The 105,444-nt window shown below is 40.3% G+C and overlaps 2 protein-coding genes across 6 annotated transcripts; one reads left to right on the top strand and one right to left on the bottom strand.

Moving 5' to 3' along the window:
* Positions 1–1,824: 1,824 nt before the first annotated feature.
* On the bottom strand, positions 1,825–30,113 carry drc3 (dynein regulatory complex subunit 3). 3 transcript variants are annotated; one of them, XM_072915836.1, is made up of 14 exons: positions 29,996–30,021; positions 29,091–29,259; positions 27,081–27,291; positions 25,436–25,552; positions 25,208–25,374; positions 24,981–25,136; positions 24,757–24,876; positions 20,195–20,309; positions 16,640–16,812; positions 14,315–14,446; positions 14,162–14,234; positions 11,677–11,798; positions 9,875–10,006; positions 1,825–2,041 (listed from the first exon to the last, which is right to left on the bottom strand). In XM_072915836.1, the coding sequence occupies exons 3-14, from the start codon at positions 27,265–27,267 to the stop codon at positions 1,946–1,948; spliced, it is 1,590 nt and encodes a 529-aa protein (XP_072771937.1). In that variant the 5' UTR covers positions 27,268–27,291; positions 29,091–29,259; positions 29,996–30,021; the 3' UTR covers positions 1,825–1,945. The 3 variants fall into 3 exon arrangements, with proteins under 3 accessions (XP_072771937.1, XP_072771938.1, XP_072771939.1); XM_072915837.1 differs by lacking the exon at positions 29,091–29,259 and having other exon boundaries at positions 29,996–30,113; XM_072915838.1 differs by lacking the exon at positions 16,640–16,812 and having other exon boundaries at positions 20,199–20,309.
* A 205-nt stretch (positions 30,114–30,318) lies between these two features.
* tom1l2a (target of myb1 like 2 membrane trafficking protein a) lies at positions 30,319–97,781 on the top strand. 3 transcript variants are annotated; one of them, XM_072915835.1, is made up of 16 exons: positions 30,319–30,430; positions 43,777–43,861; positions 47,747–47,825; positions 47,896–48,045; positions 50,058–50,192; positions 50,267–50,434; positions 50,517–50,633; positions 56,812–56,945; positions 57,035–57,077; positions 64,857–65,031; positions 71,828–71,921; positions 75,149–75,224; positions 81,609–81,683; positions 85,389–85,448; positions 90,210–90,246; positions 97,061–97,781. In XM_072915835.1, the coding sequence occupies exons 1-16, from the start codon at positions 30,379–30,381 to the stop codon at positions 97,198–97,200; spliced, it is 1,620 nt and encodes a 539-aa protein (XP_072771936.1). In that variant the 5' UTR covers positions 30,319–30,378; the 3' UTR covers positions 97,201–97,781. The 3 variants fall into 3 exon arrangements, with proteins under 3 accessions (XP_072771936.1, XP_061830315.1, XP_061830316.1); XM_061974331.1 differs by lacking the exon at positions 81,609–81,683; XM_061974332.1 differs by lacking the exons at positions 81,609–81,683; positions 85,389–85,448.
* Positions 97,782–105,444: the final 7,663 nt, after the last annotated feature.

Raw genomic sequence — 105,444 nt, forward strand, 5'->3', positions numbered from 1 at the left:
TCACCTGCCATCATGGAAAGAAAAAATAAAATAAAATTAAATTGTTATATGTATCCAGTGATTATACTATAAAGTTATTTTCCATTTAACTTCACCAGTTTTAGATTATTTTTTATTAAAAATCGCTGAATTTTCACATTTGCCGTTCAAATACTGAGAAGAGACGATGCGGTGAACAGCAGCCAGTTGAGGCACGTCACTCAGTGCCTCAACATGGATTGCGCAATGACTCGACTAACTGCTGGCCTGCTGTGCAGTGAGACTGTATTGCTATATGAATTATATTATACATTTCCATAGTTTAGTTAGCTGAGGTATATAATGTACAGTGTATTTTGTCAACAACTGTATGTGTGTAAAGTATTTCTTGTGCTGAGCGATCATAAAACGGCTGCAAAAGACGCACTGGCTGAGGCTCGCCTCCTGCACCCCCGCCGTAGAATGCACGGCAACCCCTGACGGGAGTGTTATACCAACTAAAGCCCACACTTAAACTTTCCACGTGCAAGATTGAATCTATTTAAAAAAATTATTTCATAAGAAGCCAAAAAGTGCAAAAACAATAATGTTGGTGTTGGAGGAGTTGTGAATGACTGCAGGGACACAACATTAGATACACCTGCAGACTGCAGGTGTACCTAATTCACAACTCCTCCAACACGAACATTATTGTTTTTGCACTTTTTGGCTTCTTATTAAAAAAAATTTGTAACCTATTTTCATGGGCTTTCCTCTTTGTGATGTTAAGTTCCTGTTATGCGCTGTTATACAGTATATGCCTTGAGCTCTTATTTTGAAGGCGCTAAGAGCGGAAGTGATGTCACATTGTGGAGGTTTTTGAAAGAAAGTAAATAAAGTGGTCCTCGTGTAAACTGGAGCCTCCGTGTTTGTTATTTTGTAGTTTCATACAGTATAGGCGACATTTATAAACCCTCGGTTACACTTTTTTAAGTAGATTCAATCTTGCACGTGGAAAGTTTAAGTGAGGGCTTTAGTTGCGGCGCATGGACTTAATTTCTAAGTAAAGGTAAGACCATAATAAAAAATTTTTTATTAAATGTGCTTTTTTGTGTGCTACAGTTTGTATGTGTAAAGTTAAAGTTAAGTTAAAGTAGCAATGATTGTCACACACACACTAGGTGTAATGAAATTTGTCCTCTGCATTTGACCCATCCCCTTGATCACCCCCTGGGAGGTGAGGGGAGCAGTGGGCAGCAGCAGCGCCGCGCCTGGGAATCATTTTTGGTGATTTAACCCCCAATTCCAAGCCTTGATGCTGAGTGCCAAGCAGGGAAGAATGCTGGTATGAGCTTTTAAACATAACCCGTTAACTGCTGCCAATCAAATGGTGAATAAGATACTCTTTAGGGTTCATATGTTTGTAAATCTGACTGTGATGAAGTCAGTGCCTCACCAGCCATCAACCTCACCGCACGTCACTGAGTTTCACTGTTACCTGGTTTAAGGATTATAATACAAATGTTGTATCATGGTGGCATTACTACAGGTAACAATAATTATTACACTGTAACAATAATTTGTATCAACAATGTAGGAAGAATGAACAATACCAACAATAGTAATAGACAACATAGCAATAATGGTAAGGAAACATATTGAGCACATGTTAATAAACACTTTGAGACAGAGTACAACAGCAGGTCAAATTAAAGACCCTCATCTCTATATTTGAACCAGACACGATGTTTGTATAATAGTTTAAATCCATAGTCCAGATGGGTAAGACTAATAGGACTAATATGCAGCACACATTAAAATATTCAAATAAAATTGACATCATACAAAATACAAAAAGATAAGTGAAACTTTTTGAATATGTGTTTTATGGAATCAGCAAGGGAAATAATACAAAAAACACATTGTAATTGTCTTTACAGATCAAGTAAAAGTACAACTTTTGCATATATTACCCATAATGATTGCATTACTGAAACTTTTCCAGCTGCCCCCTCAGATAGTCTGCATATCTGTGGATGTCTGCGATGCGCATGCGGTTGCGTCTGAGTTCTGTGTCTTCAATCTGCAGCACAGCAAAGGAGTACATTCGTCAAAGAAAAGTTCTGCATCGGAAGCTGCAATTTTTCGGGGAATTTTGCCTCTCAATCACAATCCTTATTAGAGACGAGAGGACAAAAGGTTTTAGTTTTTTTGCATTCAAATTTGTAATAATCGGTTCGTTTCAGGTGGCTAGAAATACAGGTAATGTGGATCAATCCATTCTGCCTCTAAAGCGCTTTAAAAATGCATCCAAAACCTGCCAACAATACTTATATGTATAATAAACAAGCTGTAGCTACTAGAGATGCGCGGATAGGCAATTATTTCATCCGCAACCGCATCTGAAAGTCGTCAACCATCCGCCATCCACCCGATCTAACATTTGATCAGAACCGCACCCGCCCGCACCCGCCCGTTGTTATATATCTAATATAGACGATGAAAGGCATTAGTGAGGTTATAAAGCTTTTGCCTGTTAAAGAAAGGAGACTGATCCAATGCAGCACAGACATTCGCGTGCCACGCTGTCACGACCCAGACGCACACCAGTGCGCAATCATATGGGAGCCACGCTGAGCGCACCTCCAAGCGCGTCTCGCTGCCGGCGACGGCCGGGTATGGGCCCGACGCTCCAGCGCCATCCATTTTCAGGGCTAGTTGATTCGGCAGGTGGGTTGTTACACACTCCTTAGCGGGTTCCGACTTCCATGGCCACCGTCCTGCTGTCTATATCAACCAGGGTGAGCCCCACCCCTTTCATGAGCGCACTGGGGTGGCGGGCAGGTAAGCTGCGCGGGCGGAGCACGCGGAGTGACCCCTGTTACGAGCCCCCGGCCACAGGGGTGGCGGGCAGGTAAGCTGCTTACCTGCTGCGCGTGACGCCGGCCGCGGCGAAGGCGGACAAGGCGGGGTGTCGGTGCGGTGGGCGCGGTGGTGACCCTGGACGTGCGTCGGGCTTTTCTCGCGGATCGCCTCAGCTACGGCTCCCGGTGGGGCCCTCTCGGGGGAAGGGGCCTCGGTCCCGGACCCCGGCGAGGCGTCCCTTCTCCGCTCCGTAAAAGTGTCCATCTCTTCTTTTTTTTTTTCTTCTGTTGTGGCATATGCAGCAGGTGCCTGCTCGTTTTCCGTATGTGGGTAACAACATTTAACTATGTATATATATTTCCCAATTGGTTTAACTGCCACCCGCCTGAATCTATTTAAAATCTAATTTTTTTTTATTTCAACCGCCCGACCCGACCCGACCCGACCCGCGGATAAAATCAAATTTTTTTAAATTTCATCCGCCCGATCCGCGGATAATCCGCGGACTCCGCGGTTGTGCCCGCAAACCGCGCATCTCTAGTAGCTACAGTTGTGCTCAACCATGCAGCCCATTTTTCTTCAAGTGCCTCCTTATTGAGCATCTTGAAACAGCCACACCACCATTTTTCAGAGAGTCCTGTATTTCAGCTGAAGTTATTTGTGGATTTTACTTTTGTTTTCCTGGCAGTTGTGGCTGAAATCTTTGCTGGTCTACCTGAATCCCTCATTTTCCACTTCTTAATCAGCGTTTGAACACTGCTGATTGGCATTCTCAATTCCTTGGATATCTTTTTATACCCTTTTCCTGTTTTATGCAGTTCAAGTACATTGTCTCGCAGATCCTTTGACAATTCTTTTGCCTGCCCCATGACTCAGAATACAGAAACATGTGTGCAGCACTGGATGAAAGATGCAATGGTATGTCAGAAGCCCAGAAACTCACTGACCTTTTATACACACACATTCATTACAAACAAACAGGTCACAGGTGAAGATTGGAACCTTGATTAGCCATTCAAACCAGTTTGTGTCAACTTTTGTACATGTTATCAGATCACTGGGGTATGTAAACTTGTGATCAGGGTCATTTGGGTACTTTCTTTTGTCCTTCTGATTTAAAAAGAGTAAACACAGTTGTTTGCCAATAAATAGCTTCACACAACCATTAAGCATGAGTGGAAGAACGGTTTTTGTATTATCATTCATATTCTCTGATTCTCCCAGGGTGTGTAAACTTATGAGCACGACTGTACATTGTAACTGTACGAGCGAACACTGAGGAACTCTTTCTAGCATAGGTTGGTACTAGGTGGGGATTGAACCAGGGACCCTCGGGTCGCGCACGGCCATTCTTCCACTGCGCCACGCCGTCCCTATGTGTAGTATTTAACTGGAGGGTTTTACCGTAAATGTTGGTGAGAGCGAAGGAACACGGAAGTCCATAGGACAGGCAGGTGATCCGGGCGAGAGAGAAGCGTCAGAATCCGAGTCCATGCAAGGCAGTCGAGATCTGGGAAGCAGGGGAACGACGACAAGGAATGACGAGACACACAGCATCGTCAAACACGGGAACGGAGGTCTGCAGTAGGATGACACGACAATGAAACATGGAAGGGAAAACAGACAGAGAGAGCAGGATTGAATCAAGCAGGATGATCGCTTACTATACGCCAAAAGAAGACTATATTCCGGGGCCAGTATGCCAGGTTGTGCAGGCTTATGAAGGCAGCTTGATCATCACAGGCAGGTGCGCTGATTGCCGGTGAATGATTAACACATCGCCTTGTGATGGCACGCTACGGTATTAGCCGTAAGCGCACTTCTGCGTCAACGGCGAAGTGAAGTGAATTATATTTATATAGCGCCTTTCTCTAGCGACTAAAAGCACTTTTAAATAGTGAAACCCATTATCTGAGTTACATTTAAAGCAGTGTGGCTGGCACTGGGAGCAGGTGGGTAAAGTGTCTTGCCCAAGGACACAACGGCAGGGACGAGGATGGCGGAAGCGGGGATCGAACCTGGAACCCTCAAGTTGCTCTACCAACCGAGCTATACCGCCCAGTTGAATGGCTTTTATGTTTGTAATGCACAACACAATGCAATAGGAGACCAAACTGTACTGACTAACAATCATATTACAGTATCTGTAAAGTATTAGCCCACATTTCATGTAGAATATGTAGGTGTACTAACAAGCATAATGGTGCTTCATCTATCATGATCAATATTATAGTGACTCACTCGATGGACTGTTTGGTCCATTTTTTTCTAGTTGATATTGGGTAAGTACGCCATTTATGTCGGCATAGCTTGCCTCCAAGTTCTACATTTGCAGCGCCAAGCTAAGCCGAACTCACTCTCTTGGCTTCCGTCTACTCCGACGTTCCATATATAATCAGCAGTTCATCCTCCGTATATTCAGGTTCAAAAAGATAATGTTAGGAATCCTCATTTGTCCAAAAATAGTCCTCTTTTGTTTTCTGTTACCAAGTCTGCTAAATGAAAAAGACGTTGCTTGGATGGCAACATATGTTGCTCCAAAAGCTGTATGTACCTTTCAGGATTAATGGTGCCTTCACAGATGTGTAAGTTACCCATGCCTTGGGTTCTAATACACCCCCATACCATCACACATGCTGGCTTTTACACTTTGCGCTTATAACTGTCCACAGTTTCCTAAAACAATTAGAAATGTGGACTGGTCAGACCACAGAACACTTTTCCACTTTGCATCAGTCCATCTTAGATGAGCTCGGGGCCAGCGAATTCTGGGTGTTGTTGATAAATGGCTTTCGCTTTGCATAGTAAAGTTTTAACTTGCACTTACAGATGTAGCGACCGACTGTAGTTACTGACAGTGGTTTTCTGAAGTGTTCCTGAGCCCATGTGGTGATATCCTTTACACACTGATGTCAGTTTTTGATGCAGTACCGCCTGAGGGATTGAATGTCATGGGCATACAATGTTGGTTTTCGGCCTTGCCCCGATTTCTCCAAATTTTCTGAACCTATTGATGATATTACGGAGCGTAGATGGTGAAATCCCTAAATTCCTTGCAATAGCTGGTTGATAAATGTTGTTCTTAAACTGTTCGACAATTTGCTCACGCATTTGTTGACAAAGTGGTGACCCTCGCCCCATCCTTGTTTGTGAATGACTGAGCATTTCATGGAAGCTGCTTTTATACCCAATCATGGCACCCACCTGTTCCCAATTAGCCTGTTCACCTGTGGGATGTTCCAAATAAGTGTTTGATGAGCATTCCTCAACTTTCTGTCACGGCCAGGCGCATTCCCTCATCCTTGCGTTCTGATTGTCGCACCTCGGGACACGCCCTGCAGCAGCCGCCAGCTGCAATCATTCACCGGCAATCAGCGCACCTGCCTGTGATGATCAAGCTGCCTTCATAAGCCTGCACAACCTGGCATGCTGGCCCTGGAATATAGTCTTCTTTTGACGTATAGTAAACGATCATCCTGCTTGATTCAACCCTGCTCTCTCTGTCTGTTTTCCCTTCCGTGTTTCATTGTCGTGTCATCCTACTGCAGACCTCCGTTCCCGTGTTTGACGTTGCTGTGTGTCTCGTCGTTCCCCTGCTTCCCGGACTGCCTCCTGGATCTCGACTGCCTTGCATGGACTCGGATTCTGACGCTTCTCTCTCGCCCGGATCACCTGCCTGTCCCATGGACTTCCGTGTTCCTTCGCTCTCACCAACATTTAGGGTAAAACCCTCCAGTTAAATACTACACATAGTCTTACACCATACACACTAGAGATGCACGGTTTGCGGACACAACCGCGGAGTCCGCGGATTATCCGCGGGTCGGGCGGTTGAAATTAAAAAAATATTAGATTTTATCCGCGGGTCGGGCGGTTGAAATAAAAAAAAATTAGATTTTAAATAGATTCAGGCGGGTGGCAGTTAAACCAATTCGGAAATATATATACATAGTTAAATGTTGTTACCCACATACGAAAAACGAGCAGGCACCTGCAGCATATGCCACAACAGAAGAAGAAAAAAAAAAAGAGATGGCAACGCCGGCAGCAAACGTGGTACGCGACAAACTAAAAAAGGGAATACTAAAGACCAGGGGAAAAAAGGCCAGAAAAGTTCAGCGTAGACTCGTTTTTATGAGGTTGTAAATCAGGATGATAGTAATGCTGGCTATGTGATTTGCAAGAGCTGCGACGCTGTTTATGTCTACGACAGTCACAAAACCGGGACATCTAACATGGTGCATCACATATGTGCAAAACCCCGAACCTCCACAAACACCCTGAGCATGAGCAGTTTCTTCCGCCGTGATCCCAGAAGAGTGCCACAGGATGTTAAAACAAGATAGAACGCAGCTGCCTGCAGCAGTTTGAGTGGCGCGAGCGCGCTTGGAGGTGCGCTCAGCGCGGCTCCCAGATGATTGCGCACTGGTGTGCGTCTGGGCCGTGACAGCGTGGCACGCATTGAATGTCTCTGCTGCATTGGATCAGTCTCCTTTCTTTAACAGGCAAAAGCTTTATAACCTCACTAATGCCTTGCATCGTCTATATTAGATATATAACAACGGGCGGGTGGCGGATGGCGGGCGGGTGCGGTTTTGATTAAATGTTAGTTCGGCTGGATGGCGGATGGTTGACGACTTTTGTGATGCGGTTGCGGATGAAATAATTGCCTATCCGCGCATCTCTAATACACACTCTTGGATCGAGTTCACACTCCATTTCCTTAGTTTATACTATTGTTTTATTGTTATATATATTGACTATATATATATATATATATATATAATAAATTATTGAACATTATTGCACCCTGGTGTCAGTTGCCGTCACCTCCCTCAGTTAACCATAACACTTTCTCAGTCTTTTTGCCACTTGTGCCAGCTTTTTTGAAACATGTTGCAGGCACCAAATTTCAAATGAGCTAATATTTGCAAAAAAATAACAAAGTTTACCAGTTTGAACGTTAAATATCTTGTCTTTGCAGTCTATTCAATTGAATATAGGTTGAGAAGGATTTGCAAATCATTGTATTTTGTTTTTATTTACTATTTACACAACGTGACAACTTCACTGGTTTTGGGTTTTGTACTTGCAGCGTTGATGATGGTTTTTAAAGTTGTTTTAGAGGACTTCGAAGGCTACAATGGCGACTCTCGTTAGCCACATTTTTTTTGTATTGTCTCTAGAATCCTACAAAAAAGACATGTGTGTTCTTGTCAGAGGTGGGACCAAGTCATTGTTTTGCAAGTCACAAGTAAGTCTCAAGTCTTTGCCCTCAAGTCCGAGTCAAGTCCCGAGTCAAGACAGGCAAGCCCCGAGTCAAGTCCAAAGTCAAGACTGGAAAGTCTCAAGTCAAGTCCTAAGTCCTGCATTTTGAGTTTCGAGTCCTTTCAAGTCCTTTTAACCACAGACTAATATATTAACACAGATTGTGTATGCTTTTCAAACGCTGTATTTATTTATTAAAACAAGTGCATTTTAAATTGCAGGAAAGAAAATTGTGCTGACATTGCACTTTATAATAGCACTATTAACCAGTCATTTTAAACATTAACTCATTCCTTTACAGAACAAACACATTGAAAAATAAAGTGCAAATTTACTTATTTGTACAAAAGTGTTAACATTGAAAAAACATGAATTATACGTGAACATAACAAAAAAGTTGTACTTTTTATATGTCAGGGCCCTATGCTGCATTGCATTTGCAAAAGACCAAATTAGCCAAGAGTCTGTCAGTCATTTGTGCACGATGGGGGCGTAGTATGATGCCACCATGGCTGAAAACTCGCTCCACTGGAGCACTGGAGGCAGGCACTGCCAAAACTCTCATGGCCACTCGGAACAGTGAAGGAAGAGTCTTCATGTTCAATGCCCAGAACAAAAGGGGGGAGAGAGTTTTTTTGGGTTGGTGCACTACTTGTAAGTGTATCTTGTGTTTTTTATGTTGATTTAATTAAAAAAATTAAAAAAAATAAAAAAATTCTTGTGCGGCCCGATACCAATCGATCCACGGACCAGTACCGGGCCGCGGCCCGGTGGTTGGGGACCACTGAGGTAAACAACCAACAGTATATCAGAAAGCTAGCTAAAACGGTACACATATTCATAATATAGTATACATTTTAACTGACCTTTATTTTACTATTTTTGTCTTTTTTTAGGTGGCTAAAATACGCGGTGCTGCTGACCGCCGTCTAACGTTACGTGTGATATATTGACTAACGTAACCCTGCTTAAAAAAAATCACTGAACAAAAAGTATGAATAAGGTAGTGAACTGCAACAGATTCCCGTGTTTGCAATAACGTTATAACGTTAGCAGTGAGTTTACAGCCTCACTGATTTAACTACACAGCAAATAAAAGTCACGTTACTTAGCCAATAAACGTTATCTTACATTCAAAACTTACCGTTCTTTGTGCAACTTCAAATGCCGGACGAAGTTGGAAGTTGTTTCCTCTCCATCAGTAATTTTCGAACCGCATGTGTTGCATACTGCAAACCGTTTTGTGTTGACCACCTCGTAATTTTTATACCCAAACAAAATTATTTTAGGTATCATTTTTTGTTCACTGGCGTGTGGTTTGGACATGTCTTCTTCGTTGGTTGTCCTGCAATTTGATTGGATGAATGCTGTGTGATGAAAACAAAGTAGATCTAATTTGATTGGCTGTTGTACTGAGAGCACACCAGCTGACACACGCAACGCTGATAGACAAGTACACAATGAAAAATACGGAGCGCTCCCGAAAAACTTTTTCATCTTTGGGTTTTGGGGAAAGTAGCAAGTCATGTCAAGTCATGTCAATTCAAAAGGCTCAAGTCCAAGTGAAGTCACAAGTCATTGATGTTAAAGTCTAAGTCGAGTTGCAAGTCTTTTTATATTTTGTCAAGTCGAGTCTAAAGTCATCAAATTCATGACTCGAGTCTGACTCGAGTCCAAGTCATGTGACTCGAGTCCACACCTCTGGTTCTTGTCCGTCATAATGATTGTAAACAATAGGCAAAATAAATAAAAAAAAGTACAGTTCCCCTTTAAGGATTCTTACCCCTTTAATGAGGGCCACTTTCCAGGCCTCGGCACGTGTGACCAACTGAGTTTCTCTGTCATTGATTGTCTGCACGTGGTTATCGTGGCTGGCAGCCAGTGTGTCCGTCACGGTGTTTTTGTCCAAGAACAGCTGCATGTGAAGACACATACTCAGTATGTTTAGCAACAGACTGTTACATCCACAGTGCAGGAAGGAGTGTTACAATACTGTGATGTGTGCAAATGGTACGCTCAGTGCATGTGCAATATGGTGTTTTTCTTGGTGTACATCTTTTAGTGTGCAATACAGTATGCGTAATATGTGTACCGTATTTTCCGCACTATTAGCCGCACCTAAAAACCACAAATTTACTCAAAAGCTGACAGTGCGGCTTTTAACCCGGTGCGCTTTATATATGGATTAATATTAAGATTCATTTTCATAAAGTTTCGGTCTCGCAACTACGGTAAACAGCCGCCATCTTTTTTCCCCGTAGAAGAGGAAGTGCTTCTTCTTCTACGCAAGCAACCGCCAAGGTAAGCACCCGCCCCCATAGAACAGGAAGCGCTTCTTCTTCTACTGTAAGCAACCACCCGCCCGCGTAGAAGAAGAAAAAGCGCGCGGATATTACGTTTCATTTGGGGCGGTTTAGCTCGGTTGGTAGAGTGGCCGTGCCAGCAACTTGAGGGTTGCAGGTTCGATCCCCGCTTCCACCATCCTAGTCACTGCCGTTGTGTCCTTGGGCAAGACACTTTACCCACCTGCTCCCAGTGCCACCCACACTGGATTAAATGTAACTTAGATATTGGGTTTCACTATGTAAAGCGCTTTGAGTCACTTGAGAAAAAGCGCTATATAAATGTAATTCACTCACTCACATTTCCTTTGTGTGTTTACATCTGTAAAGACCACAAAATGGCTCCTACTAAGCGACAGGGATCCGGTTCATGAAAAGACGCAATCTCTCCATCCGCACACGGATTACTATTTCACAGCAACTGCCTAAAGACTTTCAAGAAAAGCTGGCTACTTTCCGTGCATATTGTAAAAACAAGATAGCTGGAAAAAAGATCCGGCCAGAGAACATTATCAACATGGACGAGGTTCCACTGACTTTTGATATTCCTGTGAACCGCACTGTGGATACAACGGGAGCACGTACGGTGAGTATTCGCACCACAGGGAATGAGAAGTCATCCTTCACTGTGGTTCTAGCTTGCCATGCTAATGGCCAGAAACTTCCACCCATGGTGATATTCAAAAGGAAGACCTTGCCAAAAGAGACCTTTCCAGCCGGCGTCATCATAAAAGCTAACTCGAAGGGATGGATGAAGAAAAGATGAGCGAGTGGTTAAGGTAAGTTTAAGTTTACGCGAAGAGGCCGGGTGGCTTTTTTCACGCAGCTCCGTCCATGTTGATATACGACTCCATGCGCGCCCACATCACGCTGGTTTTAATATATTATTAAAGTTTGACTGACCTATTTGACTGTTTTTTTGACATTCCTTTAGCGCAGTTAGATGCGGCTTATAACACGGGGCGGCTTATAGGTGGACAAAGTTTTGAAATATGCCGTTCATTGAAGGCGCGGCTTATAACCCAGGGCGCCTTATGGTGCGGAAAATACGGTATATATTTAATGTTACGTTTTACTTTGGCATGTAAAATCTGCACTACAACCATAGAATTTCCCCATGGATGAATAAGGTCTATCCTATCCTATCATGACCTGTTTCAGTCGGTCCATTGCTGTGATCAGGATTACTTTAGACTCATTCCAGTTGCACTGAGGACGATGTTTAAACTGACATTCAACGTACCATTCGAACATCGTCTGGCAGCTCGTCCTCAGATTCGCCCTTGGCCACCATCTCCACCGTAGTGTTAGCAATCTGTTGGATGCTCTTGTGATGGCTTTCCTCCAGCTCTCGACAATGGACAAATGTGGGTTGTGTTAAGAAAATGTGTCATGGAGTGTCACCACAATAAACTGCAAAGACCTACAAGTCATATTTATGACATGTTTTAAGAAAAGATCAAAGAACAAAAGTATAATATAGCCCTGACAAAGCTAATGCTTACTAATTACAGTCCATTAGGTAACAAGGCTTTTGATCTTTTGACTACAGAAACAATCCAGTCCATAGTGGATCTAACATAATAGTGAGAGTCCAGTCCATAGTGGATCTAACATAATAGTGAGAGAGTCCAGCCCATAGTGGATTAAACATAATAGTGTGAGAGTCCAGTCCATAGTGGATCTAACATAATAGTGTGAGAGTCCAGTCCATAGTGGATCTAACATAATAGTGTGAGAGTCCAGTCCATAGTGGATCTAACGTAATAGTGTGAGAGTCCAGTCCATAGTGGATCTAACATAATAGTGAGAGTCCAGTCCATAGTGGATCTAACATAATAGTGTGAGAATCCAGTCCATAGTGGATCTAACATAATAGTGTGAGAGTCCAGTCCATAGTGGATCTAACGTAATAGTGTGAGAGTCCAGTCCATAGTGGATCTAACATAATAGTGTGAGAGTCCAGTCCATAGTGGATCTAAAATAATAGTGTGAGAGTCCAGTCCATAGTGGATCTAACATAATAGTGTGAGAGTCCAGTCCATAGTGGATCTAACATAATAGCGTGAGAGTTCAGTCCATAGTGGATCTAACATAATAGTGTGAGAGTCCCGTCCATAGTGGATCTAACATAATAGTGTGAGAGTCCAGTCCATAGTGCATCTAACATAATAGTGTGAGAGTCCAGTCCATAGTGGATCTAACATAATATTGTGAGAGTCCAGTCCATATTGGATCTAGTATCATATTGTGAGAGTCCAGTCCATAGTGGATCTAACATAATAGTGTGAGAGTCCATTCCATAGTGGACCTAACATAATAGTGTGAGAGTCAAGTCCATAGTGGATCTAACATAATAGTGTGAGAGTCCAGTCCATAGTGGATCTAACATAATAGTGTGAGAGTCCAGTCCATAGTGGATCTAACATAGTAGTGAGAGTCTGTCCATAGTGGATCTAACATAATAGTGTGAGAGTCCAGTCCATAGTGGATCTAACATAGTAGTGAGAGTCTGTCCATAGTGGATCTAACATAATGATAGTGAGAGTCCAGTCCATAGTGGATCTAACATAATAGTGTGAGAGTCCAGTTCATAGTGGATCTAACATAATAGTGTGAGAGTCCAGTCCATAGTGGATCTAACGTAATAGTGTGAGAGTCCAGTCCATAGTGGATCTAACATAATAGTGTGAGAGTCCAGTCCATAGTGGATCTAACATAGTAGTGAGAGTCTGTCCATAGTGGATCTAACATAATATTGTGAGAGTCCAGTCCATATTGGATCTAGTATCACATTGTGAGAGTCCAGTCCATAGTGGATCTAACATAATTGTGTGAGAATCCAGTCCATAGTGGATCTAACATAATAGTGTGAGAGTCCAGTCCATAGTGGATCTAACATAATAGTGTGAGAGTCCAGTCCATAGTGGATCTACGGTAACATAATAGTGTGAGAGTCCAGTCCATAGTGGGGCCAGCAGGAGAACATCTTGAGTCGAGACAAGTCAGCAGATATCCTTTACACACTGATGTCGGTTTTTAATGCAGTACCGCCTGAGGGATCCAATGTCACAGGCATTCAATGTTACGTGCAGTGATTTCTCCAGATTCTCTGAACCTTTTGATGATATTACGGACCGTGGATGGTGAAATCCCTAAATTCCTTGCAATAGCTTGTTGAGAAATGTTGTTCTTAAACTGTTCGACTATTTGCTCACGCATTTGTTGACAAAGTGGTGACCCTCGCCCCATCCTTGTTTGTGAATGACTGAGCATTTCATGGAAGCTGGAATCATGGCACCCACCTGTTCCCAACTAGCCTGTTCACCTGTACGATGTTCCTAATAAGTATTTGATGAGCATTCCTCAACTTTATCAGTATTTATTGCCACTTGTGCCAGCTTTTTTGAAACATGTTGCATCCATCAAATACCAAATGAGTTAATATTTGCAAAAAATAACAACGTTTTCCAGTTCGAACGTTAAATATCTTGTCTTTGCAGTCTATTCAATTGAATATAAGTTCAAAAGGATTTGCAAATCATTGTATTCTTATTTTAATTACCATTTACACAACGTGACAACTTCACTGCTTTTGAGGGTTTTGGTACTTCTTCATTAGAATTACCAATCAAATCCATGGAAAGTAATTGGAATTTGGGAGACATTCTCAATTCAAGTTGGACTTTTGCACAGTCCTGCTGGAAAGGAGCAGACATGTAAAGGATATATCCCTTGAGCCGTTTCACTGAAACTGGAAGTCATCTCTGAGATGTTGTTGTCAAACTTTCTGATGGTTTCCTGGAAGGCGAAGCCATGTTAGTACACTTCATCACCAATATGCATACTTTCCCCCCCCAAAAGTACAAACCGGTGACTACCTCCATATGGCTGTATAGTTGGAATTCCACCGTCATCAGGTTGTAACACAAAAGGTTGATTTCCTTGTGGCAGTTATCCACCTGGCTCTTCCTTTCTTTAGCATCTATTAACTCTTGCAGCTCCTTGATTCTCTGGAAATACACCACGTAGACTACTCACAAAAAGTTAAAGATCATTGGCTTTCTGTGAAATTGCAGGAGGAACCTAAAAATGTCTTCCATTGTCTAACAACCGAGGTTTTCAACTGCACTTTAATATACAGGTAAAAGCCAGTAAATTAGAATATTTTGAAAAACTTGATTTATTTCAGTAATTGCATTCAAAAGGTGTAACTTGTACATTATATTTATTCATTGCACACAGACTGATGCATTCAAATGTTTATTTCATTTAATTTTGATGATTTGAAGTGGCAACAAATGAAAATCCAAAATTCCGTGTGTCACAAAATTAGAATATTACTTAAGGCTAATACAAAAAAGGGATTTTTAGAAATATTGGCCAACTGAAAAGTATGAAAATGAAAAATATGAGCATGTACAATACTCAATACTTGGTTGGAGCTCCTTTTGCCTCAATTACTGCGTTAATGCGGCGTGGCATGGAGTCGATGAGTTTCTGGCACTGCTCAGGTGTTATGAGAGCCCAGGTTGCTCTGATAGTGGCCTTCAACTCTTCTGCGTTTTTGGGTCTGGCATTCTGCATCTTCCTTTTCACAATACCCCACAGATTTTCTATGGGGCTAAGGTCAGGGGAGTTGGCGGGCCAATTTAGAACAGAAATACCATGGTCCGTAAACCAGGCACGGGTAGATTTTGCGCTGTGTGCAGGCGCCAAGTCCTGTTGGAACTTGAAATCTCCATCTCCATAGAGCAGGTCAGCAGCAGGAAGCATGAAGTGCTCTAAAACTTGCTGGTAGACGGCTGCGTTGACCCTGGATCTCAGGAAACAGAGTGGACCGACACCAGCAGATGACATGGCACCCCAAACCATCACTGATGGTGGAAACTTTACACTAGACTTCAGGCAACGTGGATCCTGTGCCTCTCCTGTCTTCCTCCAGACTCTGGGACCTCGATTTCCAAAGGAAATGCAAAATTTGCTTTCGTCAGAAAACATGACTTTGGACCACTCAGCAGCAGTCCAGCTCTTTTTTCCTTAGCCCAGGTGAGACGCTTTTCGCGCTGTTTCTTGGTCAACAGTGGCTTGACACGAGGTATGCGGCAGTTGAAACCCATGTCTTTCAAGCGTCTCTTGGTGGTGGATCTTGAAGCACTGACTCCAGCAGCTGTCCACTCCTTCTGAATCTCCCCCACATTTTTGAATGGGTTTTTTTTCACAATCTTGACCAGGACGCGGTGATCCCTATCGCTTGTACACTTTTTCTGACCACAGTTTTTCCTTCCCTTTGCCTCTCCATTAATGTGTTTGGACACAGAGCTCTGAGAACAGCCAGCCTCTTCAGCAATAACCTTTTGTGTCTTTCCCTCCTTGTGCAATGTGTCGATGGTTGCCTTTTGGACAGCTGTCAAATCTGAAGTCTTCCCCATGTTTGTGTAGGCTTCAGAACTGGACTGAGAGACCATTTAAAGCCCTTTGCAGGTGTTTTTGAGTTAATCAGCTGATTAGTTTGTGGCACCAGGTGTCTTCAAAATTTAACCCTTACACAATATTCTAATTTTGTGACACACGGAATTTTGGATTTTCATTTGTTGCCACTTCAAATCATCAAAATTAAATGAAATAAACATTTGAATGCATCAGTCTGTGTGCAATGAATAAATATAATGTACAAGTTACACCTTTTGAATGCAATTACTGAAATAAATCAAGTTTTTCAAAATATTCTAATTTACTGGCTTTTACCTGTATATATGAAATACTTGACTTGGTGAATTCTAGCTGTAAATATACTCCTCCCCTCTTAGCCCCGCCCCCAACCACGCCCCACCCCGACCACGCCCCCACCCCCCACCTTCCGAAATCGGAGGTCTCAAGGTTGGCAAGTATGCCCTATGGTCCGGAAAATACGGTATGTATATTTTAGGTGAGGATTGTAAAACATTTTTGATAATACCTTTTTTAGTGCCAGTTCAATTTAAACCCCAATTTTACAAAATGTATATAAGTAGGCGTTCCCCACTCCATCTCTACTTCAGTTTAGAGGTCATTGGCCTGGACAAGGTTCGAGACCCCTGTCGTTAATGCACACCCTCCATCAATTTACTTTCGTTATAGTTTGACTGCAAACTAAACAAACAATGATAAACAAAGAATTGAAAGCTTTCAATCCAAACTGAGCATTGTCATCTTTTCAAAGGAACCTGCTTGTGTTGCTTCTCAAAGTCAGTCAGCCGGTTGAATGCTATGCGTTGGTGTTTCGTCACGTCCGCCTCATTTCTCTGGAAGAATAAGGATATCTCCGCCTCTCGTCGCTTGTGCTCAGCCAAGCCGACATCAAACAACTGGTTGCACAGATCCGTGATATTCTTCTCAAATGTATGTAGGCCAGTCAAGGGCATTCTCAACGAAACTGCCTCGAATACAGTATGACAAATACAAACCCCAAAACGTTGTGTAAATGGTAAATAAAAACAGAATACAATGATTTGCAAATCCTTTTCAACTTATATTCAATTGAATAGACTGCAAAGACAAGATACTTAATGTTCCAACTGAGAAACATGTTTTTTTTTTTGCCCTTAGAATTTTTGAAGCCTTTCAGGTGGAATTCTTTCCCATTCTTGCTTGATGTACAGCTTAAGTTGTTCAACAGTCCGGGGATCTCCGTTGTGGTATTTTAGGCTTCATAATGCACCACACATTTTCAATGGGAGACAGGTCTAGACTACAGGCAGGCCAGTCTAGTACCCGCACTCTTTTACTATGAAGCCACGTTGATGTAACACGTGGCTTGGCATTGTCTTGCTGAAATAAGCAACCATGATAACGTTGCTTGGATGCAGGCCCGGCCCTAATCAATCTGGCGCCCTAGGCAAGATTTTAGGTGGCGCCCCCCCACATCGGCAGTGAAGTGTATATACTCACAAGAACCCGAATAGCTTTGTCTTTGACCTTTTTTTTTACTTACAACTATACCTAATATATAAAGGGGTGGAAAAGTGACTATTACCTGCAGGGCAAACATTAGCTAACCAGAAGGCAATAATGTAAACAAAAAACACCTGCTTAAAAGATCTAATACAAATGTCCCTGAGGAATGTAAGGTGGGAGTACTGTAATTACCTAACGTTACATTATTATTTTCCATAACAATTTAGCCCCCTCCACAATATTAACCCGATGTTAAAACAGAACTAGCTATTTATTGATTAGCAATTGCCGAATCATGTAACATTAGCTTAATGCTAAAAAGCCAGTTTACTATCACATTCTGTAACAGACAAATAATTTCATGTAGGCTAACGTTACCTACCTGCTACCTCTGTCTTTTTCTCGTTTCTCCTCCTCTTCTTTTCTCTTTTTTCTTCCCTGGGCACCTGACAGTTTTGGCCGTTTTGACATCTTGTGTTGATTTTTTGATGTGGTGACGTCCAAGAGTCATGATACAGGAAGGGAGGGGGCGCACCGTGCGGGGAGAGGAGGGGGGGTGCAATGTTGTAACAAATAATATTTCTATTATATAGGCTTTACTTTGCATTTTAATTAACGTGAGATTATTTTTTTGTATTTAGAAATAATAGTAACAACTTTTTTTTTTTTTTTCTCCAACATTTGTTGCACTGGCGTGGCGCCCCCTGATGGACGGCGCCCTTAGCATTTGCCTATACGGCCTATGCCACGGGCCGGCCCTGCTTGGATGGCAACATATGTTGCTCCAAAACCTGTATGTACCTTTCAGCATTAATGGTGCCTTCACAGATGTGTAAGTTACCCATGTCTTGGGCACTAATACACCCCCATACCATCACACATGCTGGGCTTTGAACTTTGTGCCTATAACAATCCGGATGGTTCTTTTCCTCTTTGGTCCGGAGAACACGACGTCCATAGTTTCCCCCCCCAAAAAAATGGAATGTGGATGTGGGGGGAGGTGTAGCCAGCGCTGTCTGTAGGAGTAAAAGTCACCGCTGCTGTCCGTGGTGCTGAGGACGAGCGCCATCGGGCAGGGGGGGGGGGCATGTGCTGACGGCGAGACACAGCTGGCAGGTGATTAGATTTCACAGGTGGTACGTGTTAATCTAATCGTCTGTTGTCTTTAAGAGTGAGTGGAAGTTTGGAGAGAGACTGGAAAGTCCTGGAAGAAAACGTAATATTTGATGGTTGTCCAATCTGTACGCTTTGATGGTTGTCCAATCTGTACTTTGACGTGCGTATCTGTGGAGCCGCAAGACAGCGACTTCCACAGTGGACTCGTCAGACCACAGAACAGTTTTCCACTTTGCATCAGTCCATCTTAGATGAGCTCGGGCCCAGCGAAGCCGGCGGCATTTCTGGGTGTTGTTGATAAATGGCTTTTGCTTTGCATAGTAGAGTTTTAACTTGCACTTACAGATGTAGCGACCAACTGTAGTTACTGACAGTGGTTTTCTGAAGTGTTCCTGAGCCCAGGTGGTGATATCCTTTACACACCGATGTCGCTTTTTGATACAGTACCGCCTGAGGGATCGAAGGTCACGGGCTTAGCTGCTTACGTGCAATGATTTCTCCCGATTCTCTGAACCTTTTGATGATATTACGGACCATAGATGGTGAAATCCCTAAATTCCTTGCAATAGCTGTTTGAGAAATGTTGTTCTTAAACAATTTGCTCATACAATTGTTGACAAAGTGGTGACCCTCGCCCCATCTGTGTTTGTGAATGACTGAGCATTTCATGGAAGCTGCTTTTATACCCTGTTGGAATAATTGTTTGTAAGTTATCACAAAAGAAACGTTGTATTACATTATGTTCCTGATAAGAAGATGAATGCTGTCTTTCGAGGCCTAACAAGAGGAAGAAGGCTCGTGAAACGCCACTGTGATTTCAACACGGACACTTCCAGAGGAACTCTCTTTGAAGTGTTAAACGAACTCTCTTTGAAGAATTTCACAAACTCTCTTCCAACTATTTGGTAACCGAGGTCAACGCTATTTACGACCCGCTGCCCTCTTGAAGTCGCTGTGGTCAGGAGACGGGAGGGGTTATCCATTTGTCCTCCAACACCTGCCCCAGCTGGATCCAGGAAGAGCCCAAGCCCGAGACATCCTCTTCTTGGTCTTCAAAGCGACCAAAAACAATGACTGTTTTACATACTTCCCATTCCGGCTGTGACATGTGTTGGTGCGTGAACATTGAACATCTGAATAAAAGAGGAGACAAAAACCTTCTTCGTCAGAGCGTGGTGCAGGACTGTACAGAGAGTGCAGTGGCCAGGTCTCTCCTCAATATTGAGTCCAAATTGAATTCTGTCTCTGTTTGATTCCTTGCCTTTTGTCTTGTTTAATAGATGTCCTCAGTGTTTGAACGTGACATACCCAATCATGGCACCCACCTGTTCCCAATTAGCCCGTTCACCTGTGGGATGTTCCAAATAAGTGTTTGATGAGCATTCCTCAACTTTATCAGTCTTTTTTGCCACTTGTGCCAGCTTTTTTGAAACATGTTGCAGGCATCAAATTCCAAATGAGCTAATATTGGCAAAAAATAACACATTTTTCCAGTTCCAACGTTAAATATCTTGTCTTTGCAGTCTATTCAATTGAATATAAGTTGAAAAGGATTTGCAAATCATTGTATTCTCTTTTTATTTACCATTTACACAACGTGACAACTTCACTGCTTTTGGGGTTTGTCACATGTGCATTGATTTATGACCCATTGCAAACAATACAGTCTAATATCACAATCAAATGTTCATTCATGACCAAAAAAGGATATACCTCAAGTAACTCGTCCACTCCAGGGAGGCAGTGTAGCTTGTCTGCCTCTGTGTCATTCTGGAATATGTTGTTATAGAGATGAGATCCGTTCATCTGCTCCACAAAGGCATCCTGGAGCGACACAACATGAAGACATTGACGATATGTGATCTTCAAAGGTCACGTATGATGCAACATTGACTTTTTCATGAGCAGTAATATGTATACCCAGCAGTGACGTGCGGTGAGGTTGATGGCTGGTGAGGCACTGACTTCATCACAGTCAGATTTACAAATATATGAACCCTAAAGAGTATCTTATTCACCATTTGATTGGCAACAGTTAACGGGTTATGTTTAAAAGCTCATACCAGCATTCTTCCCTGCTTGGCACTCAGCATCAAGGCTTGGAATTGGGGGTTAAATCACCAAAAATGATTCCCGGGCGCGGCGCCGCTGCTGCCCACTGCTCCCCTCACCTCCCAGGGGGTGATCAAGTGGATGGGTCGAATGCAGACGACAAATTTCATTACACCTAGTGTGTGTGTGACAATCATTGGTACTTTAACTTAACTTTAACTTTACACATACAAACTGTAGCACACAAAAAAGCACATTTAATAAAAAAAACGTTATTATGGTCTTACCTTTACTTATAAATGAAGTCCACAACTAAAGCCCTCACTTCAACTTTCCACGTGCAAGATTGAATCTATTTAAAAAAGTGTAACCGAGGGTTTATAAATGTCGCCTATACTGTATGAAACTACAAAATAACAAACACGGAGGCTCCAGTTTACACGAGGACCACTTTATTTACCTTCTTTCAAAAACCTCCGCAACGTGACATCACTTCCGCTCTTAGCGCCTTCAAAATAAGAGCTCAAGGCATATACTGTATAACAGCGCATAACAGGAACTTAACATCACAAAGAGGAAAGCCCATGAAAATAGGTTACAAAAGTTATTTAATAGGAAGCCAAAAAGTGCAAAAACAATAATGTTCGTGTTGGAGGAGTTGTGAATTAGGTACACCTGCAGTCTGCAGGTGTATCTAATGTTGTGGCCCTGCAGTCATTCACAACTCCTCCAACACGAACATTATTGTTTTTGCACTTTTTGGCTTCTTATGAAATAATTTTTTTAAATAGATTCAATCTTGCACGTGGAAAGTTTAAGTGTGGGCTTTAGTTGATATAACAATTCTACGGCGGGGGTGCAGGAGGCCGGGCTACTGGAGCCTCAGCCAGTGCGTCTTTTGTTGAATAATCTAAAACTGGTGAAGTTAAATGGAAAATAACTTATAGTATAATCACTGGATACATATAACAATTTATTTATTTTATTTTTCTTTTTACATTTCTTTTCTTTCCATGATGGCAGGTGAGGCCCCGCCTCACCTGCCTCTAGTGACTGCACGTCACTGATCCCCAGACACTGTTTATGAGAACTAAAAATAAGAAAAATATATCATCCTTCTTACGTTTGCTTTGCTTTTGAGAGAAGAGGCACTCACAAAGTCAGTTTTGAAGTTTTTAAGACGTCATGAAGGAACAACCTCCTTCCTCATAGATTGAGCCCCGAGCTAGATATGCCCTGCCCATGTACACAGCACAATCTGTCTAAAAAAAAAAAAAAAAAAAAAGGCTTTGCTACACATCTTAAAATATATCCTAAAGCAGGGGTTCTCCTCAGTGGCCAACTTTTCCACTATAGAGGGGACTTAGGCCCACTCAATTATTAACACCGAATTAGTAATCCTACTAATGTCAGAGTTTGTTGGTGACGAACCCCAAGATGCAGAGATGACGGCAGGCATTGAGCGAGAAAACATGATTTAATACTATAGCAAAAAAACAAACAAAAGGGAACAAACAAAAGGCGCGCACAAGGCGGAGAACAAACTTGGCTATGAACTAAAATAGCACAGAGGCTAACTGTGGACAAGAAACAAAAACACTTACTGTGACACGAAGGAACTAGGACATGACCAGAGTGAAACAAAAGTAGACAGAGCTACAACGACAAGTATTAAGACAGGTAGTAGTGACAATGACAATGACAATAATCCAGCAGTGACTGGAGGGTAGGGCAGGTATAAATAGCAGCTGGCTGATTGACACCAGGTGTGGCCAGGTGCCAATCAGCCACAGCTGAGGGGACACAGCACTCAGGGAGACAAACAGGAAACAGAACCAAAACAAGAGGGCTGACAGGAAATACTACACACACACAGAGGAAAAACTAAAACACAACCAAACTGTCAGGGGCAAGCCTGACAACTATTGATTTTAATCGTATTCAATATTTATATCTAACCTAGTTGCTGTTTTAAAAGCATATGATAATCACAAATATTAATATTTATTTAAAACACAAACTTTAGGCATAGAAAAATAAATACTAATCAAATATACATATATGGGATCATAAATAACTGACGAAAAATAAATGTACATCTACCGACCAAATATACCTGTTTAGCACTCCACACAAGTCAATAACATCAACAAAGCTCACCTTTGTGCATTCACGCACAGCATAAGACGTTTGGTGGACAAAATGAGACAAAGAAGGAGTGGAAGATTTTACATGTAAACCATACTTGCCAACCCTCCCGAATTTTCCGGGAGACTCCCGAAATTCAGTGCCTCTCCCGAAAACCTCCCGGGACAAATATTCTCCCGAAAATCTCCCGATTTTCAGCCGGAGCTGGAGGCCACGCCCCCTCCAGCTCCATGCGGACCTGAGTGAGGACAGCCTTATAACAGGAGGACAACAAGGTGACAAGAACTGAATCATCCAGACTGGAGATAAATTATATTATTATGTTTATCTTACCTAAAAATAAATATATTTATTAATTACAAAAAAAACTAAATCGATTTTTACTATATTTTGCTAAAAACATCAAAATTTATTGTGTTTTTATTTGTATTTTTTCTGACTCCTTATTACATCCAGCCATAGAATTATACATTAAAATAAATATATATGAAATAATTAATTTTAAATGATCATAATAATTAATTTAAAATTACCATATTTAATTATTGAAATAATTGCTTGTTTATCAACAACTTTAGCATTTTATTCATTACATTTTGAAACTCTCAGAAGCCAAGTTATGTTATATCCTTAAGATTTATTCATGCAAGTTTGAAGTATCAATTATCTAAACACAGTTTTGTTTGCATATTTTCAGTATGTATATATATATATATATATATATATATATATATATATATATATATATATATATATATATATATATATATATATATATGTATATATATATATATATATATATATATATATATATATATATATATATATATATATATATATATATATGTATATGTATATATATTTCATACATATATATATATATATATATATATATAAATAAATAAATATATATATATATATATATATATATATATATATATATATATATATATATATATATATATATATATATATATATATATATATATATATATATATATATATATTTATATATATATATATATATGAAATACTTGACTTGGTGAATTCTAGCTGTCAATATACACCTCCCCTCTTAACCACGCCCCCGCCCACAACCACGCCCCAGTCCCACCCCCGACCACGCCCCCCACCCCCACCTCCCGAAATCGGAGGTCTCAAGGTTGGCAAGTATGATGTAAACAAACTGTTGCGTCACAGTCCACACTATGGTGGGTTCAAGAACCGCCGAAATTAGTAGGACAAAACGATGTTCACCAAATGCCCTCATCAGTGAAGCATACACAGAAACATATTAAACAGTGGGCTATCTAACAATTGGGAAGCTTTGTGTCATGTTTGTCCTCAAACAAAAAACATACTAAAACAAAGAAATAATTTTACCCCATCTTTTTCCATTTTAAATCATTAAAAAAAAATGCTCCAGGGAGCCACTAGGGTGGCACTATAGAGCCGCGCGTTGCTGACTCCCGAACTAGATGAACAAAAATACATTTATTATAGTAATTACATTTTTTTGGGGGCCAATTAGGTGAAATTGGATAAATTCACAGGCAAATCTGATGACCACTAATGGCACCGGTTGGCAATCACTGCTGTATCTATTGCACAAGTGCAGTTGGTGTACAGTTATGGGTAAAGAATCGATCAAAAGCACAATAGTGCTTCTTAAAACGCACACTATTTCATATTACAATATGGGACTGTGGGGGGAGGTGTAGTCAGCGCTGCCTGCAGCAGGAAAAGTCACCGCCGCTGGCCATGGTGCTGAGGACGAGCACCATCGGGCAGTGGCGGGGCATGTGCTGACGGCGAGACACAGCTGGCAGGTGATTAGATTTCACAGGTGGTACGTGTTAATCTAATGATCTATTGTCTTTAACAGTAAGCGGCAGCGATCAGGAGGGAGAGAGAGGATACGGACGTGGCTGAAAAGTCGCGTCCTGCTTGAGAGAGAACTTTGTGAAAACAATCTGATGATTAAAACCTACACGCTTGACTCCGGTGCTGTGTCTAAAAGTGGAACTACGGGGAAGTACCTCCACAGGGACCTTTAATTAATTGACCATACCTCGTGCCGTTGTAGTTCAGCCTCCTGCTTTCTATTTTCCTCAACAGCTTGCTGCCGCTGTAACTCCCCTTGGTTCATCTCCTCAATGTCAAGGTTGTACTTAATATGTGCCCTATTTCTCTGCACATCCAAAATAATACAGTATTTATTACTTAAACTGTCAACACGGGGTACATACCTGCATGGCTCCAGGTCTACAGACTGTGTGCACTCTTTATACTCACGATATCCTCATTGAGAAATATGTTGTTCAGGAACTTAAGTTGTTGAAAGTAAGCAGCAATGAAAATCAGGTATTTATCCTCACAGCTCTCCTCAGGGATGGGATTTCCCTCTATATTGAGGGTGAAGAGTTTCTTGAACCTCCTGAGATAAACCACCTTAAAAAAAAATACTTGGTTAGCGGAACACTCCAAAAATATCTTGTTTTGTGGCGCGGCTTTTACGTTACATTGTTCAATTGCTGGAGAAGGTTGTTAGCAAGGCATAAAATAGTGAGCTCCACAAGGTTGTCCATGTTTTCAACAAAAGAGATCCTGTTATTGGACAACTTGAGCACTTCCAGCTTCTGAAGACCCTCCAGACCCTCGATTTTCTCAATGTTGTTAAATGACAAATCTAGAAAAAAACAGAATCGTCATTCCTTGCAAGTTTATAATTCATTTGATGTCGACCTTACTGAGCCATGTCAGGTTAACAAGATGGTTCAATCCCTCCATCTTCTTGATGAAGTTGTTGTTCAAGTTGAGCTTGGTCAACGACGTAAACTCCCATAGGTGGTCTATCCTACGGATGTCTGTGGAAGAAAATATAACTACTGTATAACTTCCATCCATACATCCATCTTCTTCCGCTTATCCGAGGTCGGGTCGTGGCGGCAGCAGCCGAAGCAGAGAAGCCCAGACTTCCCTCTCCCCAGCCACTTCGTCCAGCTCCTCCTGGGGGATCCCGATGCGTTCCTAGGCCAGCCGGGAGACATAGTCTTCCCAACGTGTCCTGGGTCTTCCCCTTGGCCTCCTACCGGTCGGACGGGCCCGAAACACCTCCCTAGGGAGGCGTTCGGGTGGCATCCTGAGCAGATGCCCGAACCACCTCATCTGGCTCCTCTCCATGTGGAGGTACAGCGGCTTTACTTTGAGCTTCTTACCCTATCTCTAAGGGAGAGACCCGCTCCCCGGCGGAGGAAACTCATTTCGGCCGCTTGTGCCCGTGATCTTGTCCTTTCGGTCATAACCCAAAGCTCATGACCATAGGTGAGGATGGGAACGTAGATCGACCGGTAAATTGAGAGCTTTGCCTTCCGGCTCAGCTCCTTCTTCACCCCAACGGATCGATACAGCGTCCGCATTACTGAAGGCGCCGCACCGATCCGCCTGTCGATCTCACGATCCACTCTTCCCTCACTTTATGAACAAGACTCCGAGGTACTTGAACACCTCCACTTGGGGGAAGATCTCCTCCCCCACCCGAAGATGACACTCCACCCTTTTCCATGGACCATGACTTGGAGGTGCCGATTACCATCCCAGTCGCTTCACACTCAGCTGCGAACCGATCCAGTGAGAGCTGAAGATCCTGGCCAGATGAAGCCATCAGGACCACATCATCTGCAAAAAGCAGAGACCTAATCCTGCAGCCACCAAACCGGATCCCCTCAACGCCCTGACTGCGCCTAGAAATTCGGTCCATAAAAGTTCTGAACATAATCAGTGACATAAGGCAGCCTTGGCGGAGTCCAAACCTCACTGGAAACGGGTCCGACTTACTGCGTTGAGGGGATCCGGTTTGGTGGCTGCAGGATTAGGTCTCTGCTTTTTGCAGATGATGTGGTCCTGATGGCTTCATCTGGCCAGGATCTTCAGCTCTCACTGGATCGGTTCGCAGCTGAGTGTGAAGCTCAGGGAGCGGACCACCACAATCAGACAGTCCGATACCCCATAGTCTCTGAGCACTCCCCACAGGATTTCCCGGGGTACACGGTCGAATGCCTTCTCCAAGTCCACAAAGCACATGTAGACTGGTTGGGCAAACTCCCACGCACCCTCAAAGACCCTGCCGAGAGTATAGAGAGCTGGTCCACAGTTCTACGACAGGACGAAAACCACACTGTTCCTCCTGAATCCGAGGTTGGACTATCTTATACGGCGTAGCCTCCTCTCCAGTACACCTGAATAGACCTTACCGGGAAGGCTGAGGAGTGTGATCCCACGATAGTTAGAACACACCCTCCGGTTCCCCTTCTTAAAGAGAGTATAACTTATAAAGAGAGTATACTGTATAACTTATCCACATTGAACACGTTGTAGCCTATATTTTGTACTCACTTCTGTATTCCAGACTCAACCTAAGGGCGTCATTATAGTGGATTCCCTCTTCTTTGGCAATACGTTCAGCTTGATCTTGAAGTCCTTGTTCCAGTACTGCCTCCTGCAGAAGCTCCTCGTCGACATAAACGGGTTTCGATGCACCATGATAGCAGCTCATGTTGGGGGTTTCTTTGCTGGCAGACATGACTGCACTTGCTTCAACTACCTGCTGTTTAAAGAAAGATAGACTAATCAAATGTGATACCTAGTTTATGTCTAAGAAGGACAGCTCGAGACTGGAGAAACTGATCAGGCGGGCCGGCTCTACGATCGGAATGAAACTAGGATGACCGGGTACGCAAAGCAATAATAATACTGAAATAAACTGCAACAAAAATCAGTGCAATTAACAGTGCAGTACATTTTAAAGGTGCAATATACACATCACATAGTTCATATAATCGACAGTATTACTGTTTTTCTTCATTTTTTTCTCTTCATAACATGGTCACTACTGCATAGTTTCTCTTGTTATATTCTTATTTTTACTGTTATATTTTTATTCTTATTGTTACTTTTTATTTGTAATCTTATTGTTATTTTTTCTATTTTATTTCCATTTATGAGAGAGTGTATCCCGCTGTTAGTTTGTCTAACGTGTTAAGCCAAAGACTCCCTCCTTCAGACACAGGTGGGAGTTTGTCAACAATGGATTGCATGTCTGCAACAGCAAAAGTCTTATATTTTGAAATTGGCCACTAATTTCAGGAAAAAGTGGATATGCATGTCCTTCTACCTTTTTGGAGCGTGTGTTGTATGCATGTGGGTCATGTGGTTGTTTGTCAATGTAGCCTTCCAGCGAGCCTTTAGCGGTTACAGGAGACCACAAAGTCTGCCTCTGTTGTGTATTATTCAAGAATGTCTGTTGTGCACGTCAGAGGTTGTTATCTACTGGGGGAAAATGGTCAGACGTGCAAAGGAAGGGGTTAAGAATTTGAGCCGATGGCTTAGAAAGGGCGTGTGAGTACCTCCCTCTCTTAGCACTTGAGTAGGGGGCGTTGGCTTAGTCAAAGTCTGGGCGGGTCGTTTGAATAGTCTCGCGCATGCGCGAGTCATGTCCTTATCTAATTCGCCTTGTTCCCCCCCTACGTCTCTCCCCGCGGACTACACCGTCACCAATAGCAACACACACACACACAAGCACGCGCACACACACACACAAGCACGCTTATGCTCTCAGTAGACACACACAAGCACACGTACACACACACACACACACACGCACACACACACACACACACACACACACACTCACACACACACACTCCCACGCAACCAGCAACACACACACACACACAAGGAAAAAGCTGCACGAAAGCTCTTTCTCTGCGTTTCACTTTACCATAAAACTTCCAGTTACTTTTCTTTATTTACCAAACGTTTGAGTTCACGACTTTATGAGTGTTGTAAACTCCCTCTTAACCCTTATTTTTCAAAGAGAGTGTTGTAAACTCCCTCTTAACCCTTTCATGAAACGTTCTCCTTTTTGTCTCTTCCCGCTGATTCCATTGTCACCAAAAGCACATTCAATTGATCATTAAACGGTAGCCATTCATCACATTTCCCCCATCCGCCATCACATTCCTGTCTGTCACACTCCGTAGCCATTGTGTCTTTTATCTCAGAATTTATCGTCCCAGACGAAGGGCCTCGAACCCCTTACTTCAGAATTTTTTGTCCCAGACGAAAGGCCTCAAACCTGTTACTCGTTTAGGCGACGACCAATGACCCAGGGTGAGCTACACCCAACTATTAGTTTATTCGTCAATGAAACTGCCCGTCACGGTAGTCGAGACACAATGACGCAAGTTGACCACTTATTTACAGCTTTTTATGTAATGGCGGACAAGGGAAAAATGCAATCAATCCATCAAAATGTCCACTCTGTGTCTGGGGTACAAACAGTGTTTGACTTACATACTTCAAGACAGACTCCTAAAGCAGATTTTAGAAAAAGGCTCTGCTTACCTTGTTTTATGTTAGGCCACTCGTGAGTCTGTCCAGAAGAATGTAAGAGGTGTCCAATTCTCAGCGTGTCGCCCCGGCCAATGCACCAAATTGTTGCGTTTTGGACCAGTTGTTCCTCCCAGGGAATTCAAGTCACAAGTCGCTCCCAAGCTCTTTACGACACTTAAAGCTGAGTTGAAAAACCACCAGAGACAGAATAGGTATTTTGTAAATATATTGGCAAAGCTTTGCAGATATATTTTCACAGAAACAGCATAGAACATTCGGATCGCCCCGCTAAAATGGTCTGTCTTCCCAACCCCAAAACCCCCTCTTTTCTTCCCTCTCCCTAGTCATAATACATGCACAACGTCTCTCTAGTCAAAATACATTCCAAAGAACTCAAGGTTAACACACACAGTTTACTTGCTGGAAAAAAGAAAGAAAATTAAATGGAAAACACGAGCTGTTTTCAAATATGACTATGAAAGAAAATAAGTAACACTAAAATTCGGATATATGTAAATATCTGCCTTCGAAAACCTCCATTATTTACTTTTAAAAAAATATTTTGAATTCTATCTCAAATCTGTACACTGCTGCTGGAATTTGAATTTTCCTGAGGGAACTCTCCTGAAGGAATCAATAAAGCACTATCCATCTATCTATCTATCTATCTATCTATCTATCTATCTATCTATCTATCTATCTATCTATCTATCTATCTATCTATCTATCTATCTATCTATCTATCTATCTATCTATCTATCTATGTCACAAAAGTACACTTGTCATATCAGGTAACGTTAATCACTAATAATTAGCTAAAATAATGCATCTAAAGATGATGGTTCAGTGCTGTGAACACAAGGAATGTTAACTAAAATTAACAGTTTTTACACAAGGTAAACTATTAAGCTTCTCACCCTTCCTCTTGTTTACAAGCTGTCACATAGCAACAGCCCGCTGCGTTCAAGTACACTCGTAAATACAAATGGCCGACGTCAAAATAGCGTATATTACAATGTCACACTTCAAAAGTAAAATGCTTGGCTACTGTTAGTGACTTCTTTTTATTGAATGTTTTTCACTAGTGAGTTTTAAAAAAAATACATCGCAGTTTAAATTCATGTGAGTAACATTTGGAATTGATAGTTTGGGACTCTGACCGCGACTGACAGCCTTGTTGGCCAATCACGTTCAAGTTGAAGATGCGTGTTGTCCAATAGGATTACACTTAGGGCGGGCCTTAAGTGGACAACTTGCGAGCCTCCGCCTGTCATCCTCAAGCCGATTGTTTGTTGTCAAAATGGAGTTCTTACTGGGTAATCCATACAGCACTCCAGTGGGTCAATGCATAGGTAGGTCAGCCTTTTAAAACGATTTATTTGCTGTGCGGTGGCATTTACGATGAAATATATTCGTGGGCTAACATTTTGGCGACGCCCACAACAGTGGAAATAAATAGCTAGCATAGCATCCTGGCTGCTGACGTCATCTAACAGGAATGCGGCTCAAGCTAACGTTTTTGCCTACTAAATTATTGACTCTTTCCTTTTATAACTACATTATTCAGCAAAGACTACTGTATTTTGACACGAAGGTCACCAAATTTTATGGCTGATAAATTGAAAGGGAATTATGTATAGTTCTGAAAAGTTAGCTTGAAGTCAATATAAACGGTTTTGCCACAATATTATGCAGACTTTCCCCAGCCAACAAGAGCCAATGTAAGATGATTTGCAGTTTGAAAATGTTTCCAATATGTACTATATTGCCAAAAGAACTTGAAGTGCCTAACCCATAGGCTTCAATATGATGTGGGTCCACCTTTTGCAGCTATTACAGCTTCAACTCTTCTGGGAAGGGCTGTCCACAAGGTTGCGGAGTGTGTTTATAGGAATTTTCCACCATTCTTCCAAAAGCGCATTGGTGAGGTCACACACTGATGTTGGTCGAGAAGGCCTGGCTCTCAGTCTCCGTTCTAATTCATCCCAAAGGTGTTCTATCGGGTTCAGGTCAGGACTCTGTGCAGGCCAGTCAAGTTCATCCACACCAGACTCTGTCATCCATGTCTTTATGGACCTTGTTTTGTGCACTGGTACACAGTCATGTTGGAAGAGGAAGGGGCCGTGCTCCATACTGTTCCCACAAGGTTGGGAGCATGGAATTGTCCAAAATGTGCAGAAAGTCGGCGACCTCTTTGCACTATGCGCTACAGCTTCCGCTGACTCCTCTCTGTCAGTTTACGGGGCTGAGTTGCTGTTGTTCCCAAACTCTTCCATTTTCTTATAATAAAGTTGACTCTGGAATATTTAAGAGTGAGGAAATTTCACTACTGGATTTGTTGCACAGGTGGCATCCTGTGACAGTTCCACGCTGGAAATCACTGAGAGCGGCCCATTCTTTCACAAATGTTTGTAGAAATAGTCTCCATACCTAAGTGCTTGATTTTATACACCTTTTAGGACACATGATTCTGATCATTTGGATGGGTGGCCAAATACTTTTGGCAATATAGTGTAGGTAATTACCTCTAAGCATTAATTTTCTCACTCAGCTTTATTTTGTTCCACTTTTTCAGACCATAAACTAGTAGACCTAATCCACAGCCCATTTGGTGCTTGCAGCCAAGTCTTGCTCACATTTGCTAAAATGCAATTTTATTTTTGCAACTAGATGAGACAATTCTTGAAGGAATTGCGTGTGAATGCTGAAGTTGAAGTGAAATCCTGGAATTTTTGAAAAATTGTTGAAGTAGAGCACACAATTCCCAAAGAGGTGGAATATTTTATAGTTGGAACAGTTTGAATCAGATGAAAAATGTGGGAGTTGTGGACCTTTGAAGAATGTGACATTGATTTCAATGGGAATTTCAGAAAAAATTGGGAATTTGGGAAAAGCGGAAATATTTTTGAAAATTGTAAAAAACTTGAATGGTCAGAATGAGTTGAAATGGTTTGTGTTGGAATTTTTCAAATCGGTCGAGAAATGTTGAAGTAGTAACATGTTGAATTGAGAAATGATATTACGGAATTTCGGGAAAACCTGTGTCATGTCTGTGTAATCATGTTTTGTCTTAGTCATGTTTTTGTTTAGTTATTGGACTCTTTAGTTTCTGGCTTTTCACTCCCTTGTCTTGTTTCCATGATTACCCATTAGTTTAACCTGTTCCACGTTTGGACTCATTGTGCACTCTTGTTTATCACCATAGCAACCCATTAGTTTTCACCTGTCACGTCACGCACCTGTTTCACGTTTTGAGTCACGCACCTGTTTTCGTTAATCATGTCTGTAGTATTTAAGTTCAGTGTTTTCAGTTTGTCTTTCTGGTGACATCCCCGCATTTATGCTTCTGCACACTCTCCACACCCTTATGATCCTTGCTGCTCTTTTTTCATGCCGGTTCCATGCCAAGTAAGTTTTTGTTTATTAAGCCACAGTTAGTGTTTTGTTGTTGTTCATAGTTTCTGCCTTTGTGCAAGTATTTGTTTTCATAGCCAAGTCGTTTCTCCGCCACTGTGCGCGCTTTTTGTTTGTACTTTTTTTTTGTAGTTATAGTGTTTAAATAAATCATGTATTCCCCTTCACGCCACATATGGTCCAAATCTTTTCCAACCCGGAGAACAAACCACGCCATAGTCCAAGTCGTGACAACCTGGAATTTTTCCAGTTCAAAAAACAACTTCCTTTTTTCTCCTGTTTAAGAAGAATGTTTTGACGGTGGAACGGTTGAAATGCGTTGAAAAATGTGGAAGGAGTAGTCGCCAGAAAAAAAGGTGGAAATAGGGCTTTGGAAAACCAGGAATTCTGGAAAATCCTGGAATTTTTTGGAACTTGGAAAAAAGGTAGTTTAAATTTCCAGGATGGTGGAATATGTTGAAGGTGAAATAGTTTGAATCGGTTGAAAAATGTGGAAATGGTGGTAGTTTGAAAAATGGCCAATTCATTTTGAATGGGGAAAATTGTCCCGGAAAACCTGGAAATCTGGGAATTTTTGGAATTTGTCAAGGGAAATCCCGCGATTTCCAAATAGGCTGAACAGCTTGAAGTTGGAACGGTTTGAATCGGGTGAAAAATGTGGAAGGTAGAACGCGAGAAAATCTGGAGAAGATGTTTAATAAATAGATGAATTTTGGTGTAGAAAACCATATTTAAATTTCCAACAAATGTTCAAGCGATTTATATGCACGTTCATAGTTGAACATGCAATGACTGATAAAAACCTTTTCAACCGTTGCAGTTTGTGACATTACAGTGAGAGGTTGATATCACACACTTTTATTTTGAAAGTCAGAGATTGATCATATAGCATTATGTTTTGTATTAGTAAGTATTTATTTCGGACAGGTTTAAAAAAAGAAGACAACAAATGGCCAATTCATTTTGAATAGGGTTAATGCAAAAAAAAAAAAAAAAGGAATTACGGGAAATCCGGGAATTTTTTTGGAATTGTTGAAGTAGAGCACACAATTCCTGAACAGGCTGAATATTTTGAAGTTGGAACAGTTTGAATCAGATGAAAAATTTGGAAATTGTGGAACTTTGAAGAATGTCTAATTGATTTCAATGGGAATTTCAGAAAAATTGTGAATTTTAGGAAAAGTGGGAATTTTTTTGAAAATTGTAAAAAATAAACTTTAATGGTGTATGGTTGGTGTTGAACATTTTCAAATTGGTCGAAAAATGTTGAAGTAGTAACATGTTGAATTGAGAAATTGTATTACGAAATTCCTGAAATTTCGGGAAAACCGGGAATTTTTCCAGTTCAAAAAACAACTTTGTTTTTTGTCCTGATTAAGAGGAATGTTTTGACGGTAGAACGGTTGAAATACATTGGAAAATGTGGAAGGAGTAGTCGCCAGAAAAAAAGGGTGGAAATAGGGCTTTGGAAAACCAGGAATTCTGGAAAATCCTGGAATTTTTTTGAACTTGGAAAAATTATAGTTTGAATTTCAAGAATGGTGAAATATGTTGAAGGTAGAATGGTTTGAATAGGTTGAAAAATGTGGAAATGGTGGCAGTTTGAAAAATGGCCAATTCATTTTGAATGGGGAAAATGCAAAAAAAAAAAAAGGAATTAAGGGAAATCCGGGATTTGTTTTTAGAATTGTTGAAGTAGAGCACACAATTCCTGAACAGGCTGAATATTTTGAAGTTGGAACGGTTTGAATCAGATGAAAAATTTGGAAATTGTGGAACTTTAAAGAATGTCCAATTGATTTCAATGGGAATTTCAGAAAAGTTGTGAGTTTTAGGAAAAGCGGGTTTTTTTTTGAAAATGGTAAAAAAAACTTGAATGGTTGTTGATGTTGAACATTTTCAAATCGGTCGAGAAATGTTGAAGTAGTAAGATGTTGAATTGAGAAACTGTATTACGGAATTCCTGGAATTTCGGGAAAACCGGGAATTTTTCCAGTTCAAAAAACAACTTAGTTTTTTGTCCTAATTAAGAGGAATGTTTTGACGGTAGAACGGTTGAAATACATTGAAAAATGTGGAAGGAGTAGTCGCCAGAAAAAAGGGTGGAAATAGGGCTTTGGAAAACCAGGAATTCTGGAAAATCCTGGATTTTTTTTTGAACTTGGAAAAATGATAGTTTGAATTTCCAGAATGGTGGAATATGTTGAAGGTAGAAGGGTTTGAATAGGTTGAAAAATGTGGTAATGGTGAAAGTTTGAAAAATGGCATATTAATTTTGAATGGGGAAAATGCAAACAAAAAAAAGGAATTACGGGAACTCCGGGAATTTTTTTTAGAATTGTTGAAGTAGAGCACACAATTCCTGAACAGGCTGAATATTTTGAAGTTGGAACGGTTTGAATCAGATGAAAAATGTGGAAATTGTGGAACTTTGAAGAATGTCCAATTGATTTCAATGGGAATTTCAGAAAAATTGTGAATTTTTGGAAAAGTGGGATTTTTTTTGAAAATTGTAAAAAAAAAACTTGAATGGTGAATGGTTGGTGTTGAACATTTTCAAATCGGTCGAAAAATGTTGAAGTATTAACTTGTTGAATTGAGAAATTGTTTTACGGAATTCCTGGAATTTCGGGAAAACCGGGAATTTTTCCAGTTCAAAAAACAACTTTGTTTTTTGTCCTGATTAAGAGGAATGTTTTGACGGTAGAACGGTTGAAATTCATTGAAAAATGTGGAAGGAGTAGTCGCCAGAAAAAAGAGTGGAAATAGGGCTTTGGAAAACCAGGAATTCTGGAAAATCCTGGAATTTGTTTGAACTTGGAAAAATGATAGTTTGAATTTCCAGAATGGTGAAATATGTTGAAGGTAGAATGGTTTGAATAGGTTGAAAAATGTGGTAATGGTGAAAGTTTGAAAAATGGCATATTAATTTTGAATGGGGAAAATGCAAACAAAAAAAAGGACTTACGGGAACTCCGGGAATTTTTTTAGAATTGTTGAAGTAGAGCACATAATTCCTGAACAGGCTGAATATTTTGAAGTTGGAACGGTTTGAATCAGATGAAAAATTTGGAAACTGTGGAACTTTGAAGAATGTCCCATTCATTTCAATGGGAATTTCAGAAAAATTGTGAATTTTTGGAAAAGTGGGATTTTTTTTGAAAATTGTAAAAAAAAACTTGAATGGTGAATGGTTGGTGTTGGACATTTTCAAATCGGTCGAAAAATGTTGAAGTATTAACTTGTTGAATTGAGAAATTGTTTTACGGAATTCCTGGAATTTCGGGAAAACCGGGAATTTTTACAGTTCAAAAAACAACTTAGTTTTTTGTCCTGATTAAGAGGAATGTTTTGACGGTAGAATGGTTGAAATACATTGAAAAATGTGGAGGGAGTAGTAGCCAGAAAAAAGGGTGGAAATAAGGCTTTGGAAAACCAGGAATTCTGTAAAATCCTGGATTTTTTTTTAACTTGGAAAAATGATAGTTTGAATTTCCAGAATGGTGGAATATGTTGAAGGTAGAAGGGTTTGAATAGGTTAAAAAATGTGGAAATGGTGAAAGTTTGAAAAATGGCCAATTCATTTTGAATGGGGAAAAATGTCCCGGAAAACCTGGAATTCTGGAATTCAACAAAAGACATGTTTAAAAAAAAAAAAGAGGAGAAAAAAAGTAACAGATAATAAAAAGAAAATAATAACAATTTGTTTCAAACATGTACACCAGGCCTGGGTAATTATTTTGACTCGTCAGCCACATTTAGAGAAAAAAATGTGTCCGGTATATCTATTTTTAGGAACACTAATACAAAACCTCACAATGTCTGATTGAATGCTAAAAACGTTATGACAGACCGCCTTAAAAAACGTAATGGAATTTTACGTTTTTCTATGAACGATAAAACACTGAATATTGACAAAATATGAATGTCACACCCCCTTTCGATCGACATATTTTACAATCAAGTGAAACGCAACAAAAATGCAACAAATAGTGAAATATGAACGCGAAGGGTACAAAATAAACCCACCTACAATCTGATACATCTGATATTTGCTGAATTTCCCCCAGGGATCAATAAAGTACTTTCTATTCTATTCTATTCTGTATATCACTAAGCTTTAGAACTTTGTTGTGAAAATCTTCCGCGTCTGTGGAAACGCTCCCCACCCACACTGCTTGGTTCCTCGTCTGAGCTGCTGTGACGTAGCTTACCATAGTAACTAATTAGATGACCATAGTAACTAATTAGATGACCATAGTAACTAATTCGATTACCATAGTAACTAGTATATCATCCATAAGCACAGATTCCAACCATTGAAATACTTTGTATAGTTGAAGACTTACGGTCATTAGAAAACATGAGTGCACATTATAATGGCAGCTACACCATATTTGCCAACCCTCCCGGATTTTCCGGGAGACTCCCGAAATTCAGCGCCTCTCCCGAAAACCTCCCGGGACAAATTTTCTCCCGAAAAACTCCCGAAATTCAGGCGGACCTGAGTGACGTGTTGACAACACACAACAACAGTGTCTACCGTAAAGCAGTTCGTCTGCCGTAAACAGCAATGTTGTGACACTTTTAAACAGGACAATACTGCCATCTACTGTACATGCACATGTGACCCACCCATAACGTGTCACATTTTTGTGTTGATTTATTTATTTTATTTTGTGGTTTGAATTCGTTTTTGGAGCTGTCATTACACATTTATCAGTATTCACATTGGTCAGTAGGGGGCAGTAGGGCGTTTCTTCCCAATTGAATGCTATCACCTGCAGACCGGAAGTGTCTTGTCATTCTGATGAGCGCGACCAGTCTGTGAACAATTGAAACGTCCTGTGTGCTTTTTCCTCCTGTATAACAGGTTAGTTTTGGTGAATCAACTCACTGAATAATATCCATGTGATCTTTATAAGTTTAAGTACACATTCTGATGGTGGAGCCTAACTCTAAAGTGTTTGTGAGTTGTAGTTTGTAAATGAACACTGAAATTCAAGTATTTATTTTATATATATATATATATATATACAGTGGGGCAAAAAAGTATTTAGTCAGCCACCGATTGTGCAAGTTCTCCCACTTAAAATGATGACAGAGGTCTGTAATTTTCATCATAGGTACACTTCAACTGTGAGAGACAGAATGTGAAACAAAAATCCAGGATTTCACATTGTAGGAATTTTAAGGAATTTATTTGTAAATTATGGTGGAAAATAAGTATTTGGTCACTTCAAACAAGGAAGATCTCTGGCTCTCACAGACCTGTAACTTCTTCTTTAAGAAGCTCTTCTGTCCTCCACTTGTTACCTGTATTAATGGCACCTGTTTGAACTCGTTATCTGTATAAAAGACACCTGTCCACAGCCTCAAACAGTCAGACTCCAAACTCCACTATGGCCAAGACCAAAGAGCTGTCGAAGGACACCAGGAAAAGAATTGTAGACCTGCACCAGACTGTGAAGAGTGAATCTACAATAGGCAAGCAGCTTGGTGTGAAAAAATCAACTGTTGGAGCAATTATCAGAAAATGGAAGACATACAAGACCATTGATAATCTCCCTCGATCTGGGGCTCCACGCAAGATCTCATCCCGTGGGGTCAAAATGATCATGAGAACGGTGAGCAAAAATCCCAGAACCACAAGGGGGGACCTGGTGAATGACCTGCAGAGAGCTGGGACCAAAGTAACAAAGGTTACCATCAGTAACACACTACGCCGACAGGGAATCAAATCCTGCAGTGCCAGACGTGTCCCCTTTTTGTTATTGACCAAATACTTATTTTCCACCATAATTTACAAATAAATTCTTTAAAATTCCTACAATATAAATTCCTGGATTTTTTTTTTACATTCTGTCTCTCACAGTTGAAGTGTACCTATGATGAAAATTACAGACCTCTGTCATCATTTTAAGTGGGAGAACTTGCACAATCGGTGGCTGACTAAATACTTATTTGCCCCACTGTATATATATATATATATATATATATATATATATATATATATATATATATATATATATATATATATATATATATATATATATAGCTAGAATTCACTGAAAGTCAAGTATTTCTTATATATATATATATATATATATATATATCTTAACCACGCCCCCGCCCACCCCCCGAAATCGGAGGTCTCAAGGTTGGCAAGTATGAGCTACACTTTACATCTTAAAGATCTAAAAAAATTATTTGGGAATGTCTGGCGGGCCAGATTGAAAAGCTCAACGGGCCACATGTGGCCCCTAGGCCTTAATTTGCCCAGGTCTGATGTACACAGTTACAATGTTTACATTACACATTTACACTTTCACGTTCTAACATGTCCCAAAAGAAGTCGGAAGAATCAATCAATCAATCAATCAATCAATCAATCAATCAATGTTTATTTATATATCCCTAAATCACAAGTGTCTCAAAGCAATTTAGTGTTTGTTTTTTGCATCCACTAAATTGATGTTGATAGTGAGAGGTATATCATAATGACTTTGTTTGCAGACACTTTATTTTGGAGGATTCTTTAATCAAGATCCTGTGAAAGTTTGCCGCTCTAACCATTTAATTGATCTTAATCCCATGTGGAGTTTTTGCCAGCCAGAAGGTGCTTGACATAAGGCCAAGTTGGAAGTGTGTCATAGTGGTGACTAAACGTTTATGCGGGGGGTGGCAACGAGAGCCGAGTTAGCGCCGCGTGGCACCGCCTGTCAGTGCCACTGTTAAGCCTGGGAATCATCTGACTCCACCGGTGGGGCTCTCGCTTCTACCCGGCACGAGTGGTGGGACACGACACAATTAGTGAATACTTTCTGTGACTTCTCTGATTGTGTGGACACACTCTTACTGCTGACAGTCCACTGTAGGAGATTAGAGGGGATATTACAGCCTTACTCAAGGATACAACTCCTGGTGATGAGTACACAGGATTGTCCACTCTTCTTAGCCTCTATTGCTGGTTCTGGTCCAAACTCATCTACTTTTTTTCTTGCATTTATCCACATTAAAGTTGACCGCCCTAAAGCTGATTTGCTTATCCAACGGTTTACTCTCGTCGTGACCCATGTGCTACTTTAAGTCTATGCTTTTGTTGGCTACAGTTCAGTTCAGTTCAGTTTCAGTTGATGTGGAACATGCATACGATACAATGTAATGCGCCACATATTTCCAGTTGATTCATTACAGCACGTCCGAAAAGGAGTAGGAAGAAGCAGAGCTTATTTAATCCTACTCCTTTTCATACCATCGCAATTTTATCCCATTTCCTTGTTCTCTGTTTGTAACAGAACAGTGAATAAATAAATGATATACAATAGTAAGTAGGGGTGTAACGGTACGTGTATTTGTATTGAACCGTTTCGGTACGGGGGTTCCGGTTCGGTTCGGTTCCACACGGAATTATTAAGTAACGTAACGCACGTTGTGTAAACAAGGCACACCGAGGCACAACACACGGCATGCTAGCAGCTAACGAGCTAGGATAGACTGGTCCTCTTTTCACCGGACATGTCCTCTTCGTTCAATGAATGTTCTGCAATTTGTCGTCCCCAAAGTAAGAACTGAACTGGGCAAGAAAGCATTTAGGTTTTCTGCACCGAAGGCTTGGAATAACCTACAATCGAACATTAAACTTCAAACCCTAGTTACGTTGAATGAGTTCAAAGCTTCTGTGAAAGGATTGCAGTCTACCTTGTCTGTATGCACATGTGTCATGTGAGCAAGTTTTAATGTTGTAAATGTGATGTTTTATGTATTTGTTTACTGTTTTTAATGTAACCTTGCTGCTGCCCTCTTGGCCAGGTCTCCCTTGGAAAAGAAAAGATCTCAATGGGATTTTACCTGGTTAAATAAAGGCTAATAAATAAATAATACATTTTGCGGAGCTGTCAGGGCGGAGTTTCTTAAATGCCTCAAATGTCCGGCATTTTGAGTTAGGGTTGCATGTTTTTTCAATGTACGTTCAGGGTTAAGAAGGGGTTAAAAACAAAACAAATTGTGAGCAGCAGCATTGGTGAGGGAGGGGCAGAGACAGAGAGAGAGAGAGAGTTATGATAAACGTGCATGCTCTGCTTTTTATCCATAGATTTATCACATTTAATTTTTTATTATCTATAGCAGGGGTGTCAAAAGTGTGCCCCGGAGGCCATTTGCGGCCCACAGCTAATGTTTTAAAGGCCCACGACACATTCTAAAAATACTATTAAAATAAACAAAAACATAACAAAAGTGAAATAAAAAAGCTTAAAGGTTAAATTTAATTTAGAAAAAGTTGCAATGTTGACTAATAAAACAAAGCAGTTTTTTCTTTCTTTCAAACTGTCATTGCTCAAAACATAATATTGAATCAAAATCAATGTTATTATGAATTATTGACCTATCCAAAGTTCAATTGGATAGGACAATTCACTAGGAACACTGTCTAAACCAGACACTTCATTAGGAACACTGTCCAAAGACGGACACTTCACTAGGAACACTGTCTAAAGACAGACACTTCACTAGGAACACTGTCTAAACACAGACACTTCATTAAGAACACTGTCTAAAGACAGACACTTCATTAGGAACACTGTCTAAAGACAGACACTTCATTAGGAACACTGTCTAAACACAGACACTTCATTAGGAACACTGTCCAAAGACAGACACTTCACTAGGAATGCTGTCTAAACACAGACACTTCATTAGGAACACTGTCCAAAGACGGACACTTCACTAGGAATACTGTCTAAACCAGACACTTCATTAGGAACACTGTCTAAAGACAGACACTTCATTAGGAACACTGTCTAAAGACAGACACTTCATTAGGAACACTGTCTAAAGACAGACACTTCATTAGGAACACTGTCTAAAGACAGACACTTCATTAGGAACACTGTCTAAACACAGACACTTCATTAGGAACACTGTCCAAAGACGGACACTTCACTAGAAACACTGTCTAAACCAGACACTTCATTAGGAACACTGTCTAAAGACAGACACTTCATTAGGAACACTGTCTAAAGACAGACACTTCATTAGGAACACTGTCTAAAGACAGACACTTCATTAGGAACACTGTCTAAAGACAGACACTTCATTAGGAACACTGTCTAAACACAGACACTTCATTAGGAACACTGTCCAAAGACGGACACTTCACTAGAAACACTGTCTAAACACAGACACTTCATTAGGAACACTGTCTAAAGACGGACACTTCACTAGGAACACTGTCTAAACACAGACACTTCATTAGGAACACTGTCCAAAGACGGACACTTCACTAGAAACACTGTCTAAAGACGGACACTTCATTAGGAACACTGTCCAAAGACGGACACTTCACTAGGAACACTGTCTAAACACAGACACTTCATTAGGAACACTGTCCAATGACGGACACTTCATTAGGAACACTGTCTAAAGACAGACACTTCATTAGGAACACTGTCCAAAGACGAACACTTCACTAGGAACACTGTCTAAAGACAGACACTTCATTAGGAACACTGTCCAATGACGGACACTTCACTAGGAACACTGTCTAAACACAGACACTTCATTAGGAACACTGTCTAAAGACAGACACTTCACTAGGAACACTGTCTAAACACAGACACTTCATTAGGAACACTGTCTAAAGACAGACACTTCACTAGGAACACTGTCTAGACACAGACACTTCATTAGGAACACTGTCCAGTGACGGACACTTCACTAGGAACACTGTCTAGACACAGACACTTCATTAGGAACACTGTCCAGTGACGGACACTTCACTAGGAACACTGTCTAAACACAGACACTTCATTAGGAACACTGTCCAAAGACGGACACTTCACGAGGAACACTGTCTTAAGACAGACACTTCATTAGGAACACTGTCCAATGTCCAATGGCGGACACTTCACTAGGAACACTGTCTAAAGACATACACTTCATTAGGAACACTGTCCAATGACGGACACTTCACTAGGAACACTGTCTAAAGACGGACACATCACTAGGAACACTGTCTAAAGACGGACACTTCATTAGGAACACTGTCCAAAGACGGACACTTCACTAGGAACACTGTCTAAAGACAGACACTTCACTAGGAACACTGTCTAAAGACATACACTTCATTAGGAACACTGTCTAAAGACGGACACTTCACTAGGAACACTGTCTAAACACAGACACTTCATTAGGAACACTGTCTAAAGACAGACACTTCATTAGGAACACTGTCCAAAGACGGACACTTCATTAGGAACACTGTCCAATGTCCAATGACAGGCACTTCACTAGGAACACTGTCTAAAGACAGACACTTCATTAGGAACACTGTCCAATGACGGACACTTCACTAGGAACACTGTCTAAAGACGGACACTTCATTAGGAACACTGTCCAAAGACGGACACTTCTATAGGAACACTGTCTAAAGACAGACACTTCATTAGGAACACTGTCCAATGTCCAATGACGGACACTTCACTACATAAATTAAAGATGCATCAATAATCGATTTTAAATCCAATTGTAGCTTCTGAATCGTAATCGGAATCGAATCGTGAGGTGGCCAAAGAGTCCCACCTCAAGTTTCGACCATATTCAGTTACTGTCGATATTTGTATTGATCCACCCACCTCTGTTTACATTCAAGAACCCTAGCTTAGCGGTTAGCATTGCTTTCCTATTCTTGTATCATGTTTAGCTATTCCTTTTCTTTATTTTCATGACTATTTACATTGTAGATTGTCACTGAAGGCATCAAAAGTATGACACCTTTGAAGTGAGAACCATTTCAGGTGACTACCTCTTGAAGCTCATCGAGAGAATGCCAAGCGTGTGAAAAACAGTAATCAGAGCAAAGGGTTGCTATTTTGAAGAAACTAGAATATAAAACATGTTTTCAGTTATTTCACCTTTTTTTGTCACGTACAAAACTCCACATGTGTTCATTCGTAGTTTTGATGCCTTCAGTGACAATCTACAAGGTAAATAGTCATGAAAATAAAGAACACGCATTGAATGAGAAGGTGTGTGCAAACTTTTGGCCTGTACTGTACGTTATTTGCCACCATAGAGGCGAGGATTATTAGATGTGGAGGACTCCACATTGCGTTGAAGACTCGGCCATTCGCTTGTCGCTGTGAAATGTGCGATACAAAGCTACAATGTGTCATCAACATGCATTATCACGATAAAATGATAGCATTAAAATCTCTATCATCTGCTATATCGTCTATATCGTGCAACCCCATAAACAAATGACATTTGTTTGTTCTTCCTTCAGAGAGGGCTACTGACGGAGGCCTACCGCATGAAGACTGGGCCCTCAACATGGAGATCTGTGACATCATTAACGAGACAGATGAGGGGTGAGCACTGGAGCACTTTATTGCTGTAAAGCAGTGCGTGGTTGCAGCTCACAAAAATGTGGTATTGGGTCGTGCAAAGATTTCTGCTTGAGCCCACGTCAGTTTGTCATGGAGCTCTCTTTGTCTTACTGACTGACTAAGGCAAACGGCACAGAACGCCTTTTGTTTGCATTAGGTTGTACAGAATTAAGTCATTATTATAAGTATAGGTCAGGACAGGGAGCAAGATAGGCAGCACTTTGCAATGTCCATACTATTTAGTTTACAGGATATTGATATATATGATAAAAATAATAATACATTTTGTGTCTTTAAGATCTTACATTTTAATCAAGACTTTGTGACCACTAAAATAGTAATGTAAAGTCATTTAAAGGGGTGATGTTGTGATTTTTTTTTTCTATATTTAAAACACTTCATTGTGGTTTAGATAACATCGGGCCTCGAATTTTAACTTTTTAAGGTCAAGGCAAGTGTTGCCTTCAAGGAGGGCTCATATTTTAGGACACCAAGGCAAACAAGGCAGGGGCTCCAAAGCATGCATGCATGCATGCATATATATATAAGTTTATTTTTATAAGTTTATATATAAGTTTATATTAATAATTAATAAAAAAAACAGTTATATATATATATATATATATATATATATATATATATATATATATATATAACTGTTTTTTTATTATATATATATATATATATATATATATATATATATATATATTACTGAGAAGTCATGCTATATATATATATATATATATATATATATATATATATATATATATATATATATATTTATGTGTGTATATATATATATATATATATATATATATATATATATATATAAAATAAAAAACAGTTATATATATATATATATAAAACAGTTTTTTTTATTAATTATTAATATAAACTTATAAAAATAAACTTATATATACAGTATATGCATGCATATATATATATATATATATATATATATAATTAAAAAAACAGTTATATATATATATATATAAAACAGTTTTTTTTATTAATTATTAATATAAACTTATATATAAACTTATAAAAATAAACTTATATATACAGTATATGCATGCATATATATATATATATATATATATATATATATATAATAAAAAAAAAATAAAATAAAAAAAAAATATATATATATATACCGGTATATATATATATATATATATATATATATATATATAAAACGTTTTTTTAAAATTAATTATTAATATAAACTTGTCATCTTTTTGTCATTACATGCCGCCTTTATCTCTATTTTTAAATTTTGATAGAGGGAGGTCTTTTTTAAAATTATTTATCAATTTTTTAAGTAATGTACATTTACATGTACATGTAGATGCTGTATCGGGACAGATCCATTAAGAGTTTGAGCAGAAGTATGTCATATAGGAAACCCTATACACAATAAAACAAAATTCTCTGCCAAATGTGATGTGATGAATTTAAATATTTATTTCAAAACACACACTTTTGCGTACTATTCTTATCAATTAAACGCAGCTGTAAACACCCATATGCAATCATTCATACTGGCTGTCTTTTGTTCTAAAATGTTATAAGACTTAGACTTCGACAAACTTTAATGATCCACAAGGGAAATTGTTCCACACAGTAGCTCAGTGAGAAAGGATGGAAAGGATAATGCACACAAGGGCACAAAAAGAGGGCGAAACAAAAAGTATAAAGGTATAAAGTAGACAAAAATGTACCATAGTAGCAATATAAAATATAACATATATGTAATATTTACATATTATACATACAGTATATAATATATACCGATATATTATTTTATAATATATTATATTTGTATATTGTAACTTAGATATTGGCTTTCACTATGTAAAGCGCTTTGAGTCACTAGAGAAAAGCGTTATATAAATATAATTCCCTTCACTTCACTATATAATATATACAGTATATACATACTTGCCAACCCTCCCGAATTTTCCGGGAGACTCCCGAAATTCAGCGCCTCTCCCGAAAACCTCCCGGGACAAATTTTCTCCCGAAATTCAGGCGCACCTGAGTGACGTGTTGACAGCCTGTTCTCACGTCCGCTTTCCCACCATATAAACAGCTAATGATCGAGGGCGAGTTCTTGGTTTCTTATGTGTGTTTATTGCTAGGCAGTTTCATTAACGTCCTCCCAGCGCGGTAACAACACACATCAACAGCAGTCAAGATTTCGTCCCCCGTAAAGCAATTCGTCTGCCGTAAACAGCAATGTTGTGACACTTTTAAACAGGACAATACTGCCATCTACTGTACATGCATATGTGACCCACCCACAATGTGTCACATTTTTGTGTTGATTTATTTATTTTATTTTGTGGTTTGAATTCGTTTTTGGAGCTGTCATTACAGATTTATCAGTATTCACATTGGTCAGTAAGGGGCAGTAGGGCGTTTCTTCCCAATTGAATGCTATCACCTGCAGACCGGAAGTGTCTTGTCATTCTGATGAGCGCGACCAGTCTGTGAACAATTGAAACGTCCTGTGTGCTTTTTTCCTCCTGTATAACAGGTTAGTTTTGGTGAATCAACTCACTGAATAATATCCATGTGATCTTTATAAGTTTAAGTACACATTCTGATGGTGGAGCCTAACTCTAAAGTGTTTGTGAGTTGTAGTTTGTATTTGTGAATGAATCCGGTGCACAGCTGCAGTAATCAATACAACGACGTGAGTGCGCAATGTTTATATAGGAACTTCTGATCCTAATTCAGACTCCCAAATTAGAGCTCCCGTTTTCTTATTGATTTTATAATGTATATTTGTATAATGTGTGTGTTCTGAAATAGTGACAGAGAATAGAACAAGGATGGACAATTCAACCCTTAACTCAACAATGAGTAGATGAGTGTTATGTGTGTGTATATGTGTAAATAAATGAACACTGAAATTCAAGTATTTCTTTTATTTATTTATATATATATATATATATATATATATATATATATATATATATATATATATATATATATATATATATATATATATATATATATATATAGCTAGAATTCACTGAAAGTCAAGTATTTCTTATATATATATATCTTAACCACGCCCCCAACCACGCCCCCCACCCCCCACCTCCCGAAATCGGAGGTCTCAAGGTTGGCAAGTATGAGTATATAGCAAATCCCAATTACCATGTACAATATTACAGTAAATGTAACAGCTGCAGCAAAAAAAAGGGCAGCATAAAATAGAGAATAGATCCAGCAAAAAATATACATTATAAACAAAGAGAGGTAGCTAACATAGAATTATAAACAAAGAGAGGTAGCTAACATAGAATAATAAATGATAAAGGGAAGGAAAGATGAATACATTGTCAAAAATGTTAAAAATTCTTCCTTATTTCATTTCTTAATGCTTTTCTGTTTGCATTCTTTTAACATTCCTCATGCCTACGTGTGTACACACATTGTTTAAACCTGCAACACAGAGTGCTCTGTCTCTCTCTCTCACACACACACACTCATCTACGTGTCCAACCAGTTGGTTAATGACACTTATGTGCTTTTGCAACTGAATATGACAATGTGTGATGATTCATTTTTAAAAATCCATGCAACAGCAGAACATCAAAAGGGGGGTTCACAAAAGCATATTAAAAGTCTGATCAGCAGTGCGGTCACAGACAGAGAGCCAAGCTGGACTCTTCATGCATGGACAGTGGTTATGTCGCCTGAGGAGAACACCAGACAAAACAGATGGTGTGATGGCTTCACTCCACAGCACACCTCAAATGCTCATTTGTTATTGTGACATACTGCAAGTCTATGTCAATGTGTCCTCCATGCAGCTTGACAAGTGTGTGATTGTGTGCACATGTTACCCTTTAGGCCAAAAGATGCCATACGAGCCCTGAAGAAACGACTTAGTGGCAACAAGAATTACCGAGAAGTCATGCTGGCCCTAACGGTGAGGCATAGGTACACAAAGTTTAGCTTTCATTCTGTCTTTGATCTTCCCTCTGCCTTTGTGACTGCAGGTCGTGGAGACGTGTGTGAAGAACTGCGGCCATAGGTTTCACGCTCAGGTGGCGAATAGAGATTTTATCGATGGCGTTTTGGTCAAAATCATCTCGCCCAAAACAAATCCTCCAACCATCGTGCAGGACAAAGTGCTGTCGCTCATACAGGTATTGAAGCATGTGTAGTAGAATTAGAATAATATAACATTCTTTACTAAATATTTAAATGTGCATTCTTGCGTTAAAGGGGAACATTATCACCAGACCTATGTAAGCGTCAATATATACCTTGATGTTGCAGAAAAAAGACCATATATTTTTTTAACCGATTTCCGAACTCTAAATGGGTGAATTTTGGCGAATTAAACGCCTTTCTAATATTCGCTCCCGGTTGTGACGTCACATCGGGAAGCAATCCGCCATTTTTCAAACACCGAGTCAAATCAGCTCTGTTATTTTCCGTTTTTTCGACTGTTTTCCGTACCTTGGAGACATCATGCCTCGTCGGTGTGTTGTCAGAGGGTGTAACAACACGAACAGGGACGGATTCAAGTTGCACCAGTGGCCCAAAGATGCGAAAGTGGCAAGAAATTGGACGTTTGTTCCGCACACTTTACAGACGAAAGCTGTGCTACGACAGAGATGGCAAGAATGTGTGGATATCCTGCGACACTCAAAGCAGATGCATTTCCAACGATAAAGTCAAAGAAATCTGCCGCCAGACCCCCATTGACTCTGCCGGAGTGTGTGAGCAATTCAGGGACAAAGGACCTCGGTAGCACGGCAAGCAATGGCGGCAGTTTGTTCTTGCAGACGAGCGAGCTAAACCCCCTGGATGTCTTGGCTCACACCGTCCCGAAGATGATCAAGAGAAGAATATCGACCCTAGTTTCCCTGACCTGCTGACATGAGGGTATGTCTACAGAATATATTAATTGATGAAAACTGGGCTGTCTGCACTCTCAAAGTGTATGTTGTTGCCAAATGTATTTCATATGCTGTAAACCTAGTTCATAGTTGTTAGTTTCCTTTAATGCCAAACAAACACATACCAATCGTTAGTTAGAAGGCGATCGCCGAATTCGTCCTCGCTTTCTCCCGTGTCGCTGGCTGTCGTGTCGTTTTCGTCGGTTTCGCTTGCATACGGTTCAAACCGATATGGCTCAATAGCTTCAGTTTCTTCTTCAATTTCGTTTTCGCTACCTGCCTCCACACTACAACCATCCGTTTCAATACATGCGTAATCTGTTGAATCGCTTAAGCCGCTGAAATCCGAGTCTGAATCCGAGCTAATGTCGCTATAGCTTGCTGTTCTTTCCGCCATGTTTGTTTGTGTTGGCTTCACTATGTGACGTCACAGGAAAATGGACGGGTGTATATAACGATGGTTAAAATCAGGCACTTTGAAGCTTTTTTTAGGGATATTGCGTGATGGGTAAAATTTTGAAAAATCGGCCATCACCCCGAAGGGGAATCAAGCGGTGGTGAAGGCGTGGGGTGGGGGAGGGTGTGTGTGTGTATATGCCCATTGTCTTGGGTGTGTTGATGTAGTGTCCGTAGGCCTGGGGCCGGTCTGCATGCAAGCGAAAGTTCGACTCCAGGTGTCGTTGAGGAGGGAGGGAGGTCAAAAGCGTCCATCATTGAGGAGTCCTCGGGGGATGTTTTCAGAACAGCCTGCTCCTTTTGTTGCAGCGTCAAGGCCATTCGAGGGAGTTAAATCGTAGATTAGGATTTTTGTTTTTCCGCGAGCAGACATTACAATGGCTTGTCTGTTTTATTCGTCCATGCTGGCTCTCATATCCAATTTTTCCCTTTCAACCAGCTTTTCCATGATGTGATCCATCTTGCGATTCAGTTCAGAAATCGCCCCAGTCTGTGATCCCACAGCCCGGCCTTTTGCCTAGGATTAAAGCTTTAAATGGATGGAAACATTTAAAAAAAAATCCAAAGTGAATAAAAACACTTTTTTGAAGTTGATATTTTAGTGTTTATTTGAACGAAATAAGTACCCCCCCCCCCCAAAAGTGTGGTCTTGTTCTGTTGAGGTTACTTTCCACTACACTATTGCCTCTTGTGGCAGAAATTGACTTAACAAAGAAATTGGCCAGCATTGGCTTCTTTGAATACTTTGAAAATAACCTTTAAGTAAATATTACACTGTAGATTCCATTGTTTGACAGGCCTGGGCTGATGCATTCCGGAGTAGTCCTGATCTTACCGGGGTGGTCCACATCTATGAAGAACTGAAAAGAAAGGGCATTGAGTTCCCCATGGCAGATCTGGATGCATTGTCCCCCATCCACACACCACAGCGGGTACAGATTTATGTTTGCAAATATGCATTCATGTATTGAATTTGAGCAATGTCTCATATTTGTATTCTCCACAGGGCACCCCAGAGGTGGACCCGGGCATGATCAAGTACCTCGCTCCTGCAGCCACCCCCACCATCACCACCACCACCACCACCTCTGCTTCTTCATCTCCTAAACCTGCCACAAACTCATCTGCCACTCACATCTCTCCACATGGTGCCATCACAGCTACCCCTGAACAGGTAATGGATGGCGACACCACCCTTACTCAGTCCAAAGTTGTGTACACCTCCAGTTTGCATCTAAAATCACCTTTTCTTGTAGATCACCAGGTTACGTAGCGAGTTGGACATAGTGAGAGGGAACATTAAAGTCTTGTCAGAGATGCTCACAGAGATGGTTCCCGGCCAGGAGGATTCCTCCGATCTAGAATTGCTCCAGGTTTGATAAAATATACAGACTCATGACATTAACACTACTTTGCATTGTTCAATCTGATTTGATGACTGGACACTAAACAGATGAAAATGATTTTCTTGACTTCAACTCAAAAAATTGGCATTACATCCATTCAGGATTCAAAAGTAGTCCGTTTGTTTCTGATGCGTGTCAATGGTAGTCTACCATTAGTCTACCATTAATTAAGTTTTCACTCCCACAGTCAACAATCATGTTGTGGTCAAGTCTAATTGCTGCAGCTGACATTTTAACCCTTTGAAAGGTATTTACTCTTTTAAATTTGATTACCATGTTCACCATTTTGAACACACTTTGTGCACATTTAACTTACCATCGTGCACTACTAAGGCCCAAAAGTGGCGTTACATGTGTTTTCCATATGTGTTAAGTTAGAAGGTTAGCGGTCTGAAATTTCGCCAGGGAGTTTTTCCAAATGTTTTTAATCTAAATGCAATTCATTGTGTTTTTGATTGCGACGTTGTTAGAATAGGATGTAAATATAGACCTTTACATGCACCTTCTCTTAAAAACTATGTTAGCTCCATTGACTCATTATAACAGCTGTTTTTTTAAACAGACTGTATTCCTGGTATATTACTACGCTTTTCCAACGAAAACCGAATGAATCTCATTCTTGGACATTGAGGGTATCTGGTTTGGTGGCTGCAGGATTAGGTCTCTGCTATTTGCAGATGATGTGGTCCTGATGGCTTCCTCCGGCCAAGATCTTCAGCTCTCACTGGATCGGTTCGCAGCCGAGTGTGAAGCGACTGGGATGGGAATCAGCACCTCCAAGTCCGAGTCCATGGTTCTCTCCCGGAAAAGGGTGGAGTGCCATCTCCGGGTTGGGGAGGAGATCTTGCCCCAAGTGGAGGAGTTCAAGTACCTCGGAGTCTTGTTCACGAGTGGGGGAAGAGTGGATCGTGAGATCGACAGGCGGATCGGTGCGGCGTCTTCAGTAATGCGGACGCTGTATCGATCCGTTGTGGTGAAGAAGGAGCTGAGCCGGAAGGCAAAGCTCTCGATTTACCGGTCGATCTACGTTCCCATCCTCACCTATGGTCATGAGCTTTGGGTCATGACCGAAAGGACAAGATCACGGGTACAAGCGGCCGAAATGAGTTTCCTCCGCCGAGTGGCGGGGCTCTCCCTTAGAGATAGGGTGAGAAGCTCTGTCATTCGGGGGGAGCTCAAAGTAAAGCCGCTGCTCCTCCACATCGAGAGGAGCCAGATGAGGTGGTTCGGGCATCTGGTCAGGATGCCACCCGAACGCCTCCCTAGGAAGGTGTTTCGGGCACGTCCGACCGGTAGGAGGCCACGGGGAAGACCCAGGACACGCTGGGAAGACTATCTCTCCCGGCTGGCCTGGGAACGCCTCGGGATCCCCCGGGAGGAGCTGGACGAAGTGGCTGGGGAGAGGGAAGTCTGGGCTTCCCTGCTTAAGCTGCTGCCCCCGCGACCCGATCTCGGATAAGCGGAAGAAGATGGATGGATGGATGGATGGATGGACATTGAAAAACAAGAAAATATTGTTTTGGTGTAATTTACCTGTTAACCACCAGATGGCGCCATAACATCATTAGCCTAATTATCAGAGCTTTGACGAGTGTAAATGAGTTAAACTACAATATAACTTATGTGTGTATATATATATATATATCAGTGACGTGCGGTGAGGTTGATGGCTGGTGAGGCACTGACTTCATCACAGTCAGATTTACAAACATATGAACCCTAAAGAGTATCTTATTCACCATTTGATTGGCAGCAGTTAACGGGTTATGTTTAAAAGCTCATACCAGCATTCTTCCCTGCTTGGCACTCAGCATCAAGGGTTGGAATTGGGGGTTAAATCACCAAAAATGATTCCCGGGCGCGGCGCCGCTGCTGCCCACTGCTCCCCTCACCTCCCAGGGGTTGAACAAAGGGATGGGTCAAATACAGACGACAAATTTCATTACACCTAGTGTGTGTGTGTTACAATCATTGGTACTTTAACTTAACTTTAACTTTACACATACAAACTGTAGCACACAAAAAAGCACATTTAATAAAAAAAACGTTATAATGGTCTTACCTTTACTTAGAAATTAAGTCCAATGCGCCGCAACTAAAGCCCTCACTTAAACTTTCCACGTGCAAGATTGAATCTATTTAAAAAAGTGTAACCGAGGGTTTATAAATGTCGCCTATACTGTATGAAACTACAAAATAACAAACACGGAGGCTCCAGTTTGCACGAGGACCACTTTATTTACTTTCTTTCAAAAACTTCCGCTCCACTCCGTGTCATCACGCCTTCAAAATAAGAGCTCAAGGCATATACTGTATAACAGCGCATAACAGGAACTTAACATCACAAAGAGGAAAGCCCATGAAAATAGGTTACAAAAGTTATTTAATAAGAAGCCAAAAAGTGCAAAAACAATAATGTTCGTGTTGGAGGAGTTGTGAATTAGGTACACCTGCAGTCTGCGGGTGTACCTAATGTTGTGGCCCTGCAGTCATTCACAACTCCTCCAACACGAACATTATTGTTTTTGCACTTTTTGGCTTCTTATGAAATAACTTTTTTAAATAGATTCAATCTTGCACGTGGAAAGTTTAAGTGTGGGCTTTAGTTGATATAACAATTCTACGGCGGGGGTGCAGGAGGCGGGATTACTGGAGCCTCAGCAAGTGCGTCTTTTGCAGCCGTTTTATGATCGCTCAGCACAAGAAATACGTTACACACATACAGTTGTTGACAAAATACACTGTACATTATATACCTCAGCTAACTAAACTATGGAAATGTATAATATAGTTCATATAGCAATACAGTCTCACTGCACAGCAGGCCAGCAGTTAGCCGAGTCCGGAATCCATGTTGAGGCACTGAGTGACGTGCCTCAACTGGCTTCTGCTCACCGCACCGTCTCTTCTCAGTATTTGAACGGCAAATGTGAAAATTCAGCAATTTTAAATAAAAATAATCTAAAATGGGTGAAGTTAAATGGAAAATAACTTTATAGTATAATCACTGGATACATATAACAATTTAATTAATTTTTTTTCTTTTTACATTTTTTTTCTTTCCATGATGGCAGGTGAGGCCCCGCCTCACCTGCCTCTAGTGACTGCACGTCACTGATATATATATATATATATATATATATATATATATATATATATATATATATATATATATATATATATATGTATGTATGTGTATATATGTGGGAAAAAAAAATCACAAGACTACTTCATCTCTACAGGCCTGTTTCATGAGGGGTTCCCTCAATCATCAGGAGATTTTAATAGAAGCACTTGTCCAGGGTGTACTCCGCCTTCCGCCCGATTGTAGCTGAGATAGGCTCCAGCGCCCCCCGCGACTCCGAAGGGAATAAGCGATAGAAAATGGATGGATGGATGGGGCATTCACATACCATGGTTTATATAGGGCACAGAACGGGTAGGTACAGGCAGGCGTAGGGGCGTGGTGATTAGCTCATGTCTTACCTAGGAGGTGTTTCCGTCTGTGACGGCATGCTGATACAATTTCGCTGCGCTTGTTGAGGGATGACAGGTCTGGGCGGTATAACAAGCGCAGCGAAATTGTATCAGCATGCCGTCACAGACGGAAACACCTCCTAGGTAACACATGAGCCAATCACCACGCCCCTACGCCTGCCTGTACCTACCCGTTCTGTGCCCTATATAAACCATGGTATGTGAATGATTCTATTAAAATCTCCTGATGATTGAGGGAACCCCTCATGAAACAGGCCTGTAGAGATGAAGTAGTCTTGTGATTTTTTTTCCCACACATACATATATTGCGCTCTACCACGGTATCGAGCACTATTTTTTGGATAATCTTATTAAGACATATATATATATATATATATATATATATACATATGTATGTATGTATGTGCGTGTATATATATATATATATATATATATATATATGTATGTGCGTGTAATTTATATATATGTATGTGCGTGTATATATATATATGTATGTGCGTGTATATATATATATATATATATATATATATATATATATATACACAGTGGGGCAAAAAAGTATTTAGTCAGCCACCAATTGCGCAAGTTCTCCCACTTAAAATGATGACAGAGGTCTGTAATTTTCATCATAGGTACACTTCAACTGTGAGAGACAGAATGTGAAAAAAAATCCAGGAATTCACATTGTAGGATTTTTAAATAATTTATTTGTAAATTATGGTGGAAAATAAGTATTTGGTCAATAACAAAAATTCAACTCAATACTTTGTAATATAACCTTTGTTGGCAATAACAGAGGTCAAACGATTACTATAGGTCTTTACCAGGTTTGCACACACAGTAGCTGGTATTTTGGCCCATTCCTCCATGCAGATCTTCTCGAGAGCAGTGATGTTTTGGGGCTGTCGCCGAGCAACACGGACTTTCAACTCCCTCCACAAATTTTCTATGGGGTTAAGGTCTGGAGACTGGCTAGGCCACTCCAGGACTTTCAAATGCTTCTTACGGAGCCACTCCTTCGTTGCCCGGGCGGTGTGTTTGGGATCATTGTCATGCTGGAAGACCCAGCCACGTTTCATCTTCAAAGCTCTCACTGATGGAAGGAGGTTTTGGCTCAAAATCTCACGATACATGGCCCCATTCATTCTTTGCTTAACACGGATCAGTCGGCCTGTCTCCTTAGCAGAAAAACAGCCCCAAAGCATGATGTTTCCGCCCCCATGCTTCACAGTAGGTGTGGTGTTCTTGGGATGCAACTCAGTATTCTTCTTCCTCCAAACACGACGAGTTGAGTTTATACCAAAAAGTTCTATTTTGGTTTCATCTGACCACATGACATTCTCCCAATCCTCTGCTGTATCATCCATGTGCTCTCTGGCAAACTTCAGACGGGCCTGGACATGCACTGGCTTAAGCAGGGGGACACGTCTGGCACTGCAGGATTTGATTCCCTGTCGGCGTAGTGTGTTACTGATGGTAACCTTTGTTACTTTGGTCCCAGCTCTCTGCAGGTCATTCACCAGGTCCCCCCCGTGTGGTTCTGGGATTTTTGCTCACCGTTCTCATGATCATTTTGACCCCACGAGATGAGATCTTGCGTGGAGCCCCAGATCGAGGGAGATTATCAGTGGTCTTGTATGTCTTCCATTTTCTGATAATTGCTACCACAGTTGATTTTTTCACACCAAGCTGCTTGCCTATTGTAGATTCACTCTTCACAGTCTGGTGCAGGTCTACAATTATTTTCCTGGTGTCCTTCGACAGCTCTTTGTCTTGGCCATAGTGGAGTTTGGAGTCTGACTGTTTGAGGTTGTGGACAGGTGTCTTTTATACAGATAACGAGTTCAAACAGGTGCCATTAATACAGGTAAGGAGTGGAGGACAGAAGAGCTTCTTAAAGAAGAAGTTACAGGTCTGTGAGAGCCAGAGATCTTCCTTGTTTGAAGTGACCAAATACTTATTTTCCACCATAATTTACAAATAAATTCTTTAAAATTCCTACAATGTGAATTCCTGGATTTTTTTTTCACATTCTGTCTCTCACAGTTGAAGTGTACCTATGATGAAAATTACAGACCTCTGTCATCATTTTAAGTGGGAGAACTTGAACAATCGGTGGCTGACTAAATACTTTTTTGCCCCACTATATATATATATATATATATATATATATATGTATGTATATGTATATATGTATGTGTGAACTCGATAAACTCAACCAAGTCCTGCCTGCTTTCTCTCTAGCTCAGGCACTGTAAAAATGATCTTTTTCGTCTACTGTATCGAATTCAATGTTGTCATGAATTATTGACCTATTCAAGGCTGCAATTACCCACCTTATTTTTAGAAATATTGCACATTTTACATATACTCATTGACAAAAAGGCCATAAAATGTAAAAAACACATACACATTTGATAACAGCTTTATATCAATAGATAGATCTGAAGTGTGTAAACGCTTGAAGTGTTGAATGTAAAGTACAAATATTAATTCATTGGTGACTTATGACACCTTTTTATGAGCGAATCCCTTTTGGATCCTTAGAGTAAGTGTGTAGAGTCAATCTTAAGGCTGCACAAGAGTTAATAGGTGGTACGCCCTGCGCATCGTCAATGGTTTTGTCACTTCATCTGCTTACATTAAGGAGCTGCACCGGACATGCAGAGCTATGCAGCAGAGAGTCGTGGAACTCATCTCCCGTGTGTCTAACGAGGAAGTGACCGAGGAGCTTCTGCACATCAATGACGACCTCAACAACATATTCCTCCGCTACGAGAGGTGCGGTTAAATGGAACGCATCATGTGGTCAATACTGTCTATCCGCTGTCTCCTACTTTCCTTTTTTTAACTGTTTTTTGTGCTCGCAGGTACGAGAGATTCAGGTCGGGAAGGGGAGCTCAGAACAAAGGGGTGGGTGTTGTCATCAACTACTCTTAATGTTGTTTATTTGCATGTTTAAGAGTACGTACATTTGTGTCTTTACTGTGTTAAAATACAGTCAAATCAAGTCCAGTAGCGTTTCACAGCAACTCTTATCATGTGATTCAGATAATACTGAATAAGATAATATTTTGGAGGGTACATTTGTCTTGTGCAAGAGGAGTGATAGTGCATTCTACTGATGATTCTGTGCTATGTCTGTTTGTTTTGTGTTCTAGCTGACAGAGGCAAGTATGACTTTGCTGCAATGTTCAGTAGGGCTGCCGAAAAAAAATCTATTCACATCCAAGACACGATTCTTATTCTCCATCCATCCATCCATCTTCTTCCGCTTATCCGAGGTCGGGTCGCGGGGGCAGCAGCCTAAGCAGGGAAGCCCAGACTTCCCTCTCCCCAGCCACTTCGTCCAGCTCCTCCCGGGGGATCCCGAGGCGTTCCCAGGCCGGCCGGGAGACATAGTCTTCCCAACGTGTCCTGGGTCTTCCCCGTGGCCTCCTACCGGTCGGACGTGCCCTAAACACCTCCCGAGGGAGGCGATCGGGTGGCATCCTGACCAGATGCCCGAACCACCTCATCTGGCTCCTCTCGATGTGGAGGAGCAGCGGCTTTACTTTGAGCTTCCCCCCGGATGGCAGAGCTTCTCACCGTATCTCTAAGGGAGAGCCCCGCCACCCGGCGGAGGAAACTCATTTCGGCCGCTTGTACCCGTGATCTTGTCCTTTCGGTCATAACCCAAAGCTCATGACCATAGGTGAGGATGGGAACGTAGATCGACCGGTAAATTGAGAGCTTTGCCTTCCGGCTCAGCTCCTTCTTCACCACAACGGATCGATACAGCGTCCGCATTACTGAAGATGCCGCACCGATCCGCCTGTCGATCTCACGATCCACTCTTCCCTCACACGATTCTTATTCTGACTCTTATTATTACGATTCATGAATCGGATCAAAATGTTCAAGAATCCGTTTTTTAAATAACGTTTTTTTCTGCCATCTCTGTCTTTACTTGCTGCACAAGGAGCTTTTGTAGCCTGCAATCTGTTTTGAAAAAGTTGTATTGTATTTTATATACAAAATAACACAAGATCAAGATGCTTTACATTGCAACAATCGGCAATCGTGTTAAATCGAGAATTGATTCTGAGTTGAATCGTCACCCCAAAACCGTAATTGAACTGACTTGTGCAACCGGTCCTATAATTTTCCAGTTGTGTTTTGATGATATCATATTGTCTCAGTGCCCAAATCGACATACACTATTGTCAGGTTCAAACACCGATGACATCTATTAAAGGGGAACATTATCACCAGACCTATGTAAGTGTCAATATATACCTTGATGTTGCAGAAAAAAGACCATATATTTTTTTTAACCGATTTCCGAACTCTAAATGGGTGAATTTTGGCGAATTAAACGCCTTTCTATTATTCGCTCTCGGAGCATCGGGAAGCAATACGCCATTTTCTCACTTTCGTCGGTGTGTTGTCGGAAGGTGTAACAACACGAACAGGGACGGATTCAAGTTGCACCAGTGGCCCAAAGATGCGAAAGTGGCAAGAAATTGGACGAAATTTGTTCAAAATACGAGGGTGTGGGGAAAGCCGACGAAATGGTTAGTCGTTTGTTCCGCACACTTTTTTTTTATTTTATTTTTTTTATTTATTTATTTTTTATTAAATCAACATAGAAAAAAAAACACACGATACACTTTCAACTAGTGCATCAACCCAGAAAAAAAAAAACCTCCCTCCCCTATTCACACTCACACACACCCACTCACACAAAAGGGGTTGTTTCTTTCTGCCATCAATACTCTGGTTTCCACAACATGGACAAGACTTCTGCAAGGGACACAGTCCCTGAAGCACACTTGATTGTTTGTGCTGCTGGTCCACTAACATTTTCATTTAATTACTATTTTTTCTTTCTTTTTTCTCCCTTATGTAATTATTTTTATATTGTTTACTTTCCTTTTTATCCAAGAAAATATTTATTTATCTTATCTATAAAAAAATAAAAAAAAATAAAAAAGGAAAGAAAGGACCTTATCTTCACCAGACCTGGTTGTAAATGAAATTAGCTTCGTTTAAAGGTTTTTTTTTTTTTTGTTTTTTTTTAACCAGGTCCAGTCCAGATAATGTCCAAGTCGGGTCCAGCAACACACACCTTCATTCATGTACACTGAGAAAAAAACAACCAAAAAAACAAAAACAGAAAATTTTGGAACACAACAGATTGCATATAATCTATAAACAAAATTACATTTTTAAAAACAAAAACAAAAAATGTATGTACAGTCCAGCTTATGTTCAGGTCACTAAAAGTTAGGGAATACAACAACAGATAGCATATAATCTATAAACATAATTACACTTTCAACATAAGCCTTTGAGGACTTCCCATCTTTTATTTTATGTTTTTTGGCATCATTATCGTTTTCAACCATGTAACTTTCTAAAGTTAAAAAATACTGAATAAATGTTTTAAAGAAAGTAATACTAAGTGAATATCTGTTTTTGGCCTTAAAAATAAACCTTTTACCGAGTACTATAATTAAATTGATTAAATCCTGATTGTCAATGAACTCTACCAAAATAACAGAAACCACATCAAGCTTCATAAACAAACCAATCCTTAAACACATTTTTTCAACTTCCACCCAAAAGGAAGACACAATATGACAATACCAAAACAAATGCAGGGTGGATTCAGACTCCTGACAACAAAATCGGCAGTCATCTGACTCTGTCATATTCCATAATTTTAACATTTTCCCCGTGGGTAAGAAGTTATAAGTAATTTTAATTTGAAAATAACGATTTTGCACATCAATAGTAGTTTTATAGATTAGTTTGAATATGGCATCCCACGGCAACGGGCAGTCACACGTTCCGCACACTTTACCGACGAAAGCTATGCTACGACAGAGATGGCAAGAATGTGTGGATATCCTGCGACACTCAAAGCAGATGCATTTCCAACCATAAAGACCCTAGCTTCCCTGGCCTGCTGACATCAACTCCAAAACTGGACAGATCAGCTTTCAGGAAAAGAGAGCGGATGAGGGTATGTCTACAGAATATATTAATTGATGAAAACTTTATTCATTACTGGCGGTTTTACGTAGATTATTATACATAAACTGTGTTTACCAATAATTTAGCTTAAAAACATTTATTTTTTTCAATCATTCGAGTAGTCTTGTGTAATGCAGTATTTTGTGTCTATTTAGTAGAGATGCGCGGATAGGCAATTTATTTCATCCACAACCGCGGCAGAAAGTCGTCAACCATCCGCCATCCACCCGATGTAACGTTTGATCAGAACTACATCCGCCCGCCATCCGCCCGTTGTTATATATCTAATATTAATAAAAAAAATAAAAAAAGGGTGAAAACTACGCGAATTGCACCTTGTGCAGACAAGATTTTTCGATCGGACACGGAGGAATTAGTGATGTAAAAGACCACGTTGGGACAAAAAAACACAAGTCTAATGCCGTTGCTAGCGATACAAGTGGAAAACTTTCAACGTTTTTCGTCGCCCAAACAGATTCTTTGGATGTGATAAATGCCGAAGTTTTATTTACGGAGGCAATAATTGAGCATGGACTTCCAATCGCACTGGCTGATCACATGGGACAGTTAATAATGTAATGCAACCTTTAAAAATCATTACGCGGTGATCGCGATCCCAAAAATAAACTTTTCTTGCATGATAATGTCCAGAAAAATTCGCTTTATATTACTATAGAGTCCTTTTAACGAATGAGTTTGATGGTTTATCACAAACCTTAAATGAAAGAAGTCCTTTGTTCTCCTGCAGCATGGCCTTGCTTCGTGTTTGGTGCGCCATCCTGTCGGCTGTATTTCACAGCACGACATACTGTTAAAAGTGTTTATACTATTTATACTTTCAATTAACAAATTGAAGTCTTGTGAAAGGTTGACAGGATAACTGGCATTAACTGTCAAAATAATTTCAAACTATTGAAGTTAGCTTACAGAATAAACATGTCAATCAACCCATATGATTTTTGCTGTAATATTTTTGTTTTGAAAAGTCACTGTGACTGATAGAAAAGTGATGGTTTTAGCAACATTTTAACCTGTCTGAATGCTAATAATCATTTTGCGAGCAAGCAGGTAAGCTGCGCGGGCGGAGCGCGCGGAGTGACCCATGTTACGAGCCCCCGGCCACGGGGGTGGCGGGCAGGTAAACTGCTTACCTGCTGCGCGTGACGCCGGCCGCGGCGAAAGCGGACGAGGCGGGGTGTCGGTGCGGTGGGCGCGGTAGTGACCCTGGACTTGGGGCCCTCTCGGGGGAAGGAGCCTCGGTCCCGGACCCCGGCGAGGCGTCCCTCCGCTCCGTAAAAGTGTCCATCTCTTTTTTTTTTTTTTCTTCTGTTGTGGCATATGCTGCAGGTGCCTGCTCGTTTTTCGTATGTGGGTAACAACATTTAACTATGTATATATATTTCCCAATTGGTTTAACTGCCACCCGCAAAAAAAAAAAAAAAAAATCTAATTAATCCGCCCGACCCGACCCGCGAGCGGATAAAATCTTATTTTTTTAAATTTCATCCGCCCGATCCGCGGATAATCCGCGGACTCCGCGGTTGTGTCCGCAAACCTTGCATCTCTACTATTTAGGTATGGTTAACCTGAGTGCTAAAATCGTGGAAAAATATATGTTCTTAGCGCGCCTGAAATGGGCTGTCTGCACTCTCAAAGTGCATGTTGTTGCCAAATGTATTTCATATGCTGTAAACCTAGTTCATAGTTGTTAGTTTCCTTTAATGCCAAACAAACACATACCAATCGTTGGTTAGAAGGCGATCGCCGAATTCGTCCTCGCTTTCTCCAGTGTCGTTTTCATCGGTTTCGCTTGCACACGGTTCAAACCGATATGGCTCAATAGCTTCAGTTTCTTCTTCAATTTCGTTTTCGCTACCTGCCTCCACACTACAACCATCCGTTTCAATACATGCGTAATCTGTTGAATCGCTTAAGCCGCTGAAATCCGAGTCTGAATCCGAGCTAATGTCGCTATAGCTTGCTGTTCTATCCGCCATGTTTTTTTGTATTGGCATCACTATGTGACGTCACAGGAAAATGGACGGGTGTATATAACGATGGTTAAAATCAGGCACTTTGAAGCTTTTTTTAGGGATATTGCGTGATGGGTAACATTTTGAAAAAAACTTCAAAAAATAAAATAAGCTACTGGGGACTGATTTTTAATGGTTTTAACCCTTCTGAAATAGTGATAATGTTCCCCTTTAAACAAGACAAGAAGCAGGGAATCAAACAGAGGCAGAATTAAATTTGGCTCAGTGAGGAGAAACGCGTACACCTGTACCCTTGCACAGTGTCACCACGCTCTGACGAAAGATTGTACACCTCCTCATTTATTTGGACTTTCCCTGATTACATGGCAACGGCTGCTTCTAAGGGAGGGGGGTCGTAAACAGCCATCGCCTTTGGTTACAAACAGTTCAAAGAAAAGTGTCAGAGTTTGTAGGTGACGAACCCCAAGATGCAGAGAAGGCGGAAGGCATTGTGCGGAAAAACATGATTTAATGTTCATAAAATAAAGGAAACAACACAAACTAGGAACAGGAAACAGGAACTGGAAGATGAGGAACAAAAAGACAGCAAGCTACAAACATCTACAATAAATAGCTTACCGCTACCGCATCCAGCTACACTGACAACGACAAGTAGAAATGACAGGTCGGAACGACAATGACAATGACAATAATCCAGCACTGACTGGAGGAGAAGGCAGGTTTAAATAGCAGCTGGCTGATTGACACCAGGTGTGGCCAGGTGCCAATCAGCCACAGCTGAGGGGACAGAGCGCTCAGGGAGACAAGTAGGAAATAACCAAAATAAGAGCGCCGACAGGAAAACTAAGACAAACGCAGAGAGAAAACTAAAACACAGTCAAACTGTCAGGGACAAGCCTGACAAAAAGGTCGTAAAACAGTTCAAATAAAAGGTCGCCTGGAGGGGAGTCTGGTCCTGCTTCCTCTCCGCTTTGTAGTTCTCGGGTCAAGACAAAATCTTTCTGTGGATTACAATACATCAAAGAAACAGAACACCTTCATGTTGCTTCCCATCCTTCACAGTGGAGTTTTACAAGCCTTCTTCTTGGTCGGATCAAAGACAGCTTTTGTCTTCTCGCCGGGAACTCATGGCAACACAAAGTTTTGCGATAACTTAGATACAATTATTCTGACAACTATATTGCCAAAAGTGTTTGGCCACCTGCCTTTACTCACATATGAACTTGAAGTGCCATCCCATGGAATTGTCCAAAATGTTTTGGTATCCTGGAGCATTCAAAGTTCCTTTCACTGGAACTACGGGGCCAAGCCCAACTCCCGAAAAACCAACCCCACACCATAATTGTCACGTTCAAACACTGAGGACATCTGTTAAACAAGACAAAAGGCAAGGAATCAAACAGAGACAGAATTCAATTTGGACTCAATTGAGGAAAGACATGGCCACTGCACTCTCTGTACAGTCCTGCTCCACGCTCTGACGAAGAAGGTTTTCGTCACCTCCTTTATTCAGATGTTCAATGTTCACGCACCAACACATGTCACAGCAGGAATGGGACGTATGTAAAACAGTCATTGTTTTCGGTCGCTTTGAAGTTCAAGAAGAGGATTTCTCGGGCTTGGGCTCTTCCTGGATCCAGCTGGGGCAGGTGTTGGAGGACAATGGATAACCCCTCCCGTCTCCTGACCACAGTGACTTCAAGAGGGCAGCGGGTCGTAAACAGCGTTGACCTCGGTCACCAAACAGTTGGAAGAGAGTTTGTGAAATACTTCAGAGAGAGTTCGTTTAACACTTCAAAGAGAGTTCCTCTGGAAGTTGAGCAGATCCTGCCATCTGTCCGTGTTGAAATCACAGTGGAGTTTTACGAGCCTTCTTCCTCTTGTTAGGCCTCGAAAGACAGCATTCATAATACGTTTCTTTTGTGATAACTTACAAACAATTATTCCAACAATAATTCCTCCTCCACCAAATTTCACACTCTGCACAATGCAGTCCGAAATGTAGCGTTCTTCTGGCAACCTCCAAACCCAGACTCGTCCATCATATTGCCAGATGGAAACGCGTGATTCATCACTCCATAGAAGGCGTCTCCACTGCTCTAGAGTCCAGTGGCGACGTGCTTTACACCACTGCGTCCCACGCTTTGCATTGAACTTGGTGATGTATGGCTTAGGGGCAGCCGCTCGGCCATGGAAACCCATTCCATGAAGCTCTCCGCGTACTGTACGTGGGCTAATTGGAAGGTCACATGAAGTTTGGAGCTCTGTAGCAACTGACTGTGCAGAAAGTCTTTGCACTATGCGCTTCAGCATCCACTGACCCCTCTCTGTCAGTTTACGTGGCCTACCACTTGGCGGCTGAGTTGCTGTTGTTCCCAAACTTTTCACTTTTCTTAATAAATAAAGTTGACTTTGGAATATTTCGGAGCGAGGAAATTTCACGACTGGGTTTGTTGCACAGGTGGCATCCTATGACAGTTCCACGCTGGAAATCACTGAAAGCGGCCCGTTCTTTCACAAATGTTGTGAAAGTGCTTGATTTTATACACCGGTTCAAGTGATTAGGACACCCGATTCTCATCACTTGGATGGGTGGCCAAATACTTTTGGCAATATAGTGTACTTTACTTTCTAATTAACTGAAAAACTGACATGTCCCCTGCCTGTCTTCTCTCAGATGTTGACTGAGGCCACAGATGACAACCTGATAGACCTTGGTCCAGGCTCCCCTGCTGTGGTCTCACCCAAAATCACGTCTCGTTCGCCCCCTCACAGTACTGCAGGGGGGGCCACTGCCTCCCCAGCCCATCGCCCCGGTGCAGCCGCACTCTCCTCTGCAATGGCAGGCCTCGGTAAGAACATCCATGTTTGATTTGTGATGACCGCACATATCAAGACACCTTGGCTCAATGCATATCCTCCTGAGAACCAGTGTCCTCTACGGTGGACATTTCTCTTTGATCTTTTTCTTTTGTCACAGTTACAAATTTTGTTTAAAAAAAAGTAGACATGCTATGTAAAACACACTTTGTCCACTGCAGAGAACTGGTTCTTATGAGAATATGAGCATAAAAGACAGCTCAAAGACATTTGACAGCTATTTTAAAAGTTCTCTACTATGACAATGTTATGTAATTACTAGGGATGGGCATCGAAACCCGCCAACGTAAACGGTAGTAACCAGACAGAAAAAAGTAGGTGTTTGTGCCCAATTTCAGTGCTAGATAAATGCAGACTCAGCCACCAGCAACAATAATATTGTCAGAGGTGGGTAGAGTAGCCAGAAATTGTACTCAAGTAAGAGTACTGTTACTTTAGAGATTTATTACTCAAGTAAAAGTAAGGAGTAGTCACCCAAATATTTACTTGAGTAAAAGTAAAAAGTATGTTGTGAAAAAACTACTCAAGTACTGAGTAACTGATGAGTAACATACACACACACACACACGTATATATATATATATATATATATATATATATATATATATATATATATATATATATATATATATATATATATATGTCTTAATAAGGTTATCCAAAAAATAGTGCTCGATACCGTAGTAGAGCGCAATATATGTATGTGTGGGAAAAAAATCACAAGACTATTTCATCTCTACAGGCCTGTTTCATGAGGGGGGGTACCCTCAATCATCAGGAGATTTTAATGGGAGCATTTGCATACCATGGTTTATATAGGGCACAGAGTGGGTGGGTACAGGCTGGCCTAGGGGCGTGGTGATTGGCTCATGTGTTACCTAGGAGGTGTTTCCGTCTATGGCGGCATGTTGTTACAATTTCGCTGCGCTTGTTGAGGGATGACAGGTCTGGACGGTAAATAATAAACAGTTTCTCTTTCAAGCATAGGTTGCATCTTTTATTACCACTATTGTAAGGTGTGCTGGATGCAAGAATTTGCCATGTTATTGAATATTCAACATTATTGTCTTTGAGGTCCCAAATGTGTTTGCTGAGTTCTGTGGTATTTCGCAGGTTTTTGTTCCTGAAAGAAGCCTTGTGATTGTTCCATCTGGTTTTGAATTCTCCCTCGGTTAATCCTACATATGTGTCGGATGTGTTAATGTCCTTGCGTATTACCTTAGATTGGTAGACAACTGATGTTTGTAAGCACCCCCCGTTGAGAGGGCAATCAGGTTTCTTTCGACAGTTACATCCTTTGTTGGTTTTGGAGTCGCTCTGTCTGGGGGTCAACGGCTCATTTGCAATTGTTTTGTTGTGGTTTGAGATGATTTGTCGTATATTGTTCATGCAGCTGTAGCTCAATTTAATGTTGTTCTTGTTGAATACTTTTCTTAGGGTGTTGTCTTTGGGAAAGTGTTTGTCAATCAGATTGAGGAATTTGTGTCCAATGTTCGTTGAGACGTTTTTGCTGTATGGGGGGGTTGTACCAGATGATGTCGTTTCGTTTTCTGTTCTTTTTTGGCTGGTTTCCTGGCGTGGGTGTGCTATGTATAAACTAGTAGTCTCAGACACTGCCCACACCTTTATATGGAATTTGAAAGCTGGTGCGGCACGCGGGTTTGAAATGAATGGCGCTTGTCAGCGTCATGCGTGCCGTAATAGTACAGCATATAGCACCTACTACAACCAACGTGCCTGATCAGCCACACGTTGTATGGTGTTTCCGCTTGCTCACGTAGGTGACAGCAATACATACTTGGTCAAAAACCACACAGGTTACACTGATGGTGGCGGTATAAAAAAAACTATAACACTCTTACTAATAATGCGCCACACTGTGAACCCACATTAGAGATGCGCGGATAGGCAATTATTTCATCCGCAACCGCATCAGAAAGTCGTCAACCATCCGCCATCCACCCGATGTAACATTTGATCAGAACCGCACCCGCGCGCACCCGCCCGTTGTTATATATCTAATATAGACGATGCAAGGCATTAGTGAGGTTATAAAGCTTTTGCCTGTTAAAGAAAGGATACTGATCCAATGCAGCACAGACATTTGCGTGCCACGCTGTCACAACCCAGACGCACACCAGTGCGCAATCATATGGGAGCCGCGCTGAGCGCACCTCCAAGCGCGTCTCGCTGCCGGCGACGGCCGGGTATGGGCCCGACGCTCCAGCGCCATCCATTTTCAGGGCTAGTTGATTCGGCAGGTGGGTTGTTACACACTCCTTAGCGGGTTCCGACTTCCATGGCCACCGTCCTGCTGTCTATATCAACCAGGGTGAGCCCCACCCCTTTCGTGAGTGCACTGCGCGCGGAGTGACCCCTGTTACGCGCCCCCGGCAACAGGGGTGGCGGGCAGGTAAGCTGCGCGGGCGGAGCGCGCGGAGTGACCCCTGTTACGAGCCCCCGGCCACGGGGGTGGCGGGCAGGTAAGCTGCTTACCTGCTGCGCGTGACGCCGGCCGCGGCGAAGGCGGACGAGGCGGGGTGTCGGTGCGGTGGGCGCGGTGGTGACCCTGGACGTGCGTCGGGCTCTTCTCGCGGATCGCCTCAGCTACGGCTCCCGGTGGGGCCCTCTCGGGGGAAGGGGCCTCGGTCCCGGACCCCGGCGAGGCGTCCCTTCTCCGCTCCGTAAAAGTGTCCATCTCTTTTTTTTTTTTTCTTCTGTTGTGGCATATGCTGCAGGTGCCTGCTCGTTTTTCGTATGTGGGTAACAACATTTAACTATGTATATATATTTCCGAATTGGTTTAACTGCCACCCGCCTGAATCTTTTTAAAATCAAATTTTTTTTTTATTTCAACCGCCCGACCCGATCCGACCCGCGGATAAAATCTATTTTTTTTTTATATTCATCCGCCCGATCCGCGGATAATCCGCGGACTCCGCGGTTGTGCCCGCAAACCGCGCATCTCTAACCCACATCAAACAAGAATGACAAACACATTTCGGGAGAACATCTGCACAGTAACACAACATAAACACAACAGGACAAATACCCAGAATCCCATGCAGCCCTAACTCTTCCTGGATACATTATACACCCCCGCTACCAAACCCCGCCCACCTCAACCGACGCACAGAGGGGGGGGGGGTTGATGTGTGAGGGAGCAGGGTTGGGGTGGGGGCGGGGTTTGGTGGTAGCAGGGGTGTATAATGTAGCCCGGAAGAGTCAGGGCTGCATGGGATTCTGGGTGTTTGTTCTGTTGTGTTTATGTTGTGTTAAGGTGCAGATGTTCTCCCGAAATGTGTTTGTCATTCTTGTTTGATTTTGGTTCAAAGTGTGGCGCATTATTAGTAAGAGTGTTAAAGTTGTTTTATATGGTCACCGTCAGTGTAACCTGTGTGGCTGTTGACCAAGTATGCCTTGCTGTCACGTACGTGTGCAAGCAGAAGATGCATATTGTATATCAAGTGTTGGGTTGGAATGCTGTTAATACAGATTGTAGAGAGCGCCAAATGTTGTACCATCATGGCACGCCCTTATTATAGCTGTAAGGGTGAAAATCGGTGAATATTAATCCCGGGAGTTTTCTGCGAGAGGCACTGAAATCCGGAAGTCTCAAGGGAAAATTGGGGGGTTCAGCAAGTAAGCTGCTGAGCCGCATCAGAGTGATCAAAGAGCCGCATGCGGCTCCGGAGCCGCGGGTTGCCGACCCCTGAACTAGAATGTCATACAATTTGAAAAGAATAGTAATGTATTGGTTTTAAATTTTTTAATCACTGTTAAAGCACGACACTATTTTTCAAGTACCAATTAGGTACCAAAGTAATATCAGTGAAAATGTAGAGGATACCCATCTTTACTAATTATTCACTTATTGCATTATTTTGTCTTTCAGTTCAGTTCAGTTCTGTTCCAGTTTATGTGGAACGTGCATACGATACAATGTAATGCGTCACCTAGTTCCAGTTGTTTCATTACAGCACGTCCGAAAAGGAGTAGGAAGAAGCTGAGCTTATTTAATCCTACCCCTTTTCATATCAGATCAATTTTATCCTACTTTCTTGTTCTCTGTAACAGAACAGTGAACAAATAAATAATAAATAAATAATATTCCATAGTAAGTAAACAAATATTAAATACATAAAATAATCATGTCTCAATAAAAATAAAAAAATGTTCAAAATGTTCATCGTATTTATTGTTCTGTGTATTTTTGTGAACACTTGTAGTTTGAACAGTCTCTTAAACTGAATCATATTGGTGCTTTGTTTGATTTCTTTGCTTAATCCATTCCATCATTTAATTCCACATGCAGATATGCTAAAGGTTTTAAGTGTAGTACAAGCATACAAATGGTTTGAATTATAGAATAGGAATAGAATAGAATAGAATGGACTTTATTGTCATTATATTTGCAAAAAACGAGATTAAGGACTCCACTTAAGGTGCGGTAGTGGGAACAAATATGAGATAAAAATAAATTACAGAAGATAAAACTAAGAATTTAAATAAATAGACTACTATCCAATAAAATTAATAAGCAATCCTGTACAATATACAAAAGAATATACAAAATACTGTACAGTATACAAAACAATATACAAAATTCTGTACAATAGACAGAACAAGACAAGAGTACCGGAGTGATAACAATCAGTGTCGGATGTATTGCACTCGAAGAGTAATATTGCACAGTAGGGTATTAGGGTAGGATATTGTATAGGGGTGAAATATTTGTTACGATATATATATATATATATATATATATATATATATATATATATATATATATATATATATATATCATACTTGCCAACCCTCCCGGATTTTCCGGGAGACTCCCGAAATTCAGCTCCTCTCCCGAAAACCTCCCGGGACAAATCTTCTCCCGAAAATCTCCCGAAATTCAGGCGGAGCTGGAGGCCACGCCCCCTCCAGTGCACAGCTGCAGTAATCAATACAAAATGGCGACGTGAGTACGCAATGTTTATATAGGAACTTCTGGTCCTAATTCAGACTCCCAAATTAGAGCTCCCGTTTTCTTATTGATTTTATAATGTATATTTGTATAACGTGTGTGTTCTGAAATAGTGACAGAGAATAGAACAAGGATGGACAATTCAACCCTTAACTCAACAATGAGTAGAGGAGTGTTATGTGTGTATATGTGTAAATAAATGAACACTGAAATTCAAGTATTTATTTTATTTATTTATTTATATATATATATATATATATATATATATATATATATATATATATATATATATATATATATATATATAATAAAAAAAAAATATATATATAGCTAGAATTCACTGATAGTCAAGTATTTCTTATATATATATATATATATATATATATATATATATATGTCTTAATAAGGTTATCCAAAAAATAGTGCTCGATACCGTAGTAGAGCGCAATATATGTATGTGTGGGAAAAAAAATCACAAGACTATTTCATCTCTACAGGCCTGTTTCATGAGGGGGTTCCCTCAATCATCAGGAGATTTTAATGGGAGCATTCACATACCATGGTTTATATAGGGCACAGAGTGGGTGGGTACAGGCTGGCGTAGGGGCGTGGTGATTGGCTCATGTGTTACCTAGGAGGTGTTTCCGTCTGTGGCGGCATGCTGTTACAATTTCGCTGCGCTTGTTGAGGGATGACAGGTCTGGACGGTAAATAATAAACAGTTTCTCTTTCAAGCATAGGTTGCATCTTTTATTACCACTATTGTAAGGTGTGCTGGATGCAAGAATTTGCCATGTTATTGAATATTCAACATTATTGTCTTTGAGGTCCCAAATGTGTTTGCTGAGTTCTGTGGTATTCCGCAGGCTTCTTTCAGGAACCAAAACCTGCGGAATACCACAGAACTCAGCAAACACATTTGGGACCTCAAAGACAATAATGTTGAATATTCAATAACATGGCAAATTCTTGCATCCAGCACACCTTACAATAGTGGTAATAAAAAATGCAACCTATGCTTGAAAGAGAAACTGTTTATTATTTACCGTCCAGACCTGTCATCCCTCAACAAGCGCAGCGAAATTGTAACAGCATGCCGCCACAGACGGAAACACCTCCTAGGTAACACATGAGCCAATCACCACGCCCCTACGCCAGCCTGTACCCACCCACTCTGTGCCCTATATAAACCATGGTATGTGAATGCTCCCATTAAAATCTCCTGATGATTGAGGGAACCCCCCCTCATGAAACAGGCCTGTAGAGATGAAATAGTCTTGTGATTTTTTCCCCACACATACATACATATATATATATATATATATATATATATATATATATATATATATATATATATGTAATTAAAAAAAAAAATATATATATAGCTAGAATTCACTGAAAGTCAAGTATTTCTTATATATATATATATATATATATATATATATATATATATATGTATATATATATATCTTAACCACGCCCCCGTCCCACCCCCGACCACGCCCCCCGCCCCCCACCCCCCACCTCCCGAAATTGGAGGTCTCAAGGTTGGCAAGTATGATATATATATATTTATATATATATATATTTATATATACATATATATACATATATATATATATATATATATATATATATATATATTTATATTTATATATTTATATTTATATTTTCCTCTAATGTTATATTTCTCATTTTTCCCATTTACCCTGCTACTTTTTTCTTTTTTCTGTACATATTCCACACCTGGGCTTTATTTCCCTGTTTCACTTCCTCCAACCTTATTGCAGATGTGGGCTCAGCCAGTCTACCAAGCCACAAACAAGACGACTTTGACATGTTTGCCCAGACTAGGAGCAGCTCTCTGGCTGAGCAGCGTAAGAAGTATGTCTACATTTTTGAGTTGTTATCCAATTGGATTTTTCAGTCATAGAGTGTTTGTATCTCAATTAACACATTTCGCTACTAACACCTACAGTACGTTAAAATGATAAAAAGATTGGAGATCTGGGGAATCTCAACTCTCAAATTCTTACCGCCTTAAAGCAGATATAAATATTGTAAATAAATATGCTTTAATGAAGCAAAATTATTATTATCCAAGCTTTTTTAGATTCTTCTTATATGACTGTGGATATAACTTTTTATATTTTTATGCAGTCAAAGAAAAAACAAGCTTTGTAAACCACAAAACATTTTTGCAACATTATCCTGCTATCATTCACTTACTTAGTACCCTTACTGTCACGATACCTAGCGCATGGCTGCGTTTTTTTTTTAGCGTGATACCAGGATGAAGAGAAGGTAGGCAAAATACAAGCAGAAGTTTCTTTTATTAGGCACCAAACAGAAGTGAAATGGGGGAGCACTGACGTGGTTGAAGCAGCAATCCATGGGTGATAAAACCAAAAGCTTACATTTAGGCAACGTTTGACATGAACATTGAAGGAAACAATCAACTAGCAACGAAAGGCAGACGAGACTGGAAGAAAAACCCTCCTGGTGTGTCAAACCGTCAGTTGAGTCATCTAATCACCGCACTGTGGCAGGTGAGCTCATCGAGTCATACCAAAGACTATAAAAATGGGAGCCATTACCTCCCTGCTTGGCACTCAGCATCAAGGGTTGGAATTGGGGGTTAAATCGTCAAAAATGATTCCTGGGCGCGGCCACCGCTGCTGCCCACTGCTCCCCTCACCTCCCAGGGGGTGAACAAGGGTGATGGGTCAAATGCAGAGGACAAATTTCACCACACTGAGTGTGTGTGTGACAATCATTGCTACTTTAACTTAACTCATCAGCGCTGAAAACAAAAGGTAAAATGAAATGGATGCCTAACAACAAAACTCCCATGACGGACCATGACAATAACTTTTGGTAAACCAGCAGAGTAATGTCGTATAGTTTTCAAATAATATTTACCAACCTGAACCATTATCCGTTTCATCACAGCCGGTGTCATTGTCAATCTGACGAGGCACTTTTTGTTTAAAAAAACTTCGGAACATTCATCATTGAACATTGAAAAAATCATCAGGACTCCTCTTCCTCCGATCCAGGAAATCGCAAAAAGCCGCTGCCTGACCAGCGCTCAGAAAATCTGCATAGACTTCTCCCACCACCACCAAGGACTGTTTTCACTACTAGACTCTAGAAGTTAAAGTTAAAGTGTCAATGATTGTCACACACACACTAGGTGTGGTGAAATGTGTCCTCTGCATTTGACCCATCCCCTTGTTCACCCCCTAGGACAGGGGTCGGCAACCTTTACCAGTCAAAGAGCCATTTTGACCAGTTTCACAAATTATAGAAAACAATGGGAGCCGCAAAACTTTTTTGAAATTTTAAATGAAATAACACTGCATACAATTTTTTTTTATTTTTTACTTTGTGCTATGTATAAACCAGGGGTCTCAGACACGCTGCCCACACCTTTATGTGGAATTTGAAAGCTGGTGCGGCTCGCGGGTTTTAAAAGAACGGCGCTTGTCAGCGTCATGCGTGCCGTGATGGTACAGCATATAGCACCTACTACAGCCAACGTGCCTGATCAGCCACACGTTGTATGGGCTTCCGCTTGCTCACGTAGGTGACAACAAGGCATACTTGGTCAACAACCACACAGGTCACACTGACGGTGGCGGTATAAAAAAAAAACTTTAACACTTTTACTAATAATGCGCCACACTGTGAACCCACACCAAACAAGAATGACAAACAAATTCCGGGAGAACATCTGCACCGTAACACAACATAAACACAATAGGACAAATACCCAGAATCCCATGCAGCCCTAACTCTTCCGGGATACATTATACCCCCCCCCCCCCATCAAACCCCGCCCACCGCAACCGACGCACAGAGAGGGGGGGGGGGTTTGATGTGTGAGGGAGCAGGGTTGGGGTGGGGGCGGGTTTGGTGGGAGCAGGGGTGTATAATGTAGCCCGGAAGAGTCAGGGCTTTATGTTGTGTTAAGGTGCAGATGTTCTCCCGAAATGTGTTTGTCATTCTTGTTTGGTTTTGGTTCAAAGTGTGGCGCATTATTAGTAAGAGTGTTAAAGTTGTTTTATATGGTCACCGTCAGTGTAACCTGTGTGGCTGTTGACCAAGTATGCCTTGCTGTCACGTACGTGTGCAAGCAGAAAATGTATATTGTATAACAAGTGTTGGGCTGGCACGCTGTTAATACAGATTGTGAAGGGCGCCAATTGTTGTACCATCACGGCACGCCCTTATTATAGCCATAAGGGTGAAAATCGGTGAATATTAATCCCGGGAGTTTTCTGCGAGAGCCACTGAAATCCGGAAGTCTCAAGGGAAAATTGGGGGGTTCAGCAAGTAAGCTGCTGAGCCGCATCAGAGTGATCAAAGAGCCGCATGCGGCTCCGGAGCCGCGGGTTGCCGACCCCTGCCCTAGGGGATGAGGGGAGCAGTGGGTAGCAGCGGTGGATGCGCCCGGGAATCATTTTTGGTGATTTAACCCCCAATTCCAACCCTTGATGCTGAGTGCCAAGCAGGGAAGAATGCTGGTATGAGCTTTTAAACATAACCCGTTAACTGCTGCCAATCAAATGGTGAATAAGATACTCTTTAGGGTTCATATGTTTGTAAATCTGACTGTGATGAAGTCAGTGCCTCACCAGCCATCAACCTCACCGCACGTCACTGCTGAGATCATTTAGGACCAAAAGCCTTAAAACAAGTAAAGCACTCTAACATAAAACCTGCTTAGTGAGAAGAATTATCTTATCAGACAGAAAATAAGCAAATATCACCCTTATTTGAGATATTGAATCTTACTTAGATTTCAGTTTTTGCAGTGCAGATGTTGCACTAAACATTCACAAATTAGAACGGATAAGATTTGGTGATCGTCATTTCCGGTGAATGCACAACAACAGTATCGATTTGGGACAGCACGACACGTTCCTAGTATGGAAATAATAATTTTTGGCTCATCAACACATAGTTCCTCATGTAGTACATTGTTGCCGTGCATCGAATCATCAGTATGTCATTTGAGTTATAAACCAAGCAGCTTTGTTTTGGTTAGCGACTGAGGGGAAGCGGCTCCATCTGTGATTGTGATCTGTGTTTGTTGTTGTGCACAGTGTCAAATATGAGGACCCTCAGGCTTTGGGCGGTCTGGCCTCGGCTCTGGACGTCAGACAGCAAAACACAGGAGGGGTGAGTGCATTCGACTGTTGGTTAGGAAAACTTTCGCACACATGCACCTTCACGAGGCGGGCTGAAATACTGAAATGTTCACAGTGACCATCTGTGTGCGCTGTTGTAAACTCAAAAGATGTGTGTTACAAATGGTGCTATAATCCCCACTTGGCTGCGGAACAGATTTCACATTTTTTGTTGAACACACATTGCATTATGTGGACAAAGATATTGGGACACAATTCTTAATCACTTAAGTTAAGTCTGATATGGCGTCACATTAGTGCCAAAAATCCGAGCGCATAAAAACTGTTATCGCGCGCTGATTCTCCACTTCGTGCGCGCGCGCGACACCCTTTTGCACGCGCGTGGTGCCTTTCTGTGCGCGCGCGGTGCCTTTTTGCGCGCGCGCGGTGCCTTTCTGCGCGCGCGCGACGCCTTTCTGCGCGCTCTCTGTGTACTCCTGGCATCTCTCCTCGCGCTGTCATGTTTCTTTTTGGCACTTTGGGGGCGGGTATGCTTAGATGGCCCCTTCTTTCTGATTGGTCAGGCGAAAAATGCTGAAAAATGCTCAAAGCCAATCAGAAGTATAGCAGGGCGGGTCATCGTCAATATGTATCAAGATTTACGGAGGAAGAAGTGGATAAAAAAAATGTCGCGCGCTGATGAAGGTTATTTCATACCACATAAACACAATACAGGGTAATACAAAATGTGACCCAAATAAATAATAAGACAACAAACACCATAATCACATCTTTCAGCCAGAACTGGTCCACAAGCGATAACATTATTTTATATTTTCACTTCTTCTTGAACATTTGTTTTCTAATTTATGGAATTTCTTTTGATTCAGCCATAAAATTTATGAAATAATCTTTGAATTTTGTTTTTAAAATGTTAAAAATAGCTTTTAATAATGTATTCTGAAACAGTTTAAAATAATCAGAGAACTGACTAACACTGACCCTACACAACTATGTTGCACAATTAAGTCTTTTTTTTTTTTTTAAAGCGAAAGAGGTCATTTCAACAGGTACAGCATCCTATGTCATATCTACATGTAATAAGATTTGTAACAAGGCAAACCGTTTGTAAATTGGTCGAAAATCGAGCAAAGTTATGGTAATTTAATTAGTACATGTACCATTGACATCAATGTAATGATTGAGGCTAGATGTCCCAGGTAAGATGGCTACAACGAGAATGATTGGTCATATGAAAAATGCTCACAGCCAATCAGAAAGGAGGGGCCGTCTAAGCATACCCGCCCCCAAAGTGCCAAAAAGAAACATGACAGCGCGAGGAGAGATGCCAGGAGTACACAGAGAGCGGGCAGAAAGGCGTCGCGCGCGCGCAGAAAGGCACCGCACGCGCGCAAAAAGGCACCGCGCGCGCACAGAAAGGCACCGCACGCGCGCACAGAAAGGCACCGCACGCGCGCAAAAAGGCACCGCACGCGCGCACAGAAAGGCACCGCGCGCGCGCAAAAAGGCACCACGCCCGCGCAAAAGGGTGTCGCGCGCGCGCACGAAGTGGAGAATCAGCGCGCGATAACAGTTTTTATGCGCTCGGATTTTTGGCACTAATATGACGCCATAGTCTGAAACTTTACACATGTGAAAAGCTTGTAGAAATGCATCCCAAAAATAGTGTCTGGTTTTTCTTCCTAAAGACCAGGTGTCCCAATAGTTATGTCCATGTGGGCGAGCTGCATGTCATGTTTTGATATACACTATATTGCCAAAAGTATTTGGCCACCCATCCAAATGATCAGAATTAGGTATTCTAATCACTTGGCCCGGCCACATGTGTATAAAATCAAGCACTTAGGCACGGAGACAACATTTGTGAAAGAATGGGCCGCTCTCAGTGATTTCCAGCGTGGAACTGTCATTGGATGCCACCTGTGCAACAAATCCAGTCGTGAAATTTCCTCGCTCCTAAATATTCCAAAGTCAACTGTTGGCATACTTGCCAACCTTGAGACGTCCGATTTCGGGAGGTGGGGGGTGGGCGTGGTCGGGTGGGAGCGTGGTTGGGGGCGTGGCTAAGAGGGGAGGAGTATATTTACAGCTAGAATTCACCAAGTCAAGTATTTCATATATATATATATATATATATATATATATATATATATATATATATATATATATATATATATATATATATATATATATATATATACAGTATATATATATATATATATGACAGTAATATATATATATATATATAATATATATATATTATATACATATATATAATAAATATATATATATATAGCTAGAATTCACTGAAAGTCAAGTATTTTCTTATATATATATATATATATATATATATATATATATATATATATATATATATATATATATATATATGTATATAAATATATATAAGAAATACTTATATATATCAATCTATCTATCTATCAAGAGGGACAGACACAGCACACAGTGCATGTGGATCACATGTTACCATGGCGAGAAAACATGGAGAGACTGCCAGTTATCTAGTCTCCACCAGTTGCAGAAAATGTGCCATCAGTACAACTGGACAGTGTTGTTTCAGTTCCATCACCAGGACCATCAGTGAGTCAGACACAAACTAGTCTCATCATTGAACCAGGTTCAAGGGCTGCTGAGTTGCCATCATCAGAACCCAGATCACCCACAACAAAAACCCCACCAGTGATCCGCAGATACCCAGAAAGGTTTCGAGTACCACCAAAAAAAACTGAATCTCTGAAGACAGTATAAAAATCTGTGTTAAAGATGTACAAATACTGTTTGTATAATAAGCATGTTATTGTTTACAAATGAGGGTTAAGAGTTCAGTACTAAAAAAAAATAAGAATGTGGCTTAAGTACAGTTTTTTAATTGAGCTACTGCATTTTTTGGTTGGGTTGTTTATTTCTTTTAAGTATCTTCCACATTTCTAAAAGGGGAGGAATGTAATAGAGTTATCTATGTTTGTCTGGCCCTGTGATGAGGTGGCGACTTGTCCAGGGTGTACCCCGCCTTCCGCCCGATTGTAGCTGAGATAGGCTCCAGCGCCCCCCGCGACCCCAAAGGGAATAAGCGGTAGAAAATGGATGGATGGATGAATGTTTGTCTGTTGCCATCTCCTGGTGAATGTTGGCTATAGCGTACTGGGGCTACTTTTTGGTTGGCCAACGATTTACGTGGTGTTGCGCACCTGACGTCAAGTGTGTGAGTCTGTTCTGAAGTCTACAGTAAAGAGACGTACTTCATCACCTCACCTGGTTATTGCCTCCAACTCAATATATTACAACAACATTGCTCCATGCGGACTTGGAGGGTCCACATGGAGCTGGAGGGGGCGTGGCCTCCAGGTCCGCCTGAATTTCGGGAGATTTTCGGGAGAAAATTTGTCCCGGGAGGTTTTCGGGAGAGGCGCTGAATTTCGGGAGTCTCCCGGAAAATCCGGGAGGGTTGGCAAGTATGACTGTTGGCTGCATCTAAGCCATACATCACCAAGTCCAATGCAAAGCGTGGGATGCAGTGGTGTAAATTACGTCACCACTGGACTCTAGAGCAGTGGAGATGCCTTCTCTGGAGTGATGAATCACGCTTTTCCATCTGGCAATCTGATGGACCAGTCTGGGTTTGGAGGTTGCCAGGAGAACAGTACATTTCGGACTTCATTGTGCCGAGTGGGGAATTTGGTGGAGCAGGAACTATGGTGTGGGGTTGTTTTTCAGGAGTTGGGCTTGGCCCCTTAGTTCCAGTGAAAGGAACTTTGAATGCTCCAGGATACCAAAACATTTTGGACAATTCCATGCTCCCAACCTTGTGGGAACAGTTCGGAGCAGGCCCCTTCCTCTTCCAACATGACTGTGCACCAGTGCACAAAGCAAGGTCCATAAGGACATGGATGACAGAGTCTGGTGTGGATGAACTTGACTGGCCTGCACAGAGTCCTGACCTGAACACCTTTGGGATGAATTAGAACGGAGACTGAGAGACTTCTCCACCAACCATACTTGCCAACCCTCCCGGATTTTCCGGGAGACTCCCGAAATTCAGTGCCTCTCCCGAACACCTCCCGGGACAAATTTTCTCCCGAAATCCAGGCGGAGCTGGACGCCACGCCCCCTCCAGCTCCATGCGGACCTGAGTGACGTCAGGTGCGCAACACCACGTAAATCGTTGGCCAACCAAAAAGTAACCCCAGCACGCTATACCCAACATTCACCAGGAGATGGCAACAGACAAACATCGATCACTATTACATTCTTCCCCTTTTAGAAATGTATAGAAGTTACTCAAAAGAAATAAACAACCCAACCAAAAAATGCAGCAGCTCAATTAAAAAACTGTACTTAAGCCACATTCTTTTCTTTTTTTTTTAAGTACTGAACTCTTAACCCTCATTTGTAAAAAAATAACATGCTTATTATACAAACAGTATTTGTACACTTTTAACACAGATTTTTATACTGTCTTCAGAGATTCAGTTTTTTTGGTGGTACTCGAAACCTTTCTGGGTACCGGCGAAAGGGTGTTCAGCATGGTTAGAAAAATAGTGACAGAGAATAGAACAAGGATGGACAATTCAACCCTTAACTCAACAATCAGTAGATGAGTGTTATGTGTGTGTATATGTGTAAATAAATGAACACTGAAATTCAAGTATTTCTTTTATTTATATATATATATATATACATATATATATATATATATATATATATATATTAGAGATGCGCGGTTTGCGGGCACAACCGCGGAGTCCGCGGATTATCCGCGGATCGGGCGGATGAAATAAAAAAAAATTAGATTTTATCCGCGGGTCGGGTCGGGTCGGGTGGTTGAAATAAAAAAAAATTAGATTTTAAATAGATTCAGGCGGGTGGCAGTTAAACCAATTCGGAAATATATATACATAGTTAAATGTTGTTACCCACATACGAAAAACGAGCAGGCACCTGCAGCATATGCCACAACAGAAGAAAAAAAAAAAAAAGAGATGGACACTTTTACGGAGCGGAGAAGGGACGCCTCGCCGGGGTCCGGGACCGAGGCCCCTTCCCCCGAGAGGGCCCCACCGGGAGCCGTAGCTGAGGCGATCCGCGAGAAGGGCCCGACGCACGTCCAGGGTCACCACCGCGCCCACCGCACCGACACCCCGCCTCGTCCGCCTTCGCCGCGGCCGGCGTCACGCGCAGCAGGTAAGCAGCTTACCTGCCCGCCACCCCCGTGGCCGGGGGCTCGTAACAGTGGTCACTCCGCGCGCTCCGCCCGCGCAGCTTACCTGCCCGCCACCCCTGTTGCCGGGGGCGCGTAACAGGGGTCACTCCGCGCGCAGTGCGCTCACGAAAGGTGTGGGGCTCACCCTGGTTGATATAGACAGCAGCTGGACGGTGGCCATGGAAGTCGGAACCCGCTAAGGAGTGTGTAACAACCCACCTGCCGAATCAACTAGCCCTGAAAATGGATGGCGCTGGAGCGTCGGGCCCATACCCGGCCGTCGCCGGCAGCGAGACGCGCTTGGAGGTGCGCTCAGCGCGGCTCCCATATGATTGCGCACTGGTGTGCGTCTGGGTCGTGACAGCGTGGCACGCTAATGTCTGTGCTGCATTGGATCAGTCTCCTTTCTTTAACAGGCAAAAGCTTTATACCCTCACTAATGCCTTGCATCGTCTATATTAGATATATAACAACGGGCGGGTGCGGGCGGATGCAGTTCTGATCAAATGTTACACCGGGTGGATGGCGGATGGTTGACGACTTTCTGATGCGGTTGCGGATGAAATAATTGCCTATCCGCGCATCTCTAATATATATATATATATATATATATATATATGAAATACTTGACTTGGTGAATTCTAGCTGTAAATATACTCCTCCCCGCCCCACCCCGACCACGCCCCCCACCCCCCACCTCCCGAAATCGGAGGTCTCAAGGTTGGCAAGTATGCCACCAACATCAGTGTGTGACCTCACCAATGCGCTTTTGGAAGAATGGTGGAAAATTCCTTTAAACTCACACCTTGTGGACAGCCTTCCCAGCAGAGTTGAAGCTGTAATACCTGCAAAAAGTCACATTGAACCCTATGGGTTAGGAATGGGATGGCACTTCAAGTTCATATGTGAGTCAAGGCAGGTGGCCAAATACTTTTAGCAATATATTGTATGTGCCTCCAAATACACGTTCAGACATACACAGTTTTCTTTTATTTGCAATGTCAGGTACCATATACATCATAAAGATGCATTTGTTCGCACCCTCTTTTTTTTTCTTTTTCCATCTTGACAAAGTGAACCTCTTGTTCCTTTCCTCCTTCAAGAGTCTCTACTTGCGTATTAGCCTTGGCCTCTTGCCTGTTCTGTACCTGCGTCTTCTCTTTGAGTTAAGGTGTATTTCTGTTGTTGATTCAGCTGAGGGTAAAAGGGGATGATAACCCAGCAGATCAGGAGCTGCCCATAGACAGCTGGCTTATTACCCAAGGAATGGTGAGGACTCCATCATTAGTGTGTCCTCCTCCTAATCCCACCCCCGACATTACCACCTGTTTCATTTGGCCTCATCTATAATCCACAGCTGTTCATTTCCAGCCCCGAAACTAGTCTTCCCTCTCCCAACTTCATGTCTAGTATAGATGTTGGTACTGACACCTTACACCTTAGTCTCCCCTTTCCCTTAGGGAGCAAATGGCCATTACTCAACCCTTCACTTGATTTCATCATCTTCCTAGATCCATTTTGTTTCATTAGGACACTAAAACTATTCAACTAAATTGTTCTGGTGCCACATTTTCAAAGTGAGAGTCCAGTCCATAGTGGATCTAGCATAATAGTGAGAGTCCAGTCCATAGTGGATCTAGCATAATAGTGAGAGTCCAGTCCATAGTGGATCAAACATAATAGTGAGAGTCCAGTCCATAGTGGATCTAACACAATAGTGTGAGAGTCCAGTCCATAGTGGATCTAGCATAATAGTGAGAGTCCAGTCCATAGTGGATCTAACATAATAGTGTGAGAGTCCAGTCCATAGTGGATCTAACATAATAGTGTGAGAGTCCAGTCCATAGTGGATCTACCATAATAGTGTGAGAGCCCAGTCCATAGTGGATCTAACATAATAGTGAGAGTCTAGTCCATAGTGGATCTAACATAATAGTGTGAGAGTCCAGTCCATAGTGGATCTAACATAATAGTGAGAGTCCAGTCCATAGTGGATCTAACATAATAGTGAGAATCCAGTCCATAGTGGATCTAACATAATAGTGTGAGAGTCCAGTCCATAGTGGATCTAACATAATAGTGAGAGTCCAGTCCATAGTGGGTCTAACATAATAGTGTGAGAGTCCAGTCCATAGTGGATCTAACATAATAGTGTGAGAGTCCAGTCTATAGTGGATCTAACATAATAGTGTGAGAGTCCAGTCCATAGTGGATCTAACATAATAGTGTGAGAGTCCAGTCCATAGTGGATCTACCATAATAGTGTGAGAGCCCAGTCCATAGTGGATCTAACATAATAGTGAGAGTCCAGTCCATAGTGGATCTAACATAATAGTGTGAGAGTCCAGTCCATAGTGGATCTAACATAATAGTGTGAGAGCCCAGTCCATAGTGGATCTAACATAATAGTGAGAGTCCAGTCCATAGTGGGGCCAGCATCCGTGGCCACCAAACCTGTGCCCCCCCCTCCACGAAGGAGAGGTGGGCAGAGCAGAAAAGAAACGGCAGATCAACTGGTCTAAAAGGGGGTCTATTTAAAGGCTAGAGTATACAAATGACTTTTAAGATGGGACTTAAATGCTTCTACTGAGGTAGCATCTCTAACTGTTACCAGGAGGGCATTCCATAGTACTGGAGCCCCAATAGAAAACGCTCTATAGCCCGCAGACTTTTTTTGGGCTCTGGGAATCACTAATAAGCCGGAGTTCTTTGAACGCAGATTTCTTGCCGGGACATATGGCACAATACAATCAATCAATCAATCAATGTTTATTTATATAGCCCTAAATGACAAGTGTCTCAAAGGGCTGCACAAGCCACAACGACATCCTCGGTACAATCAGCAAGATAGGATGGAGCTAGACCGTGTAGTATTTTATACGTAAGTAGTAGAACCTTAAAGTTGCACAGGAAGCCAGTGCAGGTGAGCCAGTATAGGTATATATATGTATGTATATATATACAGTATAGGCGTAATATGATCTAACTTTGGTGTCACTTCACAATCACTATCTTGTGTTTGTGTGTCTTATCACTGCTTTCCTCATCCAATCTATCTCTTAATTAGGTTGAAGTGATACTAATTCCCTAATCATGTGGAATAATTACCATTAACGGGTATGTGTATACAGGTAAAAGCCAGTAAATTAGAATATTTTGAAAAACTTGATTTATTTCAGTAATTGCATTCAAAAGGTGTAACTTGTACATTATATTTATTCATTGCACACAGACTGATGCATTCAAATGTTTATTTCATTTAATTTTGATGATTTGAAGTGGCAACAAATGAAAATCCAAAATTCCGTGTGTCACAAAATTAGAATATTACTTAAGGCTAATACAAAAAAGGGATTTTTAGAAATGTTGGCCAACTGAAAAGTATGAAAATGAAAAATATGAGCATGTACAATACTCAATACTTGGTTGGAACTCCTTTTGCCTCAATTACTGCGTTAATGCGGCGTGGCATGGAGTCGATGAGTTTCTGGCACTGCTCAGGTGTTATGAGAGCCCAGGTTGCTCTGATAGTGGCCTTCAACTCTTCTGCGTTTTTGGGTCTGGCATTCTGCATCTTACTTTTCACAATACCCCACAGATTTTCTATGGGGCTAAGGTCAGGGGAGTTGGCGGGCCAATTTAGAACAGAAATACCATGGTCCGTAAACCAGCAGATGACATGGCACCCCAAACCATCACTGATGGTGGAAACTTTACACTAGACTTCAGGCAACGTGGATCCTGTGCCTCTCCTGTCTTCCTCCAGACTCTGGGACCTCGATTTCCAAAGGAAATGCAAAATTTGCATGGTTGGGTGATGGTTTGGGGTGCCATGTCATCTGCTGGTGTCGGTCCACTCTGTTTCCTGAGATCCAGGGTCAACGCAGCCGTCTACCAGCAAGTTTTAGAGCACTTCATGCTTCCTGCTGCTGACCTGCTCTATGGAGATGGAGATTTCAAGTTCCAACAGGACTTGGCGCCTGCACACAGCGCAAAATCTACCCGTGCCTGGTTTACGGACCATGGTATTTCTGTTCTAAATTGGCCCGCCAACTCCCCTGACCTTAGCCCCATAGAAAATCTGTGGGGTATTGTGAAAAGGAAGATGCAGAATGCCAGACCCAAAAACGCAGAAGAGTTGAAGGCCACTATCAGAGCAACCTGGGCTCTCATAACACCTGAGCAGTGCCAGAAACTCATCGACTCCATGCCACGCCGCATTAACGCAGTAATTGAGGCAAAAGGAGCTCCAACCAAGTATTGAGTATTGTACATGCTCATATTTTTCATTTTCATACTTTTCAGTTGGCCAACATTTCTAAAAATCCCTTTTTTGTATTAGCCTTAAGTAATATTCTAATTTTGTGACACACGGAATTTTGGATTTTCATTTGTTGCCACTTCAAATCATCAAAATTAAATGAAATAAACATTTGAATGCATCAGTCTGTGTGCAATGAATAAATATAATGTACAAGTTACACCTTTTGAATGCAATTACTGAAATAAATCAAGTTTTTCAAAATATTCTAATTTACTGGCTTTTACCTGTATATATACAGTATAGGCGTAATATGATCTAACTTTGGTGTCACTTCACAATCACTATCTTGTGTTTGTGTGTCTTATCACCGCTTTCCTCATCCAATCTATCTCTTAATTAGGTTGAAGTGATACTAATTCCCTAATCATGTGGAATAATTACCATTAACGGGTATGTGTATATGTCTTGTCAGCACAACAGAGCTAATGACAAAACACACATGACAACTCCTCTTCCTGGGATGGATTTTTGTTTTTTGGTGTTCTATGATTTATTTGTTTTTTGCTATGATTCCTCTTCTTTTTATTTCTTCATGCGTGTGTGTGTGTGGTGATTATTTGTTATCATTGTGTGATGATGTGGTTGTGTTTGTGTTGTGTGTGGCTTTTGTGGGCTGGGCTCCCCGGTTTGTCCATGGCTTTGCTCCGTAGATCCCTGTATCGCAGTCCTCTGTCATGGATGACATAGAGGAGTGGCTCTGTGCTGACGTGGTGAGACTTGATTTACCTTAATTTTAATCTTTTTTTTTGTGTGTTTGCTTTTTTTTTTTTCCTCCCTCACTATTTTTTTTCAATCATCCATTCATGCACCTAACAGAACATTGCTTTCATCTAACGTTACAACCAACCTTTTTATTCTCACTCATCCCACTTTATTTCCACCAATGACTGAATCACAGATGAACGTGAGGCTTGACTCACGGGACACTACATTAGGTACACTCATACAGCCTAATGAGAGATGTTATAAAAATATCAGTTTATGTAATTCTTGTAGTTGAATGTAGACTGTGTCATACTGTGATGTATTTTTAATTTTTTATCCTTATGTAGAAAAATAGTATATATATATATATATTATATATACCCTGGCTCTCATTAGGTGGCATTTTAGAAGTACCTACTGAAGTGTGAGTGCAGAGTGCATATTCTCTCATTTACATTCAAAAAGGGTCAAAAAGGCTCACCTGAGCTTTATGCACGGTGGATTTATGTCAGTGGGCTTATCAAAAGGCCATGTGCTTATTTAAAATAGATGTATTGTTAAGTGGGTTTATTGCTATTTTTCTGGTGCTACTGTATGATGAAGCTACATCATACATCCATACTGTATATTTTCAAATAGTAGCCCAGGGTTGTTCTTTCACTCAACTGCACAGTGTCATGCATTTTAAAGTAGAGGAGACTTTTTTATTATTGCATGTTTATAATAATATTTTATAAATGATGCACATAATATTCTGTCATTTATTTTTTATTTATACAGAAAGTAATTGTACTTTAAAATAATATGCATTATTGGTAATACAGTATATTACAGAGCCCCTAAAGGGACATGGGTGAAAAAAAAAAAAAATTTTTTTTTTTTTTTTTTTAGACATGTACCGGTATCATGTGCGCACGAGAAACTTTTTATAAAATTATTTTAAAAAAAAATAAAAACATTTATAATAATTATTATTATTATTTTTTTTTTTTAGACATGTATCATGTGCGCACGAGAAACTTTTTATAAAATTATTTAAAAAAAATAAAAACATTTATAATTATTATTATTATTTTTTTTTTAGACATGTATCATGTGCGCACGAGAAACTTTTTATAAAATTATTTAAAAAAAATAAAAACATTTATAATTATTATTATTATTATTATTTATTTTTTTAGACATGTATCATGTGCGCACGAGAAACTTTTTATAAAATTATTAAAAAAAAAAAAAAAACATTTATAATAATTATTATTATTATTATTTTTTTTTAGACATGTATCTCTAAAATAAATAAATAAAATAAATAAATGTTTTGTTTTTATTTTATAATTTTATAAAAAGTTTCTCGTGCGCACGAGATACATGTCTAAAAAAATAAATAAAATAAATACGTTTTTTATTTTTATTTTTATAATTTTATAAAAAGTTTCTCGTGCGCACGAGATACATGTCTAAAAAAATAAATAAAATAAATACATTTTTTATTTTTATTTTTATAATTTTATAAAAAGTTTCTCGTGCGCACGAGATACATGTCTAAAAAAATAAATAAAATAAATACATTTTTTATTTTTATTTTTATAATTTTATAAAAAGTTTCTCGTGCGCACGAGATAATGTCTAAAAAAATAAATAAAATAAATACATTTTTTATTTTTATTTTTATAATTTTATAAAGTTTCTCGTGCGCACGAGATACATGTCTAAAAAAATAAATAAAATAAATACATTTTTTATTTTTATTTTTATAATTTTATAAAAAGTTTCTCGTGCGCACGAGATACATGTCTAAAAAAATAAATAAAATAAATACATTTTTTATTTTTATTTTTATAATTTTATAAAACGTCTCTCGTGCGCACGAGATACATGTCTAAAAAAAAAAATAAAATAAATACATTTTTTATTTTTATTTTTATAATTTTATAAAAAGTTTCTCGTGCGCACGAGATACATATCTAAAAAAATAAATAAAATAAATACATTTTTTATTTTTATTTTTATAATTTTATAAAAAGTTTCTCGTGCGCACGAGATACATGTCTAAAAAAATAAATAAAATAAATACATTTTTTATTTTTATTTTTATAATTTTATAAAAAGTTTCTCGTGCGCACGAGATACATGTCTAAAAAAATAAATAAAATAAATACATTTTTTATTTTTATTTTTATAATTTTATAAAGTTTCTCGTGCGCACGAGATACATGTCTAAAAAAATAAATAAAATAAATACATTTTTTATTTTTATTTTTATAATTTTATAAAAAGTTTCTCGTGCGCACGAGATACATGTCTAAAAAAATAAATAAAATAAATAAATTTTTTATTTTTATTTTTATAATTTTATAAAACGTCTCTCGTGCGCACGAGATACATGTCTAAAAAAATAAATAAAATAAATACATTTTTTATTTTTATTTTTTATAATTTTATAAAAAGTTTCTCGTGCGCACGAGATACATGTCTAAAAAAATAAATAAAATAAATACATTTTTTATTTTTATTTTTATAATTTTATAAAAAGTTTCTCGTGCGCACGAGATACATGTCTAAAAAAATAAATAAAATAAATACATTTTTTATTTTTATTTTTATAATTTTATAAAAAGTTTCTCGTGCGCACGAGATAATGTCTAAAAAAATAAATAAAATAAATACATTTTTTATTTTTATTTTTATAATTTTATAAAGTTTCTCGTGCGCACGAGATACATGTCTAAAAAAATAAATAAAATAAATACATTTTTTATTTTTATTTTTATAATTTTATAAAAAGTTTCTCGTGCGCACGAGATACATGTCTAAAAAAATAAATAAAATAAATACATTTTTTATTTTTATTTTTATAATTTTATAAAACGTCTCTCGTGCGCACGAGATACATGTCTAAAAAAAAAAATAAAATAAATACATTTTTTATTTTTATTTTTATAATTTTATAAAAAGTTTCTCGTGCGCACGAGATACATATCTAAAAAAATAAATAAAATAAATACATTTTTTATTTTTATTTTTATAATTTTATAAAAAGTTTCTCGTGCGCACGAGATACATGTCTAAAAAAATAAATAAAATAAATACATTTTTTATTTTTATTTTTATAATTTTATAAAAAGTTTCTCGTGCGCACGAGATACATGTCTAAAAAAATAAATAAAATAAATACATTTTTTATTTTTATTTTTATAATTTTATAAAGTTTCTCGTGCGCACGAGATACATGTCTAAAAAAATAAATAAAATAAATACATTTTTTATTTTTATTTTTATAATTTTATAAAAAGTTTCTCGTGCGCACGAGATACATGTCTAAAAAAATAAATAAAATAAATAAATTTTTTATTTTTATTTTTATAATTTTATAAAACGTCTCTCGTGCGCACGAGATACATGTCTAAAAAAATAAATAAAATAAATACATTTTTTATTTTTATTTTTTATAATTTTATAAAAAGTTTCTCGTGCGCACGAGATACATGTCTAAAAAAATAAATAAAATAAATACATTTTTTATTTTTATTTTTATAATTTTATAAAAAGTTTCTCGTGCGCACGAGATACATGTCTAAAAAAATAAATAAAATAAATACATTTTTTATTTTTATTTTTATAATTTTATAAAAAGTTTCTCGTGCGCACGAGATACATGTCTAAAAAAAAAATAAATAAATACATTTTTTATTTTTATTTTTATAATTTTATAAAAAGTTTCTCGTGCGCACGAGATACATGTCTAAAAAAAAAAAAAAAAAAATTTATTTTTATTTTTATAATTTTATAAAAAGTTTCTCGTGCGCACGAGATACATGTCTAAAAATAATAATAAAATAAATACATTTTTTATTTTCATTTTTATAATTTTATAAAATGTTTCTCGTGCGCACGAGATACATGTCTAAAAAAATAAATAAAATAAAAAAAAATTTTATTTTTATTTTTATAATTTTATAAAAAGTTTCTCGTGCGCACGAGATACATGTCTAAAAAAATAAATAAAATAAATACATTTTTTATTTTTATTTTTATAATTTTATAAAAAGTTTCTCGTGCGCACGAGATACATGTCTAAAAAAAAAAAAAATTATATAAACATTTTTTTCCCCCATGTCCCTTTAGGGGCTGCGTAGTATATGTATATCACGATCTATTCTATTAATATGACACATTTTTTTGTTGCCTTCTATTAGTAAAAAACATTACTTGGGGTCTTCTGCCTTTTTTCAACCTCAGGCTGAGAAAAGTTTGCATTTTTTAACAGAGTATTATAATTTCTGACTGTCTGTGAGGCAGTGAAAGCGCACAGGCTTGAGTCCTAAGGCCCAAGGAAGGCCAAGTAAAAAAAACAAAAAAACAACTGAAAGCCTGTGTGTTCAGTTCAGCTTCTCAAGTGTGCAAGACTTGGGTAAGTTCACCATGAAGAGAAAAGGAAAACAAGTTCAATATCACATGTACAGATTGCTTTTTCTGTAAAGTAAAAAAATAAAAAAGATGAAAATATTTAAAAGTCTATAAGCTGTGTTACATTTTACGGCTCTATACTATTTTTCTTTTAATGGAAGAGGCGGTAAAATGTCTTCTTTGATAGTAATGATTGCAGACTACACTGTCTTGTATAACACATTGCAGTTGCCCTATTATAACAGTATCTTGTGACCAGTATGATAAAAACATGGTACGAATAGGTCAGAATGAATGAGCGGAAAACACAATTTGTTTTTCAACACAGCTCTCAATAATCACTTTTTTTCCGTTTCAAGAAAGGTGATGCTGCAGATGAAGGTGTAACCAGTGAAGGTACGTGAAGTCAATTTGGATTACCGTATTTTTCGGACTATAAGGCGCACTTAAAATCTTTTCATTTCCTCAAAAATCGACAGTGTGCCTTATAACCCGGTGCGCCTAACGTACGGAATAATTCTGGTTGTGCTTCCCGACCTCGAAGCAATTTTATTTGGTACATGGTGTAATGATAAGTGTGACCAGTAAATGGCAGTCACACATAAAAAAATGCGTGTAGACTGCAATTTGACGCCAGTAAACAACACCAAAACTTTAAATGTTCCATTTAAAATAAAGAACATTACACACGGCGCTCAAAAATGTGTCAAACTATTTTAGTACGACTTTGAAGCCACACCGCTCGATGGATTGTCGGCCCATTACGCCTACCGTAGTCAGAGATACAAGTATTACTATAGTGTGTGTATAAGGACTGCACAATGGCACCCATTTGCAGACATATTATCTGGCGTTTTGTTTCACGATAATATGCAAAAACAACTTTTCTTACCTTCTGGTACCTGCTGATGTGTATTTGGGATCTGCATAAGTCCTGAACATTTGCGCACGTCCGCCACTGTAGTCCGTGACGATTAAGTAGTCGATATCTTCTTGTTATGTGACATTCACCCTCTGCTGTTGCCATTTCTAATATAAAGTCGTAAAGTTCTAACTTATATCTCGCTATGAAAGCAATCAATCAATCAATCAATCAATCAATGTTTATTTATATAGCCCTAAATCACAAGTGTCTCAAAGGGCTGCACAAGCCACAACGACATCCTCGGTACAAAGCCCACATTAGGGCAAGGAAAAACTCACCCCAGTGGGACATCGATGTGAATGACTATGAGAAACCTTGGAGAGGACCGCATATGTGGGTAACCCCCCCCTCTAGGGGAGACCGAATGCAATGGATGTCGAGTGGGTCTGACATAATATTGTGAGAGTCCAGTCCATAGTGGATCTAACATAATAGTCAGAGTCCAGTCCATAGTGGATCTAACATAATAGTCAGAGTCCAGTCCATAGTGGGGCCAGCAGGAGACCATCCCGAGCGGAGACGGTCAGCAGCGCAGAGATGTTCCCAACCGATGCACAGGCGAGCGGTCCACCCCGGGTCCCGACTCTGGACAGCCAGCACTTCATCCATGGCCACCGGACCTCCACAGGAAAGAGGGGAGCAGAGGAGAAAAGAAAAGAAACGGCAGATCAACTGGTCTAAAAAGGGGGTCTATTTAAAGGCTAGAGTATACAAATGAGTTTTAAGATGGGACTTAAATGATTCTACTGAGGTAGCATCTCTAACTGTTACCGGGAGGGCATTCCATAGTACTGGAGCCCTAATAGATAACGCTCTATAGCCCGCAGACTTTTTTTGGGCTCTGGGAATCACTAATAAGCCGGAGTTCTTTGAACGCAGATTTCTTGCCGGGACATATGGTACAATACAATCGACAAGATAGGACGGAGCTAGACCGTGTAGTATTTTATACGTAAGTAGTAAAACCTTAAAGTCACATCTTAAGTGCACAGGAAGCCAGTGCAGGTGAGCCAGTATAGGTATATATATGGGTATATATGTATGTATATATACAGTATAGGCGTAATATGATCAAACTTTCTTGTTCTTGTCAAAAGTCTAGCAGCCGCATTTTGTACCAATTGTAGTCTTTTAATGCTAGACATAGGGAGACCCGAAAATAATACGTTACAGTAGTCGAGACGAGACGTAACGAACGCATGAATAATGATCTCAGCGTCGCTAGTGGATAAAATAGAACGGATTTTAGCGATATTACGGAGATGAAAGAAGGCCGTTTTAGTAACACTCTTAATGTGTGACTCAAAGGAGAGAGTTGGGTCGAAGATAATACCCAGATTTTTTACTGAGTCGCCTTGTGTAATTGTTTGGTTGTCAAATGTTAAGGTGGTATTATTAAATAAATGTCGGTGTTTAGCAGGACCGATAATCAGCATTTCCGTTTTCTTGGCGTTGAGTTGCAAGAAGTTAGCGGACATCCATTGTTTAATTTCATTAAGACACGCCTCCAGCTGACTACAATCCGGCGTGTTGGTCAGCTTTAGGGGCATGTAGAGTTGGCTGTCATCAGCATAACAATGAAAGCTAACACCGTATTTGCGTATGATGTCGCCTAGCGGCAGCATGTAAATACTAAAAAGTGCAGGGCCAAGAACCGAACCCTGAGGAACTCCGCACGTTACCTTAACATAGTCCGAGGTCACATTATTATGGGAGACGCACTGCATCCTGTCAGTAAGATAAGAGTTAAACCACGACAAAGCTAAGTCTGACATACCAATACGTGTTTTGATACACTCTAATAAAATATTATGATCGACGGTATCGAAAGCAGCGCTAAGATCAAGAAGCAGCAACATAGATGACACTAAGCACTAAAACATACCGGTGTAGTGAGTTTACATTATTCACCCAAGGAACTTTAGTTATTAGAGCGTTCCGGTCGGACGTTTTTTCCACGGGACACATTTCCGGCATTGTTGTTGTTGCACTAGTGAGCCGCGGATGAGGAGACGCTGCTCCGTTATTGATTGAAGTAAAGTCTGAATGTCGTTAAAACAGTTAGCTCCATCTTTTGAAACTTCTTCCACCCCCGTCCTTGCACGCTACACCGCTACAACAAAGATGACGGGGAGAAGACGCTGTCGAAGGTGAGCTACGTAAATAAAACCGCCCACAAAACGGTGCATCAGGAAGCCACTGTCAGAAAGCGACTTGAAAATGATCTGTAAAACATCATCTATGCAACATTTTGACCAAAGAACCACCATTACATGTTATCTACCGTGAATTGATTAACGTTGAAAAACTTATTGGGGTGTTACCATTTAGTGGTCAATTGTACGGAATATGTACTGTACTGTGCAATCTACTAATAAAAGTTTCAATCAATCAATCTAGACCACAAGGAACACTGCAAAAAGTCAGTGTTCAGAAACAAGGGGAAAAAAATACAAAAATGAGGGGTATTTTATTTGAACTAAGCAAAATTATCTGCCAATAGAACAAGAAAATTTGCCTTGTCAAGACTTTCCAAAACAAGTAAAATTAGCTAACCTCAATGAACCCAAAAATACCTTCAAATAGGTATATTCTCACTAAAAACAAGTGCACTTTTCTTGGTAGAAAAAAAAAAATATGAGAACTTTTTTCTCATTATGTTGAAAAATATTCTTGAATTAAGTAAATACTAGTGCCATTATCTTGACATAATGATATGCGCTCAGCATTACATTTACTTATACTAAAAACTAATTTATTGTTCTTAATGGAAAGGCAACAAGGCAACCGCTCAGGCAAATCATATTGTCTAAAAATGCATTTTTCCATCGACAACATGACATCATCGCGCCAAGTGCGTGCTTTTCAGTCAATTAGTGCGCATGTATACAGCCCGGAACCCCAGCCAAAAAAATTTTAATTGTCATTTTGAAGAATTTATCTGAATGTGCATGAACTATTTCTGTTCAAAATTGTTAGAAATGTTAAATGTTTAAATATTAACTGTCAGTTTACTGTACTGTGCCAACTGTACTACTATATGAGTGCGTATTTTCTATTGTTTCATTGAAAATAACACAGCAACGTCCATTTGGCTGTCATCTGTTTTAATTATGAGACACAATTGTGTCAAAGTCATTAATTTTTTTTTCAGGCTTGAAATAAGAAATGATTACATTAAAAAAGTAGTTTTATACTTGTGAGTGTTGATGACACAGCTTTGCAACACTTGATATTCTAGTTTCAAGCATGTTTTACTCAATATAGGTCATAACATCTCAGCAACAAGCTGTAATATCTTACTGAGATCATTTAGGACCAAAACCCTTAAAACAAGTAAAACACTCTAACATAAAATCTGCTTAGTGAGAAGAATTATTTTATCAGACAGAAAATAAGCAAATATCACCCTTATTTAAGATTGTGGAAGACCCTTGCTTCCGGGTGAGTTCTCAGGACCATTCCAGGGAAGACATTGTCATGAGATGGTTTAGACTTCTTTATTTTTTCAGGAACAGAGTCTTTGGCGTGATTTTCAGCCGCTGCCTTTTCTTACGTGAGCACACGAATGGTTTCCTTCCGTCTGCCGTCTGCTTTTCAGCAGCACGTCGCCGTCGTTCGCCGTCTACTTTTCAGCAGCACGTCGCCGCCGTTCGCGTGGTAGCAGAGGATGGTTTCCTCCCGTCCGCCGTCTGCTTTTCAGCAGCACGTCGCCGTCGTTCGCCGTCTACTTTTCAGCAGCACGTAGCCGTCGTTCGTGTGGTAGCAGAGGATGGTTTCCTCCCGTCCGCCGTCTGCTTTTCAGCAGCACGTCGCCGTCGTTCGCCGTCTACTTTTCAGCAGCACGTCGCCGTCGTTCGCGTGGTAGCAGAGGATGGTTTCCTCCCGTCCGCCGTCTGCTTTTCAGCAGCACGTCGCCGTCGTTCGCCGTCTGCTTTTCAGCAGCATGTCGCCGTCGTTCGCGTGGTAGCAGAGGATGGTTTCCTCCCGTCCGCCGTCTGCTTTTCAGCAGCACGTCGCCGTCGTTCGCCGTCTACTTTTCAGCAGCACGTCGCCGTCGTTCGCGTGGCAGCAGAGGATGGTTTCCTCCCGTCCGCCGTCTGCTTTTCAGCAGCACGTCGCCGTCGTTCGCGTGGTAGCAGAGGATGGTTTCCTCCCGTCCGCCGTCTGCTTTTCAGCAGCACGTTGCCGTCGTTCGCCGTCTACTTTTCAGCAGCACGTCGCCGTCGTTCGCGTGGTAGCAGAGGATGGTTTCCTCCCGTCCGCCGTCTGCTTTTCAGCAGCACGTCGCCGTCGTTCGCCGTCTACTTTTCAGCAGCACGTCGCCGTCGTTCGCCGTCTACTTTTCAGCAGCACGTAGCCGTCGTTCGTGTGGTAGCAGAGGATGGTTTCCTCCCGTCCGCCGTCTGCTTTTCAGCAGCGCGTCGCCGTCGTTCGCCGTCTACTTTTCAGCAGCACGTCGCCGTCGTTCGCCGTCTACTTTTCAGCAGCACGTAGCCGTCGTTCGTGTGGTAGCAGAGGATGGTTTCCTCCCGTCCGCCGTCTGCTTTTCAGCAGCGCGTCGCCGTCGTTCGCCGTCTACTTTTCAGCAGCACGTCGCCGTCGTTCGCGTGGTAGCAGAGGATGGTTTCCTCCCGTCCGCCGTCTGCTTTTCAGCAGCACGTCGCCGTCGTTCGCCGTCTACTTTTCAGCAGCACGTCGCCGTCGTTCGCCGTCTACTTTTCAGCAGCACGTAGCCGTCGTTCGTGTGGTAGCAGAGGATGGTTTCCTCCCGTCCGCCGTCTGCTTTTCAGCAGCGCGTCGCCGTCGTTCGCCGTCTACTTTTCAGCAGCACGTCGCCGTCGTTCGCGTGGTAGCAGAGGATGGTTTCCTCCCGTCCGCCGTCTGCTTTTCAGCAGCACGTCGCCGTCGTTCGCGTGGTAGCAGAGGATGGTTTCCTCCCGTCCGCCGTCTGCTTTTCAGCAGCGCGTCGCCGTCGTTCGCCGTCTACTTTTCAGCAGCACGTCGCCGTCGTTCGCGTGGTAGCAGAGGATGGTTTCCTCCCGTCCGCCGTCTGCTTTTCAGCAGCACGTCGCCGTCGTTCGCGTGGTAGCAGAGGATGGTTTCCTCCCGTCCGCCGTCTGCTTTTCAGCAGCGCGTCGCCGTCGTTCGCCGTCTACTTTTCAGCAGCACGTCGCCGTCGTTCGCGTGAAAGCAGAGGATGGTTTCCTCCCGTCCGCCGTCTGCTTTTCAGCAGCACGTCGCCGTCGTTCGCCGTCTACTTTTCAGCAGCACGTCGCCGTCGTTCGCGTGGTAGCAGAGGATGGTTTCCTCCCGTCCGCCGTCTGCTTTTCAGCAGCGCGTCGCCGTCGTTCGCCGTCTACTTTTCAGCAGCACGTCGCCGTCGTTCGCGTGGTAGCAGAGGATGGTTTCCTCCCGTCCGCCGTCTGCTTTTCAGCAGCACGTCGCCGTCGTTCGCCGTCTACTTTTCAGCAGCACGTCGCCGTCGTTCGCGTGGTAGCAGAGGATGGTTTCCTCCCGTCCGCCGTCTGCTTTTCAGCAGCGCGTCGCCGTCGTTCGCCGTCTACTTTTCAGCAGCACGTCGCCGTCGTTCGCGTGGTAGCAGAGGATGGTTTCCTCCCGTCCGCCGTCTGCTTTTCAGCAGCACGTCGCCGTCGTTCGCCGTCTACTTTTCAGCAGCACGTCGCCGTCGTTCGCGTGGTAGCAGAGGATGGTTTCCTCCCGTCCGCCGTCTGCTTTTCAGCAGCACGTCGCCGTCGTTCGCCGTCTGCTTTTCAGCAGCACGTCGCCGTCGTTTTGCGTGGTGTACTGTGCTCCGCGTCTTGCCTCTTGCTCTCCACCTCTCCTCCTGTCTCTCTCGGCTGTCACCCTTTTATACACCGACAGATTAACTGATTGTTCCCAAGTTGCCCGACCCACGCACCTGTAGTCCATTTGGACGCGAGTCCGCAGGCCACGCCCCCTCGCCGCCATCTTGGACCGGGCCCCGGTGTCGGACCGCCGGCCCCGCCTCTCCACAAAGATATTTCATCTTACTTAGATTTCAGTTTTTGCAGTGAAGTCTTTTACATTTAGAAACATATCATAATATGAACCCTTTAATGCGCCTTATAATCTGGTGCGCCTTATATATGAAAAAAGACCTGAATTGACAACACTCATCGGCGGTGCGCCTTATAATCCAGTGCGCCCTATAGTCCAGAAAATACGGTATACTAATTTTCTGCCTTCAAACAATCCATGCATGAGTTGTCACTGTCACATACTTACTTGTTTTTATTTCAGAGTTCGACAAGTTCCTCGAAGAGCGAGCAAAGGCGGGAGACTCACCACCTCCCGGGGCTAGTCCCGCTCATCCTGCCCACGCCCCCGTGGGATCTCAGAAGAGGGCGGAACGGACAGAAGATGCCCTCTTTGCCTTGTAGTCTCTTGAGCGTCTCAATCACTCTCTTAGGAGGGGTCTTCTGAAGGTCCTCAACCTGAATGATTCCTCCTAAAAACGGTTGTATTTCATCAACTAAACAGAGGTCCACAGGTCGTAAGGTAATACCATTCGTGGATGTATTTATCTGTTCATGTGGGATGTAGTGACGCTTTACATCTCATACAGCCTAGTGCGCCACCAAAGGATCGATGGTTGATGTAAAATGCAGCATCGCTGACACCATCCTGGGCTAATTACTAATGTACGCATTAATCGTTTTAATGGTTTATTGGTACTATGCACAGGTGTTGTGCTTATGGTCATGCATTTTCATTATTTCCCCCCTTCAAGTATTTCTAGTATTATATTCAAAGTATTGCAATGCTTTTAATACTGAAATAAGCTTGGAGTTTGACTAGAGCAGGGGTCGGCAACCTTTACCACTCAAAGAGCCATTTTGACCCGTTTCACAAATTAAAGAAAACAATGGGAGCCACAAAACTCTTTTGAAATTTAAAATGAAATAACACTGCATACAAAGTTTTTTTTTGTTGCTTTGTGCTATGTATAAACCAGGGGTCTCAGAAAATGTAATGTTAGTTATATGAATTGCGCTTGACAGCGTCGTACTTGCCAACCTTCACGATTTTTCCGGGAGATTCCCGTAATTCAGGGCTACTATTCCTTTCGAAAGTCTACTGATTTTCACCTAATCAACACTAATAAGGGCGTGCCGTGATGGCACTGCCATTAGCGCCCTCTACAGCCTGTACTAACAGCGTGCCAGCCCGGTTACATGTAGTATGTGGCCTCTGCCTGCACTCGTAAGTGACTGCAAGGCATACTTGCTCAACAGCGAGGGTGGCAATATAAACAACTTTAACACTTTTACTAATATGCGCCACACTGTGAACCCACACCAAACAAGAATGACAAACACATTTTGGGAGAACATCCGCACCGTAACACAACATAAACACAACAGAACAAATACCCAGAATCCCATGCATCCCTAACTCTTCCGGGCTACATTATACATTATACATCATACTTACTGAGATCATTTAGGACCAAAACCCTTAAAACAAGTAAAACACTCTAACATAAAATCTGCTTAGTGAGAAGAATTATTTGATCAGACAGAAAATAAGCAAATATCACCCTTATTTGAGATATTTCACCTTACTTAGATTTCACTTTTTGCAGTGAACCCACACCAAACAAGTATGACAAACACATTTTGGGAGAACATCCGCACCGTAACACAACATAAACACAACAGGACAAATACCCAGAATCCCATGCATCCCTAACTCTTCCGGGCTACATTATACACCCCCGCTACCATCAAACCGGCCCCCCCACACATCAAACCCCCCTCTGTGTGTCGGTTGAGGTGGGCGGGGTTGGGTGTTAGCGGGGGTGTATAATGTAAATAAATAAATGATAAATGGGTTGTACTTGTATAGCGCTTTTCTACCTTCAAGGTACTCAAAGCGCTTTGACACTACTTCCACATTTACCCATTCACACACTGATGGAGGGAGCTGCCATGCAAGGCGCTAACCAGCACCCATCAGGAGCAAGGGTGAAGTGTCTTGCTCAGGACACAACGGACATGACGAGGTTGGCACTAGGTGGGGATTGAACCAGGGACCCTCGGGTCGCGCACGGCCATTCTTCCACTGCGCCACGCCGTCCCTATGTAGCCTGGAAAAGTTAGGGATGCATGGGATTCTGGGTATTTGTTCTGTTGTGTTTATGTTGTGTTACGGTGCGGGTGTTCTCCCAAAATTTGTTCGTCATTCTTGTTTGGCGTGGGTTCACATTGTGGCGCATATTAGTAAGAGTGTTAAAGTTGTTTAAATCGCCACCCTCAGTGTAACCTGTATGGTTCTTGACCAAGTATGCCTTGCAGTCACTTACGTGTGTAGGCAGAAACCCCACACAACATGTGACCGGGCCGGCACGCAAATAGTATGGTAACAAAAGCTGACGCGACGACAGGCTGTAAAGGACATTAAAGGCAGTGCTATCACGGCACGCCCTCACTATTGTTGTCCTGGTGAAAATCGGAGAATGGTTACCCCGGGAGATTTTCGGGAGAGGCACTGTAATTCGGAAGTCTCCCGGAAAATTCGGGGGGGTCGGCAAGCAAGCAGCTGAGCCGCATCAGAGTGATCAAAGAGCCGCATGCGGCTCCGGAGCCGCGGGTTGCAGACCCCTGGACTAGAGACTGAAGTCATCAAATTATAAGCAATGCATAAATAAGCCGAGTATTTCCGCAAAACCTATAACCAAAGGAATTCTAAATAAAAGGAGACATAATATGCCCATGGAGTACCCTCAGATGTGTTTAAAAGAGTTACATTTAACAGCTACAAGTATTCCAAACAAACTTTTCGTCATTCCCAACAATATTTAGGGCTATCTTTCAAAAAGTACACTTAATACATTGCAGTGCGTTGATGCCTCTGCATTTTGAAGCAAAAAAAAAAAAAAAGTATTGTTGTTTGTGTTTATAAGATGCTTACTATTTTTCTAGGGAAAGGGAAATATTCTTTAAATACCTTAATTTTGCACAGCACATTTTGAAATACTAGACTAGGATATAGAGTAGCAATGACAAGAAATTCTAAATGTATTGAACAAACAATATGCTATTATTCAAGCATTGAATAAACTACAATCCCAGTGTATTATGTTATCTACTTCAAATTACAGAAATGGGACTTTCTGTACTTTAAAAAAAGTGAATTGTAATATCCAGAAAGAAGGGAGATGTGTATTTGCCAAACTTTATTGATCCACAAGGGAAATTGTTCAAATTATTATGTGTTCCTCTGTTTTTAAGAAAATACAACAAACTATGTGTGTCAGGTTCAAACACTGATGACATCTATTAAACAAGACAAGAAGCAAAGAATCAAACAGAGACAGAATTCAATTTGGACTCCATATTGAGGAGAGTCGTCTTTACACTGTACCCTCGTACAGTATCTTAGCACGCTCTGCCAAAAGATTGCATGCCTCCTCCTTTTATTTTGGACCCTCCCCGACCACCTGGCCACCGCTGTTTCCAAAGGACAAAGGTCGCAAAAAAAGTTCACAGAAAAGGTCGTAAACAATTCACAGAAAAGATCAGTTCAAAAAGAGTTCGTAAAATACTTCAAAAAGAGGTCCATAAAATAGTTCAAAAAGAGGTCGTCTGGAAATTGGGCAGATCCTGCCATCTGTCCGCTTTGAAGTCCTTGGGTTAGAACAATATATTTCTGTTGATCACCATACATGAGAGAAAACAGAAAACCCTTCATGTGGCTTTCCCCCTTACACAGTGAAGCCTTCTTCTTGGTAGGTTTCAAAGACAGCTTTTGTCTTCTTGCCAGGAACTCATTTCAACACAAAGTATTTTGTGATAACTTACAATTATTCTAACAATGTGTACATGTCATTATTTAATGTTATGATGACTGATTTCAAACAGAGCACATCCGACTGAAAAGAATGTCTTGGATATTCCTCAGACCCAAAAATTCCATCCCGTTTGAAGTCCAGCCCCCTTTTTTTATTTTGGACCCTCCCCGACCACCTGGCCACCGCTGTTTCCAAAGGACAAAGGTCGTAAACAATTCACAGAAAAGATCAGTTCAAAAAGAATTCCATAAAATACTTCAAAAAGAGTTCGTAAAATACTTCAAAAAGAGGTCGTCTGGAAATTGGGCAGATCCTGCCATATGTCCGCTTTGAAGTCCTTGAATTAGAACAATATCTTTCTGTTGATTACCATACATGAGAGAAAACAGAAAACCCTTCATGTGGCTTTCCCCTTTACACAGTGAAGCCTTCTTTTTGGTAGGTTTCAAAGACAGCTTTTGTCTTCTTGCTAGGAACTCATTTCAACACAAAGTATTTTGTGATAACTTACAATTATTCTAACAATGTGTACATGTCATTATTTAATGTTATGATGACTGATTTCAAACAGAGCACATCCGACTGAAAAGAATGTCTTGGATATTCCTCAGACCCAAAAATTCCATCCCGTTTGAAGTCCAGCCCCTTTTTTTTATTTTGGACCCTCCCCGACCACCTGGCCACCGCTGTTTCCAAAGGACAAAGGTCGTAAACAATTCACAGAAAAGATCAGTTCAAAAAGAATTCCATAAAATACTTCAAAAAGAGTTCGTAAAATACTTCAAAAAGAGGTCCATAAAATAGTTCAAAAAGAGGTCGTCTGGAAATTGGGCAGATCCTGCCATCTGTCCGCTTTGAAGTCCTTGGGTTAGAACAATATCTTTCTGTTGATTACCATACATGAGAGAAAACAGAAAACCCTTCATGTGGCTTTCCCCCTTACACAGTGGAGTTTTACAAGCCTTCTTCTTGGTAGGTTTCAAAGACAGCTTTTGGTCTTCTTGCTCGGAACTCATTTCAACACAAAGTATTTTGTGATAACTTACAATTATTCTAACAATGTGTACATGTCATTATTTAATGTTATGATGACTGATTTCAAACAGAGCACATCCGACTGAAAAGAATGTCTTGGATATTCTTCAGACCCAAAAATTCCATCCCGTTTGAAGTCCGGCCCCTTTTTTTTTATTTTGGACCCTCCCCGACCACCTGGCCACCGCTGTTTCCAAAGGACAAAGGTCGTAAACAATTCACAGAAAAGATCAGTTCAAAAAGAATTCCATAAAATACTTCAAAAAGAGTTCGTAAAATACTTCAAAAAGAGGTCCATAAAATAGTTCAAAAAGAGGTCGTCTGGAAATTGGGCAGATCCTGCCATCTGTGCACTTTGAAGTCCTTGAATTAGAACAATATCTTTCTGTTGATTACCATACATGAGAGAAAACAGAAACCCCTTCATGTGGCTTTCCCCCTTACACAGTGGAGCCTTCTTCTTGGTAGGTTTCAAAGACAGCTTTTGGTCTTCTTGCTAGGAACTCATTTCAACACAAAGTATTTTGTGATAACTTACAATTATTCTAACAATGTGTACATGTCATTATTTAATGTTATGATGACTGATTTCAAACAGAGCACATCCGACTGAAAAGAATGTCTTGGATATTTCCTCAGACCCAAAAATTCCATCCCGTTTGAAGTCCAGCCCTTTCGACCCTCTCTGGTTTGTTCTGATTTTGCTTTTCATTTTGCAGCTTGAGACCAAAACGTGTAAAAACAATAATTTGCCTACCTACAGTCATTAGTATCAGTAGATGTATTCAACTAATGAATTTTCATTGAGCTTTAACTTGAGAGCAACGTATAATATTAACAATCATGTTACTATACAGGCTAAAGAAAAACTAAACGGCAACTTCTGTTGTCTTAATGTACGGCATTTCTGGACCTTGTATTAACAGGTATGTGTTGATCGCAGCATGGAGTTCCTTCCGTCAGTAAATATGCTTGAAAACAGACAAAGCAGAACATTACAAAGTGTTCATGTTTGTGGACGTTCCGTTTCTGTTTGCTGCCATTGCTGATTGTCAGGTCTTTGTGACTTTATGCACCTACAGTATGTATAACTGCCCAATTAAAACACTAGCAATGTGAGACCTCTACCTCAAAACTTTTTTGTGTTTATTTTCTGAATCTTCCTATTCTGCAAGAGCATGCACATTGGATTGTTGGATTGAGCCAGGCCTTCTCGACCTCACCTATGCGCTTTTGGAAGAATGGCGGAAAATTCCTATAAACACACTCCGCAACCTTGTGGACAGCCTTCCGAGAAGAGTTGAAGCTTTAATAGCTGCAAAAGGTGGACCGACATCATATTGAACCCTATGGGTTGGGAATGGGATGGCATTTCAAGTTCATATGTGAGTCAAAGCAGGTGGCCAAATACTTTTGGCTATATAGTGTATATTACTCTAGGCCAGTGACCTATATCCTCAGTAGACCTGCGCCTTTGTGTACATGCGCCACACTATCGGTTTTAGGTAAGGTTTATTTACTCAAAGGTGTTGCCTAATGTTGTTTACATTCCAGACACTGTGACATATCTGGAAAGAAACTAGTATGCTTAATGGTGCACATTTTATGCGGGAGAAAATATTTAAGTGTAAGTAAAATGATTAAACTCAATTTAGAGTAATTCTATTTTGGCAACCTCTATATATTTATTTATTTATTACTCTATCTGTATTTTCTTTTGTTTTCTTCCCTTGTTGTTGAAAGTGCCTTGACTGTTGAGTGAACTATAAATGTGTTTGTTGTTCAATAATTTAAAAAAAATAAATAAAAAATAAATATATATATATATTTTTTTGTTTGTTTTTTTATTTTTATGTTTGTTGTTCAATAAAAAAATACAATAAAATAAAAAATAATTTTTTTTTTAATTGAACAACAAAATAAATAAATAAAATAAAAAATAAATATATATATGTGTGTATATGTATATATATATATACACACACATATATATATTTATTTATTTTTTATATATATATATGTGTGTATATATATATAAAAAAAAAATATATTTTTTAATTGAACAACAAAATAAATAAATAAAATAAAAAATAAATAAATATATATATATGTGTATATATATATATATATATACACACATATATATATATTTATTTTTTATTTTATTTATTTTGTTGTTCAATATATATATTCATATATATATATATATATATATATATATATACACACATATATATATATATATATTTATTTTTTATTTTATTTATTTATTTTGTTGTTCAATTAAAAAATATATTTTTTTTTTATATATATATACATATATACACACATATATAAAAAAAAATATATATATATATGTGTATATATATATATATATATATACACATATATATATATATTTTTATTTTTATTTTATTTATTTATTTTGTTGTTCATTTAAAAAAAAATGTTTTATTATATATTTTATTATATATATATATATATATATATATATGCACATATATTTTTTTATATTTTTTAAATTTTATTTATTTATTTTGTTGTTCAATTAAAAAAAAAAAATGTATTTATTTATTTTATTGTATTTTTTTATTGAACAACAAACACAATTATAAAAATAAAAAAATAAAATATATATATATTATTATTTTTTTATTTATTTTTTATTATTGAACAACAAACACATTTATAGTTCACTCAACAGTCAAGGCACTTTCAACAACAAGGGAAGAAAACAAGAAAATACAGATAGAGTAATATTAATAAATAATAACAATATATATATATATATATACACATATATATATATTTATTTATTTTTTATTTTATTTATTTATTTTGTTGTTCAATTAAAAAAAAATGTTTTTAATTTATTTTATTGTATTTTTTTATTGAACAACAAACATACAATTATAAAAATAAAAAACAAAAATATATATATATATTATTATTTTTATTATTTTTTATTATTGAACAACAAACACATTTATAGTTCACTCAACAGTCAAGGCACTTTCAACAACAAGGGAAGAAAACAAAAGAAAATACAGATAGAGTAATATTAATAAATAATAATAACAAATATAAATACAGATAGAGTAATATTAATAAATAATAATAACATTTATATATATATATATATATATATATATATATATATATATATATATTTATTTTTTATTTTTTTATTTTGTTGTTCAATTAAAAAAAATATATTTTTATTTATTTATTTTATTGTATTTTTTTATTGAACAACAAACATACAATTATAAAAATAAAAAACAAAAATATATATATATATATATATTTTTTTTAATTATTGAACAACAAACACATTTATAGTTCACTCAACAGTCAAGGCACTTTCAACAACAAGGGAAGAAAACAAAAGAAAATACAGATAGAGTAATATTAATAAATAATAATAACAAATATAAATACAGATAGAGTAATATTAATAAATAATAATAACAAATATAATACAAATAAAACAAAGACAAAAAGGACTACCTAAATCACTTTAAACGTTTTTTTTTTTAACAAAGATATCAATATAAGGGCTTTTGTACTCTTAATCCTTCTCCAAGATGTTATTGACTATTTCCGCAACCTATGAAAATTTGGGGTATTTCCTTGTGCTTGCACATGATGTAATCCCAGACTCACAGTTGTGACGTCACATCACCCCACTCCGCTATCTCGTTTTCAATTGGTCGCTTTTTCTGGTTCTACAGGAGGCGTCGCCGCTGCGGGTCGAACAAGCTTGACATATATTGTTTATTTCCACGCTCGCTTC

This window comes from Nerophis lumbriciformis, linkage group LG22 (genome assembly GCF_033978685.3).
Source record: "Nerophis lumbriciformis linkage group LG22, RoL_Nlum_v2.1, whole genome shotgun sequence".
NCBI classification, from domain to species: Eukaryota; Metazoa; Chordata; class Actinopteri; order Syngnathiformes; family Syngnathidae; genus Nerophis; species Nerophis lumbriciformis.

Excerpts from the sequence above, each read along its gene's own strand:
- tom1l2a (XM_072915835.1), top strand. The coding sequence starts at position 30,379 with ATGGAGTTCTTACTGGGTAATCCATACAGCACTCCAGTGGGTCAATGC. Across the intron at positions 30,431-43,776 it reads TCCAGTGGGTCAATGCATAG|AGAGGGCTACTGACGGAGGC; the intron begins GTAGGTCAGCCT and ends TTCTTCCTTCAG. Across the intron at positions 50,435-50,516 it reads TCACAGCTACCCCTGAACAG|ATCACCAGGTTACGTAGCGA; the intron begins GTAATGGATGGC and ends CTTTTCTTGTAG.
- drc3 (XM_072915837.1), bottom strand. The coding sequence starts at position 27,267 with ATGTCTGCCAGCAAAGAAACCCCCAACATGAGCTGCTATCATGGTGCA. Across the intron at positions 25,137-25,207 it reads TTCTCCAGCAATTGAACAAT|GTGGTTTATCTCAGGAGGTT; the intron begins GTAACGTAAAAG and ends TTTTTTTTTAAG. Across the intron at positions 10,007-11,676 it reads TGCCAGACGATGTTCGAATG|CTGTTCTTGGACAAAAACAC; the intron begins GTACGTTGAATG and ends CTTCACATGCAG.